This window comes from Trachemys scripta, chromosome 8, assembly GCF_013100865.1.
Source record: "Trachemys scripta elegans isolate TJP31775 chromosome 8, CAS_Tse_1.0, whole genome shotgun sequence".
Taxonomy (NCBI): Eukaryota; Metazoa; Chordata; order Testudines; family Emydidae; genus Trachemys; species Trachemys scripta.
Window position 1 is genome coordinate 65,508,649 of NC_048305.1, and position 144,179 is coordinate 65,652,827.

General features: G+C 39.7%; 1 long non-coding RNA gene across 3 annotated transcripts; it reads right to left on the reverse strand.

Annotated features, from left to right (window-relative positions):
* Positions 1-44,925: 44,925 nt before the first annotated feature.
* LOC117881660 lies at positions 44,926-119,004 on the reverse strand. Of its 3 annotated transcripts, XR_004646834.1 has the most exons (6): positions 118,655-119,004; positions 112,767-112,861; positions 79,398-79,511; positions 64,852-64,996; positions 50,013-50,102; positions 44,926-45,794 (listed from the first exon to the last, which is right to left on the reverse strand). It is a non-coding gene; the product is annotated as an uncharacterized LOC117881660 (long non-coding RNA). The 3 variants fall into 3 exon arrangements; XR_004646833.1 differs by lacking the exon at positions 64,852-64,996; XR_004646835.1 differs by lacking the exons at positions 64,852-64,996; positions 112,767-112,861.
* Between the last annotated feature and the right edge of the window lie 25,175 nt (positions 119,005-144,179).

Below are 144,179 nucleotides of genomic sequence, written 5' to 3' on the forward strand. Positions count from 1 at the left end.
TGAACACAGATGAATCTCTGTTTAATTCATAAGAATGCCCATACTGGGTCAGATCAATGGTCCATCTAACTCATAATCCTGACTTCCGACAGTGGCTGATGCCAGATGCTTCAGAGGGAATCAACAGAACAGGGCAATTATTAAGTGAATTATTCTGTGAAACTATATTGCAGATACTGTATGCCAGTAGGATATCTGTTTTTCAGTCCAAAAGATTGTACAGTAGTGTTAGTTGTGTAGTCACAACCACAGCAGCCTCTTCTGACAGGGTGCAATGCTATAAGGGGTCCTTATTTCCAATACCTCCTGCAGGCCATCTGACTCTCACTAGGTCTGTGACTCAGCCCTCCAGCCATTTCACAAAGTTCAGTTCCTTTCCAGGGTAACAAAAAAGGTACAATTTTAAAGTTCACAAAACATATTAACACAGGAGAGCTTTCAGCAGGAGTGGCACTGGGAGCAGGGCTTGTGGGGGCTATAGTCCCAGCAAATTTGTCGTAGCCACTTCTCCCAGAGCTGTGTACCTAGCCAGCAGTCACTGCTCTCTGGCCACCCAGCTCTAGGGTGACCAGACAGAAAATATGAAAAATCGGGACAGGGGATATGTGTGTGTGGGGGGGGGGGGGGGGGGGGGGGAGAGAATAGAAGCCTATATAAGAAAAGGACCCAAAAATCAGGACATCTGCTCACCCTACCCAGTTCCCACTGCCACAGTCTTCCCTTCTTTGAGAAGCTGACCTATGGTTGGTAGGGGGCTGGGGGAGCTTGCCCAATGTTAGAGGTGGCCGTGCCCAAGTGAGTCTCCGCTGAGCTGGTGTGGGGGGACAGGGAGTCTGTCTGTACAGTGCGTCTGGCTCAGGAGTGGGAACTGCGGCTGCTGCTGTACTGAACAAGCATTTAGGCTCCTAAGTGCTCGGCTTAAAGAGAGCGCGCAGACACTCACTCAGGCATGCACACAGTCTTTTTCACACTCCCTCCCCAATACACACACACACACACACACACACACACACACACACACACACACACACACACACGTGTTATTATTACTACTTGGTACTTCCTGTCAAAATGTGCAATACACATATATTCTCTGTAATTTTATTCTTTCAAAATTCGTTGAGGATTACAGTACTGTTATTACTTTTTGACTGGTCTGTGTATTTCATAATTTTATTTCTCTTATGCTTAAGTTTAATTTTTTGAGTAATGAGTTCTAAAATGCCTAACCTGTCCTGGCTGGACTAATGATCATTATTACCATATTGTGCTTTGTCATTCATTATTTAAAGTGGTACAATCAAATAATAGTATTCTTCTAGAATGTTAATGTAGCTTGTACTCACCTTAGCAGTGCCAGTTTAAAAAACAAAAGCATTAGCTAAACGCATAACTTTAGGAACTGTGTAGATGAGGGTCACTTATTCTCAAATTGTATTTTTAATTATATCTGTAAAATAAATTTAAAATGTGTATGAAAATAAATGTGGTTCCAAGTCTGAAACTAATAGTAATGATGTAGTCAAATGTTAGCGAGTCACGTACATAACTGTGATTGTTAAACGTAAATGCCAAAATAATTAGAAAATTAAATTCCTGTTCTTAATAAAAAAAGGAAAATGCTTAACATATGAGATTAAAATTAAGTAAATATGCTTGAAGAACAATTGACTAAAATAGAGTAGTAATGGCAGTAACACAGAGTGTGTCTGTTAGAGAAACCAAGCAGATTTTATTATTTTTTTTTTGTATTTATCTCTACTGAAGATAGCATACAAAGTATCAGACTTGTGTTTCTGATATCTGTGTTAAGGCTCCAAAACTGATACCACTAGGTTTGTTGCTTGTTCTAAATTTACATATAAAATATATTAAAAATGTACATATAAAATATTTTAAAAATTGCATATAAAATATTGCTTTAATTGGTGTCTGTATATATTTTTTTCTTTATGGGAATTATAAATTAGCTGACAGGAGCATTGTATCTAAGTTGTTATCTGCGAAAAAACCTAGAGTTTTCAGGTGCTTAAGTAGCCCCTAGAATCATGGTTAAAGTCTCCTGCCACCCCCCAAAAAATCTGAAATAACACTCCTGCTTCCTTCCCACCTGGTTTACATTCCCAGTGAGCTGCTGCTGCTGCACATGCTCTGGCCCAGGCTGAGGATGCTTAGGTTGGCAAACTGGCTGGGGCTCAGGACCTGCATAGACCCAGCATCCATCACTCTTCCCACCCACTGCCTCCTCCAGCTGCTGCTAAGGATGGAGGACAGAGCAGAAGGTGTCTGGGTAAGGCCTCCTCCAGCCCCTGTGCTCAGTTAACCCTCTCTAGCATCGATGACCCCTGCTCTGGATTAACCGCAGCGTGAGTAGTTGTAGTATGACTCCGAGACTCCAAATATCCTACTTTGCTGTATGCAAATGGCCTATTTTAAAATATAATTCAGTACATAAAGTAATTTCCCCCCAGAAGTTTGCATTTGTTATTAGCTTGTTTATTTATTGGCTTAGCTTTTTTTCTATTGATTTTCTGTGAATAAGTGTGCCACCAGTGAGCTGCCATAGATGACGTTTAAACCTGATCTCTCTCTATTCTCCCTTTGAGGGTAACATAGATAAAACATACCTAAAAGAGTATTGTCAAAATAAGTATATGTGCCAACAAAATTTATAGCTCAGCCCCCACAATGGGAAGAGACTGGAGCTGCCCCTGGCTTTCAGACCCCTTCTTGAACTATTCCTTAGCCCATCTTTTAGGGTCATTCTTCAGCCCCACCCTGGGGTCAGTATTCCTTCCACTACGCTGGCATGCCTCTTCCTCAGAACTGGTTGGGGAAACCCAGGCCCAACTTCTACCTGGGTACTAGCCCAGGGACCCTGTATTAAGCAGTTGGGTCAGCTTCATCAGGTGTGCTGCTATTTCCCTAGGTTCCTTCCCTACAGCTTGTGCTTAACATAGCCTCCCTCTAGTTGTCAGGAATCTGGCTCCTCCAACACTCTCCTATCTGTTCTGAGCCAACCATTTTTCCAGCCCTCTTAAACTGACCTGCTCTTTGTGGGATTCTCTCCACAGAAGCAGCCTCTTCCTTCAGGTTCCTTCTAAGGCCCAGGTGCCTAATGATTCTTACCTAGCTCCACCCCAAACTAGGATGCAATCTGAGGTCCACTAATTGACTGTTAACCCCTTGTCTAACAGATTATGGGAGTAGCTCCATTACAAATATCCTTTTCCGTCCATCTTATGTTCTTATGAAAGGCAAGTGACAGTTGTCATGCTGCTATCTCAAAGAAAATGACATTTTCTTAAAAAGAATAAGGAGCAATCACATAGGTCCAAATTCTGTTTTCACTTACGCAAGTGTAAATCTGGAATGACTCTGACTTCAGTGGGGTTACTCCAGATTTATACCAATGAAACTGAGAGCTGAATTTGGCCCTTGTTGAGCAGCAGCAATTTTTTTAGATTAAGGGATAAATTCATCCATCAGCAAGAGTTTATGACTCCCATTAGTGGAGTTTATGAATACTGAAGAGATAATATCTCTCTATTAGCCAACAGCTTTGTTCTGTGCAATTTGTTGTAGTTAGTGATACGTATCCCATATATTTGACACAAAACAATGCCCATATGCAGCATTTTACTATATCATATTAAACATATCACTCTGAATACTTTTGTGAGTGTATGTGTGCTGTGTTCATGTATTCCATACATATGGGATAGTTTATGCTTTTTATAACAAAGTACTTTACACATGAGAAATTTTTACAATGCTTAATAAAGTTTTGTCTCCCTAAAACTGGAATTTGGAATTCCTAAGTAAGGGATTCTATGCAATAACTTTCCATCATCTGTTCCAACATTCTTCTTCTCTTTTGAAAATCATGGCTGATTAAAGTCTAATGCAACAGCTGTTTGTGATCATATGATTGATATATTTCTAGGCAGATGCTGAGTATTAAAAGCAGAACCCTTTAGAATTCTTTTCAGTGCTTGGAAACTTTAAATTGACTTTTTTAAAAAATTGTAGGACACAACTTCCAGGCAAAACAAATCATTTATATTTTTAATAGTTAACATTGATTTCTTTCTGTGTAAGTTAGAAGGAGCTGATGCTTTTCAAAATCATACTTTTGTAATGTTTCATGATCACAGAATATAACTGTATACAGATGCTCCTGGGGTTACGCAAGACCCGACTTACGCAAATTCACACTTACGGAAAAAGTTCCATAAGCCAGAAATAGGATTTTGGGGTTGTGGAAATTTTTGCGTAATGTACGGGTATACTTTTCTGACTTACGCAAAATTCAAGTTATGGAAGGCTTTCCGGTATGGAACGATTGCTTAAGTCAGGGGGCGTCTGTAAATTCAGACCTGATGTTAGCAGGTGCAATTTTGCTGACTTCATAGATCCCAAAGCTCTTTAAAACTTTTATCAACTCATTGTACAAACAAATCACTTTGATTATAAGTCAGTTTGAGAATGAAACATAGCAGCACTACACAACAGTTAGGAACAACAAGTGAAGAGTGGTGTAACCAACTGAAATTGCAACAGGGGATGCAGTAGCACAATGCATTTAGTCAAGTTGGAATTTAGCAAGGGCACTGGATTTACACCTGCTTCTACAAAAGGTACCATGAGGGCTTTAATGAGTAGGAGCATTCAAAATGTCTGTTTTACATACCTGCTGGAAAGCTAGCAAGTGCAGAGTGCCATTCACAACCTTAAATTAACCTTCTTGTACTTAAATATCAAGACAAATTTTTTCAAAAGGTTCCGTGGGCAAGTAATTCGTTCTTTTGCTCACTCCAGGAATGTTCCGAAAGAGCCTCTCTGAGCATGGAGCAAAAGCTGGAGCACTAAAGCTGGATTTTTCAGGAGGTCATAAAGGATGATCACATGCCTAACCAGATGCTGCTACTTCAGTCGTGTCAAGGCACAACCAACTCAACGTGTGCAGTTAACGATTTAACACACTCATTTATCAGAAGGTCATTTTGTTGAGCCAGATGATGCATGCCTGGGGAACACACCCCTAAATGAATTAATGCTCCTTAAACACGTGTGCAATTCTGCGGGTTTCTATTTGGCTAATACCTGTCATGGCGATCAGGGCTATACAGTCAATGGTTGCCCTGTCCTAACCTGGCAGAGTATGGCCAAAGTAATGTTTTAACAAATGTTCAGGAGTTGAGCTCTTGCTCAGGAGAGAAGACACAGCACTTCTGTTAACTGCATGTAAAAACTCAGCCCTGCCTGAACCTGCCCAGGCTCCTCAAAACGTGTAATTCACAGAGACTACTCAGAAACTCAGTAAGTGCCTGAATATCATTGCTCCCATGCAAACAGTGACTCATTCTGTAGCCACTCCCACATTTGTAACTTGTTGCCTGTCCTTACAATACTGATTTTTAGTTTTTATTGTTTCTTCTAGCAAGAGTTGGGAAAAGCTGCTGTAATGTATCAAGTCAGAGGACAGATTAAGAGTTTGAGCAGTTATATTGCTGCTAGACTATTTCACTAGGAGGGTGGTGAAGCACTGGAATGCTTTACCTAGGGAGGTGGTGGAATCTCCTTCCTTGGAGGTTTTTAAGGCCTGGCTTGACAAAGCCCTGGCTGGGATGATTTAGTTGGGAATTGGTCCTGCTTTGAGCAGGGGGGTTGACTAGATGACCTCCTGAGGTCCCTTCCAACCCTGATATTCTATGATTCTATGATTCTAGACACCTGCAGTAGCAACCTGCTTAGAATATCTGTAGAGGGGGAGGGGAAAAGGACAATTTTTTTTAAACCTATGGTTAGGTGTGTATTTTACTATGTATTGCTCTGGTTCAATTTTAGTTGGGGAATTTACATAAATTCAGTTATTTTTAAACAAACCCCACATCTCTAGCTCAGTACCTAAGGACTCTTTTACCAAGCCTCCCTATACATCTGAGGGATGGTACCATAGGTACATTAGAAAAATAGTGATCAAACATGTCTTGACTTCAGTATAACAAGTTTAATGTTTTTGTTTTACTTACACTTACTGAGGTTGGTTATGATGGAGTTTACAAGCCCTTTGGGAGAACTTCCTTGGGAGAACTCTCCCTAGGAAATAAACAAATAGCTATAGAAAAGATCCTGAACACTGACAGTCATCATGAAACTGCAGCTGCTCTCCTCACTTCCTAACTTGTTTGGGTGGAGGGAAGGCAGCTGTGTTTCTGGCCCAGTCAGTTGGAATAGGAGGGTCTCATTACCCTCATCAGAAGATACATAAGGTTGGTCTTTATTCAAGAAAGAAAGTAATGCAGGCAAAGCTGTGTGGGGAAAAGCCTTATAAAAACCTCCTTAGTTCAGGTAGGTATGGGCTTAAGCTTTCTGTTGAAATCAGTTTATTGTTTTAGGACATTTTGTTGTATATGTGCTAACTGTAGAAGGAAAATATCTGGCTAGTGTCCTGAGGCAATCTTTGCTTGGCCATTTAAAAAGGCTGACTAGTGTCTTAAGGCAATCATTGCTCTGAGTCATCTAGAAAGATTAAAATAAATATGAACCTTAGCTAGGATTTTTTTATTTTTATAAAAGAAACTTGGTTGTATGACTTGCTTGTTTTGTTGGTCCTAGCTCTAGATCTTCCATGTTCTCCCTTTAAATTGTCAGAGCTTAATTCTGCATAATGTGAACAATAAAAAAAAATCACATTAGTGTAAATGGGAGCTCTGGAAGTGCAAAGAATACTGCACGAAAACTTATCCTAACAGTTTGATAAAGTATTGTCTTAATGGCAATATGATAAGATGCCTAAAATGTTTAATAGGGAACTTTTAAAAGACTGCCCCCATGTCATTGTTCTGAATCTATATCCTGTTAGAGTGTGAGTATGATTCATAGATTCATAGATTATAGGACTGGAAGGGACCTCGAGAGGTCATCGAGTCCAGTCCTCTGCCCGCATGGCAGGACCAAATACTGTCTAGACCATCCCTGATAGACATTTATCTAACCTACTCTTAAATATCTCCAGAGATGGAGATTCCACAACCTCCCTAGGCAATTTGTTCCAGTGTTTAACCACCCTGACAGTTAGGAACTTTTTCCTAATGTCCAACCTAGACCTCCCTTGCTGCAGTTTAAACCCATTGTTTCTGGTTCTATCCTTAGAGGCTAAGGTGAACAAGTTCTCTCCCTCCTCCTTATGACACCCTTTTAGATACCTGAAAACTGCTATCATGTCCCCTCTCAGTCTTCTCTTTTCCAAACTAAACAAACCCAATTCTTTCAGCCTTCCTTCATAGGTCATGTTCTCAAGACCTTTAATCATTCTTGTTGCTCTTCTTTGGACCCTTTCCAATTTCTCCACATCTTTTTTAAAATGCGGCGCCCAGAACTGGACACAATACTCCAGCTGAGGCCTAACCAGAGCAGAGTAGAGCGGAAGAATGACTTCTTGTGTCTTGCTCACAACACACCTGTTAATGCATCCCAGAATCATGTTTGCTTTTTTTGCAACAGCATCACACTGTTGACTCATATTTAGCTTGTGGTCCACTATAACCCCTAGATCCCTTTCTGTCGTACTCCTTCCTAGACAGTCTTTTCCCATTCTGTATGTGTGAAATTGATTTTTCCTTCCTAAGTGGAGCACTTTGCATTTGTCTTTGTTAAACTTCATCCTGTTTAACTCAGACCATTTCTCCAATTTGTCCAGATCATTTTGAATTATGACCCTGTCCTCCAAAGTAGTTGCAATCCCTCCCAGTTTGGTATCATCCGCAAACTTAATAAGCGTACTTTCTATGCCAATATCTAAGTCGTTGATGAAGATATTGAACAGAGCCGGTCCCAAAACAGACCCCTGCGGAACCCCACTCGTTGCGCCTTTCCAGCAGGATTGGGAACCATTAATAACTCCTCTCTGAGTACGGTTATCCAGCCAGTTATGCACCCACCTTATAGTAGCCCCATCTAATTTGTATTTGCCTAGTTTATCGATAAGAATATCATGCGAGACCGTATCAAATGCCTTACTAAAGTCTAGGTATACCACATCCACCGCTTCACCCTTATCCACAAGGCTTGTTATCCTATCAAAGAAAGCTATCAGATTGGTTTGACATGATTTGTTCTTCACAAATCCATGCTGGCTGTTCCCTATCACCTTACCACCTTCCAAGTGTTTGCAGATGATTTCCTTAATTACTTGCTCCATTATCTTCCCTGGCACAGAAGTTAAACTAACTGGTCTGTAGTTGCCTGGGTTGTTTTTATTTCCCTTTTTATAGATGGGCACTATATTTGCCCTTTTCCAGTCTTCTGGAATCTCTCCCGTCTCCCATGACTTTCCAAAGATAATAGCTAGAGGCTCAGATACCTCCTCTATTAGCTCCTTGAGTATTCTAGGATGCATTTCATCAGGCCCGGGTGACTTGCAGGCATCTAACTTTTCTAAGTGATTTTTAACTTGTTCTTTTTTTATTTTATCCGCTAAACCTACCCCCTTCCCATTAGCATTCACTATGTTAGGCATTCCTTCAGACTTCTCGGTGAAGACCGAAACAAAGAAGTCATTAAGCATCTCTGCCATTTCCAAGTTTCCTGTTACTGTTTCTCCCTCTTCACTAAGCAGTGGGCCTACCCTGTCTTTGGTCTTCCTCTTGCTTCTAATGTATTGATAAAAAGTCTTCTTGTTTCCTTTTATTCCCGTAGCTAGTTTGAGCTCATTTTGTGCCTTTGCCTTTCTAATCTTGCCCCTGCATTCCTGTGTTGTTTGCCTATATTCATCCTTTGTAATCTGTCCTAGTTTCCATTTTTTATATGACTCCTTTTTATTTTTTAGATCGTGCAAGATCTCGTGGTTAAGCCAAGGTGGTCTTTTGCCACATTTTCTATCTTTCCTAACCAGCGGAATAGCTTGCTTTTGGGCCCTTAATAGTGTCCCTTTGAAAAACTGCCAACTCTCCTCAGTTGTTTTTCCCCTCAGTCTTGATTCCCATGGGACCTTACCTATCAGCTCTCTGAGCTTCCCAAAATCTGCCTTCCTGAAATCCATTGTCTCTATTTTGCTGTTCTCCCTTCTACCCTTCCTTAGAATTGCAAACTCTATGATTTCATGATCACTTTCACCCAGGCTGCCTTCTACTTTCACATTCTCAACGAGTTCCTCCCTATTTGTTAAAATCAAGTCTAGAACAGCTTCCCCCCTAGTAGCTTTTTCAACCTTCTGAAATAAAAAGTTGTCTCCAATGCAGTCCAAAAATTTGTTGGATAGTCTGTGCCCCGCTGTGTTATTTTCCCAACATATATCCGGATAGTTGAAGTCCCCCATCACCACCAAATCTTGGGCTTTGGATGATTTTGTTAGTTGCTTGAAAAAAGCCTCATCCACCTCTTCCACCTGGTTAGGTGGCCTGTAGTAGACTCCTAGCATGACATCTCCCTTGTTTTTTGCCCCTTTAAGCCTAACCCAGAGACTCTCAACACTTCCGTCTCCTATGTCCATCTCTACCTCAGTCCAAGTGTGTACATTTTTAATATATAAGGCAACACCTCCTCCCTTTTTCCCCTGTCTATCCTTCCTGAGCAAGCTGTACCCATCCACACCAACATTCCAATCATGTGTATTATCCTACCAAGTTTCAGTGATGCCAACAATGTCATAGTTGTATTTATTTATTAGCACTTCCAGTTCTTCCTGCTTATTCCCCATACTTCTCACATTTGTATATAGGCATCTAAGATACTGGTTTGATCTTTCCTCCCAGTTTTGTCCTGACTCTCCTTTCTCTCTGCCAATATAGCCCACACTCCCTCTCGTTTCCGACCCATCTCCCCGGTCTCCATGTTCCCCACTTACCTGTGGGCTTTGCTCACCTGTCCCCGTCGAACCTAGTTTAAAGCCCTCCTCACTAGGTTAGCCAGTCTGTGTCCGAATAGGGTCTTTCCTCTCCTCGAAAGGTGAACGCCATCTCTGCCTAGCAGTCCTTCCTCGAATAGCATCCCGTGGTCTAGGAAGCCAAAGCCCTCCTGGCGACACCATCTTCGCAGCCAGGCATTCACCTCCATGATGCATCTGTCTCTGCCCGGGCCCCTACCTTTGACAGGAAGAATTGAGGAGAATACCACCTGCGCTCCAAACTCCTTCACCCGTACTCCCAGAGCCCTGTAGTCACTCTTGATCGGCTCAGTGTCACACCGCGCAGTATCATTTGTGCCCACATGGATGAGTAGCATGGGGTAGTAGTCAGAGGGCTGGATAATCCTCGACAATGCCTCCGTAACGTCTCGGATACGGGCCCCCGGCAGGCAGCATACCTCCCGAGATGAAATGTCAGGGCGACAGATGGGCGCCTCCGTCCCCCTCAGCAGAGAGTCTCCGTTTCCTATTCGCAGTGGTGGCAGCAGACTTTCCAGCCTTAGGGGTACGAGGCTTCTCCTCCTTTACTGTAGGGAGTGATTCCTTCTTTCCTGTGTCAAGAAGAGCATAACGGTTACCTATAACCACGGCAGGAGGGTTCGGAGCAAGGGTGGAGCACTGCCTGCTGCCAGAAGTAACCAGCTGCCAGTGTCCACCCTGAGCCATCTCCTCCTCCACCAGTGGTGTATCAGCAGTCCTGTGTACTGGGACAGCTACCTCAGCTGTCTCCACATGGACACTGTCGAGGAATTGCTCATGGATACGGATGCTCCTCAACCTAGCCACCTCCTCCTGTAGCTCTCCCACCTGCTGCCTGAGAGATTTCACCAGCAGGCACCTCTCACATTGGATGGTCCCCCCAGCCTGAATATCAGTAAGTGGAAATTGCAAGTTACAGTCTTTGCAAAACCACACCAGGATCTGGGTAGAGGCATCCATGCTTAGGCACTCTGTCTGGCTACAGGCAGAGGTGGAGGAGACAGTAGCAGTGCTGGCACAGATGTTGCGGGTCTTCCTAACCATCGTAAGCCTCCCTCTGTCAAACTCCAGTCTGCAGCCCCCTGTCAGCTGAAAGGGTTGTTTAAGCGAAAAGTTATGAATGTAGTTGCTTTATTGGTATTAGGGGGAATCAAGAGAAAACAGATGGAACTGGCAAGGGACCCTCGCCCCCTTCCTGCTCCCCTTCCAAACTCCCTTGCGAAACTCCCTGTTAGCAGCCCCTGGTCGCTTGTGCGCTGCTTTATAAAGCCCTGGCCTGTATGAATGCCCCGCCCACTGATGAAGGCTCAGCCACTTACCAGAGACTTCTAGCTTTCAAACCTTCCAACTGCCAGCCACAGCACACGGTCCTTCAAACAACCAAAACAAACAAACAGACTGACAAACACAAGCTCAGCTCACAGCAAGTAACCCTCAAACACAAACAAACACACACTACAGATATGATAGCTATTCTTACTGAGGCTAGAAACTCGGATCAAGGAGAGGTCTTGCAATATCAGCAGTGCTTCTGAAATAGAATGTTTGGTTTTAATGAGGGATCCATTGGATTCTTCAGGGGGAGAGCTCTCTTTCTAGAGGAGAAGCAGAGACAATGTTGATACTTTGAGAAGGAATCAGTTCAATTATCTAAGTAATTTCTTTCTGTTAATGGCATGAATGTCTTGATAAACTCTTCCTCAGTGGGTCTGTGAGTGCTCCAAGATCCAGTGGGCTAAGGATATCCAATGGTTTTGCAAAATTCTTACCATCTGATTCCACATCATATAGTGTAGAAATAAGTGTCTCCTTTCACAGCAATATCAATGCTGTTCCGTAAATCAGCCATCAGCAGCCACTTTTGATACAGAGTTCTTCCATCCCCCACAACTGAAAGTACCACCTATGTTTTGATCTTATCTTATGCCTCAAATATTAAAGGTGGGGGGTTGAGAATTGGGTCTTAGCCCTGTGCTAGTGTAGCCCATTGCTGTTTCACTTCTCACTGTTTTCTGAGCAAGTACAGTACCTAGCGATAGAGGTATTTGAGAACAAAATGTTTGTATAACCGATTTATAGAGGAAAAACAATGTGTGAGGCATCAGAGCCTGGAGAAGAACCTTGATCATGGGACTCATCGCTGGCTGCAGCCTTCTGCATTGTCTGCCAACAAATTCTAGGTGCATTGTGCAAGAGCAAATAGTACTCGGTGGGATGTTTTAAAATTTCCTATTTTAGGATGCTTCAAACCTAAACAGCTCTTGTTTATCTGTGCTTATACTCAGCGGTATGGTTGTGTGGGTTTTTTTGTTTAACTGGGAGCTTGAGGTATATTTCAGCTGGTGATAATCTATTAGGTATGGTCAATTTGAAACACGCTTCAACATTGTGGGTTAAGTCTAACTTGAATGGAAAAATAGGCTAACTTTTTACTTTGGAGAAGCTAGAGAAAGGTATAGATAGCAGCACAGTAGAAAAAGTAAATAAGCCTATGAAAAAAGGAGGGGAGAGAGTCTAATGGAAAATGTATTTATGTAACATGAGATATCCACATGCAGCAGCCTAGCTTTGGAGACTGGGAAAGAGTGGTGTCTTAAGTCTAATATGCTTTCACTCTATGCATCCGAAGAAGTGAGGTTTTTACTCACGAAAGCTTATGCCCAAATAAATCTGTTAGTCTTTAAGGTGCCACCAGACTCTTTGTTGTTTTTGTAGATACAGACTAACATGGCTACCCCCTGATACTATGCAACACAAGCTTCCCTTTAACTAGAAAACCATGTTTTAAATAGTACTGTGCATTTGCTTGCAAAATGTTTATAGGTACATCAGTATTCATTCAGTCTGCCTTGAAGTGGAAGAGGTCTATATCAGACAAGGAATAATATGGTCAAGAGGTGATATGGCAGATCCTGATGTCCCTTCCAGTGTGTGGCAGGGTATTATCTCCCTCTTGCTGTAATACCCAGGATGGTATCTTGGGAGTGTATAGCAGTAGTGTCTGGTATTGGCAACTGGCACTTGAAGTAACATGAAGAAATATAAATTCATTTGGTTTTGGACATGGCTGCGTGTTCACAAGTTTCATCGTTTGTACTTGTGGTGAAATGTATAAATGGAGTTATGTCCCCTTCTTAAAAAGCTTTTTGCTTGATCCTATATGATCACAAAGATAAATAAGCAAAAGTCAATGAATTTCCAAATAAACATAAGCAGGTAGGTTCTTAAAAATAAAAAAAAGTAGATCTAATTCCTATCCTTTTTTTTTTTTTTTTTGTGCTATGGAAGAAATATTGTATAGGCCCTTAACCTGCAAACACTTAAGCATATGCTTAAATACTTTAATGGGAGTATTCAGAGTGTATAAATTTAAACAAATGAAAAAGTCTTTGCAGTACTGGGGCCTTAAGAAATATCCTTTTTATGATCCTTCTTCAATGCTCTCTTTTTCCTTATCTGAAGATATGAAACAAAAGGCAATAAGAAATATCAATGGAATACCTCTAACAAGGTCTCACTGTGTGGTAGAACACACTGTACATCCTCCCCCCCCCCCCCCTTTTTTTTTTTAAACACCAAATAGTGAGAAGTGGAATAGTGACCTGCCAGTAGTGAGTCCTGGATTCAGTGAAGCATCTGGTGGAGATATGTCTAATAAAATGAGCATGTAAAGATTCTTTTATTTAATTTAAACCTTTGACTGTGGAAGTTCAAAATCTCATGTCTTCACTGAAGTCCAATGGAATTAACCAGTCCAAATGCAAAGAGAATTGGATCCACAGAGAATTTGCTTTCTTGGTATCAGGAAACCTATTTGAGAGAGGGATGAATTCTTTAATGTTGCCCTTATGAAATAGCATGGCCATAACAGTACTTTAGAGCTTGCTGTTTTCTGCTCTGTTCCATCAGTGTACCTCATTTTAGGCACTGATTCAAATGGAATAAATCATTGATCAAAATTTATTCTTCCTAAAAATTTTGTAGTGTCTTTGTAATTTCACAAAGTTGTATAAATGGTATTGTGGCTAGATAGAATTCCATGTTTACTTTTCATTTAAAGTATCCATTTAATTTTAAATTTCTTGGAACACAAGCAGTGCTGATTATCTTGTTTATATTAATAATCATTTAAAAGATGACTAATCAACATCAGGGGAAACAGGTGATGCCTCTCTTAAATGCCATCTGCAAGAAGTAAAAAGCAGCACTGAATGTCTAGCCTATGTGGATCTCCATTCTCTACCTATGACTGCGCACTAGTATTTTCCTATAGCTTGTCCAAGCATACGGCACAAGTGAAATGGTGTCTGCCTGTGGCAGCATAGCCTGTAAAGATGCCGTCCATATCTTTTGCTCTATAGTAGAAACAGATAAGGAACAAATGGCCTGTTGCTGAGAGTTCACAACTCCCACTGACTTTAACTGAGTTTGGAATAATTAACAGATGGTCCTCCAGGGTTCTGTTGTCAGTCTGTTAAGATGCGTTAGGCCCAATGAAAAGCAAAGATGGCTTTTGCATAAGGAGAGCTACTCAGAACTTGTTTCTGCTTGAATAGAAGCTTGTGATATGGAAAGATATAAAGATGGACGGTTTAACTAGATGTAACAAAACATTCTACTTCTCACTTCTAGGAGGAATACTCTTGAAGTAACCCTAAATGGTTACATAGGGTATCTGAACAGAAGTGCAGTTACAGTAGCTAGTCTTTATTCCAGTCCAGGCTTTATACATGTATTCTGGCAATAGAGGTGGAGTCATAACTCTGCCACATACTTGTTTTCTTAAGTAACTGTGTTTTCTGATGAAAACGTAACACTGTTGATAAAAGTAGCTTTGCAGTAAAGCTAAATTTAGTAATTTTAGGCATATGTTTGTTAGTGACATTCCTCTTATTTATACTACATGCATCTAGAAAGACTAAGACGACAATTTTTGATTTGGAGTCTGGAATGCATGTCTATAATGTTTCCTACTGTGCCAAATATTCATAAAGATTCATGGATTAGTGAGCAACTTAGATATTCTGAGATAAAACTGGTGAAATCAGGCAAGCTTGACTGCTTGTTTTTGTTTTTAAGTAGTCAGACTGTCTGAAAATCTCACAGTTTAAGAGTAGTTTCAGGAAGAAAGGAAGGCAACATTGTGGAAACTGATTATATTCATGCATTAGTATGGAAGTAATGAGCAATGTGTGAGAGTGCTTTGAGCTTTGAGGGTTCCAATTTTGTAATATGAAATAACACTTGCTGTATCTGTAACTTATTGAGAAGTCTGACTTGGAAATGGGACTCAATCTTTGCTTCGAGATCCCAAGAGAAAGTTCTTTCTTTCAACAAAATAATTCAAGTTGTAATATCTCTTGTGCATTCCAATTATCTGGTGCTTCCTTAATTATCATATTTCACGTTTTTTGAGTGATGAGGAAGCCGTGAGCTTTTGAATAGAATTTTTTAAAGGAATGTTGCAAAAATAAATCTGGCTGATAAATCAGTTTTTCATGAAATGTTATTATTTGAACTACATTAATGATTTACCCATATTAGGGCTGGCTGACCTCTCTAGACTCCCAGCCAGTCTAGTACTTTGTGAATCTACATAATTCTAAGAATCCGGTATCCAAAACCATATTCTGTGTCCTGGTGGGGTCATTTTCTAAACTTTTTAGCAGTCAGGGAAACTCCTAAGCGCACAAACTATGGTAATCTAATTTTAGGAGGAAACATGGTGTAGTGATTATCAGTCTGGTAGTCTTCAACACTGGACTTTATTTCCTATACTCTAGTGATTTTTTTTTTTTTTGAAAAAATTATTTTCAATGGACATTGTCAACTTCAGATTTCTTTCTGAATTGTGTTTACTTTCTAGTGTTAGTGATTTTAGTTCTTACTTGTAACTGGCAGATTGAAGACACATTCCCTGTTTTTTAGCAGCTTGTTTCCTTTGTCAGCCCTCGGTATAAAGTCAGCTTAATTGGCCTTTCATACAGAAGCCAGGGAGAGAATTTTTGTTATGGAGGGATGGGGATCCAGGGAAATAACTTCAGTCATAAAGACTGGCGCAGGGGTGGCTGAGAGGCAGGTGTAGTAACTGAAACAACTACTCAGCTTTTGAAACTGACTGACTAAATTTTGAATGTATGGTGTTCCTTTTTAAACTTCTCTGTGCTTCAGTTTCACTGTATGTATGAAGATAAGACTTGCCTATTTCAGGGGTGTTGGGACTTGTGTTTAGAAAGAGCTTTGAGATTCTCTACAGAAATGCCAAATACTGGCATAATATTCTGTTGCAGTTTGAGCTGTCTCCAACTGAATTCTGTGCAAGTAGGAGTAATATTACTGACTCACATTACTGGCGTTCTTTAATGCAGTGTGTGTGCACAACTCTTTTTTTTTTTTTTTTCTGTCCTAACTAGGAGCTGTGACTGTATAATAAAGGATGCCACTTTGTAGTGACATGGTATATCTGTTGAGCTATGCTTTTCTAAGGTCACCCTGCTCAGAGGTACATGAGTGATGCATGGCTTCTTTTCTTGCAAGCTAAATAGGATGTTTAAGTTGGAGAGAGAGCGGCCCCATCTGCAAATGCCAAGGGTGTTTACTCTCTGGCTCACAGCAGCCTCTAGTTTAAGGGTCAGATTCCCAGCTGGTGTAAATTGATATAGCTCAATTGAAGTCAATGTAGACATGCTCACTTATACCAAAAGCTGGCCCTAAATCTTTGGAACAAAGGAAAACAACTGAGAATTTTTTTTGACAGCTAAAATCTTGTTTTATGTAAGTTTGTGTAGTTTTCGAGAACTCATGAAATGCTACATGAGTAACATGCAAAAGAAGTGCCCACAACAAACAAGATGCACTGAAATCCCTCATCCCAAAGGGGTTTTTAAATGCCACTACTGTCAGTTGCTGTGCACCTGGCTTTCAGCTGATGTGAAAAGTAATACTACTGTTTTAGTCCTTGTAGACTGACATTATACACACATGCACTTTTCCAAGGAACACTGTTGGATTTCATGCATCAGAATCCATCATTTTCCACAAGTAGCAGGGAAAGAATGCCTACTAACCTTATTTCAGTTTCCACTCTTGAGTGAGGGTAACAGCTCTGGAATAAATTCAGAGAGAGTATAATTTGTCTTTATAACTAAATGTGAACAGCTCAGCTGGTGTAACACAGGGCCATCAAGTATTGTACAGGACCTAATCTGTTGCCAAGCTTCAAATACCTCGGTAATGCCTCTCGTGGAAGGAAAGCAAATAGTTGGTGCTCTGGATTGATGTGATGGCACAACATTTATGAAAGGAAAGTATTGTGAAAATTGGAGTGTTACACCAGTGCAAATGCAGTCATTGATGAATTAAGACTGGGACTTTAGGCACCCAGTTCCCATCCTAAATTGAATCCTAGGTTAAAATAACCCATTGAACTAAATGTTGGTTTATCTCCCAGGACCATGCAAACACAGGAGCCGGCCCTGAGCTGCTGGACTCTTCACAGTCTGGAGGGCTCCCTCCCTTCCCCCTCAAAACTGAGAAAAATGGATCAGCCCAATCTGCTCTCTCTGATCTCTCTTCTCTGCTGCAGGACAACAATGGGCAGTTCCACTCCCTCTTCTTTTTTCCTAGAGGGCATGGGGAAGAGTATTACTAACCCAGAGCTGCTCCAGCAGCAGCTAGGACCTTCTTCCAGCAACAATAGAGCCCTGCGAGGTGGGGGGTGGGGGGTATGAAGAGTGGCAATGGGCAGCTGAATTTATCTGTGCTAGGGATGGAGGCAGACAGTGTGGCCTGAATTGGGTATCCTAAGAAGTGACCAATGCACTCTTGCCAAATTTTTCTTCCATTGCTGCCCTGAGAAACCCAGTCAATTACCTCAATATTTCTTGAAAAATCTTAATATGAGAGCTCAGATACAGGGCCCCCCTACCATGTTAACTGTTAAAACTTGCATCATTAATTTTCCCTTCAGATATATTTTTCACAAGAACAAAGGTGTTTGCACCACTCAGATCAACAAAAATACCCCCTGTATTTCCAATTCTAGGAAGTCTTTGGGTGACAAAATAAAGTCAATATTCACATTCTGCAGTTAAAGGAATGTCTGATTCCATATTCAGAAAAAGGCCCCAGAGAACTGATGCTATATATTACTGCACAATAGTGAAAGATGATGAGCATAGGTGGTTGAGAGGGCTGTGGTTAGTGTAGTGAATTTTGTAAATGACTGCAAATGGTGGTGGAAAAAGAGCTACACAGAGTTTTTCAAGCAGCGGTGAGCACTGTGGATTTGGTTGAGCATATTTGTACCTTTCTAGGTGAGAGGAAAACATAAATTTGCTGGAAGCCAAAAATCTTTCTACAAACTCTATCAGCCTGCAAAAATACTTTTTTCTTTGAGCCAAAAAAAAAAAGAAAAAATGAGATCAGAAAATAATTAACTCTCTTGGAAAAATGTTTTCACTGATTGTGAGAATATTGTACATGTCTTAGCTTTTCCTGAGTTCCCACATTCTCTTAATGTTTTTTACCAGAAAGAAACCACAGTTAGAGACTCTAAAGTACTTTTGGTATCATAGGAAACAATCATTTCAAAATGGTATTTCAAGATGTGGAAAGGACTTGGCAAATTACTGCTGCAACTTTTGTGCTCTGGCCAATAGGATTTCACAGGGTGCATTTCTTGGCTGAATCCAGCCCTTTTGTATATAAATAAATCATGATGGAAAGAGCAGTTACAGGAGAAGCCTTTTATCTGTACAACACTTTATAATTATTCCATTTGTAAATCCAAAACAGAGATCTTGCTTGTCTAAAAAAATAAACTGAATGAGAGAATACCAATAAACTGCAATGAAGATGGTAACAAAATAATGGGGGACCTTATCCTGCAACTTCAAGTGTCTGTGTGGATTACTTATCTATAAGGAGTCCTGCTGAGTCAGGGGCTCTGTGTGGGTCCATTGCCCACCTGCACTCATGGGATCAATGCACTAATTTTTAAATATCCACTGGAAAAACAATACACTAAATAAGAGCATTCAAATTATTTAAGGGCTTGACCCTGTCCTTGGACACAGAAGAGTGGCTAGGATCAGAACAGTGCTTCTGGGGTACTAATTCTTCCCCCTGTCTCAGGTAACTCCCTGAACTCCAGCGAGAATACAGCCTTAGGGTGATCAAGACTTGACTAAGTTAGGTGTCTTTCATCCCTCCTTTTCCCTCTACTTACTATACTGTGATTAGTCATCCTCCAAAGAGATTCTCTGTGCGCTGTACTCCCAAACTATTTCTCATATGTAAATGACACTATCTGTGAGTGACTCAGCCTGTGTTGGATGAACATATTGTGACATTGCACCCCAGAATGCTTTATAGAAATAAGCTGGAGTGTAAATATGACATAACTGGAATGTGTTTTATGCTAGATATGCCATGTAACATGTCTTTGCAAAGGTTATGTTCTGCATGTATTCACCCTATTCATGTATCATTTTTATATCTGAAGTTATGATCGTTGGCTCTATGCTTGTATTTAAAGTGTTTGCTGTAGAAAGCACCTAAGGCAGATGTGGTCAACGTAGTGTGAAGAAGTTATTCGAGTATTTGGTTAACAATGGACCTTGATAGACACCAATCCACATCTGAGCTTTCCTGGGAAGACCTGCAGAAAACTGAGTCATGCATGGACATGTGACTTGCCCATGTGAATCAAAAACTCCATTTTTGTAGCTGGATTCTACACAGGGGGAGAGAGGGGTTCCCACCCACAAGAGAGAAACTATATAAGCCCCTGGAAAACCCCCTCCATTTTGTCTTCAGCTGGCTAAAAGAGAGCCTCTCCACCCCCAAAGGATACCTGAAAGAAATTGGAACAAAGGACAGTAACCACAGAGGTGTGAGTGATTGCTGGACCCAGACTAGAAGGAGGCTAGTCTGTAAAAGAAGCTTACTGGAACATTTCTGAGGGCGAGATTTCATTCGTGTGAATGATTGTGTGATTTTTATTTTGCTTGGTAATTCACTTTGTTCTGTCTTATTAATTGGAACCACTTAAATCCTAATTTTTGTATTTAATAAAATCACTTTTTACTTATTAATACATACCCTGGGTTAATTAATACCTGGGCAGGGGCAAACAATTGTGCATATCTCTCTATCAGTGTTATAGAGGGTGAACAATTCATGAGTTTACCCTGTATAAGCTTTATACAGGGTAAAATGGATTTATTTGGGGTTTGGACCCGGGTATCTGAGTACTGGAGACAGGAACACTTCATTACAGGGCCGGCTCCAGGCACCAGCCTACCAAGCATGTGCTTGGGGCGGCACCTGGAGGGGGGCGGCGCTCAGGGTTGGGTTTTTTTTGTTTTTGTTTTACACATACTGGGGCTGTTGGGGCGCCCGGCAGTGCTCCGGCCCGAGAATGGGGCCGCGACTGGGCTCGCCGCCCTGGGGCGGCAAAAAGCCAGAGCCAGCCCTGCTTCATAAGCTGTTTTTAGTTTAGCCTGCAGCTTTTGGGGGATGTAGTTCAGACCTGGGTCTGTGTTTGTAGCAGACTAGTGTGTCTGGCTCAAACCAGGCAGGGCACTGAAGTCCCAAGCTGCCAGGGAAAATGGGCTGAGAGGTATTCTCGGCACATCAGGTAGCAGTCCCAAAGCAGGTTTCTGTGATCCAACCCATCACACACATGTCCTAGAGGATGAGTGAGCTAGTAGACCTACCTTGCTCTCCCATCTCATTTGTTAGATTTGGTTCCCACGGAGACAGCTGAGCCAGTCTGGCAGGTTTCCATCTGCAGAGGACCCAAGGGTGGGGATCCAGAGAAGCTGGTATCTAGTCCTCAATAGTTGCATGCACTGGCATGGGACTGATGGTGTTGAGAAGTCAGGATGTCCATGTTAACTTATCCTTCCACTGTGTCAACCTTTTAGAAATTGAAGGGGCTAATGATTATTGAAGGGGGCATGTTAAGCTCTGGACAAGAGGATGAGTTGGCAGGGAGACAAGGCTGCTTCTTCAGAGGGAGAAGGGAAAACATTTCTCTTTCTATCCTTTCCATGTAGAGGTCACCTACCACTTACCAGATTCCTCTCCACCCATCTCCATTCTATGATGAGCAGCTAAATAGATCTTCAAAAATCAATCTACCACCTTATTCCTTTGTGAGGTCCAATGCCCTATTTACGTCCCATCTCACCCTTAAGCCACCCACTTTAGCTTCCTCATCTTTATCTTTGAAACTTAATCTCTGCATTGGCTTCCCGGCTTCCCAAAACTACTATTCACTTGAAATATCTTCACTAAACACTACCTCCTTCCTGATCTTTTAGTCTGAGTTCCCTCTCCCTGATCACCCCATCTCCATCACATTCATCCTCTTGCCCCCATTCTGATCTCTTCCAACTCTTTCATGACTTACAATCCTATATTGTCTATGATCAGCCACTCATCCCTTTCCTCATTCTCTCCACTCCAGGCTCTCGTTCAAACCCCTCCCCTCCCCCCATCATCCATTTCCTCCAATCCCATTGGCATGCTTCTGTGTGTGAAGTCCCCTGGTCACACATTTCCTCTACTACAAATTCATACTCTCCCTCCCCAGTTCTGCCATCTTCCTGCTCCATGTCATACACTCTGATGCCCGGTCACCTATTCACCTACTCTGGTTCTCTCCTGAAACCTTCCTCCATTTTCCAAGTAGAAGCTTTTACAAAATTTGCAGTGACCTTCCCCTTGTGAGACTGACCCTATAGGATCTGATTGAATGGACTTTGAAAACAATTTTATACATCTTTAATTTTTTCCCAAGTATATTGAAAACATTTATTTTGGGGAGACGGCATACAGTAGACAATAGGATACTATAATGAGCAATGTGTACGAAGGTGTGTCTACACAGACTTCATGTAACTGACACTTTAGGAAATTGTTAGTTTGGAGATAGGATGTTCACTTAGGCCCTGATCCTGCAAAGACACAGGCTTGACATATGTATGGTCCTCCTGAATGAGTCTACTTGTTTAAGGCACTCATCCAGCAAATAAGTGTCACTTTAAAAAAAGAATCACATAGTTAAGAATAAAAACAGCTGTATTCATTATACCTACATTATAAAATAAACAATGCACCAACCTCTTCTTTTTCCCCACTCTCCCCCTTAACAATGCTATCTTACGTTTATATTAGATGCTTTTCTATTGCCTACATGACAGTAATCCCAGATCACATCCAAGCATTACTGAACTCCTGTGAGTCAGGGATGTATTATGATTTCCATGTTATAGATTGTGACCTGATGGTCCGAGATTTTGACCATTGTTTAAGGTCTCACACATAGGCGCCGACTCAGTGGGTGCTCCGGGGCTGGAGCACCCACGGGGAAAAATTGGTGGGTGCTCTGCACACACTAGCCCCTCCCCGTCCTGCCTCTCCACCCCAGCTCACCTCCACTCCACCTACGCCCCTGAGCGTGCTGCTTCTCCCCCTAGTTCCAGCGCTTGCCGCTGCGAAACAGCTGTTTGGCAGCAGCAAACACTGGGAGGGAGTGGGGAGGAGGGGAAATGTGGCATGATCTGGGAACGGGCGGGGATTTGGGGAAGGAGTCCAATAGGGGCAGGGTCAGGGCGGAGTTGGCAGGGACTTTGGGGAAGGGCACGAGCACCCACCAGCGCCTGGAAAAGTTGGCTCCTATGGTCTTACAGGTGTCTGTGGCATAGCAGGAACAGAATCCAGGTCTCCCAGTCCACATCTTACCCACATGACCATCTTGACTTTTTAATGGTGCCTTGAAGTTGATCTGTGTGCAGTGATTTCCCTACACACCCCCTGAATTTCCCCAACACTCGCCCCCCCCCAGTTTTGTGAACTAGTTACATGCCAATTTAGTGACTGTTTGGAAATTTGAATTGAAATTGAAACAATACACACTTTAAAAGCATATACAGTGTATGATAAAATACGTGTATCTGAAAAAGTATAATAGATTTGAAAAGTATGAACATAGATTAGCTTCCTTATACAGCTGTTGTTGTTTTTTATGACAATGTCAGTGCATTCATTTCGGTTATGTTGGCCAACCTAATAATTTCAAAGGATGATTTGTACGCAACGTCTAAATGAGCTCTCCCTGGCCTTGACTACACTTGCAGATGTACAGCAGTGTGAGTTAAACCTGACTTCGTGCAGCTGAGTAGGGAAAGCACTGCAGTCTGTCCACACTGACAGCTGCCCAGCGCATTGTCGTGGCCACATTTGCGGCAATTGCAGTGCTATTGGGAGCGGTGCTTTATGGGCAGCTATCCCACAGAGCATCTCTTCCCATTCTGGCGCCATGGTTTGTGGGAAGGGGGCGTGGGTGCAGGGGATTCTGGGTCCTGTCCCAATGCTCCGTGATGCATCGCTTCGCATCCCAGAAATCCCTTTGTTTCCGTCCACCTTTGGCACCATCTTTCAACAGTTTCTGTGCAGCGTGATCTGTCTGCGGGAAATGGAGTCCGAACTGCTGAGGCGTATGCTGACAAGTCTCGCCAGCACATCACGTTTGGCTGTCGAACTATTCCTTAAGATCCAAAGTGAGGGTGAGGAGTCCGACGATGCTATCGAGCCACGTAACGCGTACGACATGAAATTGCTTGTGGCATTCACGGACGTGCTCAGCACCGTGGAACGCCGCTTTTGGGCTCAGAAAACAAGCACCGAGTGGTGGGATCACATCGTCATGGAAGTCTGGGATGATGAGCAGTGGCTGCAGAACTTTTGGATGAGAAAAGCCACTTTCATGGGACTGTGTGAGGAGCTTGCCCCCACCCTGCGGCACAAGGACAAGAGATTGAGAGCTGCCCTGCCAGTGGATAATCGGGTGGCTATTGCAATCTGGAAGCTAGCAACTCCAGACAGCTACCAGTCGGTCGCAAACCAGTTTGGAGTGGGAAAGTCGACCGTTGGAATCGTGTTGATGCAAGTTTGCAAGGCCATTAATCGCATCCTACTCAGAAGAACCGTGACTCTCTGGATAACGTGCAGGAAATAGTGGATGGCTTTGCACAAATGGGGTTCCCTAACTGTGGAGGGGCGATAGATGGGCTGCACATTCCTATTCTGGCACCAACCCACCTAGGATCCGAGTACGTTAATCGGAAGGGGTATTTCTCTATGGTTCTCCGGGCGCTTGTGGATCACCGTGGGCATGTCATTGACATTAACACAGGCTGGCCCGGAAAGGTGCATGATGCACGCATCTTTCGGAACACTTGGCTGTTCAGGAAAATGCAGGCCGGGACTTTTTTCCCAGAGCGGAAGATCACGGTAGGGGAAGTTGAAATGCCCATTGTGATCCTTGGAGATCCCGCTTACCCGTTAATGCTGTGGCTCATGAAACCCTACACAGTGAGCCTTGACAGCAGCAAGAAACGGTTCAACTACAGGCTGAGCCGGTGCCGAATGACTGTGGAGTGTGCCTTTGGCCGTTTAAAGGCCCGCTGGCGATCTCTGTATGGGAAGCTGGACTTGGCCGAAAACAGTATCCTTGCGGTTATATCCACGTGCTGTTTCCTTCATAATATTTGTGAAGGGAAGGGTGAAAGCTTCACTCAGGCATGGACCGCTGAGGTTCAACACCTGGAGGCTGAATTTGCACAGCCAGAGAGCAGGGCTATTACAGGGGCCCAGCGCGGGGCTGCAAGGATTAGGGATGCCTTGAGGGAGCAATTTGAGGCTGAAAACCAGCAGTGCTATCTGGTGCCCTGCACGGGAGTGAAGTGCAGTAGTTCCAATCTTTAGAAATCAGTGTTTGCTAAGCAGACAAGCAGACTTGCAGTGCCTGTTTATTTCCTGGGCTAAGGAGTCTTTTACTTTATGCAATAATAAAGAATGTTTTCAAAGCCAAAAAATCCATTTATTGAAAAGAAACAAGGGGGTGGAGTGGGGAACAGTACAATCGCAGATTCTGCTATGTCCTGTCTGGTGTGCTGTGCAGTGAGTGCTGCACTTCAGGACAGCTATACTGCATGGTGATGGGGGTTGAGTGCAGAGGGTAAGGGTCGTGGTTTTCAGGGCTGGGTGGTGAAGATACTGGTGTTGGAGGCAGCGGGTGGCGTGAAGAACATGGAAGTTGGGGAAAGTGGGTTGGAGGTGACAGTGGGGCACAATAGAAAGAGTTTTGGGACAAGGGCTGGGGGGGGGGGGCGTTTGCATTACTCGTCCTCTTTCTGCATGGCTACCAGCTCCTGGATAGCGTCTGCTTGGCGCTTCAGGATGCTTATGAGCCTATCAGTGCTTTGCTGCCGGTGCGCGGTGCTTTGCCGCCGGTGCGCTGCGTTTTCCTGTCAGATCCTGCTTTCTCATTCCCTTTAATAGATTGCTGCATCACTTCTTGCAGCATGTCTTCTTTGCTTTTTCACGGTCTCTTCCTGAGTCTTTGCAGTCTTTGAGCAGGCGATAAAAAGGACGGCTGAGGTCTGAAGGTTGATGCAGCTGTATAGGCAAAATGCAACATTTAACAGAGGCAGCATTGTTTATACCAGACAGAGTAATGATTCCCCCTGCACTTAAGGAGTAGAAAACACACAGGGTCTACACAATAGCATAATTTTCCCATCCGAAACAGAGCGCACACATCCCACGGGAGCCTCAAAATGGTGAGTAAGGGGGACTGATTGTTTCAGGGCTGCACTGTCCTCTGGGTTTCTGTGCCTTGGGGAGAGCCAACAGCTTCAGGGGGCACCTACACTGAACACTGTCCCAACATTTTCCACAGGAGTTCGTCCTGGACGATATCTCGCTGCTGAGGGTGACCTGGGAAGCAAGGGAGGGTCTTCTACCGCAATGCGGCTTCTGCCCTGGCCCATATGCAGCTTGCCCGTGTGCAGCAATGGTGCCCCTGCCCCTTGCGGCACAGTGGCGTGGACTGGCTGGGACAAGGACCACGGTTGCTCTCCCGATAAACCTGCGCAAGCGCAATGCACATGTTCTGGATGAGACATCCGAGGAGATTACCGAGGCCGATTACCGCGATGTGATAAACCACATCAATGCACTATTCCGCATCTAGGCATGCATGCCTAACCATCCTCTCCCAAAAAGCCCGCACCAAAAAAATTCCTTCCCAAAAAAACCCCGTTTACCGGAACCTGCTCTTCTGTTTGTCCTTCACCCAGTACCGGCCGCTGCGACTGGCTACCTTCCTCCTGGCTCGAGAAGAGCTCCTGGCTGCATGGCTCCAGGGATTCCGGGGTGTCTCCATCTGGCCCACCACCATCACTCCCGTTCTCCTCCTCTCTCATCCCCCCCCCCCCACTGGCTCTGAAGTGTCCATGGTGGTGCTCGGAGTGGAGGTGGGGTTAATCTCAAGTATCTCATCCAGCTCTTTATAGAATTGGCAGGTCGCGGGGGAGCACCAAGCGGCTGTTTCCGTCGCGGGCTTTGTGGTAGGCACTCCACAGCTCCTTCATTTTAATCCTGGACTGCAGGGCGTCCCAGTCATGGCCCCTTTCCGTCATGTCCTTTTGATACTTTCCCGAAGGTATTCCTACGGCTGAAGCGCAGCTGGGACTGGACAGTTTCCTCCCCCCAAACACTGATGAGGTCCAGCAACTCACCATTGCTCCTTGCTGGGGCTCGCTTGGCACGTGGAGGTATGGTCACCTGGAAAAATTCGCTGATAGCACTCCACACCACGCCGGGCTGAGCAAACAAGAAGGGGATTTTTTAAATTCCCGGGGAATGTAAAGGGTGGGTCACATGGTTGGTTACCTGAGGCCAGGGCAGTAGAGTTTGAACTGATGACCAGAGTGGCTAGAACAGGCATTGTGGGATACTGCCAAATAATTCTGGAGGCCATTCACAGCGCATTGGGTGGCCACACTGGCGTTGCAGCGCTGCAGTGGCAGTGCTGCACTTGCTATTCCTCTCGGAGAGGTGGAGTACATGCAGTGCTGCAACCACGGAGATACAGCGCTGCAAATGCCTTGCCCGTGTGGACGGGGAGTGAGTTACAGCGCTGGGGGAGCCTTTACAGCGCTGTAACTCGCAAGTGTAGCCAAGGCCCCTGACAGCTAGTGATGCGCTGGGGGGAAAGGCTTCACAACCAGATTGTATTTACATTCACACCTAATCTACCTAGGTATCCAGCAAACAGAGCTGTGTTGCCCAAGTGATTTTGGCTGGGTTGGGTTACAAATCACTTGAATGCAGCAGGGAGGGGATGAAATGTTGTTGCTCTTATTGTACGAGTAAAGGGCAGTAAACTGTACTTAGCCTGTGCTGATTGAGGGCATCAAGAGAGAGGGTGGGGACCTGTTTCTCTCCACTGTTTAAAGACAGAGCTGATTAGGCTCCATAGATAGTCTTTTGTTAAGTGACCACTGCAGGAGAAATCACTGATAATCAGGTCTAAGTGCTTAGTCCTGCTGTGGGGACAGTGTTCCTGTGGGTACAGTGTTTTTGTGTAAGAGACAGCCCAGACTGTACTAGCAGCGAGGTTCCCCCATTGAAAGCTCAGCTGAAATCACTGATTGCTGTGTGAAACCTCAAGAGATCAACTTGCAGAGGTCACAGTGGCAGGTGGCAGCAGAAGGTGACTGTGCAGGGCCATTGGCAACAGAGTGGTGGACTGAACGGTGGCACAACAAACAGCAGTGGCCAGAGCGAACAGTGAGCAGCTGGAGGAACAAGCAAGGTGCCTTCTTACCCCCAACCTGGGAGGTATACTCACGTGAAAGCACCTCTGAACTCTGAGTCTCCACTGACCAAGGACAACATCGGTGAGTGAGGTGCGGTGGAGGGAAAAGTGAGGGGCACATTAAATAAACATTTGTTTGTTGGACTATATTTTAGTGACTTTGCGCCAGAATGCTAGATTTGAGACTGGAAATGGAAACTTATATAAATATTTCCTAGTAGGCCAAGATTTTTAAAATGCATTATTTGCCAAGGTTGTTATCTCACATTGTTGCTATCTTGAGAGGTCATTATGTTGGGGAGTTTCTGTACTAAACATTTTTATTATTATAATTAATTTTTACATAAGAATGGTCATACTGGGTCAGACCAATGGTCCATATAGCCCAGTATCCTGTCTTCCGACAGTGGTCAAGTCCAGGTGCTTCAGAGGGAATGAACAGAACAGGTAACCATCAAGTGATCCATCCCCTGTTGCCCATTCCCAGCTTCTGGCAAACAGGCTAGGGACACTCAGAGCATGGTGTTGCATCCCTCCCCATCCTGGTTAATAGCCACTGATGGACCTATTCTCCAGGAATTTATCTAGTTCTTTTTTTAAATCCTGTTATAGTTTTGGTCTTCACAGCATCCCCTGGCAAAGAGTTCCACGGGTTGACTTTATGTTGTGTGAAGAAGTACTTCCTTTTGTTGTTGTTGTTGTTTTTTTTTTTTTTTTTTTTTTAAATCTGCTGCCTATTAATTTCATTGGGTGACTGCTAGTTCTTGTGTTATGTGAAGGATTAAATAACATTTCCTTATTCACTTTCTTCACACCAGTCAAGATTTTATAGACCTCTATCATATCCCCCCTTAGTCGTCTCTTTTCTAAGCTGAAAATTCCCAGTCATTTTAATTTCTCCTCCTGTTTCATACCCCTAATCATTTTAGTTGCCCATCTCTGTACCTTTTCCAATTCCAATATATCTTTTTTGGGATGGGGTAACCAGATCTGCACATATATTCAAGGTGTGCACGTACCATGGATTTATATAGAGTCAATATGATATTTTCTGTCTTATTATCAGTACAAATACAGCTACCTACTGAAGAAACAGTATCTCCAAAACCTAAAGGCAGTTCCCAGTGTTTGTCGGTCAAAGTGTTCCCATTTATTGAAGTTACAAAAGATGGCTATTGGCGCACCTCTTGCAAAAAAGCTTACGAAGAAGGAAAGCTTGCCAATGCTATAATTGGTAAAAGTGGAGGAGCTTGGTTTGTCAAACCGATCAGCAAAGCCAATGCTGACAAACTATGTGAAAAGGCTGCAAAACACTAGGCCTCTGGAGTGCATCAACATGCAGAAAGCCTTATAAGCCCACTTTCAAAGCCAATTTTAGAAGTACTTAATGAGGCTGTAAAGAATGCTGGAGACACAACACAGTTCATGCGAACAAACATGGCTGTGGCACCCTACTTTCTATTTAAGCAAGAGATCCACACACTACAAACAGGAGGCCAATGTTAAGTGCATTGTCACTTGTTCATCCTGAAATGGAACACTGGTTCCAAACAAGACCAGCAAATGCTCACTATCTTTCTGCAAGAAACTCAACTCACTGTTGCACCACATGCTTCTAGCCAGTCAAAGACTCAACAGTTGAAAAAGTGAAGAACTCTCTCACCACATTCCAAAAATTTGCATACATGGCTGATGAATGGACCGATGCAAATGGGCATCCAGTATTAAGTCATTGTGTACGTTATCTTGATGTCAGGGGTAGGCCAGTAGATGCATTTCTAGATGTTCAAGTTATAGAAGACACATTGGTTGCATCTGTGACAACCCACATCTTAGAAGAGTTAAATGCTTGTCAATTGGACCCCAAACAGATGGCTGCTTGTGCCTTTGATGGAGCTGCAAACTTCTCCACATGGTGGAGTACAAGCTTTGCTCAGAGAAAAGTGTAACCCTAATCTCTCCTATACACACTGCAGAGGCCATGTACTCCAACTAGTGCTAGTACGAGCTGCAGAATCTTCAAAAGACATTAAAATAGCTATAAATTTAATGTCTTCATTATGTCCTTTTTTCAGTAAGAGTCCAAAAAGACTGAATATCTTGGAAAATATAGAAGATATACTGGGACTGAAGTTCAAATTAGTCCAACCTGGGAAAACCTGTTGGCTTTCTCATGAGCGATCCTTGGCTGTTGTCTTAAAATTTACCGTTATTACTGGCTTTGGAAAGTATCTACCAAGATGGGATGGATCTACGTAGTGAGGCTGGTGGATTACTTTTGCTACTACGGTCAGAGAAGACTATTGCCATTTTCTCTCTTGTAAGTCTACTGTTGAAACCACTTGGGTCATTAAACAATGCCATCCAGGCATCTGCTACAACAATAATAGATCTTTGTCCAGCAATAGAAGCTACATTTGGATCAATCAGAAAGCTATCCATTGAAAAAGTACTGGAAGAAGCAAAGACTTCAGTCCAGAAGTTGACTGATGAAGGCATTTATATTGAATTCTTAAGTGAAGAGGACAAGAAGTGTTTAAGACAACTGAAAAAGTACACAGACTTGATTCTTAAATCTACAACAGCTTTTACAAATACCTGTCCTATAAAACACCAACAGTTGAGTGGAATGAGGCACTACCAGCAATGGGGCTGCCATGTGATCAGGACAGAATAGAGAATTTGAACACAGAGTAGAATATCATACGACCAATGAATGAAGATTTGACTTCAACTTCTTATTTATCATCACTAGTGGCTCGACCCGATCTTTGTGTTCTGTTTCCTTGGATGAAAGAAATAGGAATTCATCTCTTGATACTCCCAGTCACAACAGCTACAGTTAAGTGTTCTTTTTCATCATTGAATAGAATTTTGTGTTCTGAAAGAAGTCGCCTTCTGCCTGATCATGTGAATGAACTAATGAGCATATCAATTGAAGGAATGGAAGTACGGGACACATAAGAAGCAACCAAAGATGAACGCATTGCATTCAAGAAGTTCAGTAACAGAGTTGTGCAAAATTATAACAAGAAACAAAGAAGGATGTAGACATAGTGTTTCATAGAAGGCTTGAGTAGCCAACTTTAATTTGTGTGATGATTTTAAAACATGAGTTAAATCTAATAAAATGGTAATGAAACATTTTTCAGTTTTTACTATGGTGCCATACAGCCCACCTTCACCCTCAGTCTCATCCCTCATTGGCCCTGACACACACACACACACACACACACACACACACACACACACACTGTAAATTCGAACCCCCCCCCCCATTTCAATTCCTGGGGAAACCACTGTCTGTGTGGATGTGAAAAGAGAATGTAACCCTATGATTTCCCCCTCTCCGCCACCCCCAACCAAAAAAGAAAGTTGCAAGGTCTGTATATTTTAGTAGAGATAAACTCAAACCATAACTGAAGGTACCAACACTCCAAAACTTTGGAGTGGGGGTAGGGGAAGCAAATGCAGACAGTGTTATGGCTACTCCTTATGTCTATAATGAATCAAACCTTAAACCCCATTAAACTTTAGGATGAATGTTAGAAATCTGTCTCTGGATTCTACAGCTTGGGCCAATGTGTAGTATTGATTTAAAAAAATAAAACAAACCTGGTCCTGTTTACTTTCCTGTCATAGAACTTTCACAATTGTATTTTAGTTTAGTGTACAAGTCAGAATGATCATAATCCTATACTGGCCTCTAAAATTGCAATAGATTTAATTATTCTACATTAATGTCAAATTCATATTTAATGGTAGTTTAGGCTGTCTCAAAAGGAAACTTGCTTTGTAATAAAGCAAAGCAGTAGTTGATTACCGGTGCTTTTCTCAATGGGGCTGCATTTCACATCTGTTATATGATGTGTAGTGCCATCGGGGACAGATCCAATAACTATAGGTACATAGTAAGACCTTTAGTTAGGCAAACTGAATAAATATTGCATACAAGATTTTGGGATCTCATAAAAGATTTTCTTCTAATGAAGAGGAAATTGGTGCAACTGGAGAATAACTCCAGGAGGAATTGTAAATTGGGAAAACCAATATCTACTAAATCCTCCAGTGCACTGATATTTGAAGCGACTTGTGTATAAACTTCTGATTACTCTCACCTATAAGGGAAGTCTTTATGAGAACCCGAAAGCTTGTGTAAAACTTACTTGTTAGTCAAATGACTATCTGCTGCTACTACACCTGTGCCTTTACACCTACTAAACCTTTTAAAAAAAAATCTCTAAAATTTTCTCTTGTAGTACTGATTTACAAAGACCAGATTATTGGAACCAAAAATATCTCTGCCTGGCCAAACTTTTCCTCCCTTCTGGTCTGCACAGCCTTAGGAACATAGCTGAGGTCAGGCTGTGAAGACGTTTAGGCTAAGCGGTATAACAGTCTCTCTGTTTTCCTGTCATAATGAGTATGTGAGGTGACTGGAGTGGGAAAGTTTAGTGAATAGAGCCTTTAGACTGATGCATGCAGCATCACCTGCTGGCAGCTGAGAGCACAGAAAGGGAGACCGTAAAGCTTTAAGCCTAACTTTTTACAATAGCAACAAATCTACTTGTTCTGTGCTGCTTGTTTTCCTGAGGCCAGACTGTGTGTGTGTGTGTGTGTGTGTCATCTAAAGAAAAGGCTCTGAAAATTAAACTCTGCCCACTAGCCTGGTACTTTGCAATCAATCATGCAGCTAGGTACTGTGTGCTAGCATGTATCTATTCCTTACCACAGAAATAGATTTTATGGGCCAGGTTCTCTCAAGACCTGTTCAGTTGGTGTAAAGGGGCTACGATTTGGCTGCAAATGTGTAGCAGAGAATTCTGCTAGCACATGATGATTTCCTGACATACAACTGTGCTAGCTCCAGGTCTATGCCTCAGGTGTGTTGGGGAGGGATATGTTATGTTGAGGCTGCAGAGGCAACATGGAGGAGCTCTGCTATGTCTGTGCTCCACCAACATATGGACACCACATCAGTGGCATAGAGTTTGAGACCCCTGCTCTAAATTCTATTTAGCTTAGGGCCGGTGCCATTCCTCAAATACTCCCAGCGGGCCAATAATGTCACTGAAGATAGTATTCAGAAAATAAAATGTTTATATTGTATTTTTATTTATTATTTCTTAGAAATAATAAAACTGTCATACAACTTTATACAATTCTTCACCTGCCAGAGAGTTTTTAGTGTTTGCCAGACACCTGGCAATGCTTCAGTTCTGTCACTTTGTTTGATGTTTGGCCTCAGTGACTGAGCAGTTGAAACCTTCAGGATTTCAGCAAAGTGTGCATCAGATAGTTGTGTTCAGTATTTTGACTTGTTTATATTCATTGTGGGAAAAAAGTGATGCTGCTTCCATGGCAGACTCTGCCCAGCAACTAATGATGTCCCTCTCCACCAGCCAATGGGAGCTGTGGGGAGCGGTACCTGTAGCAGACCTTTCCAGCTGTGTGCTGCATGCATCTCCCCTCCACAGGCTGCAGTGGGGAGATTCTCGGGCCACCGGTGGCCCACGGCCAGGACTTTGAGAACCCTGATTTAGAGCAACCTATCAACAGCTCTTCATTTTGTCAAACTAGAGTTGGAGCTGGAGCCAAAAATCTTGACCATCTTGATCTACATGGTGGTTCTGCTTTGTTATATGACTACCTATGGTGAAAGTAATTGGTAATAATAGGAATATGCAGCCTTTAAAATATACTTGCCTGGAGACCTAATCTTTGTATATCTGCCATAAATTCTGTATTCAGAGAAGGAAAATAGTTCTCAAATCTGCTTTTGATACCTAAATTGTGATCCTAAACCATGCTAATGGCTATTAGCATAAATCATGAGTCCATAATCCCTTTCTCACTGAAGTACTAGTTTCCATGTGATGTGGTTAAATTAATACTCTTGTGACCTTTCTTGATGAGAACCAGTATTTTGCTAATCATATCAATGAATATAAAAGATATTTGCTCTTTGTTTAGCCTGGATTTACAGTCTATGAATTTTGAATTTGGAAAAGAAATGGCTTCTAAGTAGGTCAAAGTGTCAGTCTGACTCGTGGGTATTTGGTTTAATTTTTTTTTCTCTCTGCAATTATTTGCTACTCTATCAAGCCCCTAAACTTTTATAATCCTCAATATCTCTAACAAATATAATTTTCCCACCCAGTGTCAATAACATCACAGATGCAGCAGGTCATGGGTTGGTTTTTTTTTTTTTCTTTTCAAATGGATGTCTGTTTCAGAATTTGGTTATTTAAAAATGTATGTAATTTAATTATCAAAAATAGCAAATACACTGTAGACAAAAGTCACTGACCTAAAATGTTGCCTTTAAGCTTCCTAGCATAGCTGAGATAGTGGAATGATGTAAAATGACATGAAGGCTGAAAACATAATTGCTCATTGTGGGTCTTTTTTTCAATAGCTAACATTCTAAAGATGAAAAGTGACAGTTATATATTTTTGGAATCACTTTCCTGTAGGAAAGGAACATGCAATCTATTTATTTTGCTACTGCTGGGGCTGACTCAGAACTATATTTATAAAAGTTTATTTATTGACATTGTGGACCAAATTTTCAAAGCAGCCTCTAACCAAGAACTAATTTTGGACTTGGTACTCGGTACTTTTGTGCAAGGAGCTCTGTGCCAAATGAGCAGTTAGAGGTCTACCCAGTTTACATGCACAAAATCACAAGTTTATTTCTAGGAGCAAATGCCATGTTCTTGGGCACCTTAAATCAAAGGTTCTTCAAGATGAGTGCTCAAAATTCAGAGGCAGTGGCTGAAAATGCAGCCCTATAAGACTACATAACACTGCCAAATGGCAGTGATCCATGCTCTACCTTAATTTCCTGAATGCTAGTCATATTTAAATTCTGCAATGGACACATCAAAGATTCCATTTTAATCAAACACAACCAAACAGCGATGACATTAACTTTTCAGAGGAGGCTTCACCAACAGTTCAGTTATAAATACGATGGAAGACTTAAGGTGCAATGTAAATTCAGGTAGGCTTTTTTCCCCCATTTGCCTGTGAAATTTGTGGTGGGGCATGAATGAAACAATGCACATGTGAAGGCATGGAAAACCAGATTAGTGAGCAACTTTATTTAAAAACTGGTAACATTTTGTAACCAGCAGAATCTTAATTCAAGTCAAAAGAGACCCTCATAGTGATTAAAAATGAGGAAATGTCATTTGATGATGAAGATTTAAAAAAACAACAACAAAAAACAAACACACCCCAAACTAGAGAAACTGAAGTCCAATTCAGGAAACCAGGGATCTGCACTGAAATTCCCATATGACCTCTCCTGATCCTTTATAGAGCCATTTGATTCAATGAGGCAGTGTGGAGGAAAGAAATGGTTTGTAACCACTATCTATAACAATCTACATATTTCATTTAACTCTAATTGGCAGGAATACCCCCAAAATGGTGTCACTTGTAGACCCCTAATTGTATTAGCCCTTACTTTGTTTAGCAAAGGTTAGTATTTCCTTCTGCCAAATAATGTTCTAGTGATGGAGAGATTAAACAAATCTGACTATATGCTAGAAAAAAGATGGCAAGGTAATTAATGGTTCAAATAACTTTGTTAGAATTGAGTATTTTTCATTAATTATGCACTATTCTTGCCTAGAACCAAGAACCCATATGGAAAGGGGGGTGCGAAGGCAGAGGGATAGCTCAGTGGTTTGAGCATTGGCCTGCTAAACCCAGGGTTGTGAGTTCAATCCTTGAGGGGGCCACTTAAGGATCTGGGGCAAAATAACTACTTGGTCCTGCTACTGAAGACAGAGGGCTGCACTTGATGACCTTTCAGGGTCCCTTCCAGTTCTATGAGATATTTTGGTATAAATGGGGTGAATTCAGGTTGTCATCACGGTACACAAGTTTGACAGACCTGGACTATTCCTGCTGAGGTTCCCAAGCAAGTAATAGGCAGCTTCTAGAAAACATCAGCAAGTTCATTAGCTTCTGTGCCAAGCAGTAGGGGGTGTTTGACCCTGCTGATTAGTCCACCACCTGTTTCTTTGAGGAAGGCACCCACTGCAAAGACCTTCATAGAACTAAGGGGGTAGTGGCTGTACAAGGTAGCTTTAATACGATAGAAAATAGTGGTGGAGGAGGGTTAATAATCATCCTTATAGACTCAAGGAATGGATCATGCTAAAGTTTGGACTCGGTGGTAACCTCCTTTGTGTAAATTAACTCTGAAGGGTCCAGTTTGTGACACCCATGTGGACCAGACCTTGCATTTTGGTTCACTTTTAGCTATTATGCTGCTTGTAGTATTGTATCTGATTCCAGAAATGGCTTTACACAAGGTTTATAACTGCTCACCAATAAGTGCAACAATGTGTAGTGTCTGAAACATAACGATACATTATTTAAATGAAACCTTCATTTCTAGGGGCCTGATCCAAAGCTCTTTGAAGTCATTGGAAGGGTTCCTAATCACTCCAGTGGGGTATGAAACTAGGGTATTGGGGAGATGATTGAGCAGGGTCTCTGAACCAGGGAGGCACACAGATGGGTGACCTGATGAAAAACCTAGATGACTTTTATTCTTCCTGATAGTTCAAGTGCAACAAATGAAACTATTTTTACCAGTTCTCTGCTATATATCCTAATTATGGAAAGTAGAGCATAAAGTACAGTGTGTATGTGCGCGCAGTGAGAGGGGAAACAAGTCAACGTCAAGTGTGCTGATACTGCCACTGTCAAATGTAACTATGCTGTGAACTTTCTCCCCACCCACATACCTCAGCGTGAACAAAGCTGAAGAGAATGCCTTGTGGCAGGTAAGGCCAGATTATCATAATGTGGGTGTAAAGGTTGTATCTGCAAAATGTACATTGTGTCCTAAAGCCTCTTGCATGTAACTGCAAAAGTCATTTGCATGTGCAAACTGGGTAACTGGGCCTCCAAATGTTATATGCCCAATTGCCAAGAGACACCCACAACTCTTTTCCTGGTAGAAATGTGTGTGTTTTTCAGTTGCATTGTTTAAAGACAGCCCATGTGCCCTACAGCTGAAAAACCTTGCATTTAGTGTAATAAACTGCAGAACATGCAGGGGCTGTGTTTCTCATGTTCTAAGGGGCTGTGATGCAGTTTGTTTGTAGATCTTCAGTTAGTGTAAACTGGTGTAACTCTGCTGAAGTCCGTAGATGTATGCTCACTCAAACCAGATGAGGATCTGACCCTGTTTGTTAATTAGTTAGCAGATCATCAGCAGCTAAAACTTCTGGAATGATCTCATGCAATTGTTTTGGGGGAATACAAAGATCTTTCTATGGACACTGCTAACAATTTTCTCAGGGTTACAGCTGCTGCTTACTGTCACTGAGTCCTCTCTCTTCCCTCCCCCACCTTTCTGCATCTCCAAACATCTTACCTGAAATTCTTCAGTTCCTGTTAGGTCTGTAGCAGTTCTTGGCCTTTTAACAGTATCCACAGTCTGTGGGAGGGAAAGGGCAGTGGGCTTGGTAGCCTCATCATCTCTGTCTTCCTGGTAACCAGCAGCATATTGACACTGCTGAAATGCCATCCAAAAGCAGCTTAATGAAGATGCACCAACATGAGTTTTAAGCTTGCCATGGCTCATTATTTTGTCTCAAATGCAGCAATTAGCACTGGGTGTACTTTATGATAATTAGGAATATGTTTTACACATCAGATGGTGATGATGACTTTTGAGAGCAACCACCTGGCCCCAACTCAATTTAGCCAAAATATTTCTGTATCTTTTTCTGATTTCAGTGGTACAAAATGCTTATGAGAAATAGTTTTAAAATGGTTTCTTTCACCACTGAATAATTGACTCACATACCTTGTGCATCTTGCTTTTCAAATAAATTGGGGGTAACTTGCTATTTCCCATAGGCATTCTGACAGTTTAGATATCTTATTCCTTAGTGGGGTTGCCAGGTGTCCTGTTTTTTACAGGAAAGTCCAGTCAAAAGGGGACCAGTGCGGTCTCTGGTCAGCACTGCTGTCTGGATACCAAAAGTCCGGTTCCTGCAGTAATGGCGATCTGCCTCTGCCACCAGGAAGGCCGGAAGAGCAGCTGCTTGAGGAGGAGGAGGTATCTTGACAGTGCACAGCACTTGAGGAGCTGGGCCGGCAGCTGGGCTTGCCACCCATCCTGCCTTCTCAGCCTCCCAGGGCCCTGGTTCTCTCCATTCCCTCATTACAGGGACAGACACTCCCTCCACCCCTCTGTAACAGGGAGAGACTCACCCCTGCAGCGCCTCCTGCTGGTCGTCCAGGGAATTAACACTCCAGCCTCTGGAGTGCCCTCTGCAGGCCATCCACTGTCTCACCTGCCGCTGGCCCCCATGTCCCTCCTAGACCCCAGTGCCCTTTACCCAGGGGTTCTGCCCACCACATTACCCCCTCAGTTTCTCTGGGTCTCCCTTCCCCAGGGAACCCCCAACCCCCTATCCCCAACTCAGTCTTCGGCTACTGCCAGTCACCATCTAGCCCCTGCTCACTGGGGCGGACTGCAGTATAATGGTCACTCATCATTGGCAAGGGAGGTTTGGACCAGCTGCCTCTGGGCTGCCCCTCTGCAGTCCTAGTGCCCTCTAGTGGGCCCTTACTTCGGCCTGCAGCCTGGGGCTTTGCTAGGCTGGAGCTCCCTGGCCCTTCCCCAGCACTGCTCCACCCTAGGTTCCCACCTCAGCTTCCCAGGCAGCCAGGTCCCTCCCTTTCCAAAGGCTAGGGAGAGAGTGTCTCTGCTTCTGGCCCACTGCCCTCTTATAAGGGCCAGCTGGGCCCTGATTAAGCTGGCTGTGGCTGCTTTCCACTCGGCCTAGTCTTTCCCCTGCCACAGCCCTCTCCCAGGGCTGTTTTAAGCCCTTCAGGGCAGGAGCGGAGTAACCACCCCGCTACACCCTCTGTGCCCTGATTGGGCTGGCAGGCTCTGTGTCCACTCCTCCCACCCCGGCTCTGTGAGCAGCAGGTGAATCCTGGGGGAGTAAGTGATGGGGGTGGGGTGGGCGTGTAGTATTCCAGTTTGAAAAAATGGAAAGTTGGCAACCCGAGGTGTGTCTAATACAGAATAAAATCATAACTATGACAATGTTTATCTGAACGTTGCTTTGCAGCTTTGTCTCCTAAGATGCCAAAAATTCAGAGATTTCAGGCAGAGAAGCATATGACTTGGCTCAATTTCAGGCTTGCGCACCATCATCAGAGCCTATTGAGAAACTTTGAGACTTCAGTCTGAAGAGCAGTACTGAGAAACTAATGGCAGCAAACTTGTTATCTTGAGGAGGTTTTTGTCATTGGAATTACAGTTTTAATCAGGAGCCATTATTTAAAGTAACTTAGGTGCAAGCTTTTGTTTGCTCTCATAAATGCATCATCCACAACCCTTAATGTCCCTATTCATGTAATTGTGTACACATGAAACAACATAGGAGGAAACTGGGATATGTATCATCAGTACATCCTATTATTTATTGAGTGAAGGTCCAGTCCTGCTTCTTTTGAAGTGCATGGTAAAATTCCAATTGACTTCACTATTGGAAGGTTAGGCCCTTGGTCACCAAGCTGTGTGAGGGTTTTTTTTGTTTGTTTGTTTTTAACTGTAGTCAGGGCAGGCTCTAGGCACCAGCAAAACAAGCTGGTGCTTGGGGCGGCACATTTTTAGGGGCGGCATGGCAGGCGCCAGAATGCCGCCCCTACAAATGTGCCCCGGCCGCCCTAGCTCACCTCCGCTGCTGCTGCCAGGGCGTGCAAAACAGCTGATTCGCGCGCTGCTGCTTGCCCTCCCTCCCTCCCTCCCAGGCTTGAGAGCCTGGGGGGAGGAGGCAGGGCTGGGGATTTGGGGAAGGGGCGGAGTTGAGGCGGGGCCGGGGGTGGGGTAATTAAAGAAGGGGGGGGTGGCCAAAATTGTTTTTGCTTTGGGCGGCAAAAATCCTAGAGCTGGCCCTGACTGTAGTTGTCACTGAAAGATACCATTGTGTGGTGGAGAAAGCCACAAGAGCCTAAGAGAAATTCTCCTTTGACAGTAATTGGGTTCTGTATCATTCTCTACTAATGAGGAATTAAACAGAACTTCAAAGCTGAGCAGTGGACATCGATTAGAATCCCTAGATCTGAATCTGTGTCTATGGTTTTGGCCTCAGTTCAGATATGAGCCCAGAAAGGGGCACTTGCTTTCAGTACCAGTCAGGCTGAAATCTCGTAACACAAGATCTTCTGAGATGTCCACTATTCCTGTCCAAATCTTCTGAAAACAGTTTAGTATTTAGAGGCTGTCCAATGCAAACACTGGCCTTGATTCCATCAAACCAAAAACTCTCATCCCAGCCTTAAACCTCATCTAAAATTAGAAGTTGAAGTTCTCATAACAGAAATTACAATATGGTTGTGCCAGGTATGTCCGCATTTGCAGTCCTCAGGGAAATGCTCACTGGTTGTGACAAAGTGAAATACTGGAGGAAACTAGTATCTCCATATACAATGCTAAGCTAGTGAACATGACACTTTCTCTTTCATCATTGGATCTCTCTGGAGCAGAATAGAATTTTTTTGTCTAAAAGTGATCTTGTTTGCATCTGTTTTTCACCATTTTTTTTTTTTTTGAGGGAACAACCAGGAAGTCCACTTTATGGGCAGAGAGACTATTCAATGGGTCCTCCCCACCTTCCATTTTAGTGTTAATTGGAGTTTACAATGGGTGCCATTTTAAGATGTGTTGGATGGTTGTTCACTTTTACAATAGAATTTCAGGAATCCTCATTATTTAAATTGGGTTTACCACAATATCTGCAGTGCTTCCTGATTGCATAGCTTGTGGTAAATGTCAAGGTTTTAATGGCTCCCTTGGTACATGCACACACTCTGAAGACAACTCTTATGTCTGTGTCTGAGATGGAACTTATTCTTTAGGGCCTGTGAAAATTTTCTGATTTGTTTTGGGGTGGGGTAAGGGGTTCTCTGAGCCCCTCCCTGCTCTTTTTTTTGAAGGGGGGGGAGGCTTTTAAGGGCTGGTGGTAAAGTGCTCTGGTAAATAAATTGTTTTAAACAGCCATGTTATAAGAGACTGCTGTTTATGTTCTTGCCTGCTAATGCATGCTGCCCACTTTCTTTAAGTTTTAAAATCTTAGAGAAATGTCTGTTGTTTTGAAGGGAAATTATGTTCTGGAGAAATTGCTCTAATTTCAACAAATGCTAAGTCCTGCATTGCAGTGAGATGAAATACACTGATACAAAGTGGACTTGGCTATCTGGGACTCAGCAAGGAATGATGGTAGATAAATGTAAATGTTGGCATTTGTAATGGCACTGCATTGTTATGCTTGGCTGAAAGGGATGGGAGTTAAAAGCTCATTTTAGGGAGCCTTGACTTGCCTGCATTTGGAATATTGTGTGAATTTCTGGTACCTATAGTTTGGGGAGGATATAAAACAATGCAATGGAAAGCAAAAAAGATGTAGAATTTGATTTAAGGGTGAATAAGGAAGTTACAGTTGAACATGCCTGTCTGTTTGCTCTTTAAATGTATATACTCCACTACTTCTACAGCAGAGAGAATTCAAAGTGGTTGGGCACATAATATAAACCTAAACCTGATTATGGTTTCTAGGTATCCTTTGAGGAGTAACAATATAAAGGAAGAAAAGAGAATAAAGTACAGTAGTTGCAAATACAGAAGAACAAATAGTAGTGTTGGAATGTAGAACAAAAAAAGGTGGGCTACATCATCGGATGTTCTTATGGTTAAGAGATTTTTCCTTTCTTCCCAGTAAGATATGTGATTGGGACTTAGAAGACCTGGGTTCCATTCCCAGGTCTGCCACAGACTTCCTGTGTAATTTTGGGCAAGTCATTTAATCTCTACATCAGGGGTCGGCAACCTTTCAGAAGTGGTGTGCCGAGTCTTCATTTATTCACTTTAATTTAAGGTTTCATGTGCCAGTAATACATTTTAATGTTTTTAGAAGGTCTCTTTCTATAAGTCTATAATATGTAACTAAACTATTGTTGTATGTAAAGTAAATAAGGTTTTTAAAATATTTAAGAAGCTTCATTTAAAATTAAATTAAAATGCAGAGCCCTCCGGACCGGTGGCCAGGACCCGGGCAGTGTAAGTGCCACTGAAAATCAGCTTGCGTGCCGCCTTCGGCATGCGTGCCATAGGTTGCCTACCCCTACTCTACATACTTAATTTCCCCTATCTGTAAAATAGGGATAAGATTTTCTTCCTTCATAGTAGTATTGTAGACAAAGGACTTGTCTACACAGCCCCTCAGTTTGGACTGCAGGAGTTGCATAGGGCATTAGCATACTGCACTTTGACTGCCCAATGTGGATGCTGCTGGCATGAACTAAAAAGGTACCTAGTTTGTCTTTTATCAACAGGATTATGTTAATGCAAACTAGGTACCTTTTTAGTTCATGCCAGCAGTGACCATGTGAGGCAATTAGAATATAACAACTGGGTGCTCTTCAATTCCTAGTGTAGATGCAGCATAAGTAATGACTTCGAAGTGTTCTTCCTTCTGTGATAGTGAACATGAGATTCTTTATCCCTTGCAGTCTTTAAGTCAAAACTGGGTCTTTCTAAATGAGGCACCGTGGCCTGCGATGTGCAGGAGGTCAGACTAAGCCCAGAAGGACCACTGAGATCATCTAAAGTCTGCATCTATGAGCTCAAACGTAAATCCAGGGCTTGATCCAGAAATTTCTGGGTGAAGTTATGCAGGAGGTCAGGCTAACTGTAGGAACACTCAGAGGAATTTTTTCTTTAAATCTGGTCAACTGCTCAGAGTTGGCTGTGCTGTAATTCCAGTCATGCTGTTGTGACTACTGATGGGGGAACAGCAAGTGGTTTATCAAAATAGAGAACTGTATTTTACCGCCTTCGTCTTTCTATAAGGAAGATAAATCTTAAAAACTAGCATTACTATTAACAGTCAGAATTCATCGCATTCCCTGTAGCTTTGATATGCTTGACCTCATAGTATATATTGCTGTGAGTGAATTACTAACAATGGCATTGTTCCTGGCCATTTTTGCAGAAGACCTCTGATCCGTGGGGATTTATAACATTATATATAATATCAACAAACCATAAAAATAGAAATGAGACCTTTCTATGGAACTTCAGAATAATCATTACTAACAGGGTCAGCCCCTGGCCTAATACTTTTTGTCTTGTGCATTTTTTTATACTGATAGTATTGTATGCAAGTAAGTGGTCTGTAAATTAGCTGGTCAGGAGGAATACTATGCAATATGTTGGCTATAATGAGGTATCTTGTGACTAAATAGAGTTAAATCTCTTCTTCCATTAATGGGCATCATCCTCATGCATCAGAGGAAGTTACAGTCAATACCATTAAAACATAACTGGTTATTAAACCATACTATTTACTTTTGTCTTGTAATTTCTAGCATCCCCTATAATTTCAGTGGGAAATACCACAAGTATTTCAGTAAACCTAACTAATAGTGGGTGGGTAATATATAGTCCTTGATGGCTCACACCATTACACATGTGCGAAACTCAATCCCTCCTAATTTCTGTATGTGAGATGGAACTTGCTCTTAAGGACTTGTAGAGATTCTTGGCTTTTTTGTTTTCTGTTTTTCCTTTATCTGTCCAAATGCTCTTACATCCATGTATCTGTGATATGTCTAGAAATTCACATAGGGTTAGCCTACATGTCATGCTTAATTTCATAACCCACTGCTGCTGTGAGGGCATAGTATAACCTGGTCCAGGTGAAAATGTTTATATATACACTCTCTCTCTCTCACTCTCTCTCTTTATGAAAACTATTTAAATTAAATGTTAAGTAATATTGAATCAGTGCAGGAAACAAAAAAGCCAAGAGGTAGAGCTCCTCTGACACAGGAAGATAATGGGTTATTATAAAGAAAGATTCCTTATACAAAACCATATATTCAAAATCAGCTTCCTTCTGTGCGGAGCTGAAGTTCGTATCTCCACACCAATTCTAGTCTGCAATTTTGCTGACCAAAGAGCATGAACGATTCCCATTACTTCTCTATGTAAGGATGATTCCATACCAGGATATTATTCTTCCCATGTTGCCAAATTCCAGGCTCTTCTGTTCAGATAAATACCATGTCTAGTTATAAACTCATAACACAGCATAGCTAATATTTAAGAGGCTCACTGAGGCCAACAGGATCTAGCGTATTATAACTCGTGTTTAAATGAATCTGAATTCACACTGATGCCAGGAGATCTTAGCTGCACCTTGATCTGAAAGTTACTACTTTCAATTATAAGATGTAGCTTTTGTGATCTCCAGAGAAACAGATTCCTTTTTAATATACCTTTGGGATCCTTAGAGTAAGAAATTCTATAGTCATCTGGGGCAACATGCCAGAAAAGGAGAGAGAACACAGAGAGAGGATGTTGGTGGGTACCACTTAAAATACCCTGGGCTGGGAGGAAGAGAACCTTAGGAAAAGTGATGGAACAAAGGCCCCAATGAATCCAGTTTAGAACCTTGCAGGGTCTCCAACATCAATTCACCTGGAGCTATCCCCTCTTTATCGCAGTAACTGGAACAAAGCAAAATGTATCTTCATACTAAGGGTACCACACAGCATCAAGTTAACTAAAAATCCATATGTTTCTAGGAGGACATGGCCTTAGAATTTTGGATATTTGTTTAGAGAACTGGTTCTCTTCCTATGTGATTTGATCCATGTCAGATCTCTGTTGTGAATCTAACTTTTTTTAAATTATTCTTTAATCACCCCATCACCACCAAGCTACAGAAGAAAATGCCATTTCATTACCACTGTACTGTATAATACACTACTTGTATCTGAGCACAGATAGTACAGAATGAGGGCCAGACAAACAGGTACATATTAAGATAAGAAAGAGATCTTAGGTGAAATGTGTTGAAGCTTCTATTTATATGCATAGTAAAAAAGCAGACGTTGTCAGTGGTAATGCGCGTCACAAGGGAGAGACAAATGAAATGATTTGTCATTCCTCTCCTTTTGGAAGTAATGTCTATGCAAAAACTCACCAACATACTAGAAACTGAAGCTAATGGCTGAAATTGGCTTAGAGAATTGCATGATGTTTCAGTACCCATTCAGCTGGTGTTAGAAATTTAGGCTGATGCCTGAGATTTGTGGGTGAAGCACGAATGGGGCTGGGAAAGTGGTGGTGTACTTCAATTTTTCCTTTTATTTTTTTCCCCCTTATACCCGGCATCAGGGAACACGGCATGACCACTCACAGCTCCATAATTTATAACAATGAGCTGAACTTTTGTTACCAGCCATACAAGTAATTTCTTTCCGGCTTATCTCAAAACAATACAAAGAGGCAAGTCCAATAAGATTTGTGTTTTTTAATGTTTATTAGGTGTTTAAATAAACTTCACAAAGCAGTTAATTGTATTACACCAAGATCAGGAATATTATCGCCATTCTTTAACTAAGGCTCCCATTTGTAAGAAATTTTGGGGTGAGTTTGTCTTGTTTTGCCAAGGACACACATAGCCATCATCTCTCTGCATGTGCAATGTTGCAGTGCATAGATTTTATTTTATTACTATATATATTTTTAGAGGCGTTTTCAACCATCTCTCCTCCTGTGTTCAGAGTCCTCGGGGGTGCATACAGGGAGGCTTTTTCTATACCAGAGTTTTTGTTAATATCTGTAGTAAGTAAGAGAGATTAATGGCAGAATGAGCTCCCTTTATGTTGTAATCAACTCCAGGGAGGAATGAGTGTTGTCTCAACCATCTGAGTCAAACCAGCTTAAAAAAAAAAAAAAAAAAAATCCTGAAGATATTCGTCTCTTGATCAGAAAAGTTTCATATATGAAAGACTTTCAGTGCTGCTTTCAGAGCTGATATTCCTCTTGACTGTGATCACAAAAAGTGGGGCCACAGTTGCATTCATTGTTCAGTGAGCTTGTCCACATAGTTAAACCCACCGACAGCAATGAATGTTGATTGTGACCTTTTTAGTAAAGCTCTGCAAAGAGGATGGGGTGGGGGGAAGAGATACCTTGTGTGCTGGTTTGGCAGCTGTCTTCAGTGAAAGGCCTGAAAGCATGAAGTAAGGAGGATGATGGTTAGCTGGAGGGTACAATCAACGGTCGATGGTTTTCACTTTAATTCCAAACTCACCGACAGCGTTGAATGTTCACTGAAGCAACCACTAAAAAGAGAACTCCACTGACTTGACAGCATCCTTAAAAATCTGAAATGGGGGGAAAATCATAACTGACACAATGGTTTTAATCATACAGATTATGCAGTTTGTCACTGTTCCCTTAGCACCACCACCCACCTTCCTTGGCCCATTCTATTATAATCCTCCAGCAAGGAACTGGCAACTCTCCAGGCTTTGATCCTATGAAAAGAAAAGGTCTGTTTCATTTATTGAAAAGCTTTATTTATCTAGTTTAGAAATCTAGACCAAAGTTATCTAGGGTTGTCAGTCAAACCATGTGTTATCAAAGTGTGTAATCCCATACTTCTACACAACTGGGCAAAAGCACAATGAACCTGCAATGTCACTAATAGATTGCCCAGTCCCAATAAAGTCTCTTCTGTTGGGTGAATTCAATCAAACCTGAATCTGTTTAAGATTGTCGGGTATTGACTGTTTTAAGCAGCATATGTTTCTCAATAAGCTTCTTGGGGAGGATGGGGAAGTAGAACAACTTCATTCTCTTTGTAAATTACCATATATGCCAGTAGTACTATATTAAATTAATTGTCTGTTCTAAAAGGAGCATCGTGTTTCTTCAAATGCTTCTATAAAACCCATACAGTTAGTCTAATTTAGAAAGCCTTTCTACATACCTATCCACCACACACATCTGCCTAACTTAAGAAGTCAACTGAAATCCCATTATACTAGTTTAGAGGTAATGAAATTGCAGTCTGATGCAGTGTTAGATATTCTTTAAATGTAAATTGGAGTTGGCTCCACCTGTTATGAAAATCTAGCATGAGAGTAAGAGGTGAACTTATCTGAGTCATTCTAACTTAGATTCCTTCTTGGCGTGCAGTGAGATGTGTGGTAAGTTTTTTGTTTTTGTTTAAGTGTCTTGTCCATATCAAGGATTGGATGATCACACTTCGTGAAGTGCTCCTTCTGATAAGGCTCCAGCAATAATGGAAGTTGTTTGCGTTTCCTCTAAACCTTGCCAGTTCATTTAGACTTCCTCTTCTATCAAAACTGGCTTTTAGAAAAATGGAAGCGAACATTGTATTGCAATTCATGTGTAACGCAAGAAAGATTTGTCTTCCTTGGCTATTAATTGGAAGGGTTGGGAAATGGAAAGACACGAGTATAAATCAGAGGACAAAGTGAGACTTTAAAAGCAGCAAAGAGTCCCGCGGCACCTTGTAGACTAACAAACGTATAGGAGCATGAGCTTTCGTGGGTGAATACCCACTTCTTCGGATGCATGATGTGAGAGTGAGACTTATCTACCTTGCTTACTCTCTGCACTGGCAAGCAGAATTGGCCTGCAGAAGAGAATTCCCTTGGAAGGTTCAAGCTCAACTAGAGTCTTTATCTTACTGTGCAGTAGAACTAGTTATCGTGAAAATGATAATTTGTTGGTTTTCATTAAATGCTGCATCTGAAATCTTGTTTCCAAGTGGGGGTGTGGCATATTTGGCATTTCAATGCATAACCTATTTTCAGTCACTTCAAGCATCAACTTGCTAATATTTGCATAAATAGAAACCCAAAGCTAAAAGACACCACATACCATGACTGTGTGCTATTTCCTTTAGTATGGTAAATAAGGCTCCCTAGCAAGTATTTTAAGTCATAGCTATTTCTTTTAAGTGATCTGTCCTGCATATACTGGAATTGATTGCCCCACTTTTTTAACATGTAATAGTAAACTAAGATAAATTATTTGCTGTCCTTTATCCAACAGAATATCATACTGGTGCACATAAACATGATTGCAGTAGCATTTGGCCTGCTAAACCCAGGGTTGTGAGTTCAATCCTTGAGGGGGCCACTTAAGGGTCTGGGGCGAAATCAGTACTTGGTCCTGCTAGTGAAGGTAGGGGGCTGGACTTGATGACCTTTCAAGGTCCCTTCCAGTTCTAGGAGATGGGATATCTCCATTAATTTAAAATTATAAACTGGGGTCCTTTTTCTTTTGTGGGCTATAGTGTGCTTGTAGACAGGATGCTTCCCTTCCTCCTCCCCCCCTTTTTTTTTTGGCCTGGGAAATGTATCACTTGCAATTGTGAAAGCTTCAGAATTCAAAGTAAATGCAGAGTAAACTTGTTTTGCCAATACAGCCAAGAACTTGTGATGTATCCACATATAGCAGACCACAGTCTTGCGGTTTGATTATCTGCTCACTTGCACTGGTTTTATTCCAGTGCAACTCCATTGGCTTCAATGAAGTTGCTCCTGATTTACATCATCATGAATGAGTGGAGAAACAGGCTCCTGAATTCGATAGGCCTTTGTTCCTATCTGCATGTGTTCAATGAGTAGAGTTTAGGGCCACTCACATTTTAGCATAGAAAATGGAGGATGTTTGCTTTTTATTCTTCATTTCTTTCTCCTTCTGTCACTTTGTTTAAAAAACAAACAAAAAAAAAACCCGATCTTGTCTGGCTGATAACCAACGTCTCTATTTCCAAGGCTAGGTTTTGTGGCTGGGTTAAGTTCTATCTCAAAAACTACAGCTGGCTTTTCATTCTAGTCTTCTAGACTGGAGATAGATGTAAAACCACAGTCTTGCTTTATTTAACTCTATGCTGATGGAAGCAGAGGCTCATGGGAAATCCAGGCACTCGTGAGCTGCAGTCCTGATGCCCAAACCTTGAAGTTTATGCAGGGTAATAATGCTTTCCTCTTGTCATCTGGTTTTCATTTAAAAAAAAAAAATTTCCCAACTGGGCAAATATAGCTTAGCTGGCTGTGCTACAAATGCCAGATTTATTTTAAGTTTTATTTCAAATCTCCAGGCTTATGAGAACATTCAGATTAGTTGTATGCTTTTTTTTATTTAAGGTTAGTAGGTCATAAATAAACCAAAGCACTTTCCTTGCTATGAGCAATAGGGTCATAGTGTACATGAAATATCACTTTTTAAAAAGTAGGAACCTAACATGAATTGACAGAGGTACATGAGGAAGCAGTTCATTGTGTCGCTGTAAAGGCCATAGGGATTTGGGCTGTTGAGGTTGTCTGTTTCAGGAATAGATTAGATATCTTGTCTGATGACCTGCACTTAATTTAAGTGACTGCCTTTGCCAGCCCTTCCAGAGGGCAACTGTGTGAAATAGAGCATCTCATCTTCAGTCTCCAGTCCTTTTTTCCTTCTCTTGATGCCTGACCTAAATTGAAGAGGGGGGGGGGGGGGGGGTGCTCCACAAACAATTACTTTGCTGCTGGGGAAGCTACATCTCTACTCTTAATTAACGGGCGTCCACATCTTGACTTTTTATCTGTTCTCAAAGAAGAATGTTTAACTGCATAATATTGGCTAATATCAGCAACTAGATTTCACTGTTCACTACCACTCATGTTTATCAGTTTCCCTATATGGGACAGTTATTTACGCTTCCTTTCCTATTTAGAAATAGTTACTGCAGCTGTAATTTGAAACTTCCCCTGCTCTCTTTCTTTGTCCCTCCCCTTCCTTTTCCCTCCTCCACCCACCCATTGGGGAATACATGATAGATGCCAAATAAGTCTGGATCCATGCTGCCTGCATTGAACATCCTTTTGAATCTCTCTTGCTGCCCTTACAAGCAGTGAGACTGTTAAGAAAAGCACCTGGTTGTACAAATAGTCTGGAATTGGGGATTTCTTGCAAGTACATACAGGTTCTAAGAATTGCACTCCTAGCATCTCTCTTTAGGGATACATTTTAAAAAAAAAATTCTATGCAGCTTCTGCACTGATTGAAAGATTATGTTAATGTAGCTCGGTGGTAAATGCTTTGAGTGGCTTACAGCATCTTTAACTTGCACTGACAACATTTAACAGTTAATAGCATCCCCTTGATGTTATTAAATTGTTACTAGAGGGAAAATTAGGTCTTGCATATAAATATTCATTTGTCTAGAAGCAAGGGGCAAAACCACATTGTTCTGCTTGTGTGTCAAACTATAACTTGTACACAGTTATTGGCTACTTCCATTAATCTGCCACAGTCAGCAAGCCTTCAGTTACTCACTTGGGGATAGGAAGAAAGGTAGTGCATTTTCAAAGTTTTTCAATTTTGACACTAAGGTGTGAATTCCAGTGGCAGTGTCTAAAAAAGGTGTTAAGACAGATCCTCAGCTACTATAAATTGGCATAGCTCTATTGGTATCAATAGAGCTAGGCCAGTTCACACCATATGAGGTCCTGAACATGATTTGCAAGCAGAGTGAGGCATAATTATTGGCTCCTTTTTATTCCCTTTTAAAACCAGTTTACCTGTTCTTCTGTTCCATTCTCCATGGTGTTCCTCCATTTAAAAGAAAACCCTCTCAAATGCCACATCTTCATAATGTATTGACACTGGACCTGAAATAAAGTAACACACAAAGCATCCCATTAAATAGTGATACTATGCTATTTTCACATAAATGAATTAAATCCACTTGACCATTATCAACAGAAGCTTTATTTTATTCCTTGATTGGCTGTCCAACGCAAGTAAATTATTGAAATGAAACTTAGTGTTATACGTTAAAAGTAAAAATTTATGGACACTGCAAGAAAGGAAGCCCTTCTGTAGCAGAAAGGGGGTGGGAAGGAAGCATTCACTTTGGTGAATAATATAGTGTGTGTGTATATTATATAATGCAGCACATGGATAAAAGACGACAACAAAACCTAATATTGCTTCACCGTTCATCTGATCTCACAATATTTTTACAAACCCTAACTGAAGTGGATAGAAGTTTGGGGTGTGTTAGGAGTGCAGAATCAATTCCTAAATATGGACTCAATGCAGGAGTTGCTGGTGTAGGCAGGAGATCAGATTAGACCGTCATAATGGTCCCATCTAGCCTTAAAGTTTATGAAAACATTTTAATATCCTTATGTAGTACTGGAGCAAAAGGATGTTCTAGGGAATACTTTCACCCACCAGTGAAATGCAGCCACCTCTGGGGAAAAGAGTAGCAGCTGTGTAAAATGTCAGAGCAATACCACTTACCAGTCTAACACAGACCGGGAAAATGTTATATTCAATACGAATCATAATAGATTGCTTTGTGTAAATTCTGCCACTTATGGAGCCATTTTTTCTAGTGATATGGTGTTTTCATTATATAATATACACACACTATATTATGCACCAAATTTATTCCTGGTGTAATGCCACTGCCCATGAAATTAAAGAATAAATGTTGGCATATTAGAAAACCTGCTTTGAAATAAAATAGCAGCTATAGAAATCTTCTTAAAACTTTGTGACATACATGGCAAATTGCTGAATAAATACATAGTTTCCTCAGTCTAGAAGATTTCATTGATGGCTATTGAAGACGGTTTTTGGGTAAACTTGCTGTCCAAAAATTAACTGTGCTGTTAAAATTAATGTAAGGTTTCCAGAGTGCGTTTACTGTTTAGTGAATATGTCATTATTTATTGGATCGATTACATTTAATTATCTTAAACAGACATCTGTATTATCAGGTCTGATTATGCCATACTTACATGAATAGTCTTATTTTGAAATAAGAGGAACCATTCAAATGCGAAAAGATTACAGGATTGGAGTTATAGTCTGTTTTTTCATTTAAAACCAAGAATTAATGGACAATTTCAAATACTGCCTGCAGTTTCCTAGCCCTCATGGGCTAGAATTCTCTACTCAGTTTGTTACTAGAATACATTACTATTTATGGAAGATGTACACATTTGTGTTCATAAATCATATACAAACATCTGTTCTTTAGATCAGTCAGAGTAGTATGGCAACTGCTTTTTATATCAATATCCATGAAGCAAAGCTCACCTACTGACTTCACACTTAACCTCTATTTATTCTAGCAAATATTTCAGCAATTTAACTTTCTAGGTAAGGCAAAACATTGGGAATTGGAAACAGTCTGGCATGGAGTACTGTGTGGCCCAGGCCCAAAACATGTCAAGTGGAAGCTAAATCAAAGATGAGGTGAAAATTAGAAGCAACATGATAGGCTCAAGCTAAAGCACAAGTAGTTCGGCTAGCAATTCTCTGTACTCACTATCACCTTTTGAAGACCATTTCTTACTATCTCTCCTGTTTTGATTGCCTCAGACCGACATACTTTCCTTATTTGACATAGAGCATAGTCTAGTCGTTAAAAACCAGAATGATGAGTTTGAAGATCTGTGTTCTCTAGTCCCAACTCTGCCACATTATTTGATTTTGCATACAAGTCAGTGAAGCCAATAATTTTAAAGCTGCACTCTAAAATATCTGGTGCACCTGCCAGCTGTGGTTGCACACAAGCAAATATGTAAGTACGTGTGAGGCAGTATTGCCCAATAAATAGGGTACTGGTCTGGGAGTTAGGAGATCAGAGCTCTTTCTATTGCTGGTTCTGCTGTGACCTTGCTCTCTTCAGGGCTCTGTCTCCTTTTCCCTGTCTGTAAAACAGAGGTGGTAATATTAATCTGCTTTTGTAAATCATTTTAATATCTGTGGATGAAAGGCACTATATAAGTAATTGTTGTTGAAATCCTAAAGTGCAGGAGTGCATTCAGTGTCTTAAGTGCTAAGGGTTGTTTTGGTTTTGAGTGCACTCATCTGTAAAATGGGAATATAATATTTCCCCTCCTGACAGGAATGGTATTGTGAGGCGCTGTTCATAAATGTTTGCAAAGCAATCTTAAGGTGCTTGCATGGTAGTTAGTATAATAGTGCAAAGTATGGCTAATTTTATATGAACAATAAGGTATTAACTTTAAAGTCTCTGTAGTAATTGAATTTTAGACTGCAACCCCAATCCTGCATCTATCCAATACCTAGTGCAGGATTGGGGCTTTATATAAAGCTCAACTAGATGTTTGTTCGCTTGGATCAAGAGGGAGCAGGACAATTACCCGCATTCTCCAGCATGAACAGATTTTAGAAGAGAGGATGACTTTCTGGTCTAGGTACTGGATTGGGAGATGTGTATTCAATTCTTGCTTCTAACAGATTTTCCTTGTCATCTTGAGCAAGTTACTTAATCTCTGTACCTCGGTTCTCTAGCCGTAACATGGACATATTACTTGGTTTCTACTGCCCTTGATCTGCCTTGTTTACAAACTCTCTCTACAAAAAACTGTCCCTGCTCTAATGGGTTTGTACAACGCCTAACATAGTAGAACCCTGAAATTGGTTTTGTCATTTAGGAGCTATTTTAATCCATTTTGCATATTACGTGTGCTTTGCTGATAGCAGCACTAAGTGAGTATAATGGATATATTTCAGGTTATTCATAGTGCAAGATCAAAATGAATTGCTAATTAAAGAGAAAAGGACATTTTTAGTGTTTCCTCTAGAGATCCTATTTTAAAGTAAAGATGACCTTTAGTGATTCAGATGTGTATGTGTGCTCCCATCACCCTTCAGAGTCTGCTGGAGTAACAATAAGATTTGAACTTGTTCCCCTTTTCTTTCTGATTCACTGTAGCATTGAACCCTTGGCACTACAAAATTCTAATAATCCTAACTCTGCCACTCAGTTACTTTCAACCAAGGTGAGTGTTTTATCCCTACAGTGTCTATTTTCCTGGTCTAAAAGATGGATAACATTTAGCTGCCTCACAAAGGTGTAATTGTGATTACAACTTCAAAGCACTATACAGACATTAAAATACTATATAAACCCTAAATAGCGTTATTGCGTACAGACATACTTTCTTTATATGCTGATAACTTGCAAATTGTATCTAGAGTAGGCACAAGGAATTTTATTCTTCTAGGACACATGACCTTGAACATTGTCTAGGATCTTAAATAGGGCATTTGATACTAAGCATATTTTTAAGATGGAAATGAGCTCAAGGCACAAATGGCACTCCACTCAGAATTGCTACTTTAAAGTCTTCAGGGCAATAAATTACCGATAACCTTATAGTTTTGGCAATGAATATATTATAGTGCTTTAACACGCCCTTATTATTATTATTATTTTTTATTTTATTTTTTTTGACAGCCCTGTGTACTGACTAAGTTTCAGGCATAGTTATTACATTCTTTCCCACATAATACCCTATGTAGCTTCAACTGGTTGTAGCATTCTACTTCACTTTGTCCTAAAATATCACTCTTGCTATTAATTAGCTGCTATAACCAATCTTCAACATCAGAGGCTGAGCATTTCAATGGTGGATGAACTGATCCTATGTGTATATGGGGTGAAATTCTACTCTTGAGATGTGGCCATGTAAGGGAGATGAAGGGGCAATGGCTAAGCCTTTACTATTGGACTGCCCACCAGCAACAACAGGACTAGTTAGGTGGAACTGAGGTTGAAAGGGGTTGGTGGGAATGCTCAGTTCACCTTACTGCTGCTCTGAAAATGAGAGCTAGTGACTGTGCCAACCTCTGGATGCACAGTAGACACCTGAACACTATCACACCCACAGCTGACACATCATGCCCCCCACACACACACTTGGGATTGTGAAGTGCTGTGGGTTGCAGTACAAAGGCTCCTGTCTTGAATGTTAGTAGGACTCCTCTAATGCAATTGTATGGCATACTGGTTTGGGGATACAGAGAAGCTCCATAGGCTGTCTTCACCTCAATCACCATTCTAATGCTCATCACAAGGGAGGATTTGGCCTAGAGTTAAGACTTCTAGCATTCTTTGAAGATGGAAAGTTGCTGTTGTTCTCAAGTACAAACAGCATTCTGGGCATTAAAAATATTGTCATCTTGACTTGCTAGTATGTCCGTTGCTCTCAGACATAATGACTATAGATGGCTTACTGATGGCTAAGAAGATGTGAACTGAACAGTTCAGCTGACCAACAACAACTATTGAGAAGCTTAATATGTTTAGCCCACTTTCAACTCTTGTACCTTAATTGGCTGCTGATGTTCAGGCAACTGGAGAGTAACCCATTCCCTTTACACCAAGTATTAAGATGCTCAGCCTTCTTAAGAAGGTGCACTGGGTTCTTCTAAGAGCTTTCTCAACAATCCCATTTCTAAAACAATGTCAAAAATGATGATCTTGGGAAAGGAGTGGTGGTCCTACAATCCCAGGAAGGGAGAGCTTTCTTCTGTTAGAGCCTAATAGAACGAACTCCTGTGTCTCTAGAATTCGGGAGGGTGGTAGAATTTCCATGAATCATTGGCTGTGCACTGAGACCAGTAGTAACCGGAGCAGGCCATTAAGTACCATTTGACAATCATGAATAATCCTTTAATGTATTTTTAGGCAGGTGTTTATTTCTGCAGACCCATAGCCTTAAAAGCCCACCTATTCTGCAGGGAGGGAGGGACTCTGTAGAACTCATCTTGCAGGGCAGGCAATTTCTCTTGGAACAGAAACCATTTTAGTGCTACAGGAGAGTATATTTATCCGTATCTGTATTTTCCAATGCAACATGAAATTTAACAAGAAATCAAGGGTCTTAATCTGGCTCCTTTTGTACACAGGCAAAATCCAGCCCTGCTCCCATTGTATTTCTGCACAGGGAGTAGTTCATATTCCCTGATTTGAAGCGTGAGGAGAGAGTTAGTACCACCAGTGCCACCGTACACTCCACAAGCACTGCAGTGGAAAGAATTCATGATGTGCCATTTTCAAAGTTATATTGCTTGCTAGTCCAGTGCCTCCAGAGGTTTTCTGCTGGCAGATCATTTCCAGCCACTGCTGCTGAAGTCCCTGTCTGCTACCTTCAAATATGGCAATAGTTTCTAGATCTACAGTTTAATTCTAAGCAAGGAGTACATCACACAGTCTAGTATGGAGGCTAGTACAGCACAGAATAGAGCTGATGATCAATGAAAAAGTTGCTACTAATGTGCGATTGCCCACTTGGGAGGAAAATGTTGCTATGTTGCCTAGACTTGCTCACAGGAGACAAAACAAGATGAGAATTTTTTCAGTAGAGGTTCTCCAGTAGATCTCAGTTTTTCAGTATCGCTTCTCAGACTTTTACCATCACTTCTGAATGCAGATACTATATGTGACAAGGACTCCGATCTGTTCCATAAGGTGTCTTAACAGAGACTCATGGAGCATCACCTTTCCCCACTTGCAGTCATGAGGGCCACCTCATGCATTGCATAACATCTGTGGGTATTTACGGACATTATTTACACATGGACAAGAATTTGGGATGGACGGGTTAATGACCCAAAGCTAATCTCCTAAATGCCAAATTTTCAAAAGTTCTGAGCACCCAGCTACACCCATTCAAAACAAACATGCTAATTATGGGCTCAATTCTGCTGAGTTTGACATAAATTGTGTGTTCAACAGCTGAGAGGAACAGACCCAAAATGTACGTGTTTAATATAGCCAGGGCCACTCTACATTGGTACTTGCTCCAGTAGCTTCAACCATCTGAAATGGACCAGCAACCTGTTAGTATAGAGGCTTATTGTTAGTCTCCTTTTATCCCTTTAAAATATATTTTTATGCGCATAAGCAGGTATATATTGTGCAATGTATCTGTGACTAAAGAAAATTCGTTACTCATAGAAGGGAAAATAGTAGATCAAAGGCTACAAACACCTTCTCTTAACTTTTATGCAAGATAGTAATCTTTATAATCTAAGGCTTTGTCTTCTGACTACTTAGTGTCCTGCTTCCTGTCACCAATGAGTGTGGCTGCCTTTTGTGGAGCACTTTATGGTCCAATAAGCACTGTCGACTCTTGCTTTCTACTGACAAAACTAAACAGGACCCCTAACTTATTTTTTTTCCCAATAGGAAAATGTAAGATGGAAGTGATTATTGAAATACAACCTGTGCTGAGTGGGATAACTGGGGAGTTGGGAAGAGGTGTGAGGTGTGGTTTTTTATTATTATTATTTTTTTTAAGTCTCCTTTTCTTTATACTTCAGCTCCTCGCTCCTTTCATCACCTCTAATTCTTTCCTTTTTGCTTTCTTCTCTCCCACTTGCCTAAAGTCCTGAGAAACTGAATTTCGGTCCTTAGAGCAGCTCACAAGCCTTGTCCTTGTCCTTTTAAATCTTAGCTTAAATGCTGCCCAGTTGCTTTTCTAGCCCAGCAGCAGTGATGCTTTACCTTGCAGGCCAGCCATGCAGCGATAGCTTAAATCCCGACTAACATCCCGTTTAGGGAACTTGACTGGGAGCTGATTTAAGGACCCAAATTCCATTTCTCAGAGGATTGGCAAAGGAGGTGTGAGAGAGCATGGTGGAGACACAAGCTTGATTTTCATTATTTGTATCAGAATAGTGCAGAGAGAGGCCCAAACCGAGATCAGGGTCCTGTTGTGCTAGGCACAGTACAAACACTTAGTGAGGGACTGCCTCTGCTCCTAAATAGACCAGACAGGGTAGAAAGGTAAACCAAGGGAACAAAGAGGTGAAGTAACACTTTGCAGACAAAACCTGTAATTTAAAAAGAGACCCCTGAGGCTGTTAGGTCAAATGGATAGAACAGAAGTGGTGAAAGATAGTTAAATCGTGTGTGTGTGTGTGTGTGTGTGAGTAAAACATACATATAAGCTTTTAACCACTTAATGGAAGGAGAGAATTCTTCTCTTCCTCTTGGTAACTTAAGGACCAGATGGTACACAGCTGTGACCTCTAGAAGGACCAATCCGCTAATCAAAATATGCCTGGACACCTGGGCCTATATTTTACAAATTCAACAATGAGTTTGGGTGCCTAACTTGTGACTCTTTGAAGGGGCCTGGTTTCCAGAGGAGGGTGTTCAGGCTTCTCGAAAAATCAGACCCTTTAAAGGTGTCTCCCGTTGGGCTAACCCCTGTTAGATGAGACTTTGTCTTCAGTGTCCACAACCATTGTCTAATATGTTTGTAGATGACTTTTGTTGTCTTGCTTTTGGCATAAAACCCACTTTGGAATGAGAACTTTTCTTGATTGTCTGCATCTCTTGTATACCTCTCTATCTCCATGGATAATAAGTGGGGATTCTGTACTCCACGGATTTAGCATTTTGTATAGGTAAACAAGTGAAACTGATACTTTTTGTATCTTGTTCAAAGATTTAGGTGAAATTCACCTCTGTGCAGAGGGCCAGTACAAGGTCCATGTACACCACTTAAAGTCCTGTGCAAACCCTACATTGAAGGCTTAGTGTAGAGGCTTTATGCTGACTCTGCATACAGGGTGACTTTCATTCTTGGTTAATGTGATCCAGGTGCTAAAAAGCCCTGGGTGAAAAGTGTTAAGTTAAAAGCACAAGTCAGCTAGATACATAAATATTACATAGTTAAATGTGTAATGGGTTCCCACAGCAGATTTGCTTTGTTTAAAGAGTTCCATAACCCTGCTGATTTATGGCATCTTTTCCAGGAGTACACTACTTGCAGAGAACTCAATCTAAACATTTTCTGTTACACTGGAGGATTATTACACTTGAGTAACTAATTAGCCACAAGCAGCTAACCACTGCTTTTAGGACAAAAGACCGGACCAAGAAAGCTTTTATTTCTGTTGTGGAAAATGACCTTAGGGGCTTGGGAGGGGCCAGAAAGGAGACATAACTTTCCTGCTTTCTTTTAATACAACTCGAATACCTTTTTGTTTTTAATTTAAAGCTGATAACTAATAGGCAGTGTACCTAAAGGTTAGAGCACTAGACTGTGTCTCTGAAGACTCAAATTCTATTGCTGGCTCTGCCTCAGAGCTGCTGGACATGTCATGCTCCCTGACTGTACCTCCGTTTCCTCTTTGATAAAGTGGGGTTAACAGTTACCTGTTTAACAAAACACTTGGAGATCTATGGCTGAAAAGTGCTGTGCTTAATGGTATTACTGTATGTTGGGAAAGATGTGTTCTGTTGAAACTGTGGGAGGGAATGGGGAAAACATTTCCAAACCTGGGCCAGATGATTTTTGAGACTGTTTTCTTAATATACCTGTAAATGTATCAAAACAGTGATTTAAGGTGAGATTCTGGCCTCACTGAAATCAGTGGGTGACTTGCCACTTACTGCAGTGAGGCCAGGATTTCACCCAAAATTTTTTTAGGCAATCTCAGAAAAAAATCAAGTGTAAAACAAACTCTGAAATAAAGACACGTCCTGCAGCAGTGTTGTCACTTCCTACTCCTATCCAGTTGGCATGCAGTGGAGTTATCACTTCTTCATTATCCCATGTTCCCAGTGGCAGTGTCCTCCCCTCTCTCCCCACACACACATACAAATATTTGGGTAGAAGAGAGAGGAGTATATTTCATTGCTGTGAATTTACAGGAGAGAACAGATGTCCTGGTACCCTTTGCTTTTTACTTTTTGCTTACTTGGCAAGGTTAGGAAATGTAGTCATTAATGCATGTAAAATGTTTGAGAACCTTTGGTACCATGGAAGTGCCAAATATTATTTATTGTTCAGTAAATGTATTGGTGGGAGTCATAACTTCATTGCTGCTTAGCAAAACAAGAGATGAGGAGCAAGGGGAGTTCAAGCAGATACTGTCTCATTCAATATGTCACTTTTCTTCCTCTTTCCTCTCCTCTCCTCTCTTACCCTTCCTGCAACTGCTCTCTCAACCCCCTACTCTTGCTACCTTCAAAATATGTTGAAGCCTCACAGATCTGTGCTGCCCACTTGTAGCAAAGCTGTTTAGAACAATGGGGGAGGGGAGGGGATGAAACTGGGGCTTGATCAGGCAGCTGATGGACAAGATTGGAGCCATTGAGTCTTGACAGCATCAGATTCAGTCCTTTCTGGTTTTATCAGATTATCTGCACAGTGTATGTGGATATGGTCTCTACAGAATGTAGTCTGAAGTGCCTGACATATTGAGATCTTGCTGTTTTTCCTCCGTTCTGGCTGCAATACTACCTGTTTCACTGGTAGATGGAATTACAGTAAAGGGTAAGATTCTGGAAAACTTTTTGTGAGGGCAGGTTTGATATACATGTCAGCAGATATAATTTCTCAAAAAAGAAACATGGTCCCAATATGGCAGAGCTGTCTCAGAGAGGACCTTCCTGTAGCAAATTGGCACTGCAGTGTCATCTGTCCATTCAAACCAGCCTTAGCTTAGCATCTGTCTTAGAGAAATGGAGCAAACTACTTCTAACTGGGCGCACTGCCATTATAACAGATGACATAAATGTAGGCATCCAAGAGACTGTGTTAGGCAGCACTGAAATTGGGAATATCTAAAATATGGGAGCTGGTCAGAAAAAGGGGAGAGGAGCAGGATTCAGTGAACGCTCTTGTTACCCATGGGAATTTTGTACTGTTGAAATTTTAAGATAGGCACCATTTGCAAAATTCAAATGCAGATCCAGATACAATTTTTGAACTCCCCTTGTTTGGATTGTTCAAATTTGTGCCTATCTCTAGCCATGAGATGTGGAATGTTCAGCTGTCATAAAATGCTGACTGACAGCCAACTGAGCATGAATTGTCTCTGTTCTGAAGACTTGCTCGGTGGCCCTTTGTTGATTTGCATGCTCAGAAGAGGTGGATATGTCACCTGGAAAAAAAAAAACCCTTTACTGTCTAGGGAACAGTGAATATGAGACTCTCGTTTTTCTTTTAAAGGAACACCCCCCACTCCCGGAATATCTATGTGACTTAAGAATAATTGTTGTTCTTCCCCTCCCTACAAACTGCTACTAAAATATGAAATCATGAAATACAAGGGTTGATTTGGGGGTTAGGAATGTTGCACAATGCCCCTGAGTGAGACACCATCAACAATGCAGATCAAACCCAGGGAACCTCCTGATGTAGCCGCATGAGTCTCTCTGGCCTGAGCCAAAAGATCCAGCCCTCTAAGGCAAAGCTGTGGAGGGTGTGGCATATAAGAACACTCCAACTTCCCTGTTAAGATAATTAACTTTCTTGAATATGATTCAATATTACATTAGTTGTGCCCAATGGTATCTGAACATTGTGACACTTTCTTAGAGGAAAAAGGGAAGACACAAACATCCATTGACCAAATGAATGAGGTGAACATTAAAATGGGTAATCTTTGGTTTTGAGAAGCTGTAGTAAGAGTTGAGCTGTGCTCTGCTCATCCTATTAATGAGGGCAAAAGGTGTAGGGAGAGCACTTCTGATATTTAGCGGACTATTGTAGAGTAACAGACATTTGTAAAACATGAATAAAAGAGGTGTGAATCGAAGATAAAGTATTGCAGTTTGCTGTAACTGTCACCTGGCACATACCTCCAGTTTTTTTTTCCAGTAAGAACATCAGATCAAATGTTTGAGCAATGGCTTCCATTTTTGCATCGCAAATTGCATGTCTGTAATCATTATTTTATAAAAAGCATTGGATTTTTCAAACTACTATAAAGCACAAATGAGCTCCTATTATGCCAACCTTTTAAAATATGTCTTATAGATTCCACCTACACTTTCAGTAGCAGCAACAATAACAAAACTATTGTGGTGGTCTCTTTTGACAAGACTGAGACCCCAAGCCTCAGTTTGGAATTCTCTGAATCTAAAATTTATTTTGTTTTAAGTGAAATGTGGTAAATGAACCTGTTCTTAGCGTCTACTTTTTTTTTCTCTGGACTGTCGCTGGAATCTTAAGGGTTCTGAACAAATACAAATAATGAAAAGCAGCGATTACCTGTTTAGTTTTGTCAGTTGATTTAAATAAATAAATAAATAAATCCTCCATAGCAAAGTCAGATGAGAGCTATACTTTTTAACGTAAATCTAAATATATTGAACAGAGTTGTTCATTAATTTTATGAGAAAATTTGTCATATACTACATTAGCTTGGTTTAAAATTTGTTCCACAGATTTACTTCTGCCAAGAACTTTTGTGTCAAACTTGGAGATCTGCTGACTTAGCATTAGCTGAGGGTCTGGCCCAATGATTCCATAGAAGAGGTAGAGTTTTGAGTAGGGAATATACTTCAGTATCCCTTCTTACCATTTTTCAGTCTTAGCCTCTGACTGAAAATAAAAGTTTCAATCCCATCTCCAAAATAGTGACCGAAAATGGATGATGATGATCAGGGCCTGATTCTCAGGTAGTGTAAATTGACGTCAATGGACCTATGGTGACTTCACACCAACTGAGGACTGGCCCTGAATTTTTCTAGCTATTTCAGACACATTATATGACCTCTCACAATAAACAGTATAGTATTTCAGTGGACTACCTCTGTGGACAAGAAACCTTGTTCATCTCCCTCCCCTTAATCTCCTTATTAAATTAGTTATGATGTAAATAATATTCTGGCAAACAGGACAACAGCAGTCATCTTAACAATCTGGTTATGACTCTCTTCCCCCTCCCCCCCTGCTGTTTTTCCATATGGTTTCTTTATCTGTGTGTTGAAGTGACAGCTCTCAGGTGATGTGGACAAGAACCAAGCCAAGTAATTGGCCCTAAGGGGTTTGTATTGTCTCCAGCTGGGCAGTCCTCCAGGGAGAGGTTCAGCAAGGAAACCAGAGCCACAAAGTCTGCCTCTATAAGAAAGTGTTAGCTGCAGTTGATAACTTGACGGGTCCATTATATGTAGCTGCCTGTTTCTAGGTGTGTGATTATAGTAGCTGAACATTTTAAGCCTCTGTTGAGCATTCAAGTATCTTTTTGCTCAGTATAACTACTTAAGTATTCTAAGTCTGTCTCACTTCGGTCTAAGGAATAAAGATAAGTAAATAGAACTGGTATATAAGGAATAGTAGACTTCTTTTTTATTTCTACTAGCAAATAGTTAAAAAGAAAAAAGTATTACCTCACAAACTTATTTATCTAGTAATGTAAAACTAACTCTCTGACCAATTTTTTACTCCAAGATTCACAGCTTAGATTCAGTGTTAGAGGTGAGCAACCCTCAATCTTAGAGGCAGAGTTTGTGCTTGTTTCATGTGTAAAATGAGTGTCTAATCAGAAAACAAGTTGTAAAAATATGTAATAGATACACTGTTGTTGATCTTCTTATTTAACTGGCTTTGAAAACTCTGGTTTGAGATATCACAACAAGAATGAACATTACTGGACACAATGGGAGAAGGAGGGGCAACATTGGATATCCTACTTTTTGTGCGGTACACTTTTTTTACTACATATCCGATGAGGGGCAGTTGATAAGCTATTATATGACATGATTTTCACCTGACTAAAACTGTCCAGATGCTACCAAATGTTGCTGCTAGAACTCCTGCATCGGATTGGGTCCCTCTTACCCCCGTCACACTCCCAATACTAAGCCATGCACTTTCTCTCCAGGGGGAACCTTGGAGAAACACTGAGGGATGACAACAGTGTTCCCAAATGGACAGAAGTCTGGAGACAAACTACAGGAATATCTTGGAGAAGGCATGACTGTAACAAGGAGCCAAGAAGGCCAAATGTTAACTCTAGGTGCCACCCCTACTTGAAAATGTTGCAGAAATATATTGCCTTTCAAGGCTCTCTATAAATATATATGCTGAAAACTGAAATAAATATTCCATTGTTTTTTGTTTTGGTTTGTGTTTCTTTGTGATGAATACCCATTTGCATCCTGATTCAATTTAGCTTTGGCTGTCGTTCTTTATAGAATTCTAATCCCCATTATTTTGGTTTTTTTATATCTGGTTTAAAGAACCAAACAAAACAAAACAAAAATCCAACCTGCTCTGGATTGGGCAATCAATTAACAGCATGGTAAGACACCAAAACACAAATAGAGAACCACCTCTATGGATTTGTCTAGATCACTGAAGATGATTACAAATGCATCCTTCTGATTCTCATCTCAGATCCAGGTTCCCAGAGTCACAAAACATGAGACATTTGGTACCATTTTCTCTGCATATGACAAAGGCAGTAAAATCTGTTAAAATTTGCAGCTTTCAAAAGCAGGTCTTCAAAAGAGTTTTATGTGAGATAAGCATGATGATACACAGATTGTTAATTCATGGCTGCTCTGTAGGGAACCTCTGCAGTGAATTGTCTGATTTAAAGTAATTATTGGAATTAATACAGAAATTATCTCTACTGTCTATTTAAAATATTTTCATCTTCATTGCCATAGATTTCATGTGCTAAAATTTATACAATGTTCTGGAAGCACAGCTGCAGTAGACCTGCTCTAACTTTGTCCTCCCTCTCCAGTTCCCTGCACATTCTGGTTGATAGTGAACAAATAAGCAGCCCACAGAGCTGACATACTGCTTTTTGCCTTTCACTGTCGCCTTGACTCCCATCAGGGAGCTCTGAAACCTGCAGTGTGCTATTTGACTGCGCAAGGAAGTTATTAGCATTTGTTCTTCAGGATGTTTATAAAATTAAGGGATTGCAAATTTAGGACACTTCCTTCTATACATAAGTGCAGGGAGATGAAGTGCAGGGAGAAGCCATCCAGGAGCCTTTAATGTGGGTTTATGGTTTCTCTGACCCAGTAAAGTGATGTAAAGCAAATGATTGCACCGATAAATTGAAGCATATTGACTGATCTGAAGTAAAATGAAATACACTAAAGGGATATTCTAGAGAAAAAGTCCAAAAAAGTCCACAGTAAACATTTGGGACTTGTATCCTTCCTTGAATGCCAGCAAACATGACCTTCACCAGACCAATGGAGGGAAGCAAATTGTAATTATATGGCCTCCAGCTCCTAAGTAGTCAAATCTAGGGATATTTTTTTTTATCAGAAGCTTCTCAGCTAGCACAATAGTTGTGATGGTTTATAGGGAAACGGCTGTTCTAGAAAGCAGCTAAGGTCCACACCAGCTTTGGGGTAGGATTTTCAAAAGTGCCCAGTGTTGGCCTAAGTAGCTTTTCCCAAAGTCAGTAGGAGTTTTACTGCTGACTTCAGAGCGAGCACAGTAAGGTCAATGCTGGGCACTCTTAAAAATCCCACCCCATAGAGCAAAATCCGCATTTACACTAAGCGCACCTGGCAGTAACTCAGTGCAGATTCAGATTTCACTCTTTGGGGGCAGGTACTATTCATTTTATATTTGAAAATGCTTAGCAGGTCGTGTGCTATTGGAAACTGGCTTATACCAGGGATAAATTTGGCCCATTAGTGTGTGCTCTGTACTTTACATGAGGAGTCTAGTGACATACAACCTTCAGTTCCTTACATGTGTCCAAATTGATGGGCAACACTCCATTTGGATTATGGAGAACTACAATCTTGAGGGGGGGGAGGGGGGAGGAAGAAATAAATGAAACTAAATCCTGCTGGTCCTTACTCACCTGAATAATCTCTCTTGTATTCAGTGGAGTAGCCCATGTGAGGTCTTGCAGGATCAGGCTCCAAAAGAACAATTCTCTGGTTTTAAAGCAGCTGAATTTTAAAGAAAGCAGTTCCTGTGTTTATATCTGATGTTAGATCCTTCCTCTGCAAAGAAACCATCAGAGGAAGTGATTTAAAATGCAGGTTTGGAAGGGTAGGGATGCAAGTTCTGGTCCCAGCTCTGCCACTGACTTGGTGTGACCCTGGGTTCATGTTACTTAACTTCTCTCCTTTAGTTTTGCCATGTATATTTGAGGAAGGAGTTTGGGGGTGGGGGAGAGCCTTCATGTATTTCCCAACCACAAAGCAGTGTTGAAGCTGAATTAATTAGTCCAGTTAGAATGTGCTATAAAAGTATGAAGTATTTAATGGGTATTTGCTATTGCAAATAACTTGACAGATGCAAAGGCCAATATATGCCTCCCAGAAAATATTGTGCTTCCATCTATTTGAAACCTATTACTGTACCTAAGATGCAAAGATCCTAAATACCAAAAGGTAAAAAAAAACTTGATCTAGCTTAATTTAATTAAAAGAAACTTTGTGCTTTCTTTTATCTAGCTCCCTCACTACCTCTCACAGTTCTAGTTTAAATAATCATAAAAGATCTTTAGTCTGATCCTGCATTTTGTTTATATCAATGGAATTTTTGGATATCAAGGAGTCTTGCCTGTGCAGTGAATGAAGTATTAGGGCCCTTTGTTAGAAACTTTAGTGAGCTCTAAAGATAGCTGTCTTTTGTAGCTATTCTCTGGCAGAGAGAGAGAGTCTGTGATTGATGAGGACAAGTACAGTATATGAAAGAATAGTTAAAACACAGACACACTGACATTATAATACAGTGTTTCATCAGATGATGTGGTGTTTTGACTACGTGGCTGCTGCAGGTCTATAATTTAAATAGCATTAAATGGGACAAAATAGCTATAGCATGGAGACAAGAGAAATCTTTGGGTCTGTACTCATAATGCAGATAAAATAGCCCCCTTTGAACTTGTGGAGCCAAATGTTGTCCAAAGACACTACTCTTCCATACAGAAAAGAGGTGTGTGGTGTTTTCTTTTCCCCTACCATAGACTTTTTCTGATTAGGGTGCTTGGCTTGTGTCATTGCAAGGCTTCAAGGCAAAGGGAAGCAGGTTAAATTTAGCTATCCCATGCCTAGTTTTGACATTCAGTACAGAATTCACTGTTGTGAACTATGTCATGACGGTGTGTTCTTTGTATGATTGACTTTTGAATATGCTTCTTTATACTTTCATTAAAGTAGCACACAAAGCTAACTTTTACAAGCAGCCATTGATGTTCAGCTGTAACAGAGTTGCACATAACCCTGTGACTGCATTCCTGATGTATCTCATTTGGTTCCACCATGCTATTGTAATTCTCTCTTTCTGGCTTTCAGAGTTTCTTCTATTGTTTTTAATTCCATGCTATTAAAATTATAACTAGAGCATGTTTTGCTCATTGGATTTAAGCTATGTAGCTGCTCATACTCTTAACCCTCACGGAAGCCAGACATTTAATGCACCTTAGTGTAATGTATGCTGTAATTGTTTGCTAAATTAGTGATTCTTTCCAGGAACAGGCCTGATCATTGAATACCTCATGAAGTGTGTGTATAGTAGGTTGCAAACTGTTTTTTTTCAAATACATATTTCAAAAGGGAAAATAAATATTGTGTAAATTAAGCCTGTTTAAAGTATTCCAGATTTCTAGTGGGGGGACTTTTGATGATAGATGCTCTATTTTTTTGTATTGTGTAAACTCAAACAAAAGAATACAGCCTTTATAAGTTGCAGTTACTCACACGACTTTTCATATACATTGGCTCATTGTATATAACTTGATTGCCATACCAGGTACACCTCTACTTCAATACAATGTGACCCAATATAACATGAATTCGGATATAATGTGGTAAAGCAGTGCTCCGGGGGGGCGGGGCTGCGCACTCGGTGGATCAAAGCAAGTTCGATTATAATGCAGTTTCACCTACAACACAGTAAGATTTTTTTGGCTCCCAAGGACAGCGTTATATTGAGGTAGAGGTGTAAATATTTTCTGCCACTACTTGCCTCCCTCCCCATGGTTAAGTTTATGTATTCTTACCAAAATATTCATGCCGTGCATGACTTAAGACCTACTTTTGTTCTATGGACAAACCAAAAGTAAACTGTTGTGAAATAAGGCAGCTTCTCCAAAACCACTCATCTAGTAAACTGGAGAAAGCCCCAAATCTTGAGTAGTCAGTGTGTGTGCATGTGCCTCTTCCCCTCATTGCATAAACCAGCTCTAGAACTCAATTGCTATTTCTACGTTGAATGATGCAAATATTGGTAGACAAACAGAAGTCAAGAGAATTAAGGCTACCATGTTAATTTAAAGAAGTGTTATTCAAAGCAGAGGTTACTCATTTGAAGTGTATTTCATCCAGTGTGGTTGGTGGGGTTTTTTTTTTTTGTTTGTTTGTTTTTTTACTGGCCATAGCGATCCTTTCAAGGATCATTCTTCAAACCTGTGAAAATTTTGCTACTTCCACAGCAGCCTACTTATCCTGTACACTTTTATATAATAATCCAAGTTATTTCATAACCTTCTGCATGTTAGGATATGGTAATACTCTCAAGTACTGTAAAGGCTTTGGTTTTCAGAGTTTTCTTAATCATAATAGTTAATAAAAGACAGCAAGATATTAATATTTAACTTTTTTTGTTGCCTTCATTAGGTCACTTGTTGCCTTCATTTTTCCAGTATCATCCCCTCCAGGTGTGAATGAGCTAGTGAGACCTGCTAGACACTTCCATTACTGAAGCTATTAGGCATAATGCTTCGATTAGTAGGCCAAAAACTAAGGTGGTGTAAGCTTCAAGAGAAGGATAGCTTACCAGAATCCCAGTAATTGTGACCTGAAGTTCTGACAATGATAAATATTCTGTGACATAATTTTGGTGTAAACTTCTGTCAACCAATATAAAGAAACGGAGACATCCATCAGATATGGGGAAAGGGCCTCTCCTCATCATATTCCTCACATGTCCTTCTGCTTTCTTTGTCTTATTAATCTGAGATGACATGAGTAGAACAACTAAATTTGACTATTTTGGTAAAACTAATGGCAAAAAGGGAACAAACTCTTCCTCCCGTATTTTTTCCACCTTATCCCGTGTTTTTGTTCCAAATCTTGATCTTTACTGAGTGCCTAATGTTTACTCCTTATGCAAGTAGAAACTGGTTTCTTAAAGAATAGATCTCCTTCATTTCTATTGGGGAAAGATCTATGGTCAGAGCTGCCTTCCTGATAGGAACCATTGAATATTAAATGCATTGGTTTAGTGTCATTGTATCTTTTTTTTTCCCCTTCTCCATCCTCCTGGATGTAAGCTTACTCCTGCAGGTTTTACAATGGGCATGGAGATCAAATCCTATGGTAGAAATAGAGAAATTCTGGAATCTAAATATTGAAAAGGATACCCCAAAGAGGAGGGAGAGAAGTTGTTAGCATCAGCAGTGATAAGACTATTATTAACATATACTGTACCAACTAAAATATCATATGAAATAGTGAGGCAGAATATTGTGATGGGTTCCCTCTTCCTTCATCTGGGCGGCAGGTGGATTTAACTTCTGAGAGGCTGTGAGGACTGGAAAGTGAACAAGGTGTTTGGTGCTACCTATTGCTAGCTCTAGGGGAACAGACATTGCTGAGTAAGCATTCTGGCAGGACTAAAGGATTCGTGGCTTTCAAACTGATGTCACATCTCCTTTTTTATACCCTCAGTACAATACTGTAACAATCAAATCAATTGGGGAAAGTAAGCAGTGTCTAAAAGAGGTGAAAGAATCACTGGGAATCTTTCAAGTACACAGCTTGACAAATTAACCACAGGAGCTGGTCTAGTGATGTTAGAAAATTGTGTGTTTCTATAAGATCTGAGTTTTGATATTGAGTAGTAAATTTCAATAGAACCATTCCAGGAGTCATCAGTGGAACTAATTGAGGAGCAAGGCCAGAAGTGAAGGTTGGACCTCCCAAACTCTCCAAGCTCCTCATCAGAAGCAAGCTCCCCACAGACCAGGACACACCAACTCGAAGTGGCACCAGACCCTTCCAGAACCACAGATCCAAAACCTGACACATCTCCACGGCTACAATGATCAACACCCCCTATAAAGCACCTTTCAAGATCCATGGGTTCTACACATGCTTATCACAACATGTGGTGTACCTCATCCAGTGCATTAAATACCCCCAACAACTACTGTGTGGGTGAAACTAGAAAATCACTATGTTCTCGAATGCACTCACACAGAAAAATAAGACAAAAACACCCTATCACCTGAGTGTGAACACTTTTCCCCCCAGAAAGTGATCACTCTATATCTGACCTCAGTCATCCTCCTCAAAGGAAACCTGCATAACACTTTCAAAACATGAACCCAGGAGCTTAAATTCATTACTCTGCTAGATGCTAAAAATCATGGACTGAACAAACACTGTGGGTTTGCAGCTTATTACAACAATCTATAACCCATTAACCCCCTCTCAGCAACTTATACTAAATCTGTTCCACCTTGCATTGTGCTGTGACACTGGAAATACCTTTCCCAGACCTGAAGATGAGCTCTGTGTGGCTCGAAAGCTTTGTCTCATACCAATAGAAGTTGGTCACCCACCTTGTCTTTCTAATATCCTGGGATCCACACAGATACAACTACTCTGCATACTCTCTCTCAATAGCCTGATAAGGAATCAAGATTACGAATGCTTAGTTCCTCTCACATAGAGAGGCCACTATCGGCTAATTCAAGTAGCTACTGTTGCACCTTTTTGCCTTAAAGCTACTATGAGGAATAATGAGATAAACTTAAAGCCAGGGGACAGCATGACACAAGTAATGACTGGCATTTTCCCAAACCACTCTGCCCGCCTTTTTAAATGAGAGTAGAAAGTCACTAAGTTAAAATCATCATTTACTCTAACTGTTGATAACTGATGACTTGGTATAACACTGCCTTTGATTAACAATTTAAATGCTCATGGCCTGTGCCATTGTACTTCAGTTTAAATTTGAACTAATGAAATTCCATGGTATTATAGCAGTGATGAATTAACCTATTACAATGTAGTTGTTTCTAAAATGGGAGGGAGATCTGTGTGTGTGTGTGTGTGTGTGTAGACACATACTGAGTGAACCCACACAGGTGTATTTATGCTACTTCTATCACCTTTTCCATTTAAAATTGTATATCCTACAGTATTTCCTTCAGTGATCAAGCTGGCTGCTACTCTTGTGTTTTAAAGCTACAAGCATGTTCCATAACAATTAAAACCCTGAGGAGAGTACAGCTCACTTCCTGATTTAGAACAGGAGTCGCAGCTGCTATCATGGTAGTAGGTTTCCAGATGTCAGTGTTTGTTGCATGGAATAGTGTTGTAATTGCAGGAAGGAAGGGATATGATTTTGCTATCAGAGAATGTTGTATCCATTGACACCGCCTGGATGTGGCTGCAGTGAGGTAGATACAGAATGAACAGTAAAGCATAATATAGTGGGACAAAATTTGCCTTTAAGTCACAGTATTGCCCTCTAAGTCATGGGGGAGCCACGTATGGAGTTGAGGACAGAATATGGCATCTTGCATAGCATGTAAAGAAAAACAGCAACTTTTTAAAATTTTTAAGGTCAAATTTGAACTGAATGAGAACTGCCATTCTGTATTTCCAATACTGGCCTAGGTATTGGAGCCCACTATAAAACTTATTCAGTGAGCTGGGAGCTCAGCAATGCCTAAACGCAGAGTGAGTGAAGAATGCAGGGGCAGTTTGAGCTCTGTTTTTGTCAGATTTTGTACAGTTGTGACACAAGTTGGGCCATCGGTGGATGATTAGAAACTCAAATCCCTCATATGCCTTCACCACCCAGCTGGGGCCTGATCTTGCATTTCCCCAAACACCACTAGTAAATTCTGTGGGAATGCTGGGGGTTTGATTGACTGTCGGGTGTTTTTTTTTTTTGTTTTGTTCTTTTTAAATCAAAACCACAAAAAACCTTCAGTCTCTAGTGAGCAATTTGGTAGGGGTAAAAATGTTTTCCCGGGAATTTGTAGTACAGTCTCTTTAGATCACTTAGCCACCAAATTTGGGGAAAAAACAGCTGAACCTGAATTTCTGCCCATTCCTAGTAGAGATACACACAGATTACTCTGACTGTAACTTCATATCAGTAGACATTCAAACCCTCATCAATTTTTTTAAAATGAATCTCATTGCTCCTCTGATGGGAAAACTCACAGGAGGGAGGTTAAAGGGATGAATCTTGGTGAATTTCTCTTGTGGTGTATTTTCCAAGACTGTTCCACTGGGAAATGTGGTTTGTCCCCAGACAGGACGGACAGTCTTCTCCCCACTTTTTTTTTTTTTTTTTTTTTTTTGTACACATCTGAGGACTCTGAGCATCCTAGTTGAGGTCTGGGATAAAACTGCCATGGTGAAGTGGAGTCCCCTTTTTACATAGGAGAATGGAGATCTGCATATACTATTCCTCTGTGTGTCAGTCTAGGGTGTGTGACTTGGTATCATGTCTTAAATAGGAATAAGAAACCCTATCTGAACTAAAGCAAGTCATCAAACCAAAGCTACCGAGACACCAAATGATTCTGTTTCAACAGCTCTGTGAAAGAATGCTCAAAATCAGGTTAATAGCTCCAAGGGAGAATTGATTTCTTTTTCTGTTTAATATGGTTACTCCTCCAAAGTAGTATCTCTTAGTTGGGAAGTGGTGCTCCCACTGCTTCATAAGGTTAATCCTGAAAGGTGCTGAACACCTCCTTGTCATACTCGGTTTCCATGGAAATCAGTGGAAATTGAGGGAGCTCACCAAGTTTCAGGATTTGGCCATTTTAGACTCATCTTTACCGGGAGAAGGATCCGCTTCTCTTCCCTTGTACGTCTCCAATAGGCTAGTTGAACTTCAGGCAATACAACAAGCATCCTGCTGAGGTGACCAAACTGGGAACTAAAACCCCAGCACACTTCTTCCCTTTTGCTGTCTGCCACAGGCTACAGTAAACTTGATCCTGTATGAATAATAGGCCCTTGTCCTATCTTTGACCTTTCCAATAAACTGTCCTCTCCATCTGTATCTTTATTATTTTGAAAGGGAGGCGGGGTTAATAAAGTTTTGGAAATGTTGTATTACTGGGCTTCCATTTTCCTTTAATACCCTATTTGCTCTAGCTTCCTCTGCCTGAGGAGAAATGTCCATTTGATAAATAACCTCCTATCTAAATTTTAACTCCTTACAGCCACTTGCTAGCCTGAACAAAGAGAGGACGGGGGAGAGCTGCCCTGTTACCATACTCTCCAAACTCAGTCCTTTTAAATTCAGACTATTTTCAGACCATTCCCCTTTCCTGTTAACTGTGCCGTGTTTTCAGACGTAAACCAAACATCACTTTGCAAAGGCAGTGTGGCTTCTGGGATAAGCCACTGACTCAGGGTACCTGGGTTCTGTTCTCAGCTCTGCCACAGGCTTACTGTGTGGCCTTGGCCAAGTCACTTCACCTTTCTGTGCCTCTGTTTTTCCTCTCCCACCTTTTGTCTTGTCTAGTTAACCTAAAAACTCTTTAGGGCAGAGATGGATCTCACTGAGTGTTTGTAAAGTGCTTAGCACAGTGAGGCCCACACATAGCAACCCCAACCCTTGTGTATTATTTGTGTTGTGGTAGCACAGTTTGTCTTTTGTTAATAATATATGGCTGTCATCTTTTGCAGAAAAGTGCACAGGATGAAATCCCCAAATCCATGCCCTCTTCAAATCCCTAGTAAATGTAAAAGTAGTCAGGATAGAGGATTGTAGCTGCCTTTAGTCTGAGGCTACAGTACCGGACACCCATGCAGCTAATATGTGGCCATAACTATGGCCACCAGGCTATATTAGTGGCCAGAGCCCACTGTGTCTTGTGGCTGAAAATCTGGGCAGTTTTCAAACTTATTAACCTCACCCTTCTCACAACATGATCTGCCCACAACCTTCCCTTTCCTGCACTCCTCTGGAGTTAATTATGATGGAGCTTGGCTCAGTGTGTGAGAAGCAAAGGGTGTGGAGTTCTCCTATCTGGCCTCTTTCCCCCTTTCATGCAGTGGCACTGTAACGGTTCTGTGTTTTGTGCCTTCTGTGGCCCTGCAATTTGTACCTTCTGTGGCCCTTCTTCAGCAGGGATTTGTCCCATACTCTTTAAAAGCAAAATGGCATGATTCATTAAAACAGAGGACATGGGAGGTGGGGAGTCAGATGTATCATCACTATTCACAATTAATTGAATTATTTGATTCATGCTACTTTGAAAACTTGATATAAGCTCCAAATCACCATTCTCTGTGCTACAAAAGTAATGTTAGAGGCATAGCTAGTGAATATTTCAGATTTGCAACAGTCTTTGAGATTTGTGGTCTTCCATCATTGTACATTTATTTATGGATGGTGTTTTTTCCTCCTTGCACAATGTGGTCTGTTCTTCACTTGAGACAGAAGGGATTTCTACGCACAGCTTCTATTAATGCTATTGAGGTGCCTGCATAAATCTATGTGCCCAGGCTTTATGAACACATTTAATGAAGCAATAGAACAGCATAGTGTAACTGATGTGTTACCACAATAGTAAACCTAACACAAATTAAGGCAAATAATAATGATATTAATAGTTATCTTATGGGAGAAAGCTTGGGTAGGATTCAGGCAAGAGAAAATGATTAGCCTTGTTTTGAATATTTCTGTTTTTTTTTTCCATCCTATTCAATGTGCTCTAGTTATGTCAAAAACTTTAATCACACTATGCTGTTTGTTCCAAAGGTACAACCTCTGTTAATTGTATTGCAAGCTACTTCATTTTAAGAAATTCTAAAATTAAACTTTTAGAAAACAACATTTTTCTCATTCAAATAAGGATGAGAGATATCGGGGGACAGGGAGGGAAATTACATTTGCACCAGGACATACATTGGACTTGTATGTTAAAATTTCTTGTAATTTAGTAACAAACAAATGTTTGACCTAGGGCTTGCAATTTCCACAGTGTTTATTGATGTGATGTGACTGATACACTCTGTGTGTGTGTGTGTGTGTGTGTGTGTGTGTGTGTGTGTGTGTGTGTGTGTGTGAGAGAGAGAGAGATTAAAATAAATACATAATTGAACAAAGCATGGTATGGCCTTTTCAGATCAGTGGGAGGAAAAATCCACTTTTGTTCATGGAATTTTGCACAGAAATTCTCATGATTCCATTTTTGCACATGTGTACATGCACCCCATACTTTGCTTTATTTAGAATGGCTCTTTGTGCTTAGCAAAAATTAGAATAGCATGTTATCAGTATGTGGGCTGCTTTTTCTCAAACAGACCAGATGTGTGTGGTCGGGGGGAGGGTGATGCCTACTTACAATGCAGAATTGGCCCACTTTTGCTATAGATTCATATTCCTTTGTAATGTTACCTTCATCTATGACCCCTTGTTTGAATTCATATTGCAATGTGAAAAATCTGGAACTTCAAATATACTTAATTTTGTTGGTCAGTATTATAGCATCTGTTGGAAGTGGAACTGGAGGTCCATTGTAAATGCTACAATATGGCCCCTCATGAATATTTTTAATATCTCTAGTTTGTCACGTATACTTGAATACAGCTTTTTTTTCTTAATGGCCTTCCCTCCCCCAGGATTTTTCATGGACCATGCCTTATTTGCATACTACTAATTCTTTGTAATCAACATGTTGTTTTTCTCTCTCTTTTAGTCACTAAAATATCCTCTTTGGAGGCATTTGTGGACCCTTATGTGTCAACTGTGACCAGAAGAAATTGCCTCAGGAACTGACTTGTCTGTTATCTACCTTGAGGTGAGTTTCCAGCTTGACTGAAGAACACTACCATTCTACTTTATTCCTTTGAATGGATCAGTTCTTCTAACAAGGATCTAGTTACTTTCCAAGCTCTCTCTGATCTTTCTGATTCACAGGTAGTTGAGAAGATGGCAGTGGTGCACTTTGTCTCTTTAGTGTATGTTTTATCTTCTCAATAGGTTTCAGTCTCTTGACAAACTCTCAGCACTGAAACTGTCTCTTGAGAGGCTGTCATGACCTTCAGATGTTTGGCTTGGTTGGACCTTAAAGTCTGCTTTGGACTCTGTTTAAAACATCTAGTACAGCATAAGTGCATGCAGTACATAATATAAGGTAGTAATGTTCAAGGTCTGCTGTAGATCTGCTAACAGCTTTCAGTACATTCTGCTGTGTGGAAAGGGCTTTCTGTTTCTGCTCCATTCAACCATGAGTTTGCTTTCATTTTTTTTGGGGGGGGGGTCCCAGTTGGTTTTGTTTTCACCTATTTCTATGGGTTAATATTACGTGGTACTGGCTGCTTTATCATAAGTTCACAGGTGATGAACAGCTACATCCAATCCCTGCAGATGTAGTGAAGCAAATTTTTTTTATCACTCTTATATTCAATCATAGATACCTTGATTTAAAAAAAAATCAATACAAATGATTCAGTCATGGGCATCTTCTAATGCAATTCAATGTAACAGAGAAAAATAGGCTGGCAATTACTGGTTTTTATGACTCGGGTCTTTGTCATCTGTGGTGGTTTTCTTCAGTGGCAGCTATTCACATCAGATAATGCCCATTACTTTGCAATAATTGTGCATTCTGTTTCTTTTTATTATCCACAGTAATCCTGTTAGTGTTACTTCTTCTTAAGGTTCACTGTTGGTAAGCATCCTCTGATTTCTATATACTTTGACTCTTTGATCTGTTGAAGTCCATTATAACTGCACACATTTGTATAACGCGTAGTGATTGGCTTTTAAGGCTAGCCTCTAAATGGGGTGGGGGTTGGCTTTAAGCTATCTCACTGGTATTTTAGGAGCTTTTGCTAGATTTTTCTCTGGTCTATTGCTGAAACATTAATCCATAATTTTATTCATTAACAGCTTAATTACTGAAGAGTTTTTGTTAGAAAGGCCTACAAGGCCTATTGTTTTTCAGAGTTTGCATTCACTATAGAAGTCAACAGTAGCCTCTAGTTTTAATATATCATTGAAGGTGCTCCTACTAAATTACTTGAGCAATATAAGAGGCTAATTTTAAGATTTTTGTGATCAACTGGTTGCTTATTCATCAGATCACCTTTTTTATTTTCCTGTGTTCCTCATGTATGGACTTCATTATGTAGACTTGCTCCACTGTGGCTAAAATTTGATATTTTTATTCGGCATTCAAAATTATTCTTCATTTTTAAAAGCTGAATGAAAGTCTTTATTTTCATTTAAAAATGTGTACTAATAAATAATAGATTTGTAGCATCTCTTTGCAGTAGCATAAGAAGCATTTTTATAAACTTTAAAATGATAAAAAAAAAACTTTAAAATACATTTTTTTTTAAAAAAGGTAAATTAAATAGATCATGTGCAAATGTTATTGTTTGAGGACTGAGTTTGACCTTAAGGCTGGAATGTATTCTTCTGACTTTAGCCCTGATCCGGCAATTGTTCTCCATGTGCTGACTCTCCATGGGGCTTGAGTGCAAGGGTACTTCTACATGCAGTCAGTTGCAGGACAGAGGCCTTGATTCTGAAAGGCTTTGATTTCAGTTAATCCACTTCCTGCTTATGCTACAAGAACCAAAGGGCTTTCTGTGCCCTGTTTTCCCTGCTCCTCTGTCTCTCCCTACCATTAGGTAAGTGCATCACTAGTGTATATGCAAGATATATTTTTAAATAGTGCTTCTAGAGTTTGTTAAAGGAATGCTGCTAAGTTTGACAAGCCCTAAATGTAATCCTCACTCTAAAAACTACATTATTTAGAGGCTGAGATTGAAAGACAAAATACCAACAAAAATCAGCATTGCTAGTCGAAAGCTGCAGTTAAGTGTTGTTTAGTGAACAGAACACTGGTGTGGAAGCCATGACTCCTGGGTCCGATTCCTTGCTCTGGCTCTTGGGAGCCATTCTTTCCGTCCTCCTTCCCCCACTTACTACCCACTACAAAGTCCTGGACCCCTGTAATGTGATGTGATAGAAGTAGAAATGCAAAAATACAATTTCCCTTCTTAAATTCCTGGCTCTCTTCCTTATGAAGATAGGTTGGAAATTATTAAACAGATGCTAAATGTCAGCTAATCACTAGACTTGAAAGGAACAAGCAGCCAGGTCCAGTTTATGAAGCAGGATCTGTGGGAAGAACCTAAAGATCTTCACCCAAACCTGTATTTTCTCTCTAAAATGAGACTTGATTAAATTTTGGGTGTAGCCTACAGGATCATTTTGCTAATCTCCCATGCTCTTAGTTTGACCCTATGCAAAAGAGTGGACAACAAATTGATTGATGTTAGCAGTGAAGGGGGCGGGGGGGGGCGCTTATGAATGTTCACAGTCCCACCCGAAGTGCTGGCTTTGCTGTCACTAATTCACTGTATGACCCAGGACAGATCACTTAACCTCTGTGACTCAGTCTTTCATCCATAAAATGGATACACTACTTGCCTCACAGCTCCTCTATAAGATTGGTTTCCTTAATGCTCATAATGATGCTTTCACGACTCTCCGATGAAAGACACCATGTAAGAGGCAGCACTATCGTTGATGACAACAACAAAATCAAAAGCTACAGCAATGTTTGAAATCCCAGCTCCTAGGCAACACACCAATAGCAAATCTGAGGTGATAAATTTGTTTTGACTGCAGACCCCCACACATAAATTGACTAGACAGATGGGATGATGTCACAATATAAACATGCAAGCACAAAAGGGGACAAATCCTGGCTCTGCCGTGCAAGGAGCCTGAAAGCAGTCCTAAATGGGTAGCCAAAGTTTCCCGTGTTCTGGGGGAATCTGCAGCTGGTGTAGAACTAAAAATCTGGGCCAAAGTCTGAGCCTTTCACGTATGTATGTTTTTTTTACAGTGGTTCACCTTACTTTGGGGGCAGTATCCCACAGAGCTTCAAGCAGTAACAGTACTAGAGAATAACACACACACCATCATGTGACAAGTAGTTTTAAAGATAACACAGCAACTTTCTCTGTGAGATTCAGAGTAAATAGACTGGAAACGGGATTGGGGAGACAGGAAGCCCCCATTCTGTCAGAAAATATTCAGCTACAAATAGATAATTACTTTACCATATTTTTTACATGCACATTAGTCATTTGCCTTTTCCTAAAGAACTTTTGAGAGGGAATTTTCAGTATCTGGTTGACTGGACAGATAACCACATTTGGCGATGGGAGAAAAAAGTTAACATTGTTCAACGCGAGAGATTATTTATACACAATCGTAACCACGTATACAAAAATGGATAGAACCATAGTTGTTTCTTCCCTCTTCATTTCAATTTCTCTCCTTTTTAAAAGTATTCTCTTTGTTTGCTAGCAGCTCCCAGCATGGAACATTAGTCAAAGGCCTAGGAATTACTGTTAACGCAGCAGGACAAAAAAGTGAGGGAATGGAAGGAGTGGAATCAGTGAGCAAGGACCGGAAGGAAATCAGCCAGAGGGTGTAGTGCTTGCATGAGATGAGAGAAATGGGAAGCGGGAGAAAGAGACAACCCAGCAGTTATTGCATCTTACAAGTGAGGTTCGGATGACTTTCTTTTGGGGAACAAGATATTACAAAGCCTGCTAGCCAAGACAGCCACTTTTTTAACTTGCCTGTCTATAACAGCTACTTCTGCTGCTACCACAGAAAGAGAAATTATAGCTTTCAACCCTTCATTTCATCCCTCTTACCTATAATCCTCTAGTTCCAGTCTGTCTGACCACTTGACAGGACTTTTTTAATTAGTGAAGCTTTGGGCCAGGGAGGTGGAGAGGGAGTGAAGCTTGAATATGTTTTGCATATACAGAAACACTAGACAGCCTTGGAAACTCTTGATGAGATGAAAAACATCCTGCTGGGAATATAAAACAGCACACAGTGCCTAGAATAATGATTCTCATAATTGAGATTGTCATGTGCCTTATTAGGAGGCATCAGTTACTTGAGATCCTTTTCTACAAAATAAATAAATTAAAATTTGCCATGATATTTTATAGCCCATTTCAAACTCTTGTCCATTTATTTCAGTCTCTATATTATTTTGATTCCTGCAAAAAGGCTTACAGGATTGCTTTGAAATCGCTTTCATCGTAGTCCTTTTTGTCTATCATTCAAATACTATGTTGCACTCTGTGACATAGAAATAGTTATGATACCAGACTGCATGAGACAGGTGGAGCTTCTTAAAAGCCAGTCTCTGCCCTTGTGCTCGGGTGCCTGCACTTCCTGATTGTTTGGCAGAGCTGGCATATGTTTAATAAAATGTTAGTAAACATCAGTTAGGAAAGATGCACCTCAATGCATAGTGCAGGACTTCCCTGTATTCTTGGCATTTTCATCTAGGTCAAGAAAACAGCTTACCCTAATAATGTCTTAATTTTTTGGCACAACTGACTAATGTCTGTGTTGTACCTTGGAGACCTGATAACATGCTTCATCAGCCTCTGTGGAATTCACACAGAAAACATTGGTCAAATTGCCTTCAGCTCACTTCATTTGTTGGTCTGCAATTCTGCTCCAATTCCTCTGGAAGACAAAGAAATGAGATTTTATGTGATAGCTCAGGACTTGTTAAATATATCAGCTGAAAATTGATCTTGACATTAGTATAGCAGGGACCACTAGTGTTAAATCTCTATCAGAGTTGTTTTTGTTTATATATTATAATAACTTAAACCACTTGACATGAGAATAATAATTTATGTTTGGCTGACAGTTTGCGTTGGGTAAAACTAAGTAGGCAAGGTTTTGAACTGGGAGAAACTTTAATAAAATTTAATTGTTCAGTTTTCAGTAATATTACAAACAGCTGGTTACTTTTTTGTATTTCTACACTTTTTGCTGTTTTTGTTGAATAGTTATATTATTGGGGGGAAAACAAAATAATAAATTCCATCAAAATGAGGCATGGGTTTATTTATTTATTTTAACTAAATGGTGCTAGTCACCAGGGTGTCAAGATCCCTTTTATGTTGGTCATTTTAAAAATGCTAATATCTGTGTAGTGCTATTTTTCATAGTACAGTTTTGCTATGCACACTATGGCCAAACTTTTTGAGAGCCGAACCCCAAATACACATCTAGGGCTTGTTGGCACTACTGCTTAAGCCTATGTAACTTACGTCACTTGGGGTGTGAAAAAGCCACTCCCCTGAGCAACATAAGTTAGCTCAACTTAAGGCAGTGTGGACAACGGTTTGTCAGCGGGAAACAGTCTCCCGCTGATGTAGCTTCTACTTCTCACTGAGGTGGAGTAATTATGCAACAGGAAAGTGCTCTCCCGTCAGCATGTCTTCACCAGACGTGCTACGTCAGTGCAGCTGCGCCAATTTAGCGTGGTAATGAAGACAAGCCCTTAAGCAGCTAAATAGAAATAGCCTGATTATCCAAAATAACAAAACTGAGCCCCCTTAAATCCTGTTGAAGTCAATAGAAGCTGCAGATTCTTTACACTTTTGAAAATCAGGCCATGCTTCCGTCTTGATGCCCGAATACAGACTGGGAAGTTTAGCCTGGAATGTTCAAAAGAGCCTAAGGGAGTTAGGTGCCCGACTCCTATTCAAATTCAGTGGGAGTTGGATGCCTAGCTCTTAGTCCTGGGATTCCTAAAGGAGCCTCACTTTTGGCATACAGATTTGAAAATTTTGCCAGAATGGCATGCCTCTAGAACAGAGCCCATTAACAAGCACTTGAGTTTCTCTGTCAAAAATCCACTTTATTAAACTGTTTTTTTTAATGATTTTTCTTAAATGGGAAGGGCTCACATTGAACTGTTATGGTAAAACAAACACAATTTCAATATTTATTTTGTGATGGATTGTGTTGCTTTTTAAAGAGTTCTCATAGTCCGAGAAATACTACAATACCATAAACTTCACAGGCTATTAAAATCTGTGGAGTTAATTCTCATACTGGTCCCATGAGAGACTTTTTGGTTGAGATTTTCAAAGCCATCTAGGGGATTTAGACATGTATCTTCTGTTAAAATTAATAGAAGAAGATGTTTAAGTCCTCTAGATGGCTTTGCAAAATCTTGCTTGCCTTTCTTCTTACTATAACAAAAAACAGGAAATTAAATCACATGTGAATTAAGCATGTCACTCTGCCTGGTTTGAAGGGATTGAACATTAAAAGAGGAGGGGATGTAGGGATACTGGAATGAGTTTTGGGACTGCTGTGAGAGAAATCCAAGGTGTTCTATGGTGGAGGGAAGACAGAGCAGGGTAAATTGTGTATTGTATTGTGATAGTGTCTAGGAGCTGTGCTAGATGCTGTATAAACAGAACAAAAACATGGTCCTTGCCCCAGGAGTTTATGATCTAAGTCTAAGATGAGACATCAGGATACAGACCGACATGGGCAAAGGAAAACAAATGATAGCCAGTGGTCTCAGCACACTAGCTCCCTGACTGTTAATTTGTTAACATCACAGCAACGGAGAGTTTCAAAGAGGGATTTAAAAGAGGATAATGAAAGGGCTTAGTGGATGTTTACAAAGAGCTCTTACCATGGGTGCAAGGCAGCATAGGAGAAAGCACGAAGGTGCTTGTTTGAAAATGTCAGAAGTGGACAATAAAGGCTGCCATCACTGGCTGAGCAGATATGATTGTCTACTTCTTGATATCCTAGGAGAGACGATAAGTAGCCAGGGGATAGGAAGGGAAAAGCAGCAGCTTGTGTTTGATGTGATGAACAGGGAACTGGTGGAGGTGGCATGGTTGAAGTAATGATCTAGAAAAGAGGTGCGAAAACTATGGCCTGGGGTGCAAAAACTATGGCCCTTCAGATGTTTTAATCTGGCCCCCGAGCTCCTGTCAGGGAGTGGGGTCCGGGGCTTGCCCCACTCCGGCACTCCAGCATGTCCCCCTCCAGTTCCTACATGGAGGGGCAGCCAGGGGGCTCTGCGCACTGCCCCTGCCCCAAGCCCACCCCCGCAGCTCCCATTGGCTGTCAACCACGGCCAATGGGAGCTGCAGGGGCAGCGCCTGCAGACGGGGCAGCGCACAGAGCTGCCTTGTTGCACCTCTGCACAGGAGCCGGAGGGAGGAAATGACGCTGCTTCACGGCCCGGAGACTGCATCCCGACCCTCTCCTGCGCCCCAACCCTCTGCCCCAGCCCTGATCCTTGTCCTGCCCTCCGAACCCCTCGGTCCCATCCCGAAGCACTCTCCTGCACCCCAGAGCCCTCCCCCCCCCCACACCCACACTGCAACCCGGAGCCCCCTCCCACACCTGAACTCCTCATTTCTGGCCCCACCCTAGAGCCCGGATCGCTCACCCCCTCCTGCACTCCAACCCCCAAGTATGTGAGCATTCATGGCCCACCATACAATTTCCATACCCAGATGTGGCCCTTAGGGCCAAAGAGTTTGCCCACCCCTGAGCTAGAAGAACAATCTTAGCAGGGGCATTTTGAATGGCTATGAATGGGGCAAGAGTGCATTTGTCAAGGCTGGTGAAAAGGATGTGGCAGTAATTAAGATGATGAGGGCCTGGGTGATATTTGTAGCTGTGTGGGTTGACAGAAAAGGCTATCTTTAAAATGTGACGCAGAACACATTTAGAGTTTCTCTACACAGAGACTTGCAGTATATCCAAACTGCACAATAAGCTGAGGCTCTTGCTCAGATTGGAGCCTACCCTTCTGTCCACACATGGATCAGCAAAAACTCAGAACCCAGGTTCTAGAACCCTGCTTGGGGTGTGGGTCAGAATCAGAATCCCACTATGACTCAAGCCCAAGCCCTGTCATCTTGCAGTGATGGACACCGCTCAAGCCACAGAGTTGAGTCAGATGGTGTGAGTAGTGCAGTATTGAGGTGTTACCAAGGTTGTGAGACTCAGGCCCAGCAATTATTAACCCGGTGTTACAATGCAGTGTGGACACTCAAGTGTGGGCTTGGAAACACAAGTCCACAAACTCAGGTCCCGCAGACCCAGATTTACCGTAGAGTGTAGACCTACTCATCGCATGCAGCGAGGCAGGATGTAAATCTACCCACACTAGCCTGCCCCCAACTAAGTCGTCATGTTGATCCTGCTGCAATACACTAAAAATTCTGCAATCAAAGAACTAGTAAGTTCACACCTCAGCTAGCTGTACATATGGACAAGCCCTGAGACACTGCCTGGATGCAAGTCTCTAAGGAGAGGTTCCAGATGAAGATGACACCTAGGTTAGGGATCTAAGTGACTGGGAGCTGAGGAGTGTCTATAGTGATTGAGAAGTTGGGGGAAGGACTTGGGGAGGACATTTTTTAGTTTTATATCTTTTTAAAAAACTAATAAATCCGTAGCTAATCCAACGTGTGCTTATCCTCACTGATCACTTTGCTTCCATATTGCATCCCTCTTCCCCATCTTTAACCTTTCTTTGATTCTTATGGGGTAGGGACTGTGCCTGCCTGTGTTTAACAAGCATTAAGTATCTCTTGGCATGTTCGCTAATTGTTCTTGAGTAACTTTCTCACACTTTGTGTAACACAAATGATGTTTGCTTAGTGTTTTATTGTTGGCTGTTGGAGGGATTCAAACCTCATGATAGTCCTATGTTTCTAAAATTTACCCTTGTAAAGAAATATATAAAAAAGGCAAATGGTGAAGACTCGAGTACAACATGGTCTACACCAGGCAATAAGGGGACTAAGAACTTCCCTTACATCCCAGCATGGCCTGCCTAGCCCCTGGATCTGAGTATGCTGGAGATAGACACTGTTGCACACCTGTATGCATAGGGCAGGGGTAGGGAATGAGTGGAAAGTTGATTCTGGCCTTCACAATGTGCTGGTCCTCACAGCAGAGCCCTCCTGGGTATATCCTAATAGCTTGTGGTACAAGCCAGGGAGAAGAAGGGAAGGGATTGTTTGAAAGTCAAACAGTTCCTTCCTTGTGCTGCTCCTGGGGTGCCACAGCTATGTGCCATGCCTCACGCAGGGCTTGTGGCAGTCATCATCTAGCCTGAAGTAAGAAACCTGCTCTATATTGACTCCTTTTGTATGTGTCGGTGTGCCGGGGAAGGAGGGAGAGGGTTGAATTTGTATTTAAAATATTATAAATATTAAAATATCCCCAGGGCTATTTCTTAGTCTATTACAGCAACAGGTATAGTTAATTACGAAATACTATATGATTAACAGGTTAAAAATGTAATTACTAATGTTTCTGCTGAAAGTCTGCTGGTTTACTGGACTGGGGAGGGTATATTGAATAGCAGCACATATGTAGGCATCCTGTGTAAAAGAAAAAAGGGGGCTATTATAAGTAGATGCTTTGCAAGAGTGCTGTATGTTGATGAACAGTAATCAGAGCTACACGCATTTGGAAAAACCCTACTAATGAGCGAGCCCTTGCATACATCCTCACTTCCCCCAACGAAGATCTCCAAAATTGTCAGCCTGAGGGGAGCTTATACACTTCCTTTAATCATAGCTACTTGTGCTATTAAATCATAAAGGAGTGAGATCAGCTTTTTTAAAAAATCACTTAACCTAGTGTATTTTAGTGTAAATATTCTTCTTAAATTTAAATTAATCAGAAATTTGAACACTCAAACCTTCCCCTTTCCCAGTTGCACAGCCTCCCCCCAATTTCCTGATGAACAAACTCTTTTCAAAGAGAAATCATGCTCTTCCTCTCCCTTATACCTCACTACTTTGCATCCAGCTCTCTGCTGATTTGTGCAGCTCCATGGCAGACCAGATCCAGCTCATTGACGAATGCCAGCCACAGATCCTAATAAGCCAAAATGAACTTACTATGCAAAGCTTGCAAGATTGCAGAGGCTTGGGTGTCAGGGTTTTAAACTCTCTGCAGTTCTAGTAATGACATATGCTGGGGCGTGGGGGAGTCTTTTAATAGTATCAAACCTTTGTCAGTGTTTTTAATACCTCACCAAACATTTGAGAAAGATAGCTTTTTAAATTTGCTTTGTTTTAATTGCATATGTACTATAGCAAAGATTATTCTTAGTAAGTTAGCAGTGTAGGATCAAATTGGATTTTGTTTGAACCCCAAGCTTTCTATTACTGAAACACATTCTTTAGACTATCACACCATTCTGTAGTCTGAAAAGATTATTGGGTTAAACAACATTTGTTGAGCTTGCTGTATAATCAAATATAATTTCAGTCGTCCTTGGAATATTCATTCCAATTTTTGCTTCTGAAAATACAAGCATGTGTCAGTGTCCTATTATTCTCATTGGTGTTCTACACATGAAATCTATTTTCACTGAGAAAATGGAATCTGTGTGTCTTTGTCTCCTCACTAGCTTTCAGGCATGTTTTGGCAGGAGCTTTGACTGTCTGAGGCACTTGGGGAGGGGCCTTAGTCATTTGTCAGCTTTTCTTGCATCTGTAATTTCTGTCCACTCAGCACTATTGGAGGGGCTTAGAAAAGGGGGGAGAGCTCATAGCTGGTGAAAGTCGAACTCTTAAAATAACTGCCAGACGGTAACAGTTTAGGGGAGAGGGAGAGAGAACCCACAAATGAGTAAATGTTTTTTTGTGAGCTGTAGGTTGAGACTCTGCAAAATCATCTTTCCTCCAGATCTTGGTGTATGAACTTTTGTAGTGTTATAGGCTTGTTTTTCTAGTAGGTTAATACTAGCTCTTGCAGCACTGGTGAGAACTGTTCCAACCCTACAGTAATGGTATTCTAGGCCCCCATTTCCTCTCAGCAAACATAGCCTAATTTAAATATTTTTTTTTAAGTCTAGTGCAGTTTTTCTCCTAACTATTCCTCCCCAATACATCTGCTTTCAGCTCCTTGCATGATATTAGCATGTGTGTGATCTAACAAAACAGAAATTAGGCTAGTTTTTTGTATGAGAGATCCCTTCGTATTAAGAGAGCATTTTTCCTTTTCAGCATTTTATGGAATATTTAATGTTGATCTTTCTCTCTCGCTTTCAGTAGGCTATTGAAGCTCAGAGCTCATACTGTGAGCTGTTAATTAATCAGTGTGACAGATGAAAAAAGTCTCCAACTATGAACGAAAATGTTACTTCAGTGCCTAATAATAAGGGTAGGAGCTGCAGTGATTTAAGGGGTTTTTTTGTGTGTGAGAGCGAGATAAGCAGTCTTGAGCTGTGTGAGGTAACAATATATTTTTTGCAGTCTCTGGCTCTGCACAAACATTAAAAGACTCATCTATAGTTTGCCTTGAAAAGTCTAGACAGGAGTTAAAAGAGCCTCTCTTATAGTTTGCAGGGATCCTGTTTCCCATAATTAATAACAGGATGCAAGTAAACAAGGTTTTACTGACAAATGAAACTGCAAGAGTAACGTGTACCCAGAAATGTTAGATCCTAGCTGAGAAATGTTTTTTAGGTCTGTTGGTATTAGTGTACAGGAAAAGATTACTGTTCAGCACATTAAAGCCTTGTTCAAGCCTCATGCAGTTATGTCATAGAAAACTGAAGTTTGAAAGAAAAGATAATGCATTTTAATTATGGAGAGTGATTCCTGACCTTAGTTTACTTTTATTTGTTAATAGTCCAAGCACACTTCTCTTTTGTCATTATTTGAAACATTTTGAATTCAAAGAGAGATTTTCATGTTCATTTAAAAGTCACCAGAAGGCATTTTACACATTTCCTGGAACAAACTGTGCGCGCGCGCACACACACACACACACACACACACACACGCGCGCGCTAGGAGTTTTTTTTTTCCTAATTACATTTTATATTTTTGAGCAGTAGCTTTCATGTCAAAGGTAACTTTTTTCAGAATATGGTGAAAATCCATCCAGTAAATACCAACCACATTTTCTGTGTATTTCTAGCGACCTAAACAACAAAATGGCCTACATTCTGATCTCATTTATGCTGATATAAAACCAAAACAATTCCACTTATTTCATTTAGGGTTGCCAACCCTCCAGGATTGGCCTGGAGTCTCTAGGAATTAAAGATTGTCATGTGATGAAATCTCCAGGAATGCATCCAACCAAACTTGGCAACCCTAATTTCATTGCACTATTAAGATCTATGGGGTAACTCCAGATTTGAATTGGTAAGATTGAGATCTGAACATAGCTCAGGCATTTCCCCACCCTGTTCTGGGTTTTGCTTGCTGGGGACTAGCAGCGAATGAATACGTTAACTACACAATGAGAAGCAATGGAAGGTGTAGGCACAGTTAACTCAGTATTTATGCTAGGAGCTCAGAGCCAAACTCTCTGAATTATGGCTCAGTCTGCTACCATGTCTCCTATACTATACAATTGTATAATATGTACTGTATGTTATCTTAGCACTGACCTTGAAAACAGAAGAGTAGTGATGTGGTTTCACTGATTCTTAGGTACGCTAGGCTATAAATTCCTGTGTTTTTATAGTGTTAGCTGTTTAACTTAGTTAACTGTTAGCATTGTATATTTTTTGTTCAGAAAATGCTAAGGCAGATAGGCAAAAATAAGCCTGCTTGTAGAACTATTATGTTTTTTTTTCTATTTTTGTACATTTTAGAAGATTAACAGCCATTGCTGTACAGGAGTATGGAGATGAATACTAAACAGCCACTCCATAAGGCATTTTGGAAGGAATTCAGTTGATTCAAAGAAAGCATCCTAATGTATCTTTTTTTTTTTTTTTTTTAACTGACCCAATATTTTCATCCTTAACCAGAACAAATATTTACCGTGTGTGTGTCTCCAACTCCCCCCGCCCCCCTTTACAAGCAGGCTTATATTGTTTACATTGTCACTATTATTACCTAGCCATATCAGGGAACAGGGTGGAAATTAGTCTTTTATTACTGACCAAGGACCCAGTTCAACAAGGTACTTGAACATGTGGATAACTTTATGCATGTGAATAGTCCCATTAAGCTCAATGGGACTACACACAGACACCTACGTATTTAGAAAGCAATCCAAGCCCCAATTCAATAAATGCACCTTTGAATTTTTCCAATTAAGAGGAAAAACTTCACTCATGTTCATTAATAATCTACTCTGCAAGTAATCTTGCTGGTTTCAAGTGGAACTACTTGTAGAGAAAGGTACTATTTAATGCAAATATGGGATTCTTAGTACAGATAAATGTCTACTGTCATTAGAATGAATATTGCAATAGAAAATGGAAGCCATGTAGGAAATGGTTAAATGGAAAAAGTAAATGGCTGTTTATAAATTTAGTTGCCTTCTTGTCACCCCAATTAGATATTTAACCACTTTTTGCATAACTCCAGGCACACTCTTTTATTGTTGAGGGATGGCATTTTTGCTATGGCATTGCATCGGAATTATTTGCTTCCTAGAAATCGTAATAATTGGTTATCCTTGAAAATGCATGGATGAAGTGCACCGTGAAAGAGTTAATTTTTCTTTCTGCCTTCAGGTAACTGACTATACTAGTTAATCCTTCACTGAATATAATGGCACAAATTCAGTTTCTTTAATCAGAGATTTCCGATAATGAGACTTTTACATATTGAATATAATTTGTCTAGGGTTATCAGGTTCTCAGACCACAGGGAGAACAACTCACTCAAGCTCATTCAAAGGCTTTGTTTGTTGTTTATGGAATCAGCAGGCAACATCGCATTGAGCTTAAGCTTTATGTTGGCTATTCAGTCTGTAGCACCTGTGTGTTTCACAGAGCTTGCATGATTTTTTTAAAATGTTTTTTGATTTGCCTCCCTCTCCCCCAGCACTACACTGAAATGTAGGCATTGCAGTCCAATTTCAAAATATCAGTGGCGCCATAAGCTAAATCAGGTGTAAATTGATGTGGCATATGTGCCAAAGGGAGGATGTAGCAAGAATAACAAATAACGAGCGTGTAAAATAAAGAATATTCCTGATTAATCAAATATGTAAAAGATTCACTAACCGTATGCTAAAAAGACAGCTGTGCTAACTTCTGCTACTGACGTGCTAATATCTTGACTCTGCAACCACAAGTATGCCGAAGTTTGAAGTGAAGCTCCATTGGTACATACTACATTCCATGATTTTTAAAAAATGTTATTTGGAAGTTGCAGTATAATCCTGTTCTGTAATTTTCTCTGCCAAAAAATATGAAGGTGGCTCATTTTAGGGTCTGATTAAAAGCTCACTGGGGTAAATAAGAAGACTCCTATGATTTCCATGACCTTTGATCAAACCCTTAACTCGCCCTTTCAGATTACGCTTTAGGATTTTTAATTAATTTGTGTACATTTTTTCAGGGGATAATACAACTCATGAAGTTCCTAGCAGGACACATTTACCCACAAGCAGAAAGATTCCTAAATGTTATTCTCTACAGTACAATTTACCCACAAGCAGAAAGATGTGCTTTACTTTTAATAATTCAGTGATATGCTGTTTTGCTATAAAAAGGGACTAAGTATCCTAAAGGGGATGTAAAAGTGCATCCAGCTTCAAAATATGAACTCTCAAGTTTCTAATCACATTATAACAATTTTTATTCAGGTATTTATGTTAAGGGTCCATTTTTATAGACCCTTATTTTAGGGAAGGGATTTCTCCATATCCAACATCCCTGTAACATCTCTGACAGGAGTTGTACAATATTGTGTATTTTCTGTTAATCATGCTTAACTTAATCCTGGCATACCACTGAGCAACTGTGTTCCTGCCCATCTTCCTCTTAAACAAAATGGTGCTTATACAGAAGACAAATACCATACCACTTGCCATGGACGTAGTAGAAGGGCAACCTACACAGATTTAATGGTGAAATTGCCTACAGCTTTTATCAAAATGCAACTATCTGCAAATGACTAAGGTTGGGCAGCCCTTACAAGAAGAAGGGAGAGCCCTGTTCCCCCTTCTCCGTAATCATAAGTGAGGAACCCAAACCAGAGCATCTATGAGGCAGCAAGTCCAGTTTTGTATGCCTTCCAATGCAAATGCCTGACTCTCTGAGAACGTTAATCCACCTGTGACCATATGTGATGGTGTGGGTTTTTTTGTTTTGTTTTTATTTTAATCTAATCCATGGAAGGCAGAGTCAGCCTTTGGGACCTGTGAAGACTGCAGTTTTGGGGAGCTTCAAAATGTCCATTCTAATTTCAATTTCTATTATTAGTGTGTTTCTATCCTTCTTATCCCTTGTGAAGATAGCCCTGAAAGTGTAAAACCACTGCTAGAGTTGAAAGCTTCCCGTTGTGTGAGTCTTTACTACCACTTGCAGGTTATCAATGATTCTCTCCCACAGCTGAACAATGCTTGTCTTTGAGGCCCATGAAATCTATTGCCCCACATCCCTTGATTATTTGGCCAATGGGATCCCCAACCATTTCACAACTAAGGATGCTGTCCAGGATGCCACTACTGCAAACTACTGTAAATATTTCCTGGCTACCACCTAGGGTGACCAGACAGCAAATGTGAAAAATCAGGACGTGGGTGGGGGGTAATAGGAGCCTATATAAGAAAAAGACCCTAAAATCGGGACATCTGGTCACCCTACTACCACCTAGCTGCTCACAATTGATATGGCCCTTTGCTGAGTTACCAGTATAGCTCAAGGGGAAAGGGGCAGTTCATCAGCATGAAATAAAATAAGACTAGGAGCAAAAAACTTCTGCTTTCAATCCCTGATGTTACCTGGTGAGTCCTTTTAGCCTGCATCGAGTCACTTAAGTCAAAATTTTGAATCCTATGAGTCTGTTAGGCACCAAAGGCCATATTTAGGTGCCCAGAGTAAATATGGAACATCAGTAGAAGCCAGGGGTTGCTTGGCACCTCTGAAAATCAGGCCATTAATTTAGGTGCCTAAATATAGAATTGCGTGTGCAATTTTAGACACTCAAAGCCAAAATTTCCAGTCTTAAACTTTTAGGCTTCTCATCTGGAAAATAACAGGTGGAGGATGCATACCTGCCAGACAAATGTTGTGATAACTGGTTAGCTTTTGTAAAGTGCCAGATACTTCAGAGTTGGGCTCCCTGGAAAAAAAAAATTGAGGTAGATGGGTAGAACTATGCACAAGTCTCAGTACAAGCAGCTGGGCTCTACTTGTGAAGTAGAGAAGGCTACTGGCTGCCCAGAATCTGTTTCCACCCATTCATTGTATATAGGGAGTGAGAGAACTTGTGGAGGAGTGGCAGGGTGAACCTCATAAAACTGTCTCACTGAACTTTGTCCATTGGCTGAAGTCAGTAATAGTGGTAGGCTGGAGCTCATAAGGAACAGAGGAAAATGAACATTGGTTTTTCAGGTCCATCCCAAATTCCAATGCTGGAAAGAATAAATACCCCTGCCATATATGGAAAAAACACCTATGTAAAGGATGAGGGAAAAGAGGCTGTACCCCTTCTTGTGTGTTCCCTAATGGCCAGCATAGACACAAACCAACCTATGGGGAGGCTGGCATCATCAACATGATGGTTTCCAATTGAGGGAGAAAGAAGAAATGAGATGCTGCAAGGTTGTGACATCATAGCCAAAGGCCCTGTCCCTCTGGGCAGCAGGGGAGTCAGAAAATAGCTTCTCCTTTTATTCTTGCTACTGCTGCCCCCGGTAAATCCAAATGAACTAACATACCAAATTTAAACATGCACGTGTAGCCTGAATTTGCCACAATCCCTCCTCCCTCAAATGTCACCTCTATCTTCGCTAACTAGAAAAGCAGCCACTAGAAGGGACTAGCCACAAAGGAAAATCTTGTATAGGAAAAAGAATATGACGATTCCAGGCATTGGATCCTGGCCAAAAATATTTTCCTTAAAGAACTAGAAAACCTCCCCCCGCCCATATTATTCACTGGTGTTTTTATTTTCAGAAACTGCTTTATTTCTCAGTGATGTTTCAACAATTGTTTATTCACAAGTATTTGGCTTTTATTGTAAAGCTTCTGGGTGGACAGAACAAAACTCAAGGTGACCCCTTTGTTGCCTATGTTGCTGTTTCTCTGAATAGACATTCTCCACGCACTCGAGCAGTATGTTTTGCCCTCTTCCTCCCCCACCCGCCTTTTTGCTGATCTCAGTCCTTCAGTAGCTTGTATGCTTTAAGGGAAGCATAGTCATTTATGCACATGGGAAGGGAGCTTTGTTAAATAAGAGAACCACAGACTTTGCTCTTTTTTCTTTTTCTTTTGGCAAGCTCGTTTTGGCACAGTACTTTCTCCTGAGTAAAGTCAATATAGTAACTGGACTGATGCAGCCAAACTTGTTGCATGAGTTCATAAATCTTACCATTCAGTGAGAAACTATTTTTGTAAATCAGATTTTTCAGAGAAGGTCAAATTCCATTTTCTTGTGTGTGTGTGTGTGTGTGTGTGAATGCAGTTTGTCACTTTTTTTCCAAGTAATGTAGCATATAATGTACTCATTTTCATATTTAATGCAGATTATATCCATTTTAAGGTGTATTCCCATGAAAAATGTTACTCTAATTAGAGACTGATTCATTAGGATATCAAGTGGATCTGATTGGCTTCTGCTGAGGTATAGCTAAGTGACTATGATGTTGCAATCGCACTAACATGACATGCACCTAACTCTTCAAAGAGTGGCTGAAATAATTTTAAATGCCTCTTGCCCATCTTGTTTCACTTTAGAACATAAATCCATTCTACACCTGGAATAAGGTAGTATTTTGCAAGAAAATACTACAGGGCATGCATTGTTGGTCTACATTCACCCTTTGTTAGTTGAAAGCAGTTGGCCTTTGGCCTTCTGCCTCACAAGACACCCAAGCCAATTGTGGTACAACAATGAACACCCTGTCAAGTCTTATTACCACAGTAGATGTTACAATCCACTATACTAACATGTTTGTTCATTAAAATGGATTGTTAAAGCCTCTTACATTTTATTATTTAAAGAGTCTGAAACAATGATTTTTAGATTTTAAAACAAAGATTTTATTATATTTTTAAAAGTGTTCATTTAATTCTGAAATTGGGACCTTTAATCTTATTTGTGAGCATCTACATGAGCCATCCCTGGAAATCAAAATCACACCCTTAAACTGAAACCTACTCCATGTTTCTGTTTGTTGTTTAAACTTGATTGAATCTAAGAATTTTTTTTAAATGTCAAACGTCCCTTTTTAGTGATAACTTCTTAAGACTATTCTATTCATCTTCTGCCATTAAACTTCATAAAGATCCTCTGCCATTTTTTAAAAAAATCCTTGCCTACCATCCCCTTACACTACTAAAATGAAAAAAAAAATTAAAATGGAAGAAAAATCAAATGCACTTTTCACTTTTTGCATTCTTCTGAGTTCAGTTGTGAAGTGTTTGTTAGCTTTTAATTAATTTCCCTTCTAGGTCTCATGCACTAGCATAATGCAACCTATTTCTAGTAGAATTTAAAAAAAATCATGGAAACATTGCTATTGCTCATGAATTTTGAAAGAGTTTGGGGGTTTTGTTTTGTTTTACGATTATATTGTGTGCCTAACAGTGTTCTTTTTAAAGATTTTCCTGTTTAAAAAAACTCCGACATCTTAGTTTTAAAGTTGATGGCATTTTTAACATCAAGTATCAAATGCCTATGGAAGTGAGCTGGTGCATAATTCACAATATATTTTTAATTCCCAAAAAGTTTCCTTTCAGAGCAGTCATTATAACATACTACGACAAGTGACTGGGTGAAGTTCAGAAGATCCACAGAATTCTCGTTTATCAGAATCTTTTCTCTCTGCCTCTGATCCCAGCATAAACAGATGCATCTTCCCTGACCCCATCCTTTCCTTTCCTTGACCCTCAATTTCTTATCCATGACCCCTAACAGGTCTTCTTTTTATGAGAGATTTAAAAACTGGTAATGTTATCTAGAACAGCTCTCTGGCCAGCTGCTCTGTTGAAATCTTGTGTACTCCAGGATTTTCCTATGCGAGAAGCATCCCAGAATGTACTGGATCCACTCAAATGCACTAGAAGTCACATGATTCTGAAGATAACAGCTAGTCCAGACATTACCATGCTTGCTAATGTCCTGAGATAGATTTCATCAGGGATAGCATCCACTCCCTATCATGCTGTGATTGGGACCTTGAAGAGAGACATATTGGGAGTGCTTAGCAAAATGTTTCGGCTTTAGTTCAGCCCACAAACGAGGCTCAGTTTTAGCAGACTTTTATCTTGTCTGAAATGGCTTACCTGTCTCTAATTAAAACTCTATCAGTTCTTAAATGCCAGGGAATCTTCTGGCGGCAACAGAACTGTTATAAACATAGCAATGTGTAAATCAGTGCAGATAGCACGGTAAAAACCATTGCATATCTCTTTCACCATGGAATTCCAATTCTACTTCCAAAAATGTAATAGACTATGTAAAAAATATTTACACTAACTGTGCTTAATTGATGGGGCAGGTACTTCTGTTACAATAAACTAATGCATGTAAAGTGCCTTCATGTTTTGCTCTGCTTTATTAGCTCATTTCACTAGATCTCTTTACAACTTGAAAATGATCATAAAATGTAAGCACACTTGTCCAGAACACCAACTAAAGCATTTGTGTTACCAAATTGTGTAATCAAATAATGTCCTTCACAGGATGCCTTATGACATGGCAATCTCACACAAGGCTTTCATTCCAGTGTAACACAGGGGTCGTTAATTAGGTCTATTGTTAATTTGTTAAAAGCCACTTCCAGATACTTTTGGCACGTTGGCTACAACAGTAAAATTACACCATGGGAGACTGAATTGTTACTATAAGACACAGGTGTCTGAGTGTTGTTGGAATAAAGTGACATGACCCAGGATGTTGTGAATGTATGTGACTCTTAAATGTTTGATTTTTGGTCAATATGAAAGTTTTCATACTAAGACCAATCACTATGTACTGGACACTGATATTTTTCAACTGGAAAACCATTATAGAGCTTATGAATTGAAATGGGAATTTACAGTGAAACCTTCTTACATTTTCAGTGAGAAGCAATATTTGATCCTTGAGGTGCAATGCATGATTTCACTGTAACCTAGGGGACACATCACCTTACTAACAAGTTCACCAGCAAGACTAAAGGATGAAATGCCACTTTCTGTTAAATTAAAAGTAGTGCCTATTCTTCCACTTCTGAAAGCTCCCATCACTTCATATAGCTGCTTTCTCAGATGAAAAATTGCAGCAGTCCTTTGCAAAAGTAGTGTGTGTATTACAGGAGAGCAATTTATGGAGAGCTATGTGGCACAAGATGCCAAGTCCTTCCTGACCTGAGGTGAGGATCAGGACAGTTGTGCTATGATTTATGAAACCCATACTACTTTGTTACAATCTGCTTTTATTCTTGACTAGACGGAAAAAGGAAAAAATAAATCTAAAGTTGTAGTTTTTATTTGCACAGACTTGATAAAGAGCATACTGTTTTCGTAAGTGATGAACCTATGCAATCAATACAATAGATATCAATATTTGTTGAGTTTTGCTTGGTTACTTGTTTTTTAGGATCTGAGGTTTGTAGGTTTTTAATTTTCTGATATAGAGTAGCCTCTCCTGTTTTTGAATTGTTTAGTATGTTGTATCTAATACATGGGTAGGATTATGGGGTGTGTGTGTGTGTGTACGTGTATGCACATGCGCACACACACACACACACGCACACTGACTAGAAGATGCCATTTCACAGCAACTTTTGAGGTTTTGAAATCTGTTTTTTGTTCTGCACTGGAACAAAACCAAAAATTTTCCAATTTCTTTTCACAAAAAATTGAGCTGTCAATGTCCATTTTCAGATTAAAAACCTGAGCTTTTTAGTTCAGGAAGAGTGTCTGTAGTGTAGTGCTTAAGGCATTGCTTTGCCTGATTTCAACCTTTCAGTTTTGACAGAATAAAATTGCATCTAATGTTCCGACCAGCTATATCTAATATTATTTTAACATCTTAATAAAAAGTTAGTTTTATGTTGGAACTGTGTACTAGTTGGGGATAAAAGGTTCAGCCATATAACTAGAAGAATGAACAAAGACGATTTGCTGTGTGGGGGTATGTTGTATTTGAATATGTTATTCAGTTATAAGTGTAACATGTTTTTGCTGTCACAGTCTGAACACAAACAATATTTTCAGGGTTTTAGGGGTCAATGGGGGGAGAGAACCAAACAAAGTAAGACTCATTTAAATGAAATAAAAAGTAATGAGAAATGGAACTACTACCCCATAAAAGACTTAGTTATAATAAAGATATATTGGATTCTGAGAGCTATGAAATTGTGGTTATGACTAGTTTTTGAAATATTTGTACTATAGTCATACTGAACAATACTCATACCTACTTATTTTCCTTGCATTGCACCTCGCTAATGGCAATTTGCCACTCCTATGTGGAAAATTAGATTGTATTAATGAGGGAAGGATTGAGAGATTTCAAACGTCTGAGGTGTACAAATATTTTACTTGCATTAACAGGGAAGGAATTTTGGTAGATAGGGAAAAGAGATTTAATTCCTAATTTATTTGGAACATAATGCAATGGAAAGAACTTCTCCATGTATCTATCTAGAACTTTGGAATAATAGGAGCACAGCTTGCTTCAAAATTCAAGAGTTCATATTGTTACCAAAGAACTGGTGAAGTCCTGTATTGGGTTAAGCTTCCAGAGCTTTAGTTAATTGTGGTTCTAGGTAGATATCCAAAAGGATTGATGATGCATTAAATAAAACTACTTATTGTTTATCTTAATATTTATTCTTTTGTTTCAAATTTCAAATCTGTATGAAAGAGCAGCAGGCATCCTGATGTGCAACGTGACATTTTCATGATATTCTAAATAAAGACTAAGGTCCTAATCCTGAAAAGATTTATGCACACGCTTCACGTCGTACATTGTGAAGTTAAGCACATGCATAAGTTTCTGCAGAATTTAGGCTTAACCCTTCAGTGTTGTATAATGAAAACTGCCACCATCCACATTGATTCTGATGCTTGACAAAAAGTTGACTCCATAGTTATCTTTGCCCAGGGTATTGAAAGGCTTTTTTAAAATCGAGTGGTATTTGTAAGCCCTGGGCCTCAACATGCTATTTGGTAGTAATTCATAAGCACATAAAAGGTATCAAGGCTGCCAAAAGTTGCTCAAACACATAATTGATTTTCAAGCTGGCTGAGTATATGAAAGAGGGTACTTTCATGCTAAGTTGCACTTGTACAGCTAGGATGTACTTGGTGTAAAGATAGTTGGGGCTGCTCTTCTGTTCAAACAAACTCTCCTTGCCCCCTTCTTTTTTGATGTTTATAATAATGGCCAGGTGCACTCACTAAAAGTATGGAAAACACAATAATTAGAGGAGGGAACTGTGTGTAATTCCACAATTTCCAGTCCACACCCTCCAGTAAATGAGAGAATATTTGAGAGAACTATCATCTAATGCTGTCCTCTTGACAAGAAAGGAATAGAGATACTCTGCTCTCCTAAACAGAGGGATTGACAATCTACTTCAGTGCTTAACTCATTGTGTCCTTGCTAGATGTTTAAGACCAACTTTCTGTTTAAAGTCTGACTATTCTAAGTGCTCTAACCTAATATAGCTTTTTGGTTTGCCTTGAAATTTGGTGTGCCGCCTCGGGGGGAGGAGGGAGGGTCAGGGTAGGGTCAGTAATCCAAATTTGGAGCCACTTTGCTAAGGGGTTCCTGAGATACAGGGCCTCTACCCTCCTACCCCCGAAAAAAGTTTTTAAGTTGACTAGACGGTCCTCTTGTACACAGAGAGATCAACCCAGGGCTCCAATTAGGGCACCAGGGTCTCCAAAGTTTGAAGTTACCCCCAACAGATAGCCTGGCTTCTTGGGGTGTCTGAGCCCTTCTCCGTCATCCTCCATGTGATCTGGGATCGGGGAGTGGAGGCTGAAAGTAATGCAAATTTAAACATCTGAAATCCAGAAAATAAATAATTAAGATAAACATCACCTTGGAGTGGGGTGTGGGGGCTGGCTGATATGTGCGTCTGGGGGGGTTCTAGTTTGGGAAAGGAGCAAAGGGGATAGACCTGCAGCATGGCTGGGGAAGCCTAGCTGAAGCAGGGGCAGGGGCCGGAGTCCCAGCTGGGGGTGGGTGATGGGAGCGTGGGGCCCAATTCAGTGTGCAGCTAAGGCTCCATAACCAGGGTAGTGTGCAGCCCTCTGGTAAGCTGCTGCCTGTGATGTGTACACATCATCAAAGGGCAGGAGATGGGAAGGGTGAACTTCTTACATGTTAATGGCTTCTGCAGCACCAGCTAATGTCTTAGTGAGATGGGAAGGGGAGGAGGAGCTAGAAATATTGGTGTGTAAGGAAAGCTGGGACGGGTGGAGAAGGAACGAGACCCACCACTATCCTCTCTCATGCTTAAAGCAACTGTAACCACCATGAAATATAACTGTCAAGGGTTTGGGACGTAGGCCATGGATGAGATTTATCTCACTGGTTCTGTCAGGAACTACACATAACAAAAAATTCAAAGCATGACCATTATCTCCATTTTACTGTCAGAAAATGTACAGGACTGGGGAGGAGCACTTAAGAATTACATAGCAACCATGTGGCCTAATGCAAAGACCACTGCTGTGTGACTATTCTTAGGTGGGTGAACTTTAGGCAAGTCACTTCACCTCTCTGTTTCTGTGAAATGGGCATAATGATGTAAAGCTCTTTGACATCTAAGAGGAGAAGCTCTTTTGACTATACTTAGCCACAGTAGCATATTGACTGCAAACCTAAGTGAGAATTACAAGTGCCTAAATGACCACTAACTCCTACCAACAAGTGTTTATCTGTGTTATAGAAATTAGGAAATTAAATGGCAAAGAGCTGTTTGTTAATGCAGTGGTAAGGTTGCCTTGTGATAGCTGGCTCCCTTCCAGAATTTTGAATGCAGCAAAACTCAAACTGTTAAAATAGAAATACAGTGTTAAGATAAATGCCCACAATCTTAACTCTGCCCTCTCTGAACAATAACCTGGCTTTTCATGGAATGGACAGACACTACCTGCACTTGCTCAGTGCTCAAACACTGAGTCTATTCCCCAAACAAAATACCACGCTGGTAAAATTTAACCCCCACTTCAACCACAGCCCCCCTTCACACTTGCACACAGGAGACCACATAAACCTATACTTACCCCTACCCATCATTAATCCACAGTCTGCTCTCACTTTTGCCAATACCCATGGCATAAAGATCCCAGTGCCCCAAGACTGAGACAAAACATACACAATTCAGTATTGAAAGTACGCAGTCTGGCACAATAAGGGACACCTGAACTTCTTTTCTTTGATCCTACATGTGGGGGGACTCGGACCCAGATCTCCTCATATCACAGTTCTTCTATCATTCAGTACAGCTAATTAACACAGTGAATGCAGCTGGAGTGCATGCAGATAATTCCCAATGGCTATTGCCAGCTCCAGGGAGATGGGGGGTGAGTGCAGTTAAGGTTGTGTGGGCATTTACGGTTGTGTGGGCATTTACCTTAACCCTGTATTCTGGTTTTCAGAAGTTTAAGTTTTGCTCAACTCATTGTTCTGGAAGGGTGTAGGTTATCAATGGCCAACCTTAACTCTGTATTAATGACATTTTTTGGCTTATAATCTAGCTAGGAGCAGTGTGGTTCCAAATTGCAGCCAATGTCATGAAGCAATTCTAGATCCTATAAAAACTCAACTCAGTATTTTTTTTTCTCTGCAGTTCAAAGAAAAAACATCTTGATTTGCCCCCATCGGAACTGGCTTCGGCCTGTGTATTTCAAAACTTCAGACCAAACCTGAGACATATCCGATGCAAAACCTTTTTGTATGAAATACTCCTCTATGCCATTTACTGCAAACAGTAGGGAATTAAGTCTGCTACCTGGAAGACCTCCATTTTTCAGGGCTTTGCATATGCTATACTGTAATCAAGAGACTCTTCTTCACTTCCTGCATGTGGACTCAGTCTGCAGCTTTGCCACAGCTACTCTAGCTATCTGTCTTTCTGGTTCCCTGAGAAGAGTTAGGTAAGGTGGAAGGTTCTTGGGAACTGCTGTGTCAATAGTAATGGATCAAAAAAAGTATTATAATGTGCTAGCGGGTCAGCTGTGTTGGGGTTTTTTGTCCCAGATGAAGCAGTCAGTACCCTGAAGCTCTGTCATCTTCTCCAGAAACTCAGCAACTGAAGCTTCACAGCAGTTTGCAAGCAATTCAGTACATGAGTATCCAAGGATGGAAAAAAAAATAGGTCCTTCACCTCAATAGGAGTGGCACATCTGCATTTTTTTTTTTTTTTTTTAGCTTTAGAAGTTGGTGGCCCATACAGAACAAAGGTTTAACCACACCACTACTTCTGATGGGACTGAAGAAACACAAGATCCAGATTGTCACTGTCGATATGCCCTGAATTGTAAAATTCAAAGCTAATTGTGAAGCCACTATACATATGAACATGGAAGTCCTCCAAAATAATCAATTTTTAGAGACTGCCAGGCTACTGCTCTGAGGAGCTACATGAGAAAGGTTATAGACCATTGATTTCAGTGAGGGAAGCTATTCATCAATACAATACCATTCTAAATCTATTATGAGTCACTCGTCCTAAGTGGACAAAGCTGTATCAGAACTGTTTGGCTCTGGAGACTTCCTGAATTGGATGGCTGATGCAGTTGCCATAAACAATCAGTTTCTGTAACAGAGTTAATAGACATATAACAGGATGAACTAGACAATTCATATGTGTGCAAAATTAGAGGTGTTAATGATCACATCATAGATATTAACTAATGTTTAGTGATAGATTGTGCAATTATAATAGCATGAGTAAGCGAGCCAGGGCGATGTCCTCCGATCACTTGTTCCTCAGATGATGGGAACCATGGAATGTCTACTATAAACCTGATCTCGCACAATAGATGCTGGCCTTGACCTTCCACTGCCCACCATGTATTAATGGTCCCAAGTCCATGCCCAGGCCTCCCTTCTGCATTCCCATATGCACAGCTTGCTATGGCATTGTTGAACCCTTTTGCATACACTGTTAGCCATTGAAGACCACCTTTCGTGTGTCCTTTCATTACCATGCTCACAGTCCCCCAGATATATCTCAACCAGCTAATTTGGTAGCAGCTAGCCTCTGAAGCCATGCATTGAGATGAGGGTGGTGAACCAGGAAGCACAAAACCATTTCACGATCAGCATAGTCTCTTCTCCTACTACTCAAAACAATCAATGTCCACTTAAAATTTCCCCCTTGACTAGGCCTACACCTATAATTCCCACTTCAACCTTTTGTGGGTTGGACAAAAAAAATTGTATTTCCCTTCTTGTGACCAACCTCTTTTTACCATATCAAATTCACCTGGTGATTTTCCATCCAATGGCCTGAGCAGTAACTAACCTCAAGCTCCTTGACACTGAGGAGAGTGTCAGCCAGAGTTTCGGAAAAGGCTAAATGTGTAATCTAATCTTCTTCCTCTCCCCTTAATCAGTCTCTACTGAGCTCCCTTCCTAACCTTTCACCTTCGCCACCTCAGTATCTCCAATTACCAGTCCAGGGCCTTGCTCTGAGTAGAAAGCAGTCATTCACTCTTCCTGACCCAACTACTGCACCACAGTCCAGTTTTCCTGGATTTATTCATCAGAAATGACCCCACACACTTTTTCAAAATGAAATGTAGATGTTGAGCCAAGATTTCAATAATACATTTCTCCTTTATCCCCCTTAAGAATATACTTCTCTCTCCTTCCTCCTGCCAGTCCCTACAGTGTACACTTCCCCTGTCCCTTTATCACAAACATTTAAATCTACTCAAACTTTCCTCAGTGATCAAATGATGCGGTCTAATGGAGCCAGACTATTCAAAGGACAGATAGGGAAACTTTTTGTGAAGGTCTTGCTATGACTGAAACTTCTGTCCATCTCTGAATTACCTCCATCTGACCTCTTGAATAGGCAGATTTACTGCATCTTCTCTTCTACTGGCAATCACTGAATACTTGGAAGAAGATTACTTTCAGAACATACATGTTCAATGACTGACAGTCCTCACAAATCAATCTTGAGAGTTGCTCTACTAAAGTACTGGGGGCGATTGCTGTTAAAAGCAGTGATATGGGATCTAGTGTCTTAATGTGATATTGAAATTAAAACCTTTTCTTTTTTTTAACCAGGTCAGCCATTAATAGAAACTGGAATATTCCTTCCAATGGTAACAAATATGATCACTCAAAAGAAGAGAGTAAGACATGTTTTTCCTTCAGTATCACGGAGGCAAGTTTGTACTGGTCTGGACAAGACAGCATTTAGCAACAGTCAGTCTGTTTTAAAAAATGACTTTTTCAGTGATGCTAAACTCTGTGAAATCTAGAGTGATCTGTGGAGGGGACAGATACCCAACTTTGAGCTGCCTCCTAGAGACTTTAACATTTGAATTTTAAACCATTTTGAGTTAATTTGGAAAGGAAAACCCCAAGTAACTCTTTTGGACTAATTCCTTCTCTTTTTGCTGCTTTACATTATCGCCTTTTAAGAAATATGTTCCTTGATTCTTCTCCAAATGTGCAACAAGATCAAAACTGAGAGGATACGATGGTAGCATTTGAATGAGAGATGTTTTGTGCTGGTCTTTCATTCAAAGTAAGTGAAAATCCAAGACTTGTATGATGTATAATAAGTTATGGAAAAGATTTTTCATTACATGAAACATTTTGACTTCTAACCAGAAGGGTGAATTCTGTAGTGCCACCATCGTTTAAAGATCAAATGCATGAGATGTTACTATGATACTAGATAGAATACAATATCCATTGTTCATACTTTTTGGATGACTAGAAGGAATGTTCAAACATAAATTTAATTCAGTATTATCCAGATTCTGTGTTGGAGCGTAGGGGTAAGGAGAGTGTAAACTTCTTTAACTTACTTTTTTCGGAAGAGATACTAAACATCAACAGGGCTTTGAATATTTAATTTGAGTAATTAATATGCTATATTAGTCATTCTATGGTCACTTGTCTTCATTTTGGTTAGCCTGATATGATTTTAGCTCCTGGTTTCAATATGGACATAAATCAGATCATGTAGTCCAAAACTGATATTCATTCATATCCACATCCCTCTGAGGTCATTACTTCCTAATTGTATGGGCATGTAAAACATGAGACTAAACGAATATTCTAGTAGATGGAGTACGTGTATGCACACGTGCCAGTCTCCCCCCCTTCACCCTCTTTATGAGTGTGACTGTATCAGAGAGCAAACCAGATAAGGATCAAGAGCAGACTACTCAAGGACAAGTATCTTTATGAATTCCTTTAAAGCCTATATAATGTTTACATAATACTCCAGCAGTTGTTTTTTAGATATATATTTCTGTGTTTATTTTTGAATAACTAAAAGAAACAGAAACCAGAGATGTTGTATTCTTTAGGTCAGAGCTGAAACAAGATGTAGCAAATAATGTTAAAATAAGTACTGAGTTTGATAAAAATAGTGTTTAAAAAACACTGCTATGTTCGCTTGTCTCTGAAAACACTAAGTCACTGCAGTTATGCTACCCTTGACCCTTAAGAGAAGTTCCACTACAGTGGGTTTGGAGCAGAATGTACGGAGTCTGGAAATATGTTTAGACAGCTGGTACAGTCAGAGGCCTTCTTAAGGAAATGGAAAACAATACAGAGGGTCTTCCTTCAGAAATGTGCTCATATAATGTGAAGGATTCTCTGTATAGGATGACATTCCTTAGCAAATTTTATTACTTTGCATGAAATAGATTAGTTGAAAAGTAGGTCTCTCCTGCTTTTTCTTGTCCCGCACAATGAGTTTGAACTAGACTTAATTCACATTAATGCAGCAAAAGAAATGTTAGCACAGTCACATTTCTGCATTTAAAATAGGAGATTAACTCTTGGAGAAGACGGTTGCACAGTCCCAATTTTCTGCATGTTCCCATCTGATCTGCAATGCTAAGTGGAAAAAGGGAGCAGAAAGTCCACCAAGGATATACTAACGTAGCAAAATAGTGACTCCTATCCGCTGAGACATCCACATGTTTGGGGCAAAAGGAGAAAGTCAGGCAATGCCCACTTTATGTTGGAGGCCCTGTAGATTACCTCTTATATATCACCTTTCTCCATGCTTTTCACACCCTTCATGGAGTGGGAATCTTTTTATTGATTTCAGTGGACTTTGAATGAGACCCTAAGGCCTCTGTGTGTTCACAAGGTTTCAAGATGATGCTTCATGCTCCTTCCATTAGACTCCAATGGATGCATTTCCTCGAAACCCTAGGAGAAATCCTAGGGCCAGTAAGTCAATGAGAGTTTTGCCATTGACTTCAGTGAGGCCAGGATTTCTCCCTTGAGTTAAGTTTGATTTTTCCACAAGGGGATTATGTGGTTCTAGGTTTGCTTGATTAGAAACTCCAGCAAATGTGAGGCACCTCAAAAATATCAGACAGATTGATAAATTCTGTAGAGATCCAGACTTGACACTAGTTAAGTCTCAGAAGGTTTTAGTCCCATGGGGAATACAGAAGATGCTAAAATATATTGTTTGTAAGAGAGCAGGTGTGAGAAGACATGATCTGACCTTTTGATTATCTGATTTTTCTGTTAACATGTAATTGGCTTAAGACTACTAGCTTGCAAATGGCCTGGGTAAACTGCTTTTGTCATGGTAAAAAGGGATTTTGGCCACAGTATATACACCAATATATTTAATAAATTTATAGTTATAATTGGATTTTATTTAAAAAAAACTCTGAATATTGCCTTTTTTATCAATATATTATGGTATCTCTTGTTACCAAGAAGATTCACAGAATAGTTATTTCTTATACAGTAAGAAACATGACATTTTCCTGCACTGCAGCCTAAACTGTGTATAGAAGATGGACTTAATGTGTAGAAGAGGATTAATGATTCAGTTTTACTTATTCAGAGTTACAGCAAATAGTCTTTTGGATGTGCATAAGCTTTGACAATTTACCAAATGGCTCACTCCTCGTTTACTAACTCAATGTGTCCAATATAGTTTTCAGGGATGGAGTCTTAATAAGAGCCCAAAGTTATGCTACAATACTGGTTGGGACTTCAAACTGAATTTAAATATCAGTGCCAATCGAACTGCCATAATGAATGATGATCTTCTGAATGGGGTTATATAAATCCTTGTATTCTGAGCATGACTTTTTGGTGTACGAAGGAAGACTGTCTCATGATATGCGATGGGGAAAGGAACTACCAAAATAAGGCATGAGGCAAGGATGAATCTGCAATGTGAACTTAACCATAAAATAAAACTTAAAAAAACCTCTAACACATGACACCAATAAGGGAGAAAAGAGGAAGTTTGCATTTAGTAATAAAATGCTGACAGATTAATCCCACAGACTAAGATAACTGAATGCTTCATGTTTTGACTCACTGAAATTTGGTGAGACTAAATGTTAGCTTCCCTTTAAGTACTTCTGCTTATCTTGTTTAAGTTTGCTCCTAGTTTTGTAAGCCTGGTAGCCTCTTACAGAATATATTTTGAGTCCATAGCCTAGTGGATATATTTGTATGATTCCCACTGTTATCATGGGAAACTGTGTACTTGTGCACACTATATATAAACATACCTGGAAGTATGTAGTACAGATGTATATGCGGTTCCTGATGTTAATGATGCTTTTTGCCCAGAAATACTTTATAACAAAAATTTGAACTTCTAGCTACTTTAAGTAAGAAAAACACCTTCCAGACTTACTTTTCCCAGGCTCTCAAGGCATATGGGCAAAATCTCTTTCTTGCAACTAGGGGACACATTTCAGAGGCTGGGGCTAGCGTAGAGCTCTGCTGGCAATGAAGTGGGACCAGAATCATCCTGACAACAGGAGGCAAGAATACTCAAGGAGGCTGGTGGGAGTACAGGTGGAATGTATGGATGAGGTGAACCTGACTGTTGCTACTTAAAAGAAGCAAAACTCCCCTCAAGGGCTCTAGTAATAAGCCTTTAGGGCAAAATCCTGGTTCCTTTGGCATGCAATGCCGGCTACAACAGTGCCATGTGAACACCTGAATTGTTCTGTGCAGCTCAAAAGCTTGTCTCTTTCTCCAACAGGAGTTAGTCCAATAAAAGACATTACCTTACCCACCTTGTCTGTCCTGAATAAAGGTCATAGATTGGCTAAATTCTGTATTCTGTTGTGTATTTTCAAATTACTGTAAAATCATACCTTTTAAAAATTTTCAGGTAGTCAGGCATTCTTCAAAGAATGTATAGTAGTTATTTTAGGATTATTTGATAATTAATTAAGGCTGTTGATTAATCACAGTTAACTCACGTGATTAACTCAAAAAAATAATCGTGATTAATTGCAGTTTTAATAGCATTGTTAAACAATAGAATACCAATTGAAATTTAATAAATATTTTGGATGTATTTTCTACATTTTCAAATATATTGATTTCAATTACAACACAGAATACAATCAATATTCTTGATTACAAATATTTGCACTGTAAAAATGCTATATAAAAGAAACAGTATTTTTCAGTTCGCTTCATATAATTACTGTAGTGCAAACTCTTAATTGTGAAAGTGCGATTTACAAATGTACAATTTTTTGTTACATAACTGCACTCAAAAACAAAACAATGCAAACTTTAGAGCTACAAGTCCACTCAGTCCTACTTCTTGTTCAGCCAATCACTAAGACAAACAAGTTTGTTTACATTTATGGGAGATAATGCTGCCCACTTCTTATTTACAATGTCACCAGAAAGTGAGAACAGGCATTTGTATGGCACTTTTGTAGCCGGCATTGCAAGATCTTTACATTCCAGATATGCTAAACATTCGCTTGCCCCTTTATGCTTCAGCCACCATTCTAGAGGACGTGCTTCCATGTTGATGATACTAGTTAAAAAAAAATGCATTAATTAAATTTGTGATTGAACTCTGTGGGGAGAATTGTATGTCTCTGGCTCTATTTTACCTATTCTGCCATATATTTCGTGTTATAGTAGTCTCAGATGATGACTCAGCACATGTTGTTCGTTTTAAGAACACTTTCACTGCAGATTTGACAAAACGCAAAGAAGGTACCAAAGTGAGATTTCTAAAGATAGCTACAGCACTCAACCCAAGGTTTAAGAATCTGAAGTGCCTTCCCAAATCTAAGAGGGATGAGGCGTGGAGCATGCTTTCAGAAGTCTTAAAAAAGCAACACTCTGATGTGGAAACTACAGAACCCAAACCACCAAAAAAGAAAATCAACCTTCTGCTGGTGGCATCTGACTCAGATGATGAAAATGAACATGTGTCGGTCCATACTGCTTTGGGTTGTTATGGAGCAGAATCTGTCATCAGCATGGATGCATGTCCTCTGGAATGGTGATTAAAGCATGAAGGGACATATGAATCTTTAGTGCATCTGGCAGGTAAATATCTTGCGATGCCGGCTACAATAGTGCTATGTGAACACCTGTTCTCACTTTCAGGTGACATTGTGGACAAGAAGTGGGCAGCCTTATCTCCTGGAAATGTAAACAAACATGTTTGTGCGAGAAATAGGAATGAGTGGATTTGTAGGCTCTAAAGTTTTACATTGTTTTATTTTTGAATGCAGTTATTTTTTGGTACATAATTCTACATTTGTAAGTTCAACTTTTCATGATAGATATTGCACTACAGTACTTGTAGTAGGTGAATTGAAAAATACTATTTTTTTGCAGTACAAATATTTTTAATCAAATAAATATAAAGCGAGCATTGTACACTTTGTGTGTTATAACTGAAATTAATATATTTCAAAATGTAAAAAATATCCAAAATATTTAAATAAATGATATTCTATTATTGTTTAACAATGCGATTAATTGCAATCAATTTTTTAATCACTTGACAGCCGTACTTATGTTATTAACTAACTAAATTTAGCTTGGTGCTCTTTGCTCCCCAGGTTGGTTCAGGCTGTGTAGAGATTTGTTTTCCATTATGAGTAGGGTCAACTAGCCTTTTCAAAACCATTGCCAATTTAACAGGGAAGGCTCTCTGATACCATGGTGATAAGTGACACGTGAGAGACAGAACCCATCCTGGAAAGTATCCTAGGCATATCCATCTCATATAGGAGAGAGGTGATAACATACTTACAAATGCTAATTGCAGGAATATTTGTTGCAAGTATAATTGAGACATCTAGGATGTAAAGCCAAAATAAAACTTATGTGCAAGCGCTTATTGGTACAAAAAATTCCACAATGACAAAAATCTAGTGTCTGGGTGGGTATTTCTCCTCATATACAGCAAAACAAAAATTGGTGATCGTCTCACTATGATGTTACATGAACGTAGTGTATAATACTCCTTCATTCTATTTTATTCCAATATCCGCTCTACACTGCTACATATTTCTATCACAAAGACAAGATCTGTCCATTTTTGGGCCACAAAATTATTTGAATTCTCAGCTGTGCAAAAAATATAATTTTGACAAGTGTATTTGACCTTCAGTGAAATTGAGTACCTGCACTAAATCTTGGTCTTGAAAACAATGCATGTCATTTCAGGAGGGAAAAGGAATAGTTTTGGAAGAAACCAATTCCAGTTCCATGGTATAGTACCATGTTTACATTTAAAATCACTTTAAAAATCTGTTTCTTCATTTTAATGTATTCTCAAACAAAGAGTATTGATGACATGTTAACAGCTGCGTTGTTAACAGGAACACACTCTGTGTTTGGAAAAAAAGCCACTGCCTAGGTTTGGAAAGAGATTTTGAACATAACATTCAAGACCTTAGTTTCCATATTTTTCTGACACTTTTTTTGCAGTCTGTACATTACACATGGAGATGAGACCAAAACAGAAAACTGGCTTTAAACCTTTCCTAGAGCTTTCGGAACCTTTGTGACTTGAGCCTTCTTCAAAAATAGGCTGCACTAGAATACTAGTTCCAAAGAACCTTGAACTCAACCATGTCACCCACCAGTGAATGCAGCCACCCCTGGGGTGGAATATGACCGCTGCAGCACACCCATCACCATGGGCAGGAAAGCTGCATCCAATTGAAACTACAACGATAATGTAGATGGAAAAAGCTAATTATATATTTAAATGTATATTAAAAGGTACAAAATATTAAAATAGGTGCCTATATTACCCTAGGTGGCTTTGACATATTTAGAAAAAACAGTCCAGCTATAATCTTTAACCCAATATGAAATTCAACCCCCAGCCAAAAATCTCCCCTCAAAAAACTGAACTTTAAGCCTTCTTCAGACTCATCCTACCCAAGTATTAAAGTTGACACCAGTCTTGGAGCATACCCTGAGGCTTAGCAGTCCTGGTCTATTTTGAATTTCAATGGTGGCAGTGTATTCCTAACCGGGCCGGCTCCAGCATTTCTGCCGCCCCAAGCAACAAAAAAAAAAAAAAAAAAAGCCACGATCGGCAGCGGCAATGGGAGGGGGGAGAGCCACGATCGGCAGCGGCAGTTCAACGGCAGGTCCTTCGCTCCTAGAGGGAGTGAGGGACATGCCGCCCCTGAATTGCCACAGGTGCCGCCCCTCTCCCTTGGCCGCCCCAAGAACCTGCTTGTTAAGCTGATACCTGGAGCCGGCCCTGGTTCCTAAAAGTAAGGACCCTGGCAGAGAGGGCATTACCATTCACCCACTCTTCTAAACCCCTCTGCTTAGTGCAACTGTGGCAGTATGGCATGGGGAGAGAGGAGGTCTCTTGGATTGGCTGATACAAAGCCATTTAAAGCTTTCTAGGTCAACTTTTAAATTCTCCCAGAAATAGCATGTACAGCTGCCCCTTACCAAACCGGCTGTCACCAACTTAAGTTTCCATCTTGATTTTTAAATTCCTGTGCCAATGTAGAGTGCATTTCAGCAATCACATCACAAGGTGAAATCATTGTAGCCAGGTCCACACCTGAACAAAATAGTTGCAATCTCTTAGTAGGACACAAATGGGGAAAAAAAAGCATCCCTGGAGATTGAATTTAACCAAAGTAGCTGAAAAAAAATCCCTGCTCTTACCGAAAGTACCATAGAATCTATAATGGATGCATAGGTTAGGATACCATTTTTACATCTTGTGTGAAAAATGGTGACACTTGTAGCCTAATTTAGCAAACAGGCAATTTCAGTAACTATTTATCAAACCTCTAGGGTACACACACAAATGAAACATCACATGGTGTATGTAATATATATGCATTATGTATAACACATGGCTTATTTAGTTTATAATGTCATTTATTGAAGATACACCAGAAGAAGTTCATTCAGTTATTTTTTTTTAAATCTAAACCTGAATTATAGACTTGATGTAGTATGGCTCCCTTTATTACTAGACTATAAACGTTAGTTTTTCTCAATATTTATATCAGCCAAGGTCTAATTAATAGTACAAGAAATTGATTTGTTTCTGAGAACATCAGTTAGCCAAAGTGCTCCTCTTGTTTTTGTGTTTTACATTTCCATAGCAAAGACAATTAATTTAAGAGATCAATAATGCTGCTGCTCTATGTTGCATAGCCTGTCTATAATTTACCATACTGGCTAATGTGCCATACCAGTTAATTTTAATCTTGTATTTGGCTATTTAGAGGTGTGGCTTGAGACACACAAGAAGGAGAATTCTTTCAAATATGATTTTGCTCTTTATTAATTTAATGTGGTAATTATTAATTTAATAATTTAATAGGGGGGATGAGGGGAGGAACACACAAAACAAGTCTGTGTGTTCTAAATAAATAATAAAAAAGCTAAGCCTTGATGTCATATGTTTCTGCTGATGTTGTGTAAAATACCCTGTGCACTTTGCAGTGTGTGTGAAACCTGCACAAACTTTCCAATAAAGTTTAAAGCACTTGCAAAAATGTTGCACCTGGAGCAGGGGGGAGTGAAGAGGTCAAAGGTCAGTATTCGGCATTAAGGCATTGACTAAACAGACTTCACACTCAGTGAAAAGTCCAGACAACCCCTGCAGTGTCATCTTACAACTCTGGTTTTCTTCTTTTCAAGACATAGTAATCCATAAATACACTCAAGTCACCAGCAGCTTCACTCTCTTTTTTTTTTTTTTTTTTAACTTCCATTTTTTCCCACTTCTATGAAGATCTGAAATTTTAACCCTTATATCTTTGGATAAACTTTGGGAACTGCTTATCTTCTCCCTTACTGTTGTCATGCACTATACTTCTCTTTTAAATGCTCCCCTTTGCAAATTATCCTTCTGGAAAAAATAATTTAAAATGATCTACAAATAATACTTCAAAGTTGAAGTTAAGCCTTAGCATATGGACAACATATCCTGGAAAATCACCAGATTTCTTAAATAACAATCATACAACCCTGCAAATAATTTAACTGCAATCTTCTTTTGAAGACATTTTAAACAAAGGCTTCACACATTTCATGCAAAAAAAATTAGTTTCAAGCTTATTTTCCTGGTTAAAATAAATTGATTTCAGCTAGAAGACTGCATGCTGACTATTTTTTTTAAAGGTACAGAAGGAAATAGTTCTATATGTTGAAAAAAATTAAAGGTAAAACAAAAAGTGGTGCTTGTGCTTTCATCATACAATTAAATATTTCAGTTTTGCACATATTGCTTTTATGATATGAAATCATGACACAAAATGATTTTAATCATTTTATCCAATCCCATTAGCCACATCCTACAGCTTAGGGGAGTGGATAAACTGCTAATACAGTCTGGTGCCTTGACAGTAAAAGTAGGCTGGTGAAACACATCCCAGCAATAGCTCATAGCCTACACATTTTGCTTACTTCCTCTTTTAATCCTGTGCGTTGCATGAGTCTGAAGTTCCACACAGGATATTTCACCTCACGCTTCTTTCTCATCACCCCGCCCATTATAAGAAGCAGAGGAGAGATGGACACAGACCTGCTACAGTTTCAATTTTCTAATGGGTTTTTATAACCTAAACAGAGCTGTCAAGACATTTGAAAGTATGTGTGTAAGTACTTCTTTCATACTCTGCATGAATATTGATTAATGCAAACACTCTATGGAGAGAATGAGTGTTTTCTTCATTTGGGCAGAGCACCATCATAGTTGTACATAGACAAAAATAAAATTTTTCCAGTTCTATGCATGTGATTCAGACAGCAATTTCACTTCACCACAAAATGGCGGCCTGAAAGAAACCACTGTTAAGTCTCATGCTCTGCAGGATTCTTTACTGTGCTGTGATTTTAGAAATGCACACCCATGAATTTGTGACTTAGATCAATTACGTAACAAAATCTGTTACCAAATAAAAAACAGAATGGCTAAATACTTCTCTCAGCTTTACTCATCCAACCCTACTTCAGTATAACAGAGAGCAGAATCAGGTTAAGGACATGTAACTGTTCAAACTAGTGCAGGGGTTTTGTAGAACCAGTTTCTACAAGGTCTTTAAGCATGTGCTGAACTTTAAGCACAGGAGTGATCCTACTGAAGTCAATGGACTACTCATACGCTTTAAATTTAGCCATGTGCTTAAGTGCCTTGCTGAATCAGGGCCTAAATGCATCAATATCACAGGTAAAAATAAGAGGACCAGAGACTGCCACCCTTTCTCACCTTGATTGGCACCTTCTCAAGTCAAGCAAATGAAATCAGTGGGACAACTTGCAGAGTAAGGTACTACACCACATCAGTAGGCTTCACAATCCAGCCCTACGTGACTATATTTTATACTGAAGATGAAACTCTCTCACTTATCGTCTTAAATACTAATAATATTTTGCTAACAGCAAGCAAAATACTATATGACCAAACAGATGAAATGTTTTAAGTAAATTAAATGAAAATGGAGTATTGTACCTAGCTAAAAGCACACACTTTCTGCCTTTCCAGCTAAAGAAAGTACATTTATGTTTAATTATTAGGCCCAAGCATACAGACCTGGTGCAGATAAACATGGAAGTCAACAGGAATTTTGCCTTCATATTCTGTTCAGTGCTTCTTATGCCCTTCTTTGTGATATTTGAGCATAGGGCCTGCAACAATAATTACATGTCCAAAGCACCAATTAATCCTCTGTGATGTAGATAGGTGATTATTACCCTAACTGTTAGAAACTGAGGCAGAGGTTAAGTGAATTGTCCACAGCTACATAACTCATTGGGAGAGCTGGCATTAGAACCAAAATCTCCTGAGTCTTAGTACCATGCTCTTATTACGAGACTGCAAATGCAGGAATGGCCCTAAAGTGTCTGTGCCCTATTTGATGTTTTCAGACACATCTACTATTTTGTTCATTCTTTCTGATACATTCCTAAATGGTGTGTATATATAGATATATTGTTTTTTTTTCTTTTGTTTTTTTTTAAAAATGGTAATTTTCATTCTGCTGTCTTTTCCCTTTTCCTCGTTCACCTTACACCTGAAGAATGACTGAGGCTTTAATAAAACTTTCTTCAATTGAAGAAAAGAAGGATATTTCACAGTGGCATGTAAACATACTTCCATCAGTAAACCAGAGATTTATGGGGAACAATCTCTTGATTTAGGTTCACAGTTCTGGGTACCAATTGGAGCATAATACTAGTCCAAGACTTGAACGATACAGAAATTTTATATTTAGTGGTCACAACAATAACCAATTTATTACCATATTTGATATTTCTTTAACTGTTGTATATGGCCCTGTATTGGTTTCAGTCAGGCAATTTTTCCTCCCTTTCTAAATTGTCCATTCTATCCGCTTAGCTTGTCTGCAGATTAAGGGAATTTGTAGATTTCTGATCTATTATGTATTTCTTAAATACAATAATTGTTAAATCTCAATAAATGTTTATCCATCGTAAATTTCTTACTAAACCCAAACGAAATTGTAAATGTGGTGCAATACGTGTCAATTTTATCTATAGTCTCTGTGTGTATGTACGTACACATTCTCTCACACACACCAGCTACAGAAGATATAATTTTGACACAGTTTACATTGCAATCTATAATTCAGTTTAGGGGAGTATATATAACACACATAGACAAGCTGCTAACGATTACATGTTTTAGATACTAGGTTGGTGTGCGCAGTTATAAAAACTTAAGTAGTTTGAAATAATATTTTGCTGGTAATATTTTAATATTTGAGATTTTTTTTTCATTTGAAAAGCCCCACCTCCCTTGCATCTTCCAACTGCAAGAGACGATGGAAAGAAATCCATCATTCCATAATTCACTTGTTCCTTCCCTTAACGGTAATGAGCATTTGTTTAGGTTTTTGTATATTGGACAAAGAATAAATGGAGAGAACCTGTTTGCCTGGAGAGTGAAACAGAACTTTTTTCTTGTGCTTCCAATAGAAAGAGGAACTTGCAGTGATTTTGCCTGAACACTTCTAGCATTGCAGTTTTGTATAACTAATATAAATTAAATATTCTTAATTATTTCAGCTCTGGCTAGAAAGAATACAAGACAAAGGGGAGATTGATGCAGCGTGCCTCACAATGGCTCTACTGATTTCTCTACTGGCCCTTCCTCTGCACATGGTCAATTAGAATTGAAAATTCTGTGCTGATTTCATTTGCTGGAATTTTAAAGCAGGTCAGGAAGAAAGATGTTATTGAAAGGAAAATTCTCATCTAAATAAGAAAAGAACACGTGGCCATCTGGTCTAACTATACCATGCCGAAAGTCATTTAAACTCCGTTGTAGTCTTGATCTTGCAACAGTTTGCCAAAAAATCAAACGGAAATCTGTTTACATTAAAATACCCTAAATGTTTTTATCTATAAATAGGAAATGAACTGTGCATTGCATATCTGTGATGCATGAGCTCATTTGACCCCACTGCCTTACTGAGCTGGACTGCATTTCTGGCAGGCAAGGTTTCAGTTGCTCTCAGCCTTCTTTTGCTACGTAAAAGTACCAAAAGAGCAACCCAATTTTTGAAAGTTTTGTATGATCCCAAGTAGTTTCTACTCATGCCTGATGTTTGTATTTACACATAAAGGAGGCATTCAGAGGTGATATAATTTTTTTTAAAAGTCATTAGAACTGGAAGTTTCTATGCATTGTGCTGTAGTGTTTATACAACCAATTGCAGTGCACAGCCTAGCAGACCATGTGGAACAGATATCAAACTCCTCATTTTGTTTGGACTAGAGTCATAAATATGTGTGAATTTTCATGACCGCTTTGTTTCAGCATCAGCAGCTATTTACAAATTTAAAGAAAAAGCGAGTTAGCAAAAAACATAGGCCAAAATTTTCAAATTTAGACTCTTTAGTTACAAAATTAGTCTCCTAGATTCATATTTAGATGCTTCAATATAAATGGCTTTATTTTCAAAAGTGCTGTGAATCTACAGTTTACACTGATTTTGGCAGAGTTTGCTGAGTGCTTATGAAAATGGAGTCACTTTTGTTTAGGCACTTAAATATGTACCTCAGGCCTAACTGTAAATACCCAGAAATGGAAATTTTGGCTTATAGTTCTTTTGATTCAAAAATGAACTTTTCCAGTTAAGCACATTCTGTACATCAATATTCATTTGCTAGCTGGAAAAATTCCACTCCAGTTTAAAGCTTATGTGTAATCCATACCTTACGTTTGGTAGGAGAATTGATTCTTTTGTAGCATTTTAGACCATAGGAAATGGAAAAACCCACTAATTATAATTATTACTTTTAGAAAATACACATCAGCACTTTAGTCTATAGCTAACAAAATGATTTTGAATTATACATGTGAAATATTAATGTAAGGTTTTATTTTCAAGGATAATACCAGAAAAAGGGAAAAAAAGATTAGTAAATAAAGAAATTTGGGGGGAATGCGTGTTATATGTATATATTTTTCACTGATGTATCCATCAGTGTAGCTACTGATATGTTATGCCTTTTCAAATAAGATGGATTAAATTATTCTTTCAGGAAACTGTTTAATTATTTGTATTAGAATTTGGATTTATATAGTTAGAGAACTTGATTGATGTATTCAATCTTCATTTCTTTGAATTATGCTCTAGAAAACAGTAGCCCTATTTGAGGTACTGGATGCTGTTGTCATTATGTGCAACTTAATCTTATTTTCTCTCTTTTCCTCTTCAAGCAACTTATTAGAAAGTTTTATAAACTGCTCAGCTCACCCAAAATAATCAACATTTGGGATACGCATATTGGGGTCCTGTTTTCAAGTCTAAATCTAATATACTTTGATGGGGGGGGGGAGGGAGGGAAGTGTGAGTGTGTGTTGATGACGACAATAATACCAATAAAAGAAAATCACTAAAGTCATTTATCTTTTTCCTAAAAGGCAGCTGATATTTTGAGGAAACCATACTTTCTTAAACCTGGTCAGGTGATGTGTTTAAAAAAAAAAATTATGCACTGTATGTAAGTGTTTTAAAGTGTTACTCAGAGTAATTTTGAAAAAAAATCTCCTTTTCCAGACCCTTATACCCTGTATCCAGTGACAATGAAATGCATGAATTTCAAAGAATAAAATTTCTAGTGTATACATTTAAAAATTAAATGGAAAATGTTTCAAAGAATAAAAGAATCTTCCTTTCCTCCGGGTGTCTGTGCTAACCCCACCCCTGGCCACACCAAACGAATGTGCGTGACTATTTTTGGGAGTACTGTGTTCAAAAGACAAACTTTCTGGAAGTAATGAGACACAGCCAATCAGTGTTTCTCCAGGGAGTGCAGTAACTGCTTGACAATTGGAAGGCCAGATTCCCATAGTCAGACTGACTACCTCAACTAACCCCCCTCAATTTGGACATGGTTTGCCCACTGGTATTTGAATATCACTAGGTTTGAAGGTGCTCAAAATAATCTGAGAGAGTTGTTAATCTCTCTAAAACCTACTCTATTTCTAAAGATTCACATTTTCAAAAATAGGGTCCCTGAATTACTAGTATATCATATATCCATACATAGTATGTAGTATATGCATACAGTACAGTGTTTCTACATAAGTGTATGTGATCTATCTGAACAACATACTGTATGCAATAAAGATACATCATATACAGGAGTATACTGTTTGTAAAAATCAAGATATGGGATGTACAGTGCATGCACAGAGATATAGTACATCATGCTATAGAATTATTTGGGTGTGTGCTCACACCTATTTATAAATGTATTTTTTCATATATTATTTAAAATAATATATGACTTAAAACTGAGATTGCCCAGGGATATTTTTGTTTTCAATGTTTCTGCAGTATGGGTAAGACTTCTGTGCCTAGTCTACACATAGCAGAGAAATAGGCTTGCCATGCATTGCGTGCAGGCTCCTTGATTGTAGAGGGGGAAAAATCTGGCTGGAATCCAGACAGGCTAGCATAGCGCTCTGTTGATCATTATGTCTAGCCTTCAGGTGTCTCAGCTCACAGTGGGCGGCAGTTGGGGGAGGTGTAGATAACAGGAGAGCAGACAAAGAAAAAAATGGTGTACTTAAAAAAGATTATATGAAAAATCATGTCAAGTTCTCCTTTAAAAAAAAATTAATTCTTTGGGTTCCTTTCTCCACAATGGGAGCACGTGAACATCTGCCCAGGAAGATTTATTTAAGCCATACTTAGTAGTGGCTGAGCCTTTCAACAATTTTTCTTTATTGGAGGGTTTTTTGTTTTTTTGTTTTGTTTTTTTAATGAATAAGTATGAAAATCTGTTTCATCAAACTGTTTTCATCTCCATGCTTTTGTACAGAGCCAGACTAACTAGGTCTGAATCAGGTTCCCATTGTCTTTTCTCTTCTGTTAGTCCTATGAAAATACTTTCAGAATGTAACTTTTTAAAAGAAGATTTGGACTATTCAAGGATTTCTTAATTTAAATACAGAAGGATAAATCAGTGTGCTATTATCTATTTGGGTTCAATTTCGTTTCTAGGGAATGGGGGGGGAACCACCTCTGCTTTGTCTGTTGCTTCTGTTTGAGAACTCTTGTAAATCTTACACAGAAAGCAACTTAGATCTACCAAGATCTCCTGACGAACAAAGATCTTGGTAAGCTATCAAAATGCATCTCATTAGGAATGTCTTATTATTTCTCCCCCCCACCCCCGCCTTCTGACATTATGTTGTGAAGAGTCTCATACCCCTTCCCAACCCATCAGGAATCTGAGTGAATTCTTTCTAAATGGAAGGCAGGATTCAGAAATGTTTAAAGCAGTCTGTCCAAGCCCCTCCTCACACTGAACGATTCCAGATTGAATATTTATTACCTGCTTTTTTTATAAAATGCAACCATAAACCTCTCTCTCTCTTCCTCTTCCCCCCCCCCCCAAGAACATTGAAAGGGGTGGGATGGGAACTTTGCTTGATTTCATTGTTCAAAATGTAACAGCTATTTGCCCCATAGTCTCTTTGCTGTCTTTCAGAGCTAATTATAATAACTGTCAGATGTCTGCAAAGTCTGGACTGTCCATGCCAGCAGAGACAGCAAAGTTTGCCTTTATTTTTTCCCTGTTGGGGGCAGATCAGGCCTGAGTAAACACAGAGCGCAAATAAAAGTGAACAACATACATGCGTGGGGCTTTTTTGCCTTCATTTTTCTTTATGAACAAAGCAGCACACTGGCTATGGTAGGAAGCAGTGTGGCATGCAGCTCTTATGCAGACACTGCCCTGAGGGATAACTGATTTTTTCCCCCCTTCTTTTACTGAAGCATGCAGGAAAGGTCCCTGAAAGATTCCCAATTGTCTTAGATCATTTTCCATCGTCATAGCCAGGGAAAAATAATAGAGCATATTTTAAAGATATGGTGCATGCAACATGTAAACTGCATTACACTGCACACTTTATGGGTGAAAATAAAAATCGATACTCACAGTTTCATACTGCACTGTTTCCTTCAGTAGAGATGAGTGTGGTGGGTGAATGTCAAGGATGCAGATCCCAATTTAATGCACAAGGAAAGTACAAAACTGCTTCATAAAGTCACTCGGAAGTCAGCCACTTGTGCTCAGACATCCCATTGCTTCTGTGCAAGCTGTACTAGCTGCAGTTCTGAATTGAACTAAATACTGCCCATGTGAAAGACAGGGGAAATGCTGTCATGTGGGACACACAAATCCACCCTATTGGCTCTGAAGGCATAACTTAGGCATCCTTGTTTTTCCACTATTGGTTAATAGTTAAAACTGAAACACTAGGTCTTCCTAGTGAGTCCCTTTTCCCTCTGTGCATGAAAGAATGAGTGTAGGATTTTACAGTGACAGGATTAGTTAAGAAAGGGACTGAAGTCATCCTTTGAGACTGGTGGGTGGGGATTGGAGGCTGAGCTTTGTGTGTGTGTGTGTGTGTATCCTTCTGCAGTCTTGCTTGGGCTTTGCATGTCGGAAATACTTGCAATTAACTTTGAAGTTGAAACTAAAAGTTGTTATTTGGGGTTAAGCAAGGATTTTTGTTTTTAGATTAAGGTTTCATATTGCAGAGTGCAGTATGGTGATTTTATTGGATTCATTACCATATTCTAGCTGATTTAACAGATTATTTATCATCACTTTTCAGAGATTCACAGATTTTAAGCCCAGAAGGGACCACTATGATCATCTTGTCTGATCCCCTGCCTAATTCATCCAGTGATTCCTATATTTTGCACAATAAACTTGTGGTTGAACTAGAGCATAACTTTTACAAAGTTATCCAGTTGCACAGAACTATTATTATGCTGACATTATTACATTTAGTAAGCAATGAAATTTCATAAACTTCATTATTGCCAAGATGTAGTAATTGCAAGAATAACCAAGAAATTATTAGAATTGAGCAGGAGGGAAGAAGATCAACTCTTCTCTATTTAAATGTTCTGCCCATTTGCCTGATTTAGTTATGCAGGCATCAGCGGTAATTTGAAACAGTAGTCAGTCATGTGTGACATACTACTCCAATTAACCCTTATTAAAAAGACCTTTCTGAAATCCAGCATGCATGCACACAATCACAGAAATTAGATATAGGAGAGATCTATCAGAGTTACCTAGCCCATCTTCCTGTCAGTTCAAGATTGTTCCCTCTTCTACATTTCAAGGGCTTTCATCCAGTCTAGTTCTAAATAACCTAAACAATGGCACTTCTGTCAATTCTGTGGGAGAGCATTCTTGAGTGTAAAGGCCCAATTCAGCAGTCAAATAGCTTGTCCACACTTGGAAGTTTATCAACATAGATATTCCAGAACTTCCATTTTGGTAAGTTTCCAAGTGTAGACAAACCCACAATCAGTTGGAGCTTCTCCTACCTAGGTCCTACACAGCATCCCTTACTCAGATCTTGGTGTCTGGAAATTTTACTGCTATCTAGCCTAACCAGAACCCCTTTATTTCTTTTCTCATTCCTGCTAGTTACATTCTATTGTGCCACCTTTGAACAATTCCTTTCGCTACTTAGTGTTTACATTCTTAAACTATTTATAGACTTTTATCATGTCTACCCTTGTCAGTACAGTATTCCAGGTGTAATGGCAGAAAAGCCATATAGAGTGATAGGGTTGTTCTCTCCTTAGTCTGTGATGTATACATGATGCCTCAATGACAAATTGTTTTTCATATTATGAATACAGTAAATATAAAAATAAGTCTCCTATCCATTCAACAAGCCAGATTTAATGGAAAAAATAAATACATTGGAGGTTTTATATCATGATTTCTCTCTCAATCAGAGAATGAAGCAGAAACCAGATGAATGAATGTATCGAATGCAGCTTTTCATCTCTCTGCTGTATTAAAATTGCCATCTTGTCTCAGTAAATTTGTTGACGGCATGCTTCATCAATAGTGAACTGTACAGAAACTACAGGATTAACTACAGTCTCTTTACCCACCAATAGTTTGCTATTTAATAGGAGAGGAAGGATATAGAATCATAGAATATCAGGGTTAGAAGGGACCTCAGGAGGTCATCTAGTCCAACCCCCTGCTCAAAGCAGGACCAATCCCCAACTAAATTCCCAAATCCCTAAATGGCCCCCTCAAGGATTGAACTCACAGCCCTGGGTTTAGCTGGCCAATGTTCAAACAACTGATATATCCCTTATGCATGCATGCATTAATTAGATAGCACAATGGATGATATCTTTGGAGCAGGAATCATGTCTTTCTGTATTTTTATACATCTTCAAGTACACTGGGGCCCAGTCCTGATTGAGGCCTATGGATATTACTGCTGTACTCATAATTAATACTAATCAGTCCTTGCAACACTATGGTACACCATTCATTCTTCCCATCATTGTCACTCCAAATTTGATTGGGTTTTAGTCATTCAGGTCTAGATTTTTCAGTCATTTACATGAAGACAAGCCTGGGTTGTTTTGGGGGAGTTGTAGTGGTGTAAGTGTCACCAGAATTTGGCATTAGATCATAAGGGAAAGGGATCTGCAAGGAAAATGAAAACGTGTCTTTTTGAAAGTTTTTGTTTTACAAAATCAAGTGATCTCTGCTCTGCTTTTCCTAGAGGTCTCTACGGATGACTAAAGAGCTATTAGGATTGTGATATCATAAGTACCAAGAGAGTGAAATCTGAATCTTCGAGAAGGGATAGTGGTTTTTATTCAGACTTCTAATTTTTTTTTTTAAATATGTATTTAAGGCAAATTCTGGAACAACAGATGGGATTAAAATCTTTCCCAGCCCTTTCAGTTAAGGTCTGAAAGCCTCCATCCTAGCTCTATGATTCTACAGCAAAACCTGGGAAGACCAGACTTGATATTCCAGGTATATCTGAAATGTAATACAAGAACAACAAATATTTTTCAGGGAAGGAATAAAGATGACAGTTTTTAAGCCTTTTGCTTATGAACAAAGAAATCCCAGGTCATTTGATCTTCTCTGTGTAGGTCCCCTTTAAAAATACTAAGTACACCTCTACCCCGATATAACGCGACCCGATATAACACGAATTTGGATATAACACGGTAAAGCAGTGTTCTGGGGAGGCGGGGCTGTGCACTCCGGCGGATCAAAGCAAGTTCGATATAATGCGGGTTCACCTATAATGCGGTAAGATTTTTTGGCTCCTGAGGACAGCGTTATATCGGGGTAGAGGTGTAATACTTGGCAATAAAGTAGCAGAAAAACACAATTTCTGCCATTTTAACAAGCTGAAGTATAATAGTCCTCATAAAGACAGGTACCTGTATGGTTTCAATAAAATGAGGCTAGAGCAGTAGCATCAAATCTTTCTCTCCTCCTTCCAACAATGTGTTCATCTCCAATAGGCCCGTCACATCTGGACTCCAGAACACTGAGGGGGCAGAGTTGCAAACCCTGGGAGACTTTTTTCTTTTTTTCTTCTTCTTTTTTTTTACAGTGCTGGTGGTCTTTTGTAATTTTGGGTACTTTTAAAAATTCAATTAAAGTGGGAATAAATATTAATAAAAGAAACCTTACTCCAGAGAGCAGTAAACTCTTTGGGTTTTAAGCCTTTATACATGGTCTTGTCTTAAATATATTTTGAGCACTGATGTCAGCTTTGGTTTTGAAATGTTTGTGTGTGGGGGGGAGGGGTGTTATTTCAAGAGAGCAAATAAATATCTGACTCCATTTAGCATTGTTTTGCTCTTTCCTCAAACATCAAGGTTGAATGGCACCATTTTCAGGGAAATATAAGGAAACTAAAGAAGTGGTAATCCGCGTGTACTTCTCAAGCCACATCCAGGTCTTGGAAGCGTCATGTCTGCATCTAGCACAAGCCACCGATCTAACTGGTGTGTCAGCATGAAAGGAGAGAAGAGAAACCATTTCATGACACACATGCAGATATTATTCAGATTGTTTTAATTTCCAAGAACTCTTCTGAAGAGTCTAGAAGCAGACATTCTGTTCTCAGAGTTGCTAATCATAATAATAAATTAATACTGAATTCTGATATAGTCTGCAGAGACGACACATATATGCTAGTATATGTACACACACTGTGTTCTCATGGGGCTCTTACCTGTGTTCATTCCAGTAGTTCATAGAATCATAGGACTGCAAGGGACCTCGAGAGGTCTCCTAGTCCACTCCCCTACACTCAAGACAGGAGTAAGTAGTATCTAGACCATCCCTGACAGGTGTTTGTCTAACCAGCTCTTAAAAATTTCCAATGACGGCAATTCCACAACCTCCCTTAACAGTTTATTCCAGTGCTTAACTACCCTGGTAGTTGGGAAGTTTTTCCTAATGTCCAATCTAAACCTCCCTTTCTGCAATTTAAGCCCATTGCTTCTTGTCCTACCCTCCAAACGTTAAGGAGAACAAGTTTTCTCCCTCCTTCCTGTAATAACTTTTATGTATTTGAAAACTATTATCATGTTCCCTCTCAGTCTTCTCTTCTTCAGACTAAACAAACCCAATTTTTTCAATCTTCCCTCAAAGGTTATGTTTTCTAGACTTTTAATCATCTTTGTTGCTCTCCTCTGGACTTTCTCTAATTTGTCCAAGTCTTTCCTGAAGTGTGTTGCCCAGAACTGGACACAATACTCCAGGCCTAATGAGCTTGGATTAGGGTGAAAAAATTAATACTTGTATTGCTTACAACACTCCTGCTAATACATCCCAGCATGATGTTTGTTTGTTTGTTTGTTTTTGTTTTTCTTCAACAGTATTACACTATGGACTCATATTTAGCTTGTGATCTACTATGACCCCTAGATCTCCTTCCGCAGTACTCCTTCCTAGGCAGTCATTTCCCACTGATTGTTCCTTCCGAAGTGGAGTACTTTGCATTTGTCCTTATTGAATTTCATCCTATTTATGTCAGACCATTTCTCCAGTTTGTCCAGATAATTTTGAATTTTAATCCGATTCTCCAAAGCACTTGTAACTCCTCCCATCTTGAGTATTGTCCATAAATACTTTACAAGTGTACTCTCGATCTCGATTATCTAAATCATTGATGAAGATATTGAACATAACCGGACCCAGAACTGATCCCTGTGGGGGACCCCACTTGATATGCCCTTCCAGATTGACTGTGAACCACTGATAACTACTCTGTGGGAACTGTTTTCCAGCAAGTTATGCACCCACCTTATTGTAGCTCAATTTAGGTTGTATTTCCCTAGTTTGTTTATGAGAAGAACAGGTGAGATTGTATCAAAAGCCTTACTAAAGTCAAGATATGCTACATCTACTGCTTACCCCTATCCACAAGGTTCTTACCCTGCCAAAGAAAGCTATTAGGTTGGTTTGACATTATTTGTTCTTGACAAATCCATGCTGACTGTTACTTATCACCTTATTATCTTCTAGGTCTTCGCAAATTGATTGCTTAATTATTTGCTCCATTATCTTTCTGGGTACTGTAGTTAAACTGACTGGTCTGTAATTCCTGGGATTGTCCTTATTCCCCTTTTTATAGATTGGCACTATATTAGCTCTTTTCCAGTCCTCTGGAATCTCTCCCATCTTCCATGACTTTTCAGAGATAATCGCTAATGGTTCAGATAGCTCCTCTCAGCTCCTTGAGTATTCTAGGATGTATTTCATCAGACCCTGGTGACTTGAAGACATCTAACTTGTCTAAGTAATTTTTCACTTGTTCTTTCCTATTTTAGCCTCAGATCCTTCTGCATTTTCACTGGCATTCCCTGTGTTAGATGTCCAATCACTACTAAACTTTTTGGTGAAAGCTGAAACAAAAAAGTAATTTACCCATTAAAGTAATTTATTTTGCAATTACAATATTTTCTTTTAGACTGCAAGTACAGTTTTATTTTGTGTGCATAACACTCTCATCTTCCTCTTTTCTACCCCCCCTTGCTGGTTGCTGAGAAAAGATGCATGAGAGCACCAAATTGAATCAGAGAGCCACAGAATTATCATAGTATGTTAACATGGCATCACTTTGCAAAAATGTTTTTATCACGATGATGCTTAGACATGATGGTACTGAGTCACGATGACAACATGTCATAGTATGAATATGGTTATATACTTTACATATGGTACCTAATTTTTCCCTCCACCACTATACATAATTATGTGCATCATATATTGAAGGACAAGATCAAGGACTTAAATAACATTCCTTCAGAAATACGTAGAATAAATGCAGGGTTGGAACTGGCATGTTAGGGTGCTGTACTGTCTGAAGCAATTGGTCTGAAAATATTTTACATTCTTAATTAGAAAATCAAATGTATTTCAATAGCGTGTGTGTTGTTAGGTTTCATTTTGTCCAATACATCTAACTATTTTAATAGTTAAATCTTGCTACAAGAAAATAATTGACCATTATTGTATAGATTGTAAACTTGTAAATTAGCTTGCAACTTAATGAGTGGTGTCTGCTAAAGTTTGAATCAGTGTACCTCTTAGCCATTGCTACTAAAGTCCTGCTCTGTGTTGGCAATGCATTGCAGAAGAAGGAAACCATTACAGAAAACAGGAGCTAAGCAGGAGTCTGGAAAGAGATCGCAGAGCAAAGAGCAAAGTCACTAGAAGTCCTTGTATGGGAGGGAAGGCGTCAGAAGGAGTAAGTAACGCAACATGGAGTCAGTGCAGCAGGGAAGGACTAGCACTGACTGGAAGCATAGGCCACATTAGATATAGCTTATTTGTGTTTCTGTCAAAAGCTGTTTTATCCCTGGGCTAAGAACAGTCCTGAGTTTAATATGAAAAGAGCTTGAGTTACAATAAGATATGGAAGGATTTAAAAAAATAATTCAGAGCAGGCATTCTTGCATATTTTATTGGAATGGCTGTTAATTGTCAAAATGCCTTCTGATCTGATAAATCACCATATGGAGTATCAAGGATATGTGGAATGAGTGGTCAGGTTGTAGTTTCCATTTAGTTAAATAAAATTTCCAATGTGCTTATTAATGCTACAATTATTATTTTGTGTGGATTTTGAGAGTGACCAGGATTTTTTTATACCTAATTTAAACAGTGGATGAAGTTGAATGTGTAATTTGGGGCACTTGGGAGGTTTTTCAAAGGCCAAAAGAGTAGTTGGTGCCCAACTCCCATTAAAAATAATGGGTGTTGGGTCCTAGCTTCTTTTTGTGCCAACTGAAAATCTTTTCCCTCACTGTCCACATTGATCAATTCCTGCTGTAAAATTTAGCCAGCCCTTACGTGGATAATGATGTCTTAGTCCAGAAGTGCCTTGGAACTCAGTGGACCATGACTACATATGCTGAAATTCATATTTGTGCCATTTCTAATACCAAACATCCATGTCTAATTGATGTTGTTACTTCATATTTTCCAAGCGTGATTCTGGTTACAGGATATTTGAATAAATTCAAATATCTGATGCCACTATAAATTAGGAAAAATCTGGGGAGACCCAATCAATCTATTATAAAATACTTTCCGCTTCTGTTCAAAACATTTTACGAATTGTTTGTAGGTGGGAGAACTAGAATTGGCCAAAAACAACTGCATCTGCAGAGAAACTTTCCCAATACCGGATTGGAGGTTGGCTTATATGGATTTTAGTCAGGTGGATTTGAATGAAATAATACTTGGAACTGAGTATTTTTATAGAGCTTCACTGAGCTGTTTATCTCCAATTCAAGCTTTGGTCAGCAATTCAGTGATTAGTGATGCTTTAAAGCATCACTAAACTCAGGGTTACATTTTTTATTTGCCACTATTTTTGAAAGTATATCAGAAGTAAAAGACATTGAAATGCTTTCTTAATATTAGAGACTTGCAAATTCCAAATAGTAGAGAATCTTTCGTTAAGCTTACCTGAATTTTTGACTGTCTTCCTGCTTTATCCCTCTTCTCCAATTCATTCCTTTCCCTTACTCCTTTCATCCTAAACAGATTCTTGTCCTTTCCCCATCACACAGTGCCTTCTCTCCATCCCTCGAAGGGCCCCTAATTCCCCAATCCCACTCCCTAACCATCAGCAGACTCCTATTTCCTTAATTCTTTGGTCTAACCTCCTAAATTGTTCCTGATTCTAAACCGGTTCTTTGATCTCAACAGACCTGACTTTCTCCCCATCCCCAACCTACACGGCCCCTTTCTTAGTGATATCCTGGAGATTTCAGGGTTGGTACTTCCCATGATAAACAAAAACTATCTGTTGTAAATTGCTCTAGTGTTTCCTAGGCATGAGGCACAGCAGAATGAATTTCCTCTTTTCTGACCAGGGGGAAGCTCTGACAGTTACTGTTGTGGATTTGAAGATGGCAGATATCTAGCTTGGGTTACTAAGCCAAATAAGATTTTGAGAGAGGAGGAGTACGTTAAGGGCTAGGGAGAAGGAGTGGGATATATATTTTTTTCAATACTAACAGAGAAAAAAGAGAGAAGTGGGACTGGTTTAATTTTTAGATTGAAACTTGGTCCAGTTCTTAATCTCTCTGAGCTGGTTTCCAGTCTTCACTCAGGATGAATCCTTTCTCTTTTCACAAAAGAAACAGACAAATAATTAGAAGTGTTTTTTCAAATTATTTTTAAAGTAAATAAGACCCCTATCTACAGTTTTCCACCCTCAGCTGCAGGCTCTGCTAGAAAGGTGCTACGTAAATGGTGTGATCCACAGCAAGGACACAGGTCAGTAAACATACTGTGCTTTCTTATTCAGTAAAGTAAAACTGTTAAAATGTTCAATAGTTTGTTATATATTGGTGCCCAATATGGTAAAGTCTGGACTTGAAGTTTATTTCTGTTCGGTTTTTGGATGAACCAGGCACTCTAAGATCTCCTATATCAGGTTTGTTAGTCTCTTCTGGCGTCTGTGTGTGTTGGAGATGAGTCTAGGTAGTTTGTCCCACTTATTGTTCCAGTTTTTGGGTGGTCTCAAATTGGAATAGTTCTTTAAAACTCCTTTTGAAACCATCTGCCTTGCACATTTTCCTTTAATGAATGAAATTATTTCATGCTTTACTTAAGGGAAGCTAGTACCCCAAAGAGGCAATACCAATACCATAGTTTTCATTGCAAGAAACCAAGCCCAATACTTGTCTACAGAAATGCATTTTCCTTGGTATCTTATGAAAATTTAAATTAAATGGATTTAATAATTTAAGCAGAGTAGTCTAGTGGTTGAATCTTAAAAGCCAGAGGACTTTGAAATTGTTAGTGAAATACTAGGGCACTTAGACATTATAGTTAGATTTTCTGCTGCTTTTTAAGGAATCTACCCTTGCTAGTTGCACAAATACCATTGGGATAGGATGTTATAAGAAATAGCATAGCATAGAATATTGTAAAATAGGATTGCTAACTACCAAGGAATTTCTAGATTCTTATAAAGAAACAAAGAACTCCTTCTCCAAGCTAATGCCAGGGTTGAGTAAAGAATGGGGGAAAAGGGTAGCGGGGTGGGAGGGGGGCGGAGGCTGAACATATAGCTCTTGAGGGGGAAAAACCCACAAACTGAAATATGTTCACATAACTACTGTTATATGAAATATGGTCACACAATTTCCTCCAAGAAGTTTAGAAAACAAAAGCAAAACTGCCCTCCAAGCCCTAAGAATATACTTATGCCTTTATTGAGTGCTGTGTGATCTCTCTAGCTATCAATTTTCTACAGAGTCAACCACAGTAGTATCTACACATCCTTATTTTTGTAACTTTTGTCCTACTTCTCCTTTTCTTCCCTATTGTTTGATGATTGGCCTCATTTGTGTCAAATATAGATTGTAGGTTTCTCACTGCAGAGAACTTTGTTGAAATCCTGATCCTGATCGAGTTTTCCCATTAACTTCAATGGGACCAGAACTTCTTTTTCAAGTATGCTTCTGACCACCTTAAAAAAACCCAAAATGAAACAAAAAAGCAAACTACTACTACTACTAAGACTAAAGCATTTGAAAAATTTCAACCAATGAACCAATTTTTACAAAGTGAAATTTTGGAGAAAATTCAGACAGCGAAAAAAGGGCTAAATCTGTAAATTATTCACAATGAATAGTTCATCCAGCTCTACTTTAGACAGAGGGAAAGCTGCAGTGGCATGAAAGCCTCTACTCTTGTGAGGCTATGCTCTGACACAGATTTCAAATGACAAGTCAACATGAGGTGAACAGATGAGTCTTCTTTCCTGCCTTATTCAGCTGGAGAGATCTCAAAGGGTGGCCAGACAGACCCCAAATGATACTGTTCAGGCATCCTTTAATTGTGAAGGATAAAACTGGCCAGGAGGTAATTTATATAATTCCTTAAATCTGCTTTGCCGATATTGCAAAGCATTGGGAGACATTTCAATTATACAACAGCATGGAAAAAAGAAATTAAAGGGAATGAGGGCTGCTCGATACTGTCTTCTCTTGGGATGGAAGGAGATCTATAGGTTAACAGCCAAATTCTCTGCTGTTAAAAATGAATGAGCATTGTATTCAATAGGGTTTTGTCCATTTTACACTACCAGAGAATTTGGCTCTAAAGCTCTTATTGGACTTCAGTGGGCTCCATTGGAGCTATATTAGGATTGGACTACAATGATGAAAACTGCTGCATGATCAAATAAATTGTCTAATTTCAGTTATGGTTGGGATGTTCCATCGACTCAAGATTTTGGAAACTGATATTAAAATATCTTAGTTTCCTTTAGAAATGATGTCATTCTCCCCAAAGTGCTGCCATTTATGGGTTGTACTCCAAAACACAAGGGATGTGTCTAAGTCATTATATCTCCTGGGGCTACTCCTGGTTTGGTGAAGATTACATACCACCTGCTTCTCAGGGCTGTGCTAAAAGAAAGAATCTGGCCCTTAGCCCATTCTATTTGTCATGTAATGTTCAGGCAGGGAAAACCCAATAACTTGGGCCATGGACCCTGTAAAATTCTTCTCTGGCTAGCTAACGTTTAGTCTTTTGGGGAGGAACCCATCCTCGTTCGTAAGATTCATTGCCCAAATTGGGACTTTGGGTAACCATCTGAGTATACTAAGTGAGTGAATCAGTGCGATTTCAATAGAGCCATATATGGTAATTGGGTAAGGTGGAGTCACAGACTCTGCTCCTAGAAAAAGAAAGCAGTGGTACATTTAATTCTGTTTTCTGTAGCTGCTGGAGAACAGAGTGTTTTCACCAGTCAAATAAGAAATGTAGCTATGGAGCCTAAGTCATTCAAAGATAAGAACAAACATAAGAACGGCCATACTGGATCAGACAAAAAGTCCATCTAGCCCAGCATCCAGGCTTTCTGACAGTGGCTAATGCCAGGTGCCCCAGAGGGGATGAACAGAACAGGTAAATCACCAAGTTTTGATCCATCCCCTGTCACCCATTCCCAGCTTCTGGCAAACAGAGGCTCGGGACACCGTCCCTACCCATGGGCCAGCAATAGTGGAGGCTAATTTTGCCTAAATTTGGGTCCTACCAGTTTGAACAGAAAACCTGTGTTTTGATGACAAAATGGACCTTTTATATAAAGTGTATCATTTGGTAGCTTGTTCTTTAAAATAAAAACAAAACAAAAAAAACTTAAGTTATTTCTGCTTTTTGCCTTTTATTTTTCTACAATTCTCCTTATTTACACTTATCTTTGTACTGTATATAACATTTGAAGGCACAATTTGGAATCAATGTAACTTTTAAACAAAATTTTAAATTCTTTTGATGCTTCAGATGCCTATTGAAATTCGGTACAATGAGGTCAAATTGCAATTTACAGTCTTTTGTGCATATTGAAAAAGCTTACTTTTTCTGTGATGTGTTTTCAATAGAATAATAATACCAGTTATCTTAGGTTGGTCTAAATTTAATTTTAGTAGCTTTTTATATATGGCATTCCAGCTTGTTAGAATTTCTGGAAATGCATCTCTCTCAAAGAAACAGAGTTCTACTGAGGAGGCATTTTTATCCTACTGTTAAAAACTGTGCATCATAGACAACAATTCATGGAGAAATATGTGTTTGTTCCTTTGAGAGAGGTGAACTGATAAACTGTCCAAGGTACAAGGAAATAGAGCATGTATAATGCTGATTTGAAATATTCTGTTGCTTAAGTGATGCATTAAATCAATATTCTGCAAAGCCTTTTTCTTGTTAAGTTATTTACTTGGCTGCTGTCACAATTCACCATTTAGGTCATCATCTTTTTAAAACATTTTTTTCTTTCTCCTGGCCTAATTTAACTTTACTTAAGGAAAGCAAGAATTTATATAATGAAATTGCTTCAGATATTATATTTTTAGCACCATTTTAAAGTTTAATTTTTGTATCAAATTCAATCCCTTGGCTACTAGAAGAAAGCAATATTTGACTTTCAAGTAAATTATCGGTTTACTGTAACCATACCTAAATTATCACCCATAATAATACTAACAATAGGAGATGATGGTGATAATCTGGTAGTACATCTTTAGAAATGCTTCATTAAAGTTATGAAAACTGAATACTTCCAAAGAGAAATTATGTATTCTTTCATCTATGTGCTATTTTGATTTGAGGGTACACTTGCATAAATTAGAGTTCAAGTATCCCCTTTACTGAACAGTCAAAATAACCCATTCAAAAATAATTATGGGGATAATCAACATCTTATTTTAACTGGAGCTGAAGGTGTGCTCTCAGTAACAATGCAGTGATCCCTCAGGGAAACCTTCATCTTGCCATCACTAAATGGCTGAGATGTGAAGTAAGTGCCATGGAACTTCAGCACCCTGGAGGTACTTTAGTTTGTCAAAATATGTAGACGTCTCCTTGATCAAGAATCACCTCTGCTGTGCTAGGATTTTACTGAGCTCAAGATAACAAAATCAGTTTAAAACATGCAATTTATACAGTTAATTTTTCCTTTAATCAAGACTTAAAAGGATTAGATCACTCACTTCCTATTGTAAACTGTGTTATGGTCTCTCATCTATGCAGTACTGTCTGTGAGATACCATTCATATACTGTGTAATTAATCACAGTGCCTACAAATGCATGTTGCCAAGTCTGCGTTTAAACTTCAGAAGTTTCTTTTAAAATAATTGTTGAGATATTTTAAATTACAAATGGCAGCCAAAGGGGGATTTTGGTTGAAAATAGTCCATTTAAACTTTCAATTGGATTTGGAAACCTTATTTTCAGAGTGAGATTTTATTTTAGATTTATTACATGCAACAGAATCACTAAAACTACACTTATTCCTCAGGGACTGTAAAAGTCCCAAACTAAACATAAATATCTTATTTTAAAATTAATTCTAACTAAATGCTTAAAGAAAGGTGATTTAAAGAAAGTCTTAAATTGGAAAATTTTTATTTTAAATTTAGGACATGGTACATAAAAGGGCATGGACCTGACTACATGAACACTAGCTAAATATCCTTACAGAAATTTTGTGCACTGTGGAGGCTCCAGGAAACTCGGTAGATCCTGAGAGAACACTGCATGTGGCAGTGTTAAATGAGAGTCCTTGTCTAATCCTTTTCTGTTAACTAGGTGGAGTATTCTCCCATCAGGAAGTGAGGAGATGGATTTAAATTTGAAAATGCTCTGCCACACCACAAGAAATTCCTTGAACTGTCAAAATTTTTCAAATGAACCACTTTTTTTTCATTAAAAATGTCCTTATTTCAAAAATGAAAATGTTTATACAATACTTTTCTTTGTCACTGAAAGAAAAGGATTTTAGAAAAATCAGGATTTTTATATTTATTTTCCTCCAGCCCATCCCCTTACTCTTTTTTTCCCCATGGACAAAATGGAAAAGGGGAATAAATGAAAAATAAAATATAAATAATTTCAATTAAACAAAAATCATTCGTTTTGTTAACCTGCAAACACATATTCTGTTATTTTTAAAGTGTGTGTGTGTGTGTGTGTGTGTGTGTGTGTGTGTGTGTGTGTGTGTGTGTAAATTTAGTTCTTATGAAAAATATCAATTTTGATAGACTGGGAGAATAGCATACCAGGAAACAGTGCATACTACCCATCCACATACCTCCTCTTAAACATGAACTTTAGCAAGCATAGCTCCACTGAAGCTTTCACATCGCTACTAAGACTGCCAATAGGATTGTCCGCTGTGGCAGTGATTTTGCGATTGTAAGACCTGTCCACTAGGAAATGAGCTGAGACCACAAGTTCATTCCCGATAGGCCACCAAACAACCATCAGAAAGTAATGATGATGACTTTGTCACTCCCAGTCTGCACTGGATTAGAATCTGTGACCTGCAGCTCAATATTCCATTTACAATCCCTTCTCTCTTCCAGTGCTAATGTAGTCTCCGTTTTGAAGCCTTGCTCTTATCCTGTTTTTTAATCAATCAGACTGCTACCCCCTGCAAGTGAAAAGTGAGCTAAAATTATTTTGGAAAATTCAATCATTTAATGTAAAGCTCTTCTACTGTAGTTCAATCCCTGTTAGTATTGCTTTTAAACAGAGTGCACTTGTGGTGTTATATGAATAATACATTGTAACTACAAGTTATTTAAGCAACTGTGACTTGTTTCCAGTTTTTATATTATAACAACAACACTGAAAATATTTTACTCCTTCCCTTGAAATACTTAGGGTTTGTCTTCACTACCCACCTGGATTGGTGGGTAGAAATCGATCTCTTGGATCGAATTATCGCGTCTCGTCGGGACACGACAATTGATCCCCGAATCGACGCGCGTACTCCACCCCAGCCCAGGTCGGAGTAAGCGCCGTCGATGGGGGAGCCATGGCGGTCAATTTGCCGCCGTCCTCACAGTGGGGTAAGTCGGCTCGGATACATCGAATTCAGCTATGCTATTCGCGTAGCTGAATTTATGTATCTTAAATCGATTCCCCCCCCCAGTGTAGACCTAGCCTTAGTGTATTCAATATCAAGAGCAATCATATACATGAAGATTTTACTCATCCCAGGTACTCCACAAAGAAGAGATAGAACATCAATTCTAATGCTATTTTAAGTGTGTGTGTGTGTGTGTGTGTGTATATATATATATATATATATATATATATGTATATATATATAATGAAATTAAATTTATAATAATTTTAAATTAGGTTTGGTTACAAGTGGCTCCCCTGACTCTGTTCGGTCTATATTCCATATGTTGTTTGTGTGTACTCTGTCTTGCATGTGCCTGAACTAAATTGTTAGTGCTTTTCAGGTGAAATCCTGTCCCCTTTGAAGCCAATAGGAGTTTGTCATTGACTTTATCGGGACTGGATTTAACTTGTGTCTTAATATTTTCATAAGGTTCCTAATACAGTGAATTATTGGTTCTGGGAAAATAATAATGCTGATGTTTTAACTATAGAAAACAGAAGAGACTAATTCTAAATGAATATTTTAACAAGGATTTATATAAGTTAGTTCATTTATTTCCTCTCTTCTGTTTAAATCTGGCAGAGTATCCATGTAAAAATTTTCCATGTGATTTTAGTTATGCCAGTGGATAGAAACTAACTTGGTAAAATGTGCAGGGATTTTAAATACCTCAACAGTAAAAGGAATTTTGCAAGCATTATTGAGAACCTGATATTACTTACGGTATGGCATATTCTTATTAGTGATTTGAAGTAGGAATACAAACATCAATGTTGTCAGATAGCAGTACATTTTAAAGGTGTATGTGCTGAGAATATGCCAGAGAGAAAAACTGGGATTAGTAATAAATAAGTCGAGCTGAATTAATAATTACAGCAAATCATTTAATCAACTTATTATTCCTGTTTTTCTGTTTGCAGAATATGAGCACGATTATTTCCTCAGATGTATTTTGTTGACTGATTATTGTGCAGTTTTTATCTAACTCTGTAACATAATTATGAACAGTTGCAGCAAGTGCTCAGTAGCAGATATTGAAATCTGAGCTAGTTTGGTTGGTTGTCGTTGGTCACATGGTATTGCCTCTGTTCCCTAATTTGATAAGTATAACTCTTTATTATTAGGAGATCTTGAAGAAGTTACTGGAGCCCTCAGAAAGAGGCAGCAGAAGTAAACCTTAGGAATTTTTTGCTTTCTGCACCACAAAACTGTTGCCCAGGACATAATTCACAGAAAAACTAGGCTACTGTAAGATTTATTGGAGATGGGGGGAGACACTGTGTGTGGGAGCACAATCAGGCCTTTTGTTAGGGGTATTCCAGTGAAGAAAAGTCAATTGTTTCACCTTAGGAAGTAGATTCTATTTCAGCATGTAGACCAGAGAGGATTGTGAAGAACTTCAGAGAAACCTAAACAAACTAGGTCAATGGGCAACAGGGTGGCAAATGAAATGTAGTGTTGATAAATGTAAAATAATGCACACTGGAGGGGGGGGGGGATAAAATTATTCATGCACCTTACAAGATTCTAAATTAAAATATCAACTCCAGAAAGAAACCTTGGCATCACTGTAAACAGCTCAATGAAGACATGGGAAAACTCTCTCATGAAGGGAGATTGAAAAGACTTGGTTTGCTCACCTTAGAAAGGAGATGAATAAGAGGGGACATAAGAGTATTTAAAATAATGAATGGTCTAGAGAAGTCCGCTCAGGAACTGTTGTTTTCCCTGTACAACACAAGAACACAGTGACATTTCAATGAAATTAAAGGTGACTAATTCAAAACTGACAAAAGGAAATACTTTTTCACACAGTGTGATAAAACTGTGGAACTCTTTGCCACAGGAAGTCATTGAGGCCAAGAATTTAGAAAGAAAGTTAGATTTAGAAAGAGATTCAACATTTATATAGATAATGAGAATATCCAGAATGATCAGTATTAATGATTGTACAAATTTTGGAAGGGATATTCAACCTTAAGGCTTTAATCAATCTGGAACTATTAGAGATCATGAAACCAATTTCGGGGGCAGATTATCCACTTCTGCCTACTATGGGGTTCTTGCATCTTTCTCTGAAGTCTCTGGTACTGGGCTGGATAGATCTCAGGTCTGATCCAGTATGGCAATTCTTATGTTTTCATTGGTGAGGGAGGGGCCAGGAGTGCCTTTGCAGGTTTCTTTAATCCTTGCCTCCCTAAAGTTCTTCTCTTTGCCCCTCTGAATGTATTTTCTTTCCTTCTGTCTCCCCTCTGAAGATCCAGAGTCCCCACCCAAACCATATCTGCCCTCTTCAGCTAGGCTTCTTATCAATTGTTCTCCCATCTTCCCTCCCTCCTGCCCCCGATCCAGTCATGTATCCTCTAGCCTGGTTTTGCTACCTACAAATATTTCTGAAGTCTCCATCCCTAATTTGTTTCCTCTATTTCCCTTCTCTCCATTTTACCCCCCTCTAGTTTACCTTCCAACTTGGCTTCCTCTTTGGGCTGATTTGATTCCCGCTACCTATCTCTGATTCTATCTTCTATCCAAACTACATTAGACACAGAGATTGCATAGATGAAGGCAAAGGTCGATTTAAATCTCCTTTTTTCCCCCTCCTGATTACAGGCCACCCGGAACCTGACAGAACAGCCATCAGAAACATCTTAAATCCAGGTTCCTATGGCACCAAGAGATCATCCCAGCTGCTGAAAATATACAGAGCACAGTGGTGCTTTTCCCCACATGCATGCTTTCTACACATCCCTTGTGCCTGGGGCTTCAATGGTGAAGGCTTGATTATGCTGGCCCTATTCCACCTGAGATTACTCCATGCCAGGGATATTCCCTGGTGGGATTATCTGACATCTTTACAACCTCTTGTCTCCATGAGAACAGTAGAGAGGGACCATAATATTTGATCCACTTCCTGTTTCTTTCCCTATTGTTTCTTCTCTTTCCTTCACAACCTTCATTTGTGGCTTAAGTTTCAAAGGCAGAAAAGAGAAAGCTACAGGCTAAGTAGTTTGTTGAGCTGGCAGAGGCTTCTTCTCTGGCTGGTCACTCATCCCCCCCGAGCGTCTCTGTCTGCCTCCTTACCTGCAATGAGTAAAATACAAAAGGAAGTAGGGGAGGAACTAAAGGGAGTGAGTGTGTGTAGAGTGACTAACCAGGCAATTGTAGGACGGGAGGGTCAGCCTTCAACTCCACCCCAAGATGAAGACACTGCTGATCCTCCAGGGAGCAATAGGCCATGTTTCATACCAGCTTGTAGAGTCACTGTTGCATCTGAATTATTAAAGGTGATCGCTCAAGTGGCAGCTCTCTGATTATTCTTCGTGCTAGTGTTCAGGAAGGAAAGGTATGCCTTTTATTAAAATCCAGAATTGTTAGAACCTCGGTCTGCCATCACCCAGGCAGATGGCCTTGTAGAGCAGTACATCTAGACCCTTAAAGTATAGTTCTACTCTTTTTAAAAAAAAAAACAAAAAAAAGCCTCTAAAATGGTATAACATAAGAATGGCCATACTGGGTAAGACCAATGGTCCATCTAGCCCAGTATCTTCCTTCATAACAGGGCTTCTCCCTGTGTGTATTCAGAATCTTATCTGCCTGCAAAACTATCCAATAAAGGTCAAATTCCATCTATCAGATATAAACAAGCCATGGACACAATTTTTTTAATAAGAATTATTTGGTAAGAAATTTCAGATAAACTATTGTATGAGAAGATTGCATGCCTTTTGCAGACAATTCACAAACCAAAAAAGGAGACTACATTAACTGGAAAAAATTATTAACTATGAATTATTTATTATACAGTTTAAATTATGCTATCATTATTCTTTACATTAAGCACAGATTGGAGCAAAAAGTTATATTGAATATTGAAATTTAAATCTGGAAGTGCAAAAAAAAAAAGTTATTCATAAAACAAAAACTGGATCAAAGGGGACCTGTGATTCTAAATTATTTGTTCCTTATCTGAATAAATAGTACCTATCCATTTACTGCAGATTTACAATGAGAGAGACTCCTAAACATTATTTATCAGGTCGTTATTGAAAAAGTTATGAGTAGATGTTTTCAGACCTGAGTACAAAGTGCAAATTCATTGCTCTCGCCAATCATCACAATGGATACCCAGTTATGCAGAATTTTCAAGAGTTCATTTCAAAACACTCCCAGTTTTTTCTAAATATTGTGCATAGTCACTAAGATACTATATTATTATAACAGTGTCTAAGGAACAATATTTTAGAAGAATCAAGCTATCTTGTTTTAAATATTCGCAGATAACAGAACATATGTTATGATAGAGTTAAAGCAGAGAGTGTGTATCAGTAACTGACCTGTAATTTTTTCCCTTATGTTGTAATTATTTCCTCCCACCACCCTCCCCCCCCCAAATTTACAAACTCAGAAAAATAAGATATTCACATATGATTATCAACCTTAAGCCTGATCTATAGTGATGGAATACAATAGCCATGTAATTGGGATTAATGCATTTTAGCATGTGATCCTAGATTAACTGAATCTAAATCAATTAGTTTTTGTTTTTTTCAGATGTTTCCGTTCATGGTGACCAGCACGTCTGTAGTCCTGTAGTTTATTTAATGGTTTGAAATATGCTTGTATTCTAATGTGAATCATGATACAGTAAAAGTAGTGCCTCTGTAATTCACTTGTATTCTTGCCAGATCAATGCACCAGCAACGTGCTCCTGCTACTCATGTCACTTGTCAGGGTATTATCAAATCAGAAACATCAGAACTGCAAAATGTTCAGTTTAGGCTTAGCACAGGAGTAAAGGGGCAAAGGCATTTTCATAAAGAGTGAAAAAAATATATAAGGGGCCTAGATATTATGGTGATGGGACTGTGCCTATATAGGTAAGTGCCTATATAGGCCACCACAACAGCATGTTCTGAGTAGGGCAGAATCAATAGTTTAGAGACCTGGAAAAAGAAGTCAGTGTGGGGAAAAATAGTTATTCCTTCCTCAGCCAAAATTCCAGCTGACTCGGCCCAATTCAGCAAAGCACTTAAGTAGTCCCACTGAGGTAGAGTAAACTGAAGTCATTAGGTGGTAGTCATGTGTTTAAAGTTAAGTATGTGCTTAAATATGCTGGTGTATTGGGGCCTTATATGATTTTTTTGAGTGAATTTTGGGAGGGCAAGGAATGCAGGATTAAGCCCTTTAGTGAGGCCAGTACTAAACATGTGCAAAACTTGTTTAAAAACAGAAGTCAAAGTTTTGCTATTTGAAGCTCTATTTAATGAATGTGTGTTCGAAAGTAAGGCAAATGGAGCTGTGCTATAATAGCTGTTGTGGAAAGTGCTGTGTAGCAGGATTTTTTTTAATGGTTTCATATACAGTATAGATATAGCATGTATTTCTTCCTGTAGCTGGGAGAATAAAAGCTGTTATTATGTAAGGTGTTTTTCATTGAGCATACCACACTGTCCTTCACATTCTTATATTGCATCAAACATAATTGTTACCTCTCTTCATTTTTCTCTGTATGAAAATTGAACACAATAAAACACTTGCCCTCTTTATGTTTGTATGCAAGGTGCAAAGGACATACAGTGCAGTGGTTGGTAAATTTATAAGGAAATACACAGAGAAAGGGTGGCAAGGGTGAAGCTAAGCACAATTCTGAAAGTTATTGGACAGTCATTTAACACAAAGTGTAGCTCGCTGAAATGCAGTGAACTGTCTCATTAATTCTGCTTAAGTAGGAACACTTGCAGATTGTATCCATTTCCCAAAGAAAGCGACCATTATGTTTATCCTTAATATCAGGAACAGAGAGAAGAAAGACATAATAAAAGATACAAGCAGACTAATGCTTGGCATCTGATTAATGGGATTTCAACAGTGTCAAAAATACCTCTTGCATATGAGACTGTGAAGACAGATAGTACAAATGCACTCAGCACAGGCATTGTTGCAACAAAAAATGAAAACTGTCTCAGACTAATGAGGCTAAGTGGGTTTTCAAATTACGAGGCAGTGAGGAATTATTTATATACATTCTTGATGGAATAAAAATCCCAAGAAAGGGAAACAAAATACAAATGGTGTCCTTTAAAAAGAAGCAGGGTTTCCATCAATAGCTAAAATTATGCTCTTTGTACTGTCCTGGGACTCAGTTATCTATAAATGATTTTGCATACTGATTGCATTCTATGTATATTGTGAAATACTGTACAAAGTGAACCCTGTGGTATAATTATCTAACATCCCAGGCATTAAGAATGCAAAATCAGCTTCCAGTTTGGCAAACTCTCTAAATAGCCAGAAGGCAACAGTCAATGCCATAAAGACAGCTGTACAGTGTACAGCACAGACACTCTACAGTACAAAAGCAAAATGGATCCTTCACCGAATGAAAAGGAGGCAGATTAAGAGACGGAATACCAGTGTTCAGGGAGAACAAAGCACACCAAGGAAAAATGATAGAATAGCTGAACTGATGAAAACAAGGAGTTCCAATGAACCAAATTCACCAGATCCAAAAATGTAAAGTATTGACCTCTGTTGACCTCAGCAAGATGTTAATTACTAGAGGATTAACACCCTTTTCATGTGACAGTGAGCACAACCAATCAATAGAAAATAATGTGCATGCAATCAAAGAACTATAGGGCCTAACAAAGGATTATACACAAAGATTCAAAGGATTATAAAAAAGGAACTGTCTGAATCTAGCAGATGGACACATTATACCTTCTAATTTTCAATTTCGGACAAGGTCCATTCAAATTTAGGACAAACGTCCAACATCTGGAAGACAAAAAAATTTAGTATGGCAGGAAGATCAGTTGAAATGGAAATATATTCCTTTTAAAAGTCTGGGTTTCTACCTCCTTAATTTCAAAACTCAGCATATCTAATGTTAGCATTTTGCAGCAATAATTAATAGGGAAAATTTTGGGTCAGACAGGTGTTTGTATATTTTGAGAAATTACTGATCTGCTATAATACAGGGGAATCAGGAAATATTCAGAACAGTTCTAAAAACATAAGTCCCCCAAAACTCTTAAAAGTCTATTTAGTTTATATCTTCCACAGCTGTGTGCATAAGGCAACTAATTCCTCTGTATATGAGGCATGATTTGGTACTAAAACTGAAAATGGTGCAAAAAATCAATAAAAAAAAATCTCACTCTCCTCTTCCTGTTATGGATCTGGTATTGACATTCAAAAGGCTGAACAAGGGCTCTGTGGTGGTTTTACCACATGGCCAGAGTAAGGACCAGAATGCTGTTGCGCTTCTCCAGAAGCATCTTGGGAAGAAGATTTTTTTTTTTAAACCAACTAAACTTTTGGTTTAAACTGATATCTTGTGGCAGAGAGTTCCACAAGCCAGTTATGCACTTAAAAGTGATAAGAGGAAATACATCTTAAGTTTTTCCTTTCATGTGATGCCCCCTGTTCTTGTATTATAAGACGGTAAGTACCTTATTTATACATTTCATTTTTTTGTTTGCATCAATCGTGTCCTGTTTTATTAATTTCCTTCTAAATTAAATATCTTCTGTCCCTTTCCTATGCATCATAGCAATTTGATTGTTTTTAAACCACTACGGTAGATTAAACAGAGATTCTAGTAATTTAGACCCAGAAATATGTATAAATAATTCCATTGTTCTTTCCAATGTGCATTATGCTGCATTTAATGTTACACAAGCCGGAAAGAATCCAGTTTGACTTTCAGATTTGAAGCTAAAATGTTTCTTGTAAACTAAGAGGATATGATCTGCGAGTCACTGAAAGACAGTAAACATGCACAATGTCACGTTTAGAGTCACTTCTCAGAAGAGATCCATACATAAAGTAAATAAAAGCACCTACAGTAGGACATTCCTATATAATTATGAAAAACACCACATAGTTCTAGATCATATTTTATATTTTTCAAAGTGCTATAACAATATGAAATATTTATAGATGTGCCTGAGCTAGAAAACTCTATGTGAATTCACATTTTATCTAAGTTCTAGAATATTTAAATCCAGCCATTCTTGGTTTGGTCCATTTTAGACAGTGGAGGTGGTCTGAAAAGTCTGTATTTAAAGATTTGTTTAGGAACCATCTCTATAGGTAATGAATCACGACCTAATTTTGGCTGATGTATGAAGAAATGCAAGACTAAAAATTTAATGTTAGTTTGTGTCTGATTCCCCAAACTTCTAAAAATAACCTGAGATTTGGTATATGAAATGCCAACATTTAGTATTTAAAAAGCAATACCACAAATAAACCACCATCCCTCCCTTGCCCCCACAATACATAGGAAAATATCCTGACCAATCACAATGGACCTAGTCATCCAGAGCCATATATGCAAAAGACTGTTGGTAATCCTAGTAACCATTAGGGTGGATTCTGATTTAGCTCCCTTTTTCAGATGGGAGAAAGCTCAACACATATCAACCAAAAGTATCATTCTCATTTAATTCAAGAGTTCTGTACAAGACTTACATCAGCATTCTGGTGAAATTCTTCTTGCCAACTGTTTCTCTTCCTTACCTGGATGGGCACACAGCACTTCTGTTAAAATTCTTGCAAGTGCAGATTTGAATTTTAAGTTCTGTTTCATTAATACCCACATATGCAACTCTGAAATTTACTTTCTGCAAATGTTTTGCCTGCAAAACTTGATCATTCATATGTAGTTGGAAAGGAAACCCAAAAAATGCAAAGAAAATAAAATGAATATTGATGGAAAGTTTTTGCATTGCCCATCTAGTTCTTGTATATAAACCCAGCAAAATATACTGGGCCAGCTCCTTGACTGGCTGGCATGAATTGACATAGTTCAATTGAAGCCAATACTAAGTCAGACCAAATGTAGATTTCGCTTATATTCTCTAACTTATACTGAAATAAGAAAATATAAACACCATCTCATTTATGTAGTATTTCTTATCCTGCCACTTCAAGCCTTAACAGCAAGATTAACGTGTAACCAGAGCTTGAATACTGCTCTCAAGACTCTGTATAATTAGATCATTATTTTCATGATCAGGGTATATAAATAGCATCTTACAGTGAAACCTTGTGTTATTGATGATTGAATCCCAGAAGTAACATCCAAACATATCTGAAGCCAAAGCATGAATTTTGGAAAGCTTTAAATTTCTGACAAGCACTCACTCAAAATACCCACATGGGTATTTACCGTTCATTTTAATTATTCTCTATCAACAGACTCACGTGATATATGCAGCAGTAACTGTGGTAGTGTTTGTAGATACTGAGATATGTACTTCTGAAGTTACTTAAAATAAAACTTAGGTTTTGGACACAGACTTTAAAGTAATTTACTCTATTGGAATGGGTTTTATTCCTGGATGTTTGAGTAGTGAACTTGAGGGACAGTTGTCTGAAACAGCACATGCAGGAAGAATAAAAAATGGTTCCAATCGGTAATGAGAACAAGAAAAGTAAAATGTCAATGACTTCATGACACTATTTTTGTCTTGTGAAAATGTATGGAAGGGTTCAGTAGTGAGGTGACTATGAAATATGGAATTCAGTTAAGTTAGGAATCTAAGTGCACCAGTCCCAGCTTTTGCTAGGAACTGGCTTTAGTAATTAGCATACCTCTTCCACATGCAGGAGCCTGGAAGAAGCCAAAGAGCAGGTTTCTGCATCTTTTGAACACTTATTCATCCAAAACTCAGTTAATCAATAGAGGACTCCCACAGAGAGAAAAGAGTGGGTGGGGAGTTAATTATGATGACTATCCTCCCACTGCTCCACCTAATTCTAAATTTGCCCTATGCTTATCTTATTACTAGTTATCTCACTAAGAACTATTTCTTTTATTATTTTTCATTACCGTTAATTATGTTCAAAGATAGTTTTGCAGTGCATATCCCCTTAGTCACAGGCATTAAAAACTGAGGATGGAAAGACATATGGTGATCAAGCCTGGGAATTATGCCCTAAACTTTCACACTTAATGCACATCTATGATCTTATGGCTACTTGGTGCCCATCTGTTAGGATGTCAGGAGACCCATTTCTAAGTTGCCCAGACTGTTGCCCTAAAGCATAGGTGCCAAACAATGACTAAGCTTCAATGCACAGCATCATGGAAAGCCATAGTTTCTGCTAGAAGTCCCTCCCTTACACCAACATTATGGAATTATCACATACCTCCTTACACTTGGTCATAACTCTTAGCACTTTCATGCTTAGAAAAATGTGAAAATGAAAATATGGTGCTCAATGATCTCTTCTGTCCCTGATAAGACAGATTGTGTTGAAATCAGTGTACGGAAACCCATCAAGAACTCCCAAGAAGCAAAAAGTATGTAACCAGATGGAATGGTGGGCATTCTGTGTACAGAGAATTTCATCTCAGACAAGATACAAAATAGGTATGCACTAAAACTCCAGGTACAAATTATACATATTCTTCAAGAAATTGGCAACCAGCTTAAGTAGAAGCAATTGTTCAAAGCCCTTCTCAGTGTCCTCCATGTTTTGATAACACAGGAGACTTCTATTTGTTTTATTTCATTCAGCCTCAGAAACATTCTGTACCTCATTATAAAGCTAGGGAATTAACATTATCACAGAAAAAATACACTGTTGCTTCCCAAAGTATTTTCAATCTAAGATAGATAAAAATGGGCAATGAAAGCAATAGACAAAGAGATGGATGGAGAGGGAAGGGTCAAACAGAATTTAAA